The following is a 117640-nucleotide window of genomic DNA, read 5'->3' as shown; positions in this document are numbered from 1 at the left end:
GTTGAAGATTTGGTTATGGTTATTTTATTTGATGACACGGAAGCCAATGTTCATACAAGAATTGTTAGTACAACATTGATTGGAAGCTCCGGAAGAGCTAATCTATTATTATCTGGGAGATCAATTGGCTCTAGATAATGCATTATTTTGTAGTAAATCTCAACGAAACTTATTAAGTTTTAAAACTATTTACCAAAAAGATTATCAGATTGAGATTATAAATAATGGTAAAAGTGAGTATCTATACATTACTACAGAAGTGTTAGACATTTTCTCCCAATTTGTACTTTACGAATATCGCATGGTTGAAACACATGCTTGGGTAAATCAAATGAACATTGATTCCAATAATTTTATTATTTGGTATGACCGGTTGGACCATCTTGGATCAAGTATGATGCAAAAAAATTATTGAAAATTCAATTATCATCCATTGAAGAACCATAAGATTCTTTAATTAAATGAATTTTCTTGTATTGCTTGTTCTCAAGAGAAATTTATTATTGAATATTCACTATCTAAAGTTGAGATCGAACATTCTACGTCTTTGAAACGTATACAGGGTGAAATATATGGGCTCATTTACCCATCATGTGAACCATTCATATAATATATGATTTTAGTAGATGCATCTATAAAATGGTCACATGTATGTTCATTATGAACTCGCAATTTGGTGTTTGCGAAATTGTTTGCTCAAATAATGAGATTAAGAACATAATTTATGGATTATAAGATAAAGACAGTTTGTCCTGATAATGCTAGTAAATTTACATCTCAGCCTTTATAATTATTGTATAACAACTGAGATCACAGTTGAATAGTCTGTTGCTCATATTTATATCCAAAATGGTTTGATAAAATTATTTATTAAATGTCTTCAATTAATAATTAAACCATTGTTTATGAGAACAAAACATCATTTGTACGTATCAGGCCAAAAGGTTGTCATAAATTCTCCCTTTTACAATTGGCTTATGGTCAGAAGCCAAATATTTCTCATCTTGAAATTTTTGGATGTGCGGCTTATGTTCCAATTGCTCCACTACAGCACACAAAGATGAGTCCCAAAATAAAGTTAAGAATATATGTTGGATATAAATCTCCTTATATAATTCAATATATTGCCAATGATAGGAGATTTATTTAATGAATTAGTTTTTACAACATGAGGGGGAGAGAATAAACAGTTGGAAAAAGAGATTGATTGTATGCATTATCATTATTTCATTAGATCCTCGCACTGAGCACTGTGAACTTGAAGTTCAAAGGATAATGCAATAAATATTATGAACTAACTACCAGATTTGCTGACCTGCTAAGAGTTACTAAATCTCATATTCCAGCTATAAATGCTTCAATTAAAATTGATGTCCCAGTAGGACAATTTATCAGTGCAAATGAAATTAAACCACGGTTAAAACGTGGAAGATTAATTGGTTCCAAAGATAAAATCCTAGAAAATTAAAGGAGCAAATGATCAAGATGGACATAATATGGAGACAATTGATTATGAAGATCCTGAAGACATAACTTTCTTTAAAACCTCAAAAGAGGTTCAGGTACCTGAAAATAATGAAGAGATCTCGATTAGTTATGTCATTGCAGGAAAAAGATGGAACCGAAAAGATAAAGTTGTCGACAACATTTTTGCATATTATGTTATTGTTGAAATAATACAACAAGACGAGGATCTTGACATAAATTTGTTGATGAATATAAATCAAGAAATGATTGGCCAAAATGTAGAGACGCAATTCAAGCAGAATTGAATTCGCTTAAAAAATAAAGTTTTTGGACCTATAGTCCAACACCTGAAGGTATAAAGCCAGTGGAGTACAATTGAATTTTTTGCGAAAAATGAAATGAGAAAAAGAATGAAATCGTGATATATAAAGCATGAATTATGGCATAAGAATATTCGTAGATGCCTGGCATTGATTACATGGAAATATGTTCTCTTGTGGTGGATGCAATCACCTTCAGATATCTTATTAATCTGGCAATATATGAAAATTTTGACATGCGTCTAATGGATATTATTACAGCCTATTTATATGGCTCACTCGAGTGTGAAATATATATATATATATATATATATATATATATATATATATATATATATATATATTATATATATATATATATATATATATATATATATATATATATATATATATATATATATATGAAAATTCCTGAAGGATTTAAAATGCCTGAAGCACATAAAATTCCTAGGAAGTTTGTTCAATAAGGCTTCAGAGATGATTATGGCATATAACTTCTTTAGTGAATATTTTGAAAAAAATAAAAATGATCCAATTTATTACTGTGCATTTATTAAAGGATACGGATCTAATTTTAGTAAGTGTATATGATGATGATTTAAATATCACTGGAACTCCTGAAGAGCTTCCAAAAGCAATATACTATTTGAAGAAAGAATTTGAAATGAAAGATCTTGAAGAGACAAAGTATTGATCATTTGACGAATAGAATATTCGTTCATCAATTAACTTCTATAGAGAAGGTTTTGAAGCGATTTTTACATGGATAAAATATATCCATTGAGTACCCCAATGGTTGTAAAATCGTTTAACATAAATAAAAGATCCATTTCAATCCCATGAAAATATGAAGAACTTATTGGTCTTGAAGTACCATATCTAAGTGCAATTGGGGTGTTAATGTATCTTGCTAATAATACACAATCGGATTTAGCATTAGTGTATTAGCAAAATTTATCTTTTCTCCAATACGAAGACACTAAAATGTTATAAATCATATATTTCAATATATTCGAGAAATTATTGACATGATATTATTTTATGAATGTGGACATCAACTTACTTGTTATGCAGATGCAAAATTTTTATCTGATCTATATACAACTAGATCTCAAACAGGCTATTTATTCACAAGTGAATGTTAGCTATTTTATATTTGGTTTAGATCAATGATACAACACATTCAGGAAGCATGCAGTCTTCTACTAGAAGAAGGGGTTTGAACAATATTATATGAAGATTATGCTGCATGCATAGCTCAATTGAAGGGATGATACATCAAAGGAGATAGAACGATACATATTTCACTGAAATTCTTCTTCACTCGTGATCTTCAACAAAATGGTGAAATCGATGTTCATTGAATTCGTGCAATTGATAATTTGAAAGACTTATTTACTGAGGCATTGCTTACTTCAAAGTTTGAGAAGATGGTACATGATATTGGAATATGCGTATTCAAAGATACTCAATGATGTTATCATCAGGGGGAGTATAAACATACTGCACTCTTTTTCCCTTCACCAAGGTTTTGTCCCACTGGGTTTTCCTGGTAAGGTTTTTAATGAGGTAGCTATTAATACGTATTATTTAGATATGTATACTCTTTTTCCTTCACTAAAATTTTTTCCCATAGGGTTTTTTCTTAGTAAGGTTTTAACGAGGTACATTATCTATTGATGGACATCCAAGGGGGAGTGTTATAAATAATATTGATTGTGGATATCCATCACCCTCCAATAGACAATACTTCCAATTGAAGATCTCAACCACCTCAGCATACAATCTTGGTGATTCACATTCCCATCTTAATTGAAGATTACAGTGATCTCAACACGCAATGTTGGCAGTCAATATTTCCATTCTATGCACCTTCTATCTTGGGTGGCAATCTATCTTTCCATATCAAGAATATCTTATTGTGTGCAAGAGTCATATATTGTATTTCCATATCAGAGTAGATGTTCCTTCTACTATAAATATGTAATGCACTCAACTGAATGAATTACTTCTGATTGATCTTGTTCTAGTTTTATTCTTTGTCTCTGATATATTCTCTTTATTTTATAACAAAAATTTAAATTTACTGCTTTTTCATATCAATATAGTTAGACTTAAATGGGAGATATCTTCTTAAACCACCAGAAATTTAGTAGGTTGAGTCTGAATTCACAGGCCCAAACTGGGCAAGTATGTTATCTAGGGTATCAACACTGATTCTGGGACCATACTTGGTGATCATTAAAACTATTTACAACTTAATTAAGGTAAGGACAGTCGTTAACTCAAGTATGTTAATTATACCAACATGCTTACATTATGGGAACTTAATGGTTATGTTCATATGAGTATTCCTTTACTATACATGACTGTTATATGTTTTCTTATCAGTAATAGAATGTATATATCATTTAAAACATCATGTTAAATTTTACTTTACGATTTTGTATATGATCAATCATGTTATGATATGTATTGTTTATATGATGAATCATTGAATTAGTATGATATGATGAGATTGAGTTTGTGATTGACTACGTATGACATGGGATTGGGAAGTGTCCTTTCGACACTTCTGTCCTTGGACATCGGAGGGAGTAGTATGGGATATTCCCCGAAGGTGTCCATCGACGCTTTCCCGGGTTGTTGGATGACATGTATAGGATTATCTAGGTGTATGGTTAGGATATTTTTCTTGTCGTATTAGACCCGAATCGGAAGGGTATTGAGACCGAACGACCCGTGGTAGAGTATGGTTGAAGGGCGCTCAAGACCGGTATCCACTCCGTGAGAGGACTTGAACTATACTGTGGATACCTGAAAGGGGCCATTTGTTGTTAGGGTGCAAATGGATAGACCTGGGCTCCCAGGCGCTTATGACCGGTAACCAACCCATGAGAGGACGTGAGAGCTTCTCGTTTACCATTTTTGGATGACCAATAGGGTTGATGAGTCCGTAGTCCGAGTTGGTCGGTGCCATAGGATACGCTGACTCTAGTGTGAAGGATACGGAACCGAGTTGGTTGGTGCCATAGGGAAAGTACCCGGATCTGACATGATACGACTGAGTAGATGACTTGCATTGGGCTAGGCTTCGCCGCAACATGCGCCAATACTTATACCAATGGTGATGTGAGAGAGTGGTGACTAAATCCCCAACCATGGCTTGATGAGGACCTTACCCAATTACCACGGCAGACCCAAGATATCTTATGATTGAGGGGGAGTGACTGACGACCCAAAGAAGTATGGTGCTATGGCTTAAAGCATGTCTACCTTAGAGACTAGCATACTTAAGATTAGAATCATATTTCATCATTGTCTCATATCACATTGCATCATATTGTGACTTGTATCGAATGAACTGTGTATTATGAAACGACTTGCCTTGCTGAGTTCTTTTGAACTCATTCCTTTTGTGCAATTTGCTAGATTATACTGTAGGTACAGAAGACCTCGATGGCACGTCCTATGACCCGAGCTATGATCTCGCATACTACCCTTTGGGTGATGGCTACGCGGAGAGTCAGGATTGCTATACCGAGGAGGATTATAGTACGTACCAGGGTTAGCCCCACCTTAGTGAGGGAGCGGCCACGTTGGGTTTACTTCATCCACATTTTTTAAGAAGAAATCATTAGGATAGAAGAAACCTATGTGTAGGCCCCATTTCCTTGGATGACTGTAATCATTTGGATATCTTCACTCTAGTTCTTATGGATTTGTTCTTGACACAGATTGTAATTTAACTTAATTAACTACATTTCCGCTATTGCTGAAGGAGTGACTTCTGATCACTTCTTCCCTTTGAGATTACCTCTATGTGAAGTTGATACTTAATATTTCCGCACTCTGATTTACTATCTCTTCTTATTCAATTGATCTATTTATTGCTTGTTTTATACATTGATTATAGTGTTCATGATTATGTTATCGTGTATGTGGGAGGCATGGCCGCTCGATCTGGATCTTCGGGTTGTGGATCACATCCCGCATATGCCAGATAGGATACCGGCTGGGTGGATGTGACAATATGTCTCATATCACATTGCATTATGTTATGATTTGTATTTATGATTTTGGATTCTGGAATAACAGCCTTGCTGAGTTCTTTTGAACTAATTCCTTTTGTGCAATTGTTGTAGATTTTTCCGCAGGTATCGAAGACTCTGATGGCTCATTCTACAAGACAGAATTTGATTCCTCATACTACCCTCCGGGTGGTAGCTACAGTGAGGATCAAAGTTATGGTGCTGAAGAGGAATATTCTTCTTTCCAGGGTTAGCCCCACCTTGGTGAGGGAGCGGCCATGCTGGGCTTTCTTCGTCCACACCTATGAGGAGACGATCATTAGGATAGAAGAAACCCTTGTCTAGTGCCCCATTTCCCTGGTTTATTGTGGAACATTTGGATATGTAATTAACTTTCTTTGGATTACTCTTTAAAAATGGGATTGTAACTAACTTGATTTTTACTACTTTTCCGCTGCCTTGAGAGAGTAACTCTCACATACTCTCTCATCCCTATGATTACACTTATACATTTGGTATCATCTATTTCCGCACTCTGATTAGTTGATCTTATCTTATTCATGATATCTATTATTTGTTGTTTTTACCTTGATTATTATTGTTCATGATTGTGTTATCGCGTATGTGGGAGGCATGGTCCCTTGATGCTTGATCCTTGGACTGTGGATCACATTCCTGGGTATACCAGATAGGGTACTGGCTGGTTGGATGTGATACATGGTACCTTGACCCATGTATCACTCATCATGTTACATCCAATGTAACACACATGGATACCAATGCCTTACCATGGTATTGATCAACTTCGCATTGGTAATGACACAAGTTTGTATGTAAAAAATATTGGATGTGCTTCTCTATCAACCCCTTCAAAAATTATTATTTTATCTAAAATGCCACATGTTCCTTCTATTACTAAAAATTTGCTCTTTGTGAGCAAATTTATATGTGATAATGAAGTTTATATGGAAATTCATCCAACTTCTTGCTTCGTGAAGGATCTCAAAATGGGAATTGTTCTACTTCAAGGATCAACTAAAGCTAGCCTCTATCGCTTCCATCCACCATCTACATCTCCCTCTATTCATCTCACCAAATGTGTCTCAAGAAGTCTAGCATGACCGAATAGGGCATCCGTCAAATAGAACTCTGGACTCTCTCTTTCGCTGTTTTGGTTTGCACCAACTTTCAACCACTACACAAGTTTTTGTGTGTCCCATGCCAAAAGGGAAAATCATATTATTTACCTTTCAAGTTGAATAAATCAAAGGTCGTATCTCCATTCTAGTTACTGCTCTCTGATATTTGGGCCCCTCCCTGTCACCATCTACACAAGGTTATATTTATTAAATTTCTTTCTTTGAATGATTAAGCAGGTTTACCTACCTTTTTCCACTTGTACGTTGCTCTAATGCAATTTATGTGTCCAAGCAATTCTATTCGTATGTGGCCAATGTCTTTAATTCCAAGATTCAAGTTTTATCTTATGGTGCCGAGGAATATAAATATTTTGATAATTTTTTCAAAGAGAGTGGTATATCTTGCCAGTACTCATGCCTACACACTTCTAAACAGAATGGGGGAGCAGAACAAAAGCATAGATATATAGTATAAACATGCCTCACCCTTATGGCTGGTGCTTAAGTCCCGCTTATTTTATAAGCAGCTGTTTTGAAATGGTTGTTTTCTTAATCAATAGAATGCCCACACTGATACTTGGGAATAAATCTCATTTTCAAGTGTTACAGAGATCCAGATATTTTATTTCTCAAAATCTTTGGATGTGCATGTTTTCCTTGGTTACGATCTTATAACAAGCTTCAATATCACCCATGCATTGTATTTTCTTGGATACAACAACTCACACAAGGGGTACATATGTTATGATCCAACTCCAACTCTTAGCTAATCCTACATCTCTAGACATGTAATTTCGATGAAACCAAGTTTCCCTTTGCAAGTCATGCAACCTCCCAACCACCCTCCCCCCTCTTACTTCAGTCCCACCATAGTTACAGCAAATAATCTCATTTCAAATTCAAAGTCAAATTTTGAAATCTCCCATCCCACTTGAATTCCAATCCAAATTCAAAATTTATAATTTCCCAACCCACTTGAAATTCAAATTTTGGACTCTTCTATCCCACCCGAAATTCAAATTCAAATTCAAAATTTGAAATTTGCATAACTCTATCTCAAGCTCCCACCCCACCCGAAACCCTGGCCCATAACCCACCTCTACCATCCCAACCAACTCAACTCAAACCCCACCATGTGCAAACTTGATCCAAAAGGGGTCATCTTAAACCCTCATCTCTAAATTGAACCTCCTAGCCACCTCTCCTGAAGCCAATTCTGAGACTGAACCCCCTTCATATACTACTGCTAGTAAAGACCCCAAATGGAGGCTTGCTATGAGTGAAGAATTTGTTGCTTTGTTATGTAATGGTACTTAGAGTCAAGTTCCTCATCAGTCCCACATGAATTTGGTTGGAAATAAATGGGTTTACATAATCAAATGAAACAATAATGGTTTTGTTTCACGTTATAAGGCTCATTTGGTCGCCAAGGGATTCCATCAGCACAAAGGAATTGATTATTTTGATACCTAGTGCCATTGTCAAACCTACTATCATCCACTTGATTCTATCTCTATTAGTTGCCCAAAGATGGACTCTTTGCCAATTGGATGTTCAAAATGCATTCTATAAATGGTGAATTATCTGAAGAGGTTTACATGGTTCAACCGCAGGGTTTCATCAATCTAGAGAGACCTACTCTTGTAAGTCACCTTCAGAAAGCTTTATGTGGTTTAAAATAGGCCCCTAGGGTGTGGTCTCATTAGCTTTGGGTTATTTACTCACATTGGGATTCTCACAATCCTCATCTGACATGGCACTATATTTTAGTACTTCAACAAATCAAACACTCTATCTTCTTGTATATGTGGACAACATTGTCCTCACTAGATCTAGTTCTTTCGAGGTTAATTCTATCATTAAAGCCATTGGCAAGGAATTCACCATCAACTAGGTGACTTTGACTACTTTTTGGTGGTGGAAGTCAGTAACTCACCTCAAGGTTTACATCTCTACTAGTCAAAATATTCTTAGATCTTCTCCAAAGGACCAATATGCATGAAGCCAAATCAGTAGCAACCGCATCCTCCATCACCAAAGCATCCTCTGAGGAAGCTCCCCTCTATGATGATCTGCCACAATATAGAAGTATAGTGGGTGCCTTTCAGCATTTGACTCTCACACACCCTGATATGGCATTTGCTGTCAATAAGATTTGTTCATATATGCATCGACCTACAATTGATGATTGGGCAATAGTTAAACAAATTATTCATTATTTAAAAGAGACCAAATCCCAGAGGATTCTATTTCATCCCACAATTAATCTCTCTCTCACTACTTTTAGTGACGCAAACGGGGCCTGCTTAACTGTTGATCGATGATCTAAAAGTGGCTACTGTGTTTACTTGGGTCCTAACTTGATCTCTTGGAGTTCCAAGAAACAACCCATTTTGGCCCGCTCATCTATAGTGTCCGAATACAAAGGGGTTGCTAATGCTACTGCTGAGTTGATATGATTATGCCAACAACTGCATGAACTTGGGGTTGCCACTTTTGCACCAACTCTATACTGCAATAATGTTGGAGCCACTTACCTTACTACTAATCTGGTCTTCTATGCACGAACCAAGCACATTGAAATTGACTATCATTTTGTTCGCAAACAAGTTGCCACCAAAAGTCCGTCAATCCGATTCATTCCCATAGAAGACCAAGTCATAGACATCCTCACTAAAGGCTTATCCAATCCGAGATTCAAAATTTTAAAATGCAAGCTCAATGTTTGTCCCTAACCAATGAGCTTGTGAGGGAGTGTAAAGGATAAGCCTCTGAATTCAAACACATTCAAATCCACTGTAATGAATTCTATCCTCAACGGATCTATCTCCAGCCAATCAAGAAGGGTTCAAGTTATGGTTAAAGTGTCAACAAGTAGTAGAATTATGATAGTTGTAATTCAAATTCAAATATATTAATATACATCTCCCACTCACGAATTTGAGTGTGGAAGAATTCTCTCTCAATTGAGTTCTCACTCAAAGGAAATTCTAACTCCCCCACAGCCAAAGCTTCATGTAATGTCTTCCACAAGAAGTGTTTGATTTTCGGAAGCATTTGGATGCCCTAGATTTGTTTCCAACAAATTGCTAGGGTCGAAGAGGAGGCTATATTGCCTTGTAAATTAGCTATTGTTAAACAAAGGTGGTATATAGGCTGACTTAACTAAGAATTTACCATGGAGGGACTTACTCCAAATTCAAGTGTCCCTAGCCTATGGGGAGAGGATTGGAAGAGCAAAGATTGTTTCCACCTTTTGACATGAAAATAAAGGTTGAAGCAAGGGCAAGTTCCACTACAATGATTGCCGTGAAATAAGTTCACTTACTAAAGAAGGCCTTGAGGGGAAGGCAGGAAGCCATGGGTCATTGTAAATGAATACCTCTTGTCCATTACCCATCTGTCTAACTAGCCTTGGGAGGAGATGTCTCTACTTGCAAGAACATAGCCAACCTCAAGAGCAGTTTTGAGGTACCCTAGCCTCTAAAATAGAGCTATGCCTTAGATATTTAGCACTCATCATTTGGGCCCATAAACAATTAGGATGATTGAGTAACCTCCATCTCTGCTTGCTAAGAGTGCCTTGTTAAAGTAGTGGCTATCCCTAAAGCCAAGGCCCCCCACCTTTCTTCTGATAAAGTTTCCCATTTAACCCAGTGTATCCATCTTCCCTCTACCCTAGTCATTTTTTTACCAAAAGTCCCTAAGCAATTGTTCCATTTTATGACATAAATTCATAGGCAAAAGAAAACATGACATGACATAAATGGGTTATGCAATGGTAACAACTTCAATTGGAATTTCTTTACCAACTGGGCTTAGTAGCTTTGCCTTCCATCCTTGAAGTTTTGTATTCGGCCTATCAATTACAAAGAAGAAAGTTTCACTCTTCGACCTACCAATTGAAGATGGAAGCCCAAGGTAGATACCATGTGAGGGCACCTCTTTGATATCCAAGGTGGCTATGATGTCATTTCTAAGGCTTAGAAGGGTCATATACATAGGGTGAATTCACCTTATAACTAATTGAGATTTTTTTTTATTTTTTGGTAAAGAAGATTAGGGGTGTCAATTTGCAGCCTGAATCATTAAAACCGAACCACACCAACCCATTATAGCCCAAGCCGGCCCAAACCAAACCTTAATGGGTTGTGTTTGGGTTGAGGGTAGCAGAGCCCGCACCAAACCGCAACCCGTTATAAACCGTTTTACAACCCGTTTTATAGTTTTATATTAAATATTGTTTGAACTTTGAATCATCATATTACCACTAGGTAGTTGGTATAGACTATCAAAAATTTGAGCATGAATCCAAAGATCAAATAATCTTCTACTATTTGTAAAGGACAATTAAAGAGATTAAGCATGAATGCCCAATTGAATGTACCAAGTTTGTTTAAATTAAGTAAATATTTATCCAGTACAGAGGTATTTCTTTGCATATCAAGTTAAATACTAACCCAAAAAAGAGATGGATTTCATAGAAGGGGGAAAAAATCAACATTCTCACAAAACAAGAACCCAATTTCAAGACAATCAATCATAGCGCAAGTTGGAATTTAAAAGGGTTTTTAGTTTGAAGATTTGTTTCAGGATTATCCGGTGGAGCCTAAGGAATGAACTTGCAATTTCTATGTTACTATTTACCATCTGATAGGGGTGTAAATGGATAACCAAAATCCGCTTCCGAATTCGCATCCGCATCCGTTTAGAGGTATCTGAATCTGTCCGATTACTAATAGGATGCGGATATGGTATACCCCTTTCTTACCAATTATTATCCGTCCGATAAAATAATCCAATTAAGTTACTTATTTAGATTTATTTTTATAAATTTTTTGTCTGTGACATGTGACTATTTTTTTAGATTTTCTATTAAAATGGCTGCCAAAGTTGCTAAATTCTTAAATTTCAAACCTAACCCTCACAAATAAAATGGTAAAGATGTGAACAGGTAGTCAGAAACTTGTATTCAATGTTCATACTCATTTAGAAGAATCTTACTTAAGAAAATAAACATCCGATTATCATCCGAATCTAATTGAATCCGTTCGAAAACCAACAGGATATTATCCGAATCCATTCGAATATAATAGGATGCAGATATGGTATTACCACTATCTAATCCGAATCCGGTTCGTTTACAACCCCCCCCCCCCCTACTATTTGAGTTCTTGATTTCTATAAGGTGGGTGAAATTTCTATAATGTAGAATGACTTTTCATGTTTTAATGGGAATTGATCAATAGCAATTTTGTTTTCCATAGAATTTTGGCTCTTGTTGCAGGATGCTCAATTATTTCTTTTTGTTCTTTTTCTTGCATATCATAAATTGTTAGCCCAAACTGTTAGTCAACCCTGGTATAGACCGTTAGCCCAAACTGTTAGTTAGCTCAAACCCAAACCGTACCAAACCGAAACCGACCCGAAACTGTTATTTTGCTAACAGACCGTGTTTGGGCTGAGTGTTTTTGAGCCCAAAATCGCCCCAAACCACACCGTTGACATCCCAAAAGAAGATTAAGCAAAGCTACGGAAACAACATCCAACAGGCAAGGAGTAGAAATGGGCCATACAGTTGAGTGTTCAATCAACTGGGCCTTTTGGGCTAGGACGTGTGTAGCAGAGTTTGTTGTCCTAGGTACATGTTCAAATGAACAACCAACAAAATAAGGCCCAAGCTTTTTGATGTTAGCTAGTGGGGGAGACATAGATATGAAATCAATTACACTTTTACAATCAGATTCCAAAACCACTCTTCTGAGATCCACCACCAATGCATGTAACATTGTTGTCCGTATAACTAAGGCTTCCCCCATTTGAATTGAACTGAACTTGCTTTGGGTAGAAACTGCAAATAGAACATGACCTTGATCTTTCCTTGCCAAGAAACCTAGGACTACCTTGTTCCCTTCCTTGTGATATGCTACATCACAATTAAACTTAATTATTCATTGATTCAGAAGTGAATCTTCTCCGGAATGTGTGATGAAAGGAGGCATCAGTATAGCTATTCATGTCACATGCTCTATGAAATGCCTCCCTAATACTCATCTAGGGGTGTCAATGGTGTGGTTTGGGGCTGTTTCAGGTTGGGTTAACGGTTTTTAGATGAATAACAACCAGCCCAAACACGACCGCTTAGCAAAATAACAATTTTGGGCTGGTTTCGATTTGGTGCAGTTTGGGCTCTGGATGAAGGTTTAGAATCGCGTTTACTATTTGTATGGGATCATGGTTCTCCCAGTCACATGAACGAAACTTGATTGTGACATAGGAAAAAAAAACTTTCTTATCATCTCACGGGAGGTGGAGATTCTGATTCCATTATGCTTTCGTGTATGATACCATTGATCCCTTGTTGAACGAAGTATTTTGGTAGGCCTCACTCTTCTTGGTAAGGGAATGAAAATATGAAAGATTAATAAGATGCAAATGATCTTTCTTATTCGAGAAAGGGAGATCAGTTGACTAAAGAAAATATTAGAGTAACTGAACGAGGATGCAACCTGACATTCTAACAACTCTAAAGTACAATGGAATCACCACCTACAGATACATCATTTGAACCTCATCAAACATGCCTCTACCACAAAATCACATAAACCTTATTTAGCCACCAAGGGATTGCCAAAAAGGAAATTAGCTCAATTGTAGACCTCATACACATGCCACCAATTTTTTTCCAGTGTCATTTATCCTCTTCCATATTTCTACCATGATCATCTAGTATTCATGAGTGCAGAGAAAATATGTAGATTAACATGTATGGGATGAAAGAAGATGAGCAGTGCATAACAAGGATGTCAATACAAACTCATTAGTTTCTAGTAGCCATGTGCAATGTCTACTAGATGTGAACCATGAGGCCCCCACGGTTCCTTACTAGTTGCATCAAGTACCTGCAAAATAATAGGAAGTATGGTGTATAAGTTTTAAAGAACATAAACTAACATACAAAACCAATTGAGAGTAGTGAAACTAAGCATCATAAATCAATAATGTTGCCTTCCCAGATACAAGTGTTTGAGAGCTTGACTCACAGGGACCATGGATAGAAAATGAGTGTAGATAATATCATTAGAGAAGAAATCTCTAGCTTCTCTTGGGGATCTTAGAATTTCTAATTCTCTTCGATTTGAGTCCTTAACTTTAGAAATGAATCGTTGATCATTATTGGTTGATATAGCAGGCATTCCTATGTCCCATGGAGATTCTCATACAATTTGAAAGGGTTCCATCCTTTTGCATCTGGATTTCTACTGGATGTTGTCAACTAATACGTAACAAGCAAAGGTGCATCCAGGGCCACTTTGTGTTTTAGAACTTTCATGCCTAAGGATCAACTTAAACCCCTAGTAAGTCCAGTTTCCATTGAAATATCTTTAAATGGTTTGATATTGTTGGAATTTATTAATATAATTAATAAATTAGTTGCCCAAGGGCAAATCTGGAAACTCACAATTAGGGCGGTTACAGAATATAGGTTATATATTTGTAACCACCGCATTAGTGAGTACGTGTGTGATTTCATTCGTACGAGATTTTTTCCAGAAACGGCGTCTCCCATCTCTCTCTCCCTTTCTCCAAGAAACGCAGGAAGGAGAAACCCTTTGGAGGTTTACTTCCTTTGCTTTAGATCACTATCCCATCCTTTCCACACGGCATTTGGGTTGTGGAAATACTTCATTTTCCTTGTGATTGTGGAATCATCCCGGTAGAGATTTGGTGGTGGAACGAGAACGTGGATCCAGATTTACTTCCGCTGCGAATACTTCATAAAAGGGAAAGCAAATTCAGGTAAGGAATCTTTTCCCCTTCAATTAAACAATATTGAGATATGGAGTATTACCGACATTGGTATCAAAGCCATTGGTTCCCACGGTTTTTTGTTCCTCCCCATTGTTTAATTTTATTGTATGGATCCAATGGGAGGATCAAGGGTTTACGGAGAATCTAGGGTTTAATACGAAACCCATGGGGAATTGATAGGGTTTTTGGAAACCCTTATGTTTTGGGTTCGGATCCGAATGGGAGGATCCTTGTGAATTTCCCTAATGAAGATTTGCATGAATTGATAATCCATGATGATAATTTTTTGTTTAAAATTTATCGTTGGATTTTTTTCATGTGTTTTTGGATGATTTTTTTTAGTGAAAAAACGTGTTTTACCGTTTTTTGGAAAAATTTCGTTCATGAAAAAATCAGAAAAAAAACGCCGTTTTCTGGTCCTAGTCACTGTGGACCAAACGGTCGTCCGTCTAGTGTCAGACAGATCACAGTGACCCAGACGGTCGTCCGCCTGGTCACAGAATGCCAGACGGAATTTCCGTCTGGGCAGACGGTCATCCGTCTGGGCATAAAAGGCAGACGGAATTCCCGTGCGGGTAGACGGCAGTCCGTCTGGGAGATGGATTTTTTTTGGATATTGGTATGTCCAGTTCAGAATGTGTTTCTAACTTACTGGACACCAATGGCCCGACAATCTGTGTGATGTTTGGGCATTAAGGGCCTAATGGGGACTAGTGGGAGCTAATGAGGTAGAAGTGTTCTGTGTGAACCACCTCATAGCTTTAACATGATTGCATGTTTTATTTTAATAAAACTATTTTTTATTTATGGGTCTAGCAATCATGTTTCATGCACAAAATGAAACTAGTGTATAAGTCTATGTGGATTTGCATGAGAATTTGATTGAATGTTTTTTAAGCATCTCTTTTGGTTTAAGTGCTTATCCCATAGGTTGACTATGCTAGTATGATTTGCTGTTGCATGAGTTGTGTTTTATGCTAGATTAGTTGAACTCATCCTAGTATATAATGTCTCTAGAATAAATGGCTGCTACCAAGAGCATTGTTGCTAACTTCGCGAAAGGAGATAAACTAAATGCAGAGGTATTATGACCTTTGGCACCGAAAGGTGCGGTATCTCCTAGAAGAATAGAACATGCTGGAAATCGTAAACTAGACCATGTCCCCACCTGAGGAAGGTACCACTGCATAGTATAGCAAGAACCTTGAGCTTTACAATGCCTAGAAGAGGAAAGACTGGGTAGCTAGGATTAGTATTCTAAGCTCCATGAGGGATGACCTGATGCTTCGATTTGAGAAGCATAGGACTGCAAAGTCTTTGTGGGAGGCTGTGAAGTTCCAGTATGGTGGGACTTCCACCACAAGAGGCCGCCAGCTCATGACTCACCTTTGATGGTTATAAGATGCGCCAGGGTCACACCATGAGGCAGCATATAACCATCATGTCCAACATGATTAGTGAGTTGAGCGAATGTGGGCGCCTAAAGACTGATGAGGAGCAAGTCTCTGCAGTCATTAGTTCATTGCCTAAGTCTTGGGAGCATATGAAGATCTTTTTGACTCATGTTGATGAGATCAAGACATTTGATCAAGCTGCCAAGCACCTTGAGCTAGAGGAGGATCGGATGTTGGCCGATGTCCCTCACACTGAAGTAGTTGCTACTGAAGCAAGCACTAGTAAGGGTGCAGGCTTCAAGCACAAGAAGGAGAGAGCTCAACCTCAGTGGTCTAGGCAAAGTAATAGAGGCGGGAACATAAACAAGAGTGGTTTATGAGACATGGTTTTAGAGTTGTATTTGAAAACAATTATTTGGTTTTGTATCTAGGTGATACAGTTTATGGTTATGGTTTTCTTAATAATGGTTTTATTGTATTGGATACAATTGATAATTTATCTAATCCTAGTAATGCTTTTGTTTGCCGAAATACTGTGTGTATTGATTCGAATTTGTGGCATGCTAGACTAGGACATATTGTCTTAGATAGGATGAACATGTTGGCAAGAGAAGGTCTCTTAGGCCAAGGTTCACTATCTGATTTGCCAACCTGTGAGTCATGTCTAGCAGGAAAAGCAACTAGAAAACCATTTAAAAAGGCTTTGAGAGCCTCTCTTCCTTTAGAACTTATCCATTCAAATGTGTGTGGACCCATGAATGTGCATACTAGAAAAGGACAGTCTTATTTCATCACATTCATAGATGACTATACAAGGTATGGTCACATTTATCTAATTTCTCATAAGTCAGAAGCTCTGGAATGTTTTAAGAAATTCATGAGCTTAGTTGAGAATCAGTTAGATAAAAGGATTAAAACTCTTAGAACGGATAGAGGTAGAGAGTATCTCTCCGATATGTTCAAAGGGTTATGTGATGAAAAGGGGATATCTAGACAACTTACTATTCCAGGGACTCCACAACAAAATGGGGTTGCTGAGAGGAGGAATAGAACCTTGCTAGACATGGTGAGATCCATGATGGCGCAGGCAAATCTACCCATCTCTTATTGGGGAGATGCTTTGCTGACTGCGGCCTATATCCTCAACAGAGTTCCAACCAAATTGGTTCCTTCCACACCATATGAGTTGTGGACCGGAAGGAAGCCAGATTTGAGTTACTTGCGCGCATGGGGATGTGCATCATATGTTCATTCTAATTCTCACCAATATGGAAAGCTTGGACCCAGAGGAAGAAAGTGTATCTTTGTGAGATATTTTGAACCCTCAAAGGGCCATGTCTTCATTGGACTAGATGAGAGTGAGAGGAGAACGGAACTTGAGTCTAGGGATGCAACATTCTTGGAGAATGATTTTCCATCTCTTTCAGGAGTTAACAAAGAATCATCGAAATTCTTTGAGATACAAGATAGTGGTCTTGTCACTCCAGGGATTCAGATTCTGGATAATAAACCTGGGGTTCATCCATAAGATCCTAGTGGGAGTGGGAGTGCAGATGTGATAGCTACCTTAGACGGTGAGCAATCTGACATGCACTTGCGCCGTAGTGGGCGCGGGCTAGTTCCTCGTCGACTTTTCGACATAGAGGATGAAGCCTACATGGTAACTCCTGAAGAGATCGACTGTGAGAGGACTTCAGTTGATGAGCATGAACCAAAGAGCATGCAGGAAGCTCTTGTGGGGTCAAGCTCAAAGGAATGGTTGAAAGCAATAAAGGAAGAGTTGGAGTCGATGAAAGTTAATCATGTCTGGGACTTGGTTGACTTTCCGCCAGGCCGAAAGGCAATTGGGAACAAGTGGGTTCTCAAGATCAAAAGAAAGGCGGATGGATCTATTGAGAGATTCAAGGCTTGTTTAGTGGCTAAGGGCTACACCCAACGAGAGGGCGTTGATTATGAGGAAACTTTTTCCCCTGTGGTTAGGTTTGCCTCAATTCGCTTCATACTAGCTATTGTTGCTCAGTTGGACTTGGAGCTTTATCAGATGGATGTAAAAATTGCTTTTCTCAATGGAGAACTTGAGGAAGAGATCTATATGGATCAACCTCAAGGCTTTGAAGCAAATGGACTTGAGCGCAAAGTGTGCAAGCTTAAGAAGTCCATATATGGCTTAAAGCAAGCATCTAGACAGTGGAATGTGCGCTTCCACCAAGCTATGATGGAAAATGGTTTTTCCATGCTTGAGGAACACCACTGTGTTTACACCATGAGATCTGATAATAATTATGTCATTCTGACACTGTACGTAGATGACATACTTATGGCTAGCAATAGCAAGGAGCTATTGGAAACCATTAAGAAATGGTTGTCCTTCGTATTTGATATGAAGGACATGGGTGAAGCAAGCTATGTGCTTGGTGTCAAGATTGTCAGAAATAGGCAAAAGAGATTGCTGGGTTTATCTCAGGAGACCTATATTGACAATGTCTTGATGAAATACCAGATGCACAACTGCAAACCAATTGATATTCCAGTGGAGAAGGGTTTGCATTTGAGCCTTGATATGGGTCCTAAGACTCTAGAGGAGAAAACCAAGATGGAAAGAGTTCCATATCCAGTGCAGTAGGTAGCCTTATGTACGCTATGATGTGTACTAGGCCGGATATTTGTTATGCAGTGGGTTTGGTTAGTCGGTAGCAATCAAACCCAGGCATAGAGCACTGGAAAGCAGTCAAGAGGATATTGAGATATCTCAGAGGAACGAGTAACTACATGTTGAGTTATCAAGGATTGGATTTGCGCTTAGTTGGTTATAGTGATGCCGACTGGGCTGGAGACATTGATGAGCGCAAATCAACCTCTGGATATGCTTTCTTGCTGAATGGCGGGGCCATTTCGTGGTGTAGCAAGAAGCAAACTTGTATATCCCTCTCGACCATGGAAGCAGAGTATGTGGCATGCTCAGCTGTGGTTCAAGAGGCTGTTTTGTTGAGGAGATTCCTTCGACATACTGGGATTGTGATGACATCCAAAGAGGTTGCCCTTGTCTACTGTGATAGTATGGCAGCTCTTAGCTATGTTAAGTACCCCAAGTATCATGGGAAGACCAAACATATACAATTGAGATATCACTTTGTTAGAGACATTACATCAAGGAAGAAAGTTGTACTTAAGCACATATCTACTAGTCAGATGGTAGCTGACCCTCTTACCAAACCTATAGCCAAGGATGTTTTTATTTTTCATGTAAAATCCTTGGGCTTGCGTAGATTGTGACTTATTTTTGTACTGAGACTTTCTTATTATTGAGTAATATGAGTTCATTCCAACATTTATTTTTATTCACTTTCTGTGTGATTGTGTTTCTTCTAGCATAAAACAAGATATGTCAATAGGCAAAAGAATGGCTCACTCACACGAGCATTCGCCTCTGGCGCCTTAGAGGCGAGCAAAGATGAGACGGATTGTGAATGACTTTGTGTAGGTCAATTTGTAATCATGATGTCACCTTGATTTGGAATCAAGATGAGTTTCTCTATTGTGAAGAGAATCAACATGAATGTTCCCACTATTCATATTGCCTATAGGAGCCAATGCGAGTACTTTATGTGGCGCTAGGGTGGCGACAATAAAGAAACTCGGGTTAGGCGCAAGGGGTTGCGACTGGACTAAGACCTGTATGGTGTTGAGATGGACATACGTTCTATTGTATATAGAATGCTCCACCATAGCACGTATATCATACTATGTGTGCTTAGCGATCATTAGAAATAAGAGGATGGATCCCTGCTCCTCTCATTGTGTGAGTCCTGGACCTTATGGTCCATTAGTGTTCTTAGTGACTTTCGACGACATCATGAAATGAAGGGTTGATGTGGCTACTTTGGGGTGTTACCTATGGTCATGATTGATTCGACCTAAAGGGGCACTACCGGGAAAGGAGTCAATCCTAAGTGTAGTGATGGTCTGGGGCAAAAGGAAATGTTTGATTCAACTGCACCCTAAAAAGTGTTTGCTGGCGCCAACTGTATGTGTTACAGTAGTGAACATTTTAAGGACAAGAAGGTGATCTCTCAGAGGGATCGAGATACCTTTAGTCTGGTGAGTTTGAATAAACCTAGGATATTGTGTTATACTAATGCTTATTTGATTTGTTTTTTTGAGTGATGTGTCATTCTGACCTTCTGGGAAGGTTTCTAGTTTGGGGCTCACGCGTGCAGGTATATCACCGGTTACACAACCCATTTTGTCAGTATGACTTGTGGATATTAGTGTCTGGGACATAGGTGGTCTATGTATCTGGGATACATAGTGAAGAGATCAATATATATGTATATATGGGACACAAGAGGTCTATGTATCTTGGATACATAGCGGAGAGATTGAATATGTATATCTGGGACACAAGAGGTCTATGTATCTGGGATACATAGCAGAGAGATTGAATGTGTTGTGTCTGGGACACATTGAAAGATTAACACGTGCCCTTGTGCAAGTGGGAGCTGTTGGAATTTATTAATATAATTAATAAATTAGTTGCCCAAGGGCAAATTTGGAAACTCACAATTAGGGCGGTTATAGAATATAGGTTATATATTTGTAACCACCGCATTAGTGAGTACGTGTGTGATTTCATTCGTACGAGATTTTTTCCAGAAACGACGTCTCCCATCTCTCTCTCCCTTTCTCCAAGAAACGCAGGAAGGAGAAACCCTTTGGAGGTTTACTTCCTTTGCTTTAGATCACTATCCCATCCTTTCCACACGGCATTTGGGTTGTGGAAATACTTCCCTTTCCTTGTGATTGTGGAATAATCCCGGTAGAGATTTGGTGGTGGAACGAGAACGTGGATCCAGATTTACTTCCACTGCGAATACTTCATAAAAGGGAAAGCGAATCCAGGTAAGGAATCTTTCCCCTTCAATTAAAATGTAATATCCAGCCCTATTCTAACCTTGACCCGAACCCGGATCCACTGTTGTATTTAGGTCCGAAGACCCGAAGCGGTGGTAGAAGAGACCTATGGACCATTCTGATTAATGATCATGATTTGGAGACTGAGCCTATGGACATTGATGATGATACCCCTTGCTTAAATGCATTATCAGTGTTTAAGGAAAGTCTGCGCATCGGAGAAGATTAATCTCGTTGATGTACCTAATGACCTCCTGTGCACAATCCGAAGGTATCCCCCGAAACTAGACTTCTTGATTGAATTGTGGAAGAAAACCTCACTCAAATTGACCTTGTATAGCCTTTCAAATCCCTACTTGAAGTTGCTGAACTAAACCTGTTTTTCTGCTGAGAAACATTTTGGTAGATCCTTTTGGTCGATACCATCGACCAAAACCATCGACCAAAGTTTCCCAGTCTGCCAAGTTAAAGATTCCATGGAATACTCCTATTCTATTTATTATGACCTCGAGCCTTGAGCCTTGTGCAATCATTTTCTCACCTGAAATCGTGGGGAGAGCTTCCCAAGGCACCTCCTTGGCTAATGTGAAGGGCACCTCATCAAAAACTCATTGTTTACTATTGATTCTTGTCTACTTCTTCCACACTAAGGTATGAATCACCATTCCACTCTCTACCCTACCATTTTCTACTCTTTTCTTTTCCTTTCTTGCTGGTGAGACATTGGAAATGGTGCTGCAACCTTGCAACCACCACTCCAAGTGTCTACACATAATTAACCTATGAGTTTCTTAGCCATCCATTGATGCTATGCCTCCACCTCATGCCTAGCTTATGTATTCCTCTATTCTTCTATTAACATCATGTCACTTTGTACCAAACTGAGTTGTAGGGCATGCTATGTTCATGTTTATCACTTCTATATGATTCCAATTGAATTTCTATCAGTTCCTCTAACTATTACATGCCATTCCTCATCAATGCAATAAATTCCAACTCATGCCATGATGTTTATCACTTGAACTTGTTAGCTCAAATTGGGGCTTTTTGTTTGGACCATTAGATTGGGTAATTTTCTTGACTTATAGTGTCCTACTACTGTTGTTACGTGTTCCTCCAAGTTTCAGATTTATCCGAACACCGAAAAACCAAATTAGGATGAAAACACCCAAAATCCATCATTCTGTCCCGAAGGAAATTTTGGTCGATCCTTTTGGTCGATAGCATCGACCAAAGTTGTTGCTGACAGCAACCTTGGTCAGTTTTGATACAATTGATATCCAATCTTCTTAATTTCTTCTCTAACTTATTATTGATGTTTGTTTAGGGCCTTAACAATTATTTTGGACTATTTCTTGGTACTCTCAATTCATCATCAATTCAACCCAAAGTAAGGATGGTTATCTCCATAAACATATAGATCACCAACTTATGATTTATGTTCTTGTTTATGAATGGAACCTTTTGGATTACTTTTAAATCTTTATAAGACTGTTATATATGTGTTAGAACAGTAGTATTGACATCTTTATACTCTTGTCATGTTACATTACTATTCTTGTTTGCTTATGTCTATGATGATTCATTTCAATATCATGTTTTAACTTTTATGATAAGATGTATTGGATGCATGAAAGATGATGAACTTGAATATGTGATTGCTTACGTACTAACTTGGGAGTGGGGAGTGTTCTATTGACACTTCTGTCCTTAGGCATCGGAGGGAATAGTATGGGATGGGATGTTCTCCGATGGTGCCTATCGACACTCTCCCGGGTTATTGGATGACATATATAGGACTGTCTAGTTGGTTGGCTAGGTTTATCTTATCGTGTCAAACTCGAATCGGAAGGGCATTGAGACCGAACAACCCGTGGTAGTGTATGGTTGGATGGGCACTTTAGGCTGGTAACCAATCCGGTAGGGGACATAAACCATGCTACGGATACCTGAAAGGGGCCATTTATTGGTAGAGTTGCATATAGATAGACTTGGGCTCACGGGCGCTCAAGACCGGTAACCAATTCGTGAGAGGACATGAGAGCTTCCCGTTTACTATATGTGGATGACCAATAGGGTTGATGAGTCCGAAATCCGGGATTTCGCTGACTCTAGTGTGAAGGATACCGGAAAGGATCGCCGGGGGCGAGGAATGGACGTATCTGAATCTGAATTGACCGACTGAGTAGATGACTTGCATTGGGCTAGGCTTTACTGTGACATGCACCAGTACTTGACCAAATGGTGATGTGAGAGAGCGGTGATTGATCCCCTTACCACGGTTTTTTTGATGACTTTACCGATCTTCCCCAGGCATTCCCAAGATATGGAAATGGGAGAGTGACTGACGACCCAAAGAAGTACGGTGCTATGACTTAAAGCATGTCTACCCTAGAGACTAGCATTCATAGAGTTAGACTCATATTTGCATCATATGTTCCATATTGCATTGCATTATACTATGTTCTGAATGTGTATGATTTCTAATTATGGAATAACTGCCTTGCTGAGTTCTTCGAACTCATTCATTTTTGTGCAAATGTTTTAGATTATATTCCAGGTACCGAGGACTACGATGGCACCTCCTTAGAGGCGGACTATGATTCCACACACTACCCTCCGGGTAGTGGCGTCGGTGAGGATCCGTATATTGGAGCCGAGGAGGATTACTATCCGCACCAGGGTTAGCCCCACTGTTGTGCGGGAGCGGCAGCATTGGGTTTACTTCATCCGTACTGTTGAGGAGACTACTATTAGTATAGAAGAAACCCTAGCTTAGTGCCCCATTCCCCTGGTGTATTTTTGGAGTACTTGGACCTGTAATTAATTAACTTTTCGGAATTATCTTTAATACTTGGACATGTACTTAATTACTTTTACTTTCCGCTGCTTTGAGAGAGTGGCTACCACACTTTCTCTCCCTGATATGATTTTGACCACAATCTGATATTATCTATCTTCCGCACTCTGATATATATTTAATCCTATCTTATACATATTGTTTAGTATTAATTGTTTTTACCATTGATTATTACTGTTCATGATTATGTTACCGTGTATGTGGGAGGCATGGACCTCAGATCATTGATCCTTGGACTGTGGATCACATCCCGGGTATTCCAAATGGGGTACCGGCTGGGTGGATGTGACATAAACAATATTGATATATGGAGTATTACCGACTGATATCAAAATTAGACTGTAGCATTTTGAGAGATTACTCACTCACCTTTTAACCAAAGCCAGAATGAAAACTATACCTAACTGGAGCAGGAATAATAGAATAAATTACTCGCTCACCTTCTAACCGAAGCTAGAATGAGAGATTACTATACACTACCAGGACGCTAAGGAATAACAGAATAAATTACTCGCTCACCTTCTAACCGAAGCTAGAATGAGAGATTACTATACACTACCGGGACGCTAATCTCAATGTCTTTGAGTCGCTTGCTCGAACTCTATGCAAGAAAGCTTAAAAAAAAAATTACAAATTTAAAGATGCATGTGACTATAATTGGTTTATGAAATATTCAAACTAAAAATGGAGGAGTAACAGTTCAAAATCAATTAATAGATAGAAAAGTTAAGAAGATTAGAAAGCAAAAGCAAAAGAACCACTCAAAAAATCTCAATCAAAACATACAAAAGAGAATGGAAGCCCACTGAGAAGCATTTGGTCCTTTTGGGTTTATAAAAGCTTTGCCTTTCTATTCCAAAGCAAATCCATTTTTCAATCTAAGAAGTAAGAAAGTAGATCCTATAAATACATTGGAAATGATCAATTATTGATGTTGGTTTCGCATTTCCTTGATGAAGCATATCTAGAGGAAATAAAATATAAAGAAATGAGAATTGAACTGAGAAAATGAAGAGCTGTCGAAGCGATTGCCGCCGCTTGCTTGTTGGAGTCACCAAGAAGATGAAGAGTAGAGATGCCAGCGAAATGTAACCCTAGTTTCATGAAGGTGAAATAGAGAATGAGAAAGTGGGAGAGAAATTGAGAAACCTAAAAGAGAGAAACTATAAGTAAGGTAAGGCGTAGAATTAGGTTTCATTTCACATTTTAATTAGTTAATTTATAATAAATTTAACATACTAGTTAGATTTTGGGCCCATCGGTTTGGGCTAGCGGGCCGCACATGGGTTGGCCCAAACTAGTCAAAATAGGTCAGTCCAAACACAAGATTAAGGTTCAATTCAGACTTATTTAGGCTATAATAGGTCGATTCGATCTGTTCCAATTTTAACAGTTGGGGATTGTAAATTGACATCTTAGTCATTTGAGCCGGAGCAAGTGGTTGAGGATGAGCCAAATCTAACCAATTTTTCTTTTTTCGTTAAAAAATCTAATCAATTTGGGCTGCGGGGCCGACACCATCATTGACCTCATCATTGAGTCAGTGACAATGACGACTGAGTTGATGAAAATGAATAAATAATTTAACGACAACTCAAGGGATTGGCTGGGCCCCCAATTCCCCCCACCTGAGTTTCGGAAACTGCTGGACGAGTCTCTGTCTCTGTAAATCCCCGATTCCTCCTCACCCCGGGGTCTTTGGACGACGAATCAACACCGAAGTACAGAACAAGGTGACATTTGATTCGCCACCTGGGTTTTTGGGGTTTTTAATCCCAAATTCTTACCGCCAACTCTCTCGTTCTCGTTCAACTGTGAACAATTCGAATCTTCGAGAGGTAGATGAAACAAGGAGAAGAGATTTGCGGAAGACTTGAAATGAAGGAACGATAAATTATGCGATCGTTGCTCTGGTGGTGGTGGAGAGTCTGCGATGTTGCATCAGAAGCAGCTCGTTAATGGCCTTGCAAATGACTTGGCAATCAAATCCCCATCACAGGCGAAAGAACAGTCTTCCACTAGGGTTAAAGAATCTCGGGAATACTTGCTACCTCAATAGCGTCCTTCAGTGCTTGACCTACACCCCTCCCCTCGCCAATTTCTGTCTCAAGAATCAACACTCCTCTCTGTGTACATCTCTTTCCCTTCGTTTCTTGTTTTTTTCTCTGTTTTACAGTCGAATTGATTTGGGTATTAATGAATCTACAGGTGATTCGAACTTGGAGGTAGACCAGAAGCGAGTTTGTCCCTTTTGTATATTAGAGAAGAGGATAGTAAGGTCACTAAGCATTGATGGGTCGCTTGATGCTCCTAAACAGATTCAGAGTTGTCTCACCATTTTTGCCGAGCACTTCCGGTTGGGTAGACAAGAGGACGCGCATGAGTTCCTTCGCTATGTCATTGATGCTTGCCACAACACCTGCCTTCGTCTTAAGAAGCTTCAACAGCAACGATGTCGAAGGGATAACGGCTCTTACAACGGTACCACTAATGGTGGTGGCATCGGCTATGGTGGTGACACCATTGTCAAGGAGATCTTTGGTGGTGCTTTGCAGAGTCAGGTAAAGTGTCTTTCATGTGGTGCGGAGTCTAATAAGACCGATGAGATCATGGATATCAGTCTGGATCTGTTTCAAAGTAATTCACTCAAGGATGCTATGCAACGGTTCTTCCAGCCAGAAGTCTTGGATGGTAGCAATAAATATAAATGTGATAAGTAAGTAATGTAGGTTTCTATGTAATTTGTTATTTGACTTGCTTGTTAAATCTCATCTCAAGTTCATGACAACTCATGTACTGATAGGTGCAAAAAGTTGGTGACAGCCAGGAAGCAGATGTCTATTCTCAAAGCTCCTAATGTCCTTGTGATCCAACTCAAGGTGTTGGCACTTTTCCCTGTTATTATTATTCCCACTGGTTATGCCCTGCTGCTCTTGTTGTTGGTGTTGATTGACATTGTGTATTTTGATTGTTCAGAGATTTGAGGGTTTAGGAAAGATTGATCGTTCCATTTCCTTTGAAGAAATTTTGATGCTATCAAGCTACATGCGGGAAGAAAGTCAGGTATTATTAATTAGACAGTGGGTTTTCTAATTCATTTGTTAGTTATTTTGGATTCATCATTATAGTGTATTTCTCATGTGTTGATTTTGTGATTGGAAATTTCTATGGCACGGAGTGGCTTTGATGCATTTTTATCTTAGGTTTCAATAACTTAAACTTAAAATAGTTTTAACACAAAAGAAGAATTTTTAGTACTCTTGCAGTTGTGTGGGTAGCTCAACTTTATCTTATAATATATGTTTTTGTCTCATTATTTTTCAATAGCGGGGAATGGAATGAGTATTTGAACCTGAAGAGGAAAGGTTGGCCTAAGTAACTTAGTTAACCTTCAACGTCCCCTGTAGGAGGAACAATGAAGCCAACAAAAAATGATGCTTGAGTACCCTTCGAATTACAGTGTATCAGATCCATGGAACTGGATAGATTTGGTTCTTTTTCAATTACTGTGGAATTTTTATGTTGTGGTCACATAATAGTTTAATTATCCAGATCTAGGTGTATTTAGCCAAAATGATAATGGCACTTGTGGTATCAGAAATTCAAGTATGAAGAATTATTCCAAAACTGGTGAGTATTATACTCTTTATTTGAGCTCTGAAGCCTGCTTTTGAGCATCTGCCTACTTCTCTGCCATTTTATTTTCTGCCTCTGTTTGAAATCTGTTAGGAACCTGCATCTCGAATACAGAAATTAACAAGATTTGAAATAACAAAGAACAAACACAGATAATGATAACACTGGTTTTGATGGTGCCAGTCACCCCCTACAGCATACAATGCTACCCCAGCCAAAGGCTGCCCAAACTTCACTTAGAATAATCGATACCTCTTCTCACATATTTTCCCCCTTATGTAATCCCGCAACCATCAGTTGGTAGTGAAATCCAATTCTCTCTCCTCCACATGGCATTCTCCTGGGGTCCTAACAGTGCAAGTCACCTCATACAGCATACACAATGCTGCCCTCAGCCAAAGGCTTCCCATACTTCACATAGAATGACCAATATCTCTTCTCACATATTTTCCCCCTTATATAATCCCCCAACCAGCAGTTGGTAGTGACAATCCCATTCTCTTTCCTCCACATGGCATTTTCCCAAGGTCCTAACAAAATCCATTTTAGTTTTGGATGGTAAAAGAATGAGAAGCTATTGATAAGAAAAGGAGTTCTCTGTATCATGGACATTCTGCTTCATAATGTAGAAGTGTTTTAGAAAGTAGCTTTTTGGCTTTTAGTGGCATCACTGAATTGAGCAGTATATGAGTATTCCATGGAATAAGAACCTGCTTTAGAGGAATAAGGATATTACATAGGAGCACAAGAAACTGCTTGATTTGTCTTTACCACCTTTCCCTTATTAGCTAATAATTGGTATAAATAATTCAAAATACTGGAGGAACCTCTTTGAAAACCTATACATAAATGACTCCTTTAATTACTCAGATACTCTTGATATAACCTCAATTGCATTAATAGAACTAAAAGGGGCGCAAGCTGATGTAGCCTCAGTTGGGACCACAATGTGAAATTTTGGTGAAGTTTCGCCATCTTGGGAAGTACTGAAACAAGATGGCCTGCGAAATGAAAAAAAAAAAAACACAATATCTTGGCAAAATCTTGCTGAAACTTTGGAAATTTAGCTAAAATCTGAAAATTTTTTGTGGAGCTTTGAAAATTCTAAGGGGTTGTACCATACGGGGCTTACTGCTATGGATATGGAATTGGAAGCATATGGTTCGTCTGCTGATTCCAGTAACATGTTTGCATATGGGTATGGAAATGGATTAGGTGCATCATTTATGAACTCCATCTTTGGATATCCATTAGGACCAATATGGCTAGTTATGCAAGTTTTGCGACTGGGTTAAAGTCCATGACCATATAACACATTCCCTAAGGTAGGATGTCTACTTAATTTTTATGGTGCTACCTATATAAAGGCAGTGACAAACTATATGGATAACTTTATCTGTACTATGTCATGGTTTGCTTGTGGGAGTACTCTATAACCTAAGGGATGGATCAAGTCCGACACATACTTGTATATTGAGCTCTGCTTGTTGTATTTGTTGTTACGTTTTAATGAAAATCTTAGTGTTGTCTTGTATAGTATCCATATTTACATTTGTGAAAATGCATGTTCTAAACTTTGAGTTTTGCTGGCATACAGTTGGGCATGTGCCAGTACAAACACCACTTTAAGTTAGGTTTTATGCAAGATTAATATTTTCATTGTGTTTATTGGCTTCAAATTAGGCTAAACACAAAAAACAACACATAATAACACAAAACGCACCAAAACACTGAGTCGAAATAAAAAAAAATTCCAAAATTTGAACTTGGACAGGACTCAGAAAACCAATTAGTATGACTTTAAACAGTATCAGCTCAAATTGGGCTCGTAAAGGGGTTTAGGTTACAACACCGCTAGTGTTTGTTGCTAGTCCCAAGCTTGGGTAATTGGAAAAATCTAGCCAGACCCTTTTCATGGATTTAACCTTATACGATAAACACTATGCTCGGGTGCCCCCTGACAAAAGAAGCGATGCACTACACTATGGCCCGGGTGTAGTGATAAGTGGGCAAGGGTTAGTTAGGGCATCTCCTGTAAGTGAAGTGTTGTATCGGCGCTCGGATGCGGTGATAAATAGGCAAGGGTTTCAACGTTGTGGACGAGTGCGGGTAAAGAAGCTAATCTAGACACGTAGGATTAGATGGGCATCTTGGAACATAGGATCTTTAACAGGTAAAAGCTTATAATTGATAGATGGTATAAGAAAAAAAAGGATTAATATAACTTGCATTCAAAAGACTAGATGGAAGGGTAAAAAAAGTTAAAGAGTTGGATGACTTCAAACTTTGGTATGATAAAACTAATAAAAATTGAGTAGGCATAATAGTGGATAAAGATTTTAAGAATGGTGTGGTGGATGTTAAACTATTAGGTGATAGGGTTATTGCTATCAAGCTTGCAATGGAGAAAGGGATTGTAAATACAATTTGTGCATATGCACCTCAAGTAGGATTGGATGAAAGTCTGAAGTTAGAATTTTGGAAAAATATGGATGGATTAATGTAAGGAATTCGTCAAGGAGAAAGATTATCATGGGGGTGATCTAAATGGACATATTGGAAAAGATCAGAGAGGCTATGAGAGTGTGCATGGAGGTTATGGTTTTGGAAAGAGGAATGAGGAAGTGATCTCAATTTTAGATTTTACTGTTGCTTTTGATCTATCTAGTGTAAATACTTAAAAAAGAGAGATGAACATTTAATTACCTTCAAAAGTAGACATCATAGAAGCCAAATATATTTCTTCCTAACTATAAGGATTGATAGATTGTTAGGCAATGGTTGCAAGGTGATACCAGGGAAATGCTTAGCTGCACAACATAGACTTGTGGTCTGGATATGTGCCTAACCTCACAAACTCATAAAAGGTGCAAGGTTAACTATCCTAGGATAAGATGGTGGAACTTTAAAGGAGAGTACTTGAAATCCTTCACTAAGGAAATAGTCAAACAAGGAGAGTGAGATTTTGAGGGTGACACTAATGCAACGTAGAATGAGATGGCTACATGTATAAAAAGGTGGCTAAAAATGTCACAGTTGAATAAATAGAAAAGCTCCATTCTTATAGAGAGACCTGGTGGTGGGATACTGAGGTTCAAACTGCTATTAGCATAGTTGTCACGGAGACGAGGCGATGCGAGGCGGTTTTAGCTAGTTGAGTCGATGAGTCGACGAGGCGCCCTTCGAGGTGCTTTGAGGCGGTCGAGGCGTTTTAAGTGAAATTTTACTTTTTATTGTACATCTCATACACTAATTCATTATAAACCTATCTTATATATAATAAAAAAAAAAAACTAATATTAGCCATTTAGTTAACTTATAGATAAGGAAGAGGCAAAAATAATCAAAAACCTCTCAAGTTTAACTAAAACCCTAGTCTCATGATAAATCACACCCAGTGTGAATAAGACAAGCATCCATACATGTTTTGTGGTGTACAAATACAGTAATTCACATGAAAAGATACATAAGGCTGCTTAAATTATTATTCCAAAAGCAAATTAGTCGTATTCCCAACAAGTCATCTCTTTTATTGCCATCTAAGCCATATTAAGGCAACTTTGAAAGTTCTAAAATTGCAATTTCAGACTAGATATTGCCAAAACAAAAAGGATTCCTAATGAAAGCATCGATAGATCATAGAAGTGCAAGCACATAAATCAAATGCAAGGGATAAATAAATAAAAGCAGATAATATCAAAAGAATTGCAGTTCAAAGGAATCTCATGTACACAGTGCATACACCAAGCAGTATATCTCAAGAATGCAAACGAAACCAGAAAAAAAAAAAAAAAAAAAAAAAAGAAAAAAGAAAAAAAGAAAAAAAAAGCAACTTATAACATTGTTACAACGCAGAAAAAAAAATAAATTCCTGCGACATACCGTCGCCTGAGATGGTGACCGAAGCCGTTGCAACTACGGTGGCTTTCGTATGAGTCTATGAGGGAAAAAAAGATAAAGAAGAAGAAGCAGAAGGCAGAAGTAAGAGAGTAGTAGCAAAACTGCAGAAGTCGATCAATTTTGGACCTTCCAAACTGAAAAAGAGAGTACAGTGGTGTCGCTGGTGATGTTTTGGGCTGTTGCCGGCGTCGCTGGCTGTCGCCATGATGTCTCTGATTGTTGCTGGTGTCACTGGTGGTGTCGTCGATGGTCTGAAACTAGAGTAGCAGAGGGAGAGGAGTAGTAGAGGAAAAGGAGTAGCAGAGAGGAAGAAGACTCAAGAGCCAGAACCATATTAGGGATTTCGTTGCCGGTGTCACTAGTGGCGTCGTCGATGGTCAGGGAGAGGAGTAGCAGAGAGGAAGAAGACTCGAGAGAGAATGAGAGATTAGGGATTTTGTCTCGATTTTCCTTTTTCTTTTCTTTTTAAATATTTTTTTTTGTTGAATTAATGTTACAAATCTTCCCATGTTTCTCAAGTACCATTTATGTAACCATTTAGCCATTCGATGATTCCCAATTGGAATCTAGTTTCTAATTCAATTTTGGCCTTTGATTTGGAATAAAAAAATGGTGATTTTTTAAAAACCACAAAGGCGATCGCTTAGTGGTGTAATGCGTCCAATGCGTCGCCTTGGACGCTACGGAGTTGCCTCAGATACCGAGGCAACCGCCTTATGTGTTTCCCCTGAGGCGCTCCTCGACTCACCCTCTTTATTACTACCAGGACGCCAAAGCGTCGCCTAGGCGACCCCTTGACAACTATGGCTATTAGGAATAAGAAAGCTAGTTTTATGACTTAGAAAATGACTAAAGATGTTGCGGATCTTCAAAGGTATAGCTTGGCTAGAAATGAAGCTAAGAAAATTGCGGAAAAGCTAGAGAGAAGAAGTATGAAAAGTTACATAATAAGTTGGGCACTAAAGAAGGGGAAAATTTTATTTATAAGATAGCTAAAATAAGATATATAGAAAGAGTAGAGATTTGGACCAGGAGATGGTAACTAGTTTGTGATGAGGACATTAATAAGAGATGGGAAATCTATTTCTTTAGTCTAATAAGCGAGTACACTGCAAGTATTTATGAGTCGGAGGATTATAACATCCACCAAGGCAGCAATTTCCGAACATATGTATGGAAAATTTTGATGTTCGAAGCAAAAGAAGTACTAAGGAGGATGAAATTAGGCAAGACACAAGGCCTTGATGAAATCCTAATAGAAATATAGAAGAGCTTAGGAACCCACGGGCTACCTTGGTTAACTAAGTTATTGAATAAGATTATGAACATAGGGAAAATGCAAGATGAATGGAGAAGTGTCCTAGTTCCAATTTACAAAAACAAAGGAGATATTTAAAGCTGTAACAACTATAGAGGCATTAAATTGATGAGTCATACTATAAAATTATGGGAAAGAGTAGTTGAAGCCCGTTTGAGACACCTAACCTCAATTGCGGAGAACCAATTTAGGTTTATAGACAGGAAGATCTACAACAAATGCTATTTACCTAATTAGGAGAATTATGGAAAGGTATAGAGAGTGTAAGAAAGACCTTCATATGGGATTTATTGATCTAGAAAAAGGTTATTATAAAGTTCCTAAAGTGTTAATTTGGTAAGTACTAGGGAAAAGATGGGTCACAAGTAAATATGTGGACATAGTTAAGAATATGTATGATGGTTCAGTGACAAGTGTAAAAGTAGTGGAGGGACAAAATAATGAATTCCCAGTTACAGTTGGGTTACATCAAAGATCAACTTTAAGCCCATATCTATTTGCACTTATAATGGATAAATTATTTGCATCCGCTTTATTTGCATCTGCTTTTTTTAATGTGCATTGGCTGCTTCATAACATATGTGCTACCACTTTGTCGCCTTGTGTGCCATATGGCAGTCTAGGCATTAAAGCGGTCAATTTTTTGACATTTTGTACATAAATTGTTTTTTGTTTTTTGTGTTTTTTTTGAATTATTTTTTAAGCATCAAATTTTATTCTACAAAGCCATATATGAATTTAATAGTTATATATAATCATTAAATGGAGAGTGCAATAACAAGAAGGATTGAGAAGAAGAAAAAAAGAAGAAGAGAAGAGAAGAAGAAAGAAGAAGAATTGATAGGAATCACATAAGCTTAGGATTCTAGCTTAGCACCCTTAGATACGTAGCCTCTTATTTATAAATATCAATAGTCTAGATTACAACTTGAAAAGCAAGCCTTCTTGCCCTCTAAAAAAGGAAATGAAGAGTACAACTTATGGACAAAATTTTCTAGTCTTCTAACTCCTAAAATCTGTTCAAAATAGAAAGTACTGAAAAGGGAAGTTCCGAAATTAGTAACTAATAGAAAAGAAACTATGCTTTTTAGAAACTCCCAAAACTTGTGTAGCAATATTCTTACATTAGAAATAGAAAGTAGAGTAGCATCACTGGCATAGTACTGTTCATGTTACTGTTCACATGAACAAAAACACAGCCCAAAACTTGTGTATACTTCAGCAATTTGGAAATCGGAAAATGTGATCTATTAATTTATTATGTTCGGTCAAAAAAGTGGTTAAAATGGACATATCAAATTTTGATTCATAGTCATGTTATGATGCTTGATGAGATGAATTTATGTTTGTGTGTTTTTTTGGATGATCTTTCATATTTATGATTCTTAAATGTTTCTTTAGCTTATGACAAAAACTTATCAATTTAAATGTACTTATTTTGAAAAAAATTTCCCCAATCACTTTGGTAGCCATATTGCTGCCTAGGCATCACTTTATTGCCTAGTTGCCTTGACAACCATGGGATTTGAATGAAGGACAGCTTAATCCAATACAGCAGCAACTTCAAAACATGCTTGAATAAGAGAAGAACAAAAAAAGGGATAAGGTGTTTCAGCTCTTTCAAGTCTCAACTAGGTTCTTCAACCCTACGTATCTCACCAGAAAGGTCCTCTCCCTTATCACTTAAGGAAGAGGCAAGAAAATAACACAAAGCAAAATTTCATTAATCAATTTCATAAATCTGTCGCCTGAGAATAGCCTTTACATATTTGCTAATACTTGCTCTCCAAGTTATGTAGAATATAGAAACCACTAGATTTTGCTGAGCTAACTAATATTCTCAGCAATAACGAAAACATATACTTACTAAAATAAATAAATTTAGTATCTAAGAAATTGAAACTAGAACTTAGGAAACAAATATAATCTAACAAGTCTTCAGTCTTCAATTCTCATTAAAGATCTTCATATGACTTATTATTGGGCTCCACAAAATCTTTAAATAATATTCCTTCAAGGCCAAAAAAAGAAGAAGCTGACACTGTTCATGTTACTGAACAGTGTTTTGGCCTCTTTTTGGTCCTTATAGAAGACCAGTTGGGCTGATTTGACTTGCGGAGCTGTCCTGATGGAAACTGGTTGGATTCAGCCCAGGTTCTACATCACATGCTTCCTGGATTAAGCTGAGACAGGCTTTGCCAATAACTGTTGCTGCTTTATTTGAGAAGCTATTCTGATTTACGTCTTTCTTTCATTTGCTTCTGACATGTATGACTTGTGTCACTCATGCTGATTGTTTTTGCAACGCAGGATCCTTGTCCAGAGTACAACCTTTTTGGAACCATTGTGCATTCAGGCTACTCACCGGAGTCTGGTCACTACTATGCGTACATAAAGGTTTTTGCATTGCTCCTTCAGTTAGTTTTACCCCTTTTCTGTTAGGTTTACTTAACTTCTCAATTTGACTGCTAAAGGTAGCCACTTCATTGTCATCCTTTGAAATGTAACTTCTTGTGTGTAGGATGCAATTGGCAGGTGGTATTGCTGCAATGATGCTCGTGTTTCACTATCAACTCTGCAGGAGGTTTTGTCAGAGAAAGTTTATATTCTTTTCTTCTCACGTACTAACCAAAGACCCAAGGCAACCAAATCTGCTTTTGTTATCAATGGAATGAAATCTCTTGGATGCAACAGCAATGGTACAACTGGAAGCCCAAAGGATGTGAAGACACTGCCCCCAAAACCCAAAACCACAAATTCCCCGGATGCCAATATCTCAACCTCTAAGATTGATAAAGTGCCTTCAGGCCCACAGATTAAGTTTGGTACCTTCAGAAATCCTGATATGAAAAGAGTTGATGCAAATGGTGGACCTGTAGAAAAGCATTTGGAAACAAAAGAATCTTTAGTTGTGGTTTCAAGTGAGAATGAGGTACCATCAACTATTGACAGGTATGACACTGATGAGAACGGACGTCCTGATAGTGAAGGGAAAGATGTTTTATGTTTACCTCATCAAAATGGTGAAATTCATGGTAATGGTGGTTCAGTGAAAATGGCTGTATGCAAGAATAATGACACAGGGAACTTAGGAACATTGGGAGTTGTTCCTCATTTGGATCGTGCAGCTTGCAATGGCAAGAACCATTTCCTCCCTCGGCTCTCAGGCTTCAGGAGAAAAGTGACTGAGGATACCTGCAATTTGCTTGCACGAGATGCTTCTTCTCAGGCAAAGTTGGAGAAACTCAAAGAATTGTTAGTCCTTTTTCTTCTCCCCCCTTATTTTTGGGCTAACATATAACATCCCTGATTTGCATGGTTGAAAGTGAGTTTTCTTTTGTCTTAGTGCTGAAGTTGTAAAGGCATTTAGCAGGCACACTATAATATATACTTTGATTTTCTGTTATAACTAATTTGGTCCTGTGTCAGTTGATTGTATGAGAAGACTCTTCACTTATAGGGTAAGGTCTGGTGACTTTTATTTAACCTAATAGATTGTATACTTGTTATGGGCTAGTGGACCATGCTTCAAGTACTATATCAAGCATCAACAAGGTTTTTCTGCTCGTAAGATGACTCTAGTAATAGGGTTCCTGACTAGATTCTCAGATTATCTTACTTCTCACTTCTGAAGCAGGTGATAAGCTGTTGCTCTTCCTTCATATCATAAATAACTGAACTACAAGTGTACTAGGATTGTACAATTACTGTTAAGGATTTGGCTGTGGCCAATCAAATCTTGGCCTGTCAGTTAATGTTTGACTGACAATGCACTTGCGGTCTTGTATCTGTCCAGTGTCGAATATCACTTTTTGTTGCTTGAGATTTGAAGCTGTATTCACAGAAGATGGCTTTTGGTTTTCCTTCTGGTTTTATACCAGTTATCTTCTCTCTCTCTCTTTTTTTTTTTCTTTTTCTTTTCTCCTTTGTTTATTATATAGGTCAAAGTTCTGCCGTTAAATATATTATTGTCCTCTCCAAGTTTGATATCTTTTGAATGTTTTACTGGTTATCTCAGGCTTACTAAGGACACTACTTCAAGTTTGCGTTCATGTGGTTGGCATGATATGGTTTACCATTTTATGGTAAAGAGAAAGAGATTGTCTGTGCAAGAAGCAGACAAACCTACCTGTAACACTGAGATAAAGTAAGTATTCTTTAACTTGGTCTAAATTACTTATTTTGGGACATTCAAAATTTGAGGAGAAGAGACCATTATCCCTGTACTGAAAACCTGTCACTTCGTTGCTTTGAATTCTGTTGCTTGTGCTTTGATATCTGCAGTTAAAGACTTAATAATGTTGGCTTTTACGCAACACGTACTTCACTAATGTATTGCTGCTTTTTTCATTATAGGATTTGTGCATGTCATCTTTCAGAAAGAACAGACAAATTAACTTACATTAGTTTGTGTTGTTCCTTATTGAGAAGTTTTGGTTATTGTTGAATTAATATTGGGGTGGAGGACCAGTGATGTAACCCCAAGTCAGGGGCTGGTCTTTGGGATCCTCTTTTAGAGAATCAGCAGTGACTTGGGTTTCTACCTTGCTGTTTTAGGTCTGATCTCAGTCGAATTTTAATGGGCAGCAAATGAGTACACTCCAATATACCGTGCGGCTAAGGGTTCTTGGCTGAATTAGGGTTCAAAAATTCTGTACTTAAGTTTCTGATGTGGACAGCAGCAGTACTTGACCAAGTATGACCTGCGGTTGAGCTTATTTGACTTCCAAACTTTGGAGATGTGAATAGGGAAGTGTAGGGTTAAGTGAGGAAGGTTTTAGGGTTTGGCCAAGCTAGGATTAGGTCTGAAAATTGAAGAAACAATTCTGTTTTAACAGAATTCTCAATTGCAGAATTGTTCCTCAATGTTAGGGTTCCGAAAATTAGGTGTTTGCAATTTCTAGGGGTTCCTAAAATTAGGGGTTTGCAATTTCTAGGGTTTTGGGGATAGGGTTAGCATTAAGGCTAGGTCAAGTGTAGAGTAGGGAGTAGGGGTGTGGAGTCCAAAAAAGAATTGGATTCAGGTGAAGGGTTGAAGAGATGTGGATGTCTGAATGTTTTGAGTTGGGGTTTGGATGTGGGAAATTAGCGTAGTGAAGGAACTAGGGTTTAGACTAGGGTTTGGGTGGTCTGATTGAGCTGGAAGGGAAGGCCACTAGGGTTAGGGATGAGGTCCCTGAAGTTGGGGACAGATGTGACAGTTATATTGCCGTAGATTTGACCTTGAATTTTGGGTCTTAGAAAAGGTCCAAAAATTCAAGAAAGATTCCGAAAAATTAAAAAAACGATAGTGGGAAGGATTGGGAGTACTCTACGTTTTGGGGGAGGAGAAGGGGGTATATCTATTTGAAGTGGATTCATTACATAGGTGGAGAGCTATATCTATAGCCTTTTACATTGAAGTTAACTAGGGCTCAACAAATAAGAAACTACTTGGACTTAACAAGGGAATTCTATTTGAAGTGAACTTCCTTGTCACACTAAGACTCTACTCACACAACTAAAAGAGGAATTCTAAATAGAACTCTTAACTAGAGAGACTTGCAAGCTTTAACTTCCTACTTTATGAAGGAATTCAAGTTGAGAATTGGAATCCAACTAGGACTTCTAATAGGAAAAGGATTCTGTCTTAACTTGCTAACCAAGGACTCAAACTCAAAACAAAATGTGATTTAGACTCCTTGTAGAAGGTGGAGTGCAACTAAGGAGATCCGTCTTTAACTGGGACTCCTAATTAGACTCGGAATCTTCAATAACTTGACCAAAACAAAACCAAACTCAAAAGTAAAAGTAGATGTGGACTCTTAACAGTATTATGCATCTAACTAGCTCCATTGGGGCTCCAAAAGAGGGATAAAACGACCTAAATACCCCTGTTCAGATCCGGCCTTCCTATAGGGCCATGGAGAAAAATGGCAAGGTCCTCCCTAGTTATATCAGCTCTACCCTTCAAAAAATTTGACCTCGAATTTTGAGTGTTCTGGAGGAATCAACATGTGGACAACAACTTGTACCATTCCTAGGCAAAGTTCTGACAAGATAGGAACTGTGGAGTGAAATCTTGAAGTCCGGGGGCCTTCTTTTCAAAGAACCAGTGGGGCATGATAGCTCGTAGGGGAGTGCTCTCAATTTCTTTCTGACCTTCACTAAATCAACCTTGATTGCTTTGGACTCTTCCTCTTCAAGAATTTCCTCTACTTGTATAGCCTCCATTGTTGTAGTTTCATATGTTACCTCTTCTTTGGATAGAATAGGATTAGGGGCTAGGTTAAAGGCATGATGAACTTATGATAGAGAAAGTACTTTTTGAGGCACATCACTAGTTGGTGGCATTGTTTCAGTCTCGTCCCTATAATCTTTTGTTACACCTTCTTCAGCAGTTATGACCCTGTCATCAAGGACTTGAGTCAACCATTGGTCTTCCTTCATTGTTTTATCCCTGTGGTCCTCATTGGTCTCTTTTGGCACTAACTGTGCAAGGAGCTTGTGGATTGGTGGAGAGGGCTCACCCTCCTTGTGGAGCTTTCGCTGCTTTTTTGAATGGGTACTTCAGATTCCTTTGGTGGAGGAAGAGGAACTATAAGCTGTTCCTTGGTGCTTGAGTTCCCCTGATTTGTCTTTACTCTTGAGAGCTTGTCTTTTTTTGTGATCTCTACTGCTAGGTTTAGGGGGGAAGGAGCACAATCTTTTGACCCTTATGGAAAAACTTACAGGTATTTCCTACCCATGATGGCAACATCATTATCATACAACCATGGTCTTCCTAGTATAATGTCGAACAACCTCATGGGGACTACATCACACCAGACCTCCTCAGATTAAGAATGGAGCTGATGGATACTAGACACCTCTAGGTAATTTCTAATCTATTTAGAAGGAGACTTCTATAGGGTTGGGGATGCCTCTTTGTTTTACAAATCCCTCAAACGCCACATTAGAACTACTACCACTCATAGAACTATATTTCGGCGAATTCGCCTGTTTCGCCCCCTGGCGAAACGAAACCAGGGTGCGAAACGAATTTTGCACAATATCGCCGATATCTCGGCTATTTCTGGCGATATATCGCGATATATCGGAATTTTATATATATATATATATATATATTTTTTTATGTTATTTCTTGCACTTTTTAGGCGATTTTTCTTGCGATTCTATCACAATCTTACCAAATTTATCCCAATGATTCAAGACTCAAAAGTTAATGTGCTAAATGTAATTTGGAGGAGAATCTACATAGAATAATTTATAAATAGGAAACATTTTATAGCAAAATCTTCAAGATTAGTAAGCAATCTTACCAACTATATTCTAGTGATCTAATCCTCAAAAGTCAATATGCCAAATGTGGTTAGGGAAGAGTATATACATGAAATAATTTATGGAAACAAGTTAAATTATGAAGGGATTTTGTAATAGAATCGTTGGTTAATCATTCCAACTATGTTCGAATGATTTAGGCCTTAGAAGGTAACACGTTAAATGTGGCTAGGCAGGAGATTTAAATGGAAATATTTATAGGAAATAATTTAAATTTACCACATATTTGCATAAAATTAGGATAGGCATCAAATATGGGCTCAAAATGACAAAAATACCCCCGAAACTGGTGGGCGGAAATTACAGAAAGTCAATATGCCAAATGTGATTAGGGAAGAGTGTGTACACGAAATAAGTTATGGAAACAATTTAAATTATTAATGAATCTTGTAATAGAATCTTCAAAGTGATTGGATAATCATTCCAATTATGTCCTAATGATGTACGCAGCCTCAGAAGGTAACATATTAAATGTGGCTAGGTAGGAGAATTTAAATGGAATAATTTTAGGAAATAATTCAAATTTACCACATATTTGCATCAGATTAGGATAGGCATCAAATTTACCAAAATTATTGAGTAAAAATACCAAAACAATTGGGCGAAATTTTATATATGGGGGGGCGAAATATCGCCGAAATCTCGGCGATATTTCGCCATTTCGATTTCGGCGATATTTCGCCATTTCGCCCGGTTCGCCGGGTAGCGAACGCGGCGAAACTTCGTTCCTTGCTACCACTATCAACAATTAATAAAGCTCTATGTTCACCTGATTTGAGCCTGGTGTAGAGGATGCAGCTTCTGCTCCAGTCTGCTTTGTCTGCTTCGGTCACAAGGATTTTTTTCATGACATTCAAGGTAGGGTTGTTGTCAAGGTATTCTTCATCATTAGGGCCTTCTAGTTTTGATCCTTCTCTGCGTGGGTGCCCTAGCTGAGGCCCACTAGTGTGAGGTTTTGTAATTGTACTGGAATGTCAGGTGTTTCATCTGTGGCTTTGGCTACTGCTGATTCATGGTAGCTCTGAAGCCAATTGATGTAACCCTAGGTGAGGGGCTAGTCTTTTGGATCCTCTTTTAGAGAACCAATGGTGACTAGGGTTTAAGCCTTGCTGTTTTAGATCTGGTCTCAGTCGAATTTTAATGGGCAGCTGATGTAGCCCACGGTCTGAGCTGGTCCTCAGGATCCTCTCAAATAGAACCAACAGTACAATTAGTGTTAAATCTCACTGTTTAGGGTCTGATCTTAGTCAATTCTCAATGGACAGCAGCTGTACTTGACCATACATGACCTGTGGATGAGCTTGTTTGAGGAAAATAATTCTGTTTTATCAAATTTAGTTTGCGGAACTATTCTTCAAGCTATTCTTAAAACTAGGTTTCCTACTTGGCTTAGGACTTAGGGTTAGGGTTTGGAGGGCAGGTAGCAAAGGTGATGTATCCAGCCCCCAGGCAGCCCCAAAAAAGCCTAGAAGGGGCCCAAGCCCATCTGAAATAGGGCCCAAACAAAGGGGGTCGAAACTGACCAAGGGGAAAAATGGTAGAAAGCTTATCTTCTATAATTTGATAATTCTCTTTGCCTTCTTCATTAACCCAGCAGTGTACCAGCATCAACAAAGCCTACAGTCGGTCAAGCATTCGATTTCAAAGCACTTAAGTAAGTTGCAGCCATTCCCCACCCCGAACCCTAAGCCCTAGAAGCCATCTCCCATCCTCTTCTTCTTCCGCATGTTTACAGTTCTAACCCTAATAGGAAAACCATATTCCCATCCCCAATTGAACCATTTCCCTTCCTTTTTGGTCACCTTGAAGCCTAGAACAGTCCTAATGTTATTACCCCCAATTTAGCCTTATTTCTGAAGTTTAAACAAAAACCTGCAATTCATCTTCTTCCTTGGATCTGCAGAATTTCCAGAAATTCAGAATCTGAAATTTCTTAAGTCCTAATCATCAGGTCTGGTTCTGGTTGAAGAACACCTATAGACAAATTTTTGAATATTAAAACCAGCAACCCTATCCCTTCCCCCCCCCCCCAGCCGAAACCCATTCCGAAAACGCTAACCCTGATTGAGCCCTAGTTGCCCAAGGACTGGAATTTCCAAATCTATGTTGAAGTTCTACTAAATTTCAGACCTGAAATCACAATCCCAGCAGCCTTATAACCCCTAAAACCCTTTGCCAAAGCCTCCAGAAACCCTAGTGAGTGCTGGTTCCATTCTAGAAGATTAACCCTAAACCTGGGTTTACATTGAAAGGTGTAGGGGAAGGTAACCCTAAAAGAGTTCAGGGTTTGGTTGAGGGGTTTGGGAGTTATGAGAGTTTATTGGAATTAGGATTAGGGTTAGATTACGGTTTGGTTACTCCGATTGGGCTGAAATTGGGAGGGAAGGTCACTAGAGTTAGGGGAATGATGTTCCTAAAGTTTGGGACATATCTAATGGCTAGATTGCTGTAGATGTGACTTTGATTTTTTGTCTAAGAAAATATCCGAAAATTGCAGAAAAATTCCAGGAGAATAAAAGAAGGGTGATAGGAGCATTAGAGTTATGGTTTTAGGGCTTGAGAGGGTGGCTAAGAGTAATTTGGTAGGGGTTGGGGAATGTCTGTACTTATTTGTAGAGGGTGTTCCTTGAACAAGTTGCAGAAATTCAGAAGCTTCAATGACTACTGCAGATTTCATGGTTGTCATAGTGTCTGCCTAGGCATTGCCTAAATGGCCTCCTAGGCACCTAGGCCCATTTTTGGGTCAAGGTGACCTGGTTTTGTTGCCCTTCATCACCAGGCCTTGCCTTGTCACCTTGACAACTGTGGCAAACCTGGAGAAGAAGAAACACAATTGCAAAAAATGAGAGAACTCTCAAACCCAGGTCGTGGGACCCTATCCCACAACTCCAAGCTTTCGTTCGATGTTGGTTTTTTAGTCATTCATATCTGATTCTTACATTGAGGGGGTGGCTCTCGTTATAGCCTAACATTGAAGAATAATTAAACTAGGACTCTGAAAAAGAAAACCAACTTGAATTCAACTTTGGGAATCCAATTTGGATTGGGATTCCCTTTACAACTCAATAACTTAAAACAGCTAGACTCTAATCAAAAGAAGCTTTGCAAAAATGAGTGACCAACTTCTCGAAGAAATCCTACATGAAAATGGGATGCCAAGTTTCCAACAAGGGACTTTTATTTAGATATTGACTCTCACTTCTGCAAGGTCCCCATCATAACTCATCATGGAATGATCCCAAATTATAAAATAGAAGTAGATTTGGAATCCTTGAAAGGGGTGGATTCTAGTTAAGGGAATCCCTCTCTAATTGGGACTAGTACCTAGACTGGAACTTCAATAATATGACCAAAACAAAGCGAAAAAACAGAAGTAAATATGGACTCTTGGCAGTAGTTTGCATCCGACCAGCCCTTTTAGGGCTCCAAAAGAGGTGGTAAAATGACCAAAATACCCCTGGACAGAACTTGGCAGCCCCTTGGTCTGGTTTGTGGTCCAAATCTCTATGGTTTTTCATGTGGTTGGGTGATGTGAACATGGTTGAGCCCCCTATAATTGAGCCCAAAACCAAGACCCAATCCAAAGCTGGCTGAATGCCCCAACAGTATTTTGGTAATTTTTGCAGCCCGTTTGGGGCTCAAGATGGTTCTGGTTTGAAACCTCTCTAAGGGTCATAGGTCTATCTCCAGTTTCTTATTTGGGTTTAGTATTTTGCAAGATACTTGAGGGCCCTGCTGTAGGTGCGATTCTCAGTTATGTTGGAATCCTGCAACTTGAGTCCACTTTGACACCTAGTTGTTAGGACTCCATATCTACTCTCAGAATTTGTATTGGAGTCCTCTAGGGCTAATACTTGGACAAATTGGAGACTCCTAATTGGAATCTATTTTAAATTAAGATTCCTTTTGGATAATTAAGTGTTATTTTCCAGGATGGTTTCTTGAATTTTTTGTTGAGATTATTTGTAAGGGAATCCTAATCTATAAAAGAAACCCAATTAGGTTGGAGTCTTTTAGTAGGCTATAACTAAGCCTACTCTTTCTTTGTAGTTTCTTAAGTTTAGATTAATAAATTTGTTCAAGAATTGCAGCCCAAGAAAGGTGCAGCAGGGTCCTATTTAGATTTCTGAAATCTCTCTCTTCTTCCTTTGATCCATCTTGCCTTCATCAAGAAAATTCTGCAAACTAGTGAGTAGTCCCCTTCCTCACTGCCAGCCCCATTTCTTCTTCTTCCCTTCTTCCCCTACGCTGTGCAACCCTACATTTTCCCCTCCCCTTTCTGCCGCACCACTGACAGCACCTCCCCAGGCACCTGCGACTCCCTAAACCTCTTACCCTACCTCCTACGATACTACCCTCCCCCTCCTCCACCTCTCCCCTATCCTACGACTTCCCCTCCCCTTTTCTAACCCTTCGGCCCCCTCTCTCCCCCACTGACTTGGGGCAAAAAAAAAGAAAGAAAAGAAAACAGAAAAAAGAGAGAAGAAAAAGAAAAGAAAAGGAAGAAAGAAAAAGAAAAGAAAACAAGTGTTTGCAGAATAAATATAACCACAAGCGCATGATATTGTATAGCTAACGAGTCAATCTCAAGGAGATGTGCCACTTAGAATTTAACCTCTTAATGGTAATGCGAGAGTGCAATGATTCAAATTTGTTAATTACTTAGTTAAATTAACAAACGGTCCTAATCCATACATCTAATGCGATTGGATTGAAACTAAAGATAACACAAATATAACCAATGCATAAATAAAAGGCAGGAAAAAAATGCAGAAAGGAAATAATCAAAGCAATAAAATGAAAAGGGAAACCTTAACCAAAGAGAGGCACGACTATAAGCATCTCTGATCAAGGACCCAGGGGGAAGGGATAACAATAAATAAATGCTGAAAGTAAATTGCAGAAAGTAAATTACAAAGCAATAAAAGGAAAATGAAAACCTTAACCAAAGAGAGGCACGACTATAGGCATCTTTGATCAAGGACCTAGGGGGAAGGGAGAACAATAAATTACTGCTGAAAGTAAATTGCAGAAAGTAAATAACAAAGCAATAAAAGAAAAATAGAAACCTTAACCAAAGAGAGGCATGACTGTAGGCATCTTTTATCAAGGACCCAGGGGGAAGGGAGAACAATAAATTAATGCTGAAAGTAAATCCTAAATTAAGAATATGGAGGGATAGATAGAAGCAAGAATGGAGGGAGGAGAGGAGATTATTGAAGAAGGTTACTTACTTGCATCTTTGAACTTCAAATAATAATAAAAAAAAAGAATTGAACAAACAATTCGAATCTTAACCAATCCTAACGACCAGATCTAGATTTAGATCTGCAATTGCTAGACCTAGAGAAAAATGAATCCTCAAACTTGAAACTTGAACTTGAAATTGCATTACATAGAAAAATTAAACCTAAACATTCAACCTAAAAATTAGAATCTCATAAAAGCAATCAAAGAAAACTAGAGAAAGGCTAAATAAACTAAAGAGAAAAGAAAGACTGTTTCCCTAAGCTCTAAAACACGTTTTCCTTTGATGGAGTATGCTCTCCTTTTATAGAGTTTACATGGGATATGAATCTTGACAGAGTTTGAATCAAACTCAGAGTTCTTATCTGACTCATCCAATTAGGGTTTTGGTGTACTATTCGGGCTGGCTTAGAGAGATCAAATGCACAATTCCACCGTTGGATTTGAGAATCAAGAAGCCGTGAAGCTCTCCTCCAAAAATCAGCTCGATCAGACACCAGATGATCGCTTGATGAAGGGCTTGATCGAAATTGGACAGAGACATTCAAAAATGGGATTTTCCCTCTTCCTTCTCTGAATATAATTCTTTTTCCTCTTTTTCTTTCTTTGATCAAATTCCAAATAGGAAATAAGATATTGAGGTATGCAAGGACTCTTTTCTCCATTAGGACTCTCTCAATAATATCTCTGTAGATTTGATTGATAATTTATAATCTCAGCCGTAGATCAAAATTTGCTTCTTTATCTCTAAAATATTTTGGAGTTGGCCCATAATCACATCTCTAGCCCATCATGCTCCATATCAGGCCCATTTTCACACTTGAGAATTTGAACAGACCTCTTGACGTTTAAATTGCATATTTCATACCCAAAACTCCAAATATTTGCTTGAATTTTGAAAAGTCCTAAAATTTGCAAAAACAACATAAATCCCAAGGTAGCTCCACTCTAAGTGTATAAAATGCATGCTTTATGCCCTAAGATTTCACACATTAATGTTTTGTCTTGTGGCTGTTTGCAGTGAATATACATCCAAAATTCCACTTCAGCTCAAAATAAAACATTGCAAATTCCAACTCTAACAATTAGTAAGTACTTATACAGGATCAATAGCTATGACAATTCTTCTCACCATTGATTTAAGATCCCCCACACTTGAATTGTATTACCCCATATTGATTATTTAGACTAAGCATATACCTCACTCAAAGATTCACCTTATATCTTTCAAGTACACCTCTCCTTTAAGCAAAACCACTTATTGAGTAAGGGGACCAAAGATTAGGTTTTGAAGTATTTTTTATCAAACATTTCCACTAAGGCATTAATGACACTTGTATTTATCTCTCTCTTTTCTTTTGAGTAGTGAACTCTACTTTACTCCACTACGGTTGGCTTGAATGACATGGTGGAGCAAACACTAGCAATCCAAGTTACTTTGTGGCTTTGCTTTGCATATGCCTACATAGACAGTGATGTGAGAGTTCTTTTCAATAATCTCATTCCTAAGAGTTTCGATCAAGTCACCTCGATTCCTGAGTCAGATTGCCTTGTCAAGTTCCAAAGAATTCAACTTTTACTTTCTACTCTTTTTTTTTTTGAAATTTTTGTCATGCCATACAAAAATTGATCTCAACTCCTAGCCAAAGAAACAAGGACCCACAAAACTCATAGATGGTCCAACGCCTTAAGTTAAGCACCTTTATTTTTCTAAGTAAAGTCTCATCTCAACATACATACAAGTTACCTTCCTCTCAACAAGTTTTTTATGTGTTCACCATGGGTACCAAAATCACTCTCATTTTACACATCATTAAAATTGAAATAGTATGTATACTAACCAAAAGTCAAAATTAAAATCTGCAAAGAAGCTGTTCCCCCCACACTTAAGTAATGCAATGTCCTCAATGCATGCATGAAAAGATAAATAAGGAAGACAAATGAGGGGTATACCTTTCAGTCAAGATGTGTTTATCATGCAAAGCTTTAGTCTTATTTTCAACATCAATGTATGATGGGGAATACACTCTAAATAAGAAAAACCATGAATGGAAAAATCATCCCTAAATACTTCAAGAAAAACCTTAACCATGTAAGAGAAAATTCTCATCATACGTTGAGGTTCTCTAGAAGGTTTAACATCCTTCATTAGATGAATATGATGTTGTTCAATGGAAGAGCTTATACCTTTGATATGAGTGATAGACCAACCCAATGCTTCTCTATTATCATTTGATAGTGAGATCAAGTCTTCTGGCTTTGTCGAAGTTAAATTAGAGAGAACAATGACGGGAAGAGAATTATCTTGTCCCAAGAAAGCATAATTCAAATAAGAAGGCAACCCTTTCAATTCTAGTATGGGGGGGGGGTTCAATTATTGAGGGCTTGGGAATGGAGATAGAGAGGGATAAGGGTTTAATAGGCTCCAAAGGTGTGTGAAAATTTAAGACTTTAGAAAAGAAGGTTTCACTATCATCATTCAACATATCCATACATTCTTGAAATTCAGAATCAAAATTAATCTCAAAGTTGGTAATCACATCATTAGGAAAATCCAAAGATTCCTCAAGCATATTGATCTCTTCTTCTATTTGTGGTTGTTTCCCTATCCTGAACATATTAAACTCCACAGTTCGATTTCCGAAAGACAGTCGTAAGAGGCCATTTTGACAATTGATTAATGCATTCCTAGTAGCCAAAAATGGTCTTCTTAGAATTATTGGGATCTCATCCTTGATTGAAAGAGGTTTAGTATCAAGCACAATGAAATCAACTGGAAAAATAAATTCTCCCACTTTTAGTAAAACATCTTCAACCATCCCTTTGGGAATCTTAATTGACTTATCTGCCAACTGAAGAGTAGTTCTAGTTGCTTTCAATTCTCCCAGTCCTAATTCGTTATAAACATGGTAAGGCAAAAGATTCACACTTGCAACAAGATCAAGTAAAGCATGTTTAATGTTGGGTTTGGCTAGCAATTTTGCCTTTTTAATTGACTTATTTGCCAACTTAGGTTGGCTAGGAATTTTGCCTTTTTCTTGCTTAGACAAAACAATTTACATTTGCAAGAGTGGAAATTGTTTTTCCATATTATGCATAGAAGTCATGAAGGTGCTGGAAAGCACTTTCATATTTTTCTTTAAGGAAGAGAGACGAGAAAACTCTGATTGTTACCTCTATTGAAACCAGGTGATGATTGATTTTGTACGATGAGAGGCATAGAGAAAGAACCTCGTTGTAAACTTCATTAATCCTTATCCAGAACTGAAGAAGAACAAGCTACTAGTTGCTGAATGTAATTCAAGGATAATAGTAATAGTACGATTAACTAGAACAACCAAGAAACAGTAGTTGCATTCATTTAGTAATATCTGAATTGACAATACTAAGAACACAAGTTGATTCTACTCTCTACTATCTAATCTGATAAAAACAGCAAGGTAAAAGAACTCTTCAGATAACCAGTATAGCTCCCGCACAACAGAGCCCCTCCGAGAGGTCTTCCCTCTCCGACAAGCCTCGCTTGTTCCTTCTCTTTTCCTCCTCCCCTCTTCTGTCCTCTCCTCCTCCTTACATACCCTAATCGTTCTAACAAACTATTACATGCCTTCCCACTCATCCCCTGCCACGTGGCATGTCTCTTCTGCAGCACTGCTTGGAGCAGAGTAATGATTGTTATCCAATAGAATGTTGCCAGCTGTCCCTCCTTTGCTTTTGTTCTCTTCAGCCACCGGAAGTGATATTGTTCTCTTCTCTTTATTTTTACGCTTGTACACCTTAGTTATGAGAGGTCTATCAACACTCCCTCCCTTCAGTTTCACCTTGTCCTCAAGGTGAACATCAGGAAATTGGTTATGCACTTCAAAGAAATCCTCCCAAGTATTCTCACAGCTGGGTAGTTGTTTCCATTGAATCAGCACTTCAAGTGTTCCTCGGGTTGAATAGCGGATGTCCAATAATTCCTCTGGGATGATTTGAAGTTCCCCATCGTCCGCTAAGCATGATGGCAGCGGCTAAGTAGTAATGTTACTGCCCACCACTTTCTTGAGCTGAGATACATGAAAAACTGGATGTACTTTGGAATCTGGTGGAAGAATGAGTTTGTAAGCCACGGGACTGATTTGAGCTGCAATCGAATATGGACCATAATAACGATGGTTGAGCTTCTCATTGGGGCGTTTGGCTAACTTCTTGAATCGGTACGGCTGAAGTTGAGAAAGACTTCCTCCCCTACTTGAAAGGTGACAGTCCTTCGGTGTTGATTTGCATGATAACGCATACGTTCTTTGAGCCACAAACAAATTCTTCTTAGACCCGAGAAGGACCGCCGAAGAGCAACCCCACCGGGGAGGCCCCCAAGCAAAGGGGGGGCCGGCCAACACAAGAAAGGGCACAGAGCGAATGGAAGGGAGACCAAACAGCCACCCGGCCCCCGGGGCCAGCACGAAAACGGAGAAAACCAACCCGGACAACGGCCCACGGAGGGGAGACCGCGAACGAGGGGGCCCGCAACGAAGAGCCCCAAAGAGGCCAGAAAACCCCACCGAACAAGAGGAAACCCGGAGCCGACAGCGAAAAACGCACCGGCGGGGGGGGGGCAGAAGCCAACCAGAGCGCACACCACAGAGGACCCCGGGGGGCAACCCGCAAGACCCGCGGGGGGAGGGGGCAGCGCGGCGGGAGAGACAACAGACGCAGAAACACCGCCAACCAAAGCGAGCAAGGGCGGAAAACCGGAAGACCCCAAAGGGGGAAGGAAGCAAGAAGAGCGGAAGCACAGAACCGCAAACCGAAGGGCAAAGCCGCTGAAAAGGCGTGATAAAAGAAAATATTAAAACAAAAAGAAAAGTGGGTTTTTCTTTGGGTGAAAAAAAGTGGGGTACCGAAGAATTGCATACCGTTGTTCTTGGAAAAACCGCTTAAAAGCGTTCTTTAGAACACTTTTCTCGATCGGTTCGTTCTTAAAGAACAGAAGAACGAACCGTTTTATCAAACGCCTCTAACCAGTTCTTCCGTTCCCAAAGATCAGAAGAACGCCAAAAACGTTTTTTAAGAATGTTATCAAACGCGCCCTTAGGAATCAATCTAGAATTTTCAGGAATTACCAATCGCCCTTTATAAAAAAGTGTACCATTCTGCAGTCTATAACCAGAAAATTCAGGGGAGCCATTGAGGAGTGATTGTATCACTTTGCGATAGCGCTCTGATTGCTGGATTTCACTGTCTAAGCCTTCGTCCTCTTCCCACAGTGCTGTTGACAAGCTGGAGAGACGATTGTGCCTTCCATCTGTCTTGATAATGCATCTTCCGCTTTGTTTTCACACCCGGGCCTATAAAGGACCTCGAAATCAAACCCCAAAAGCTTCATAATCCACCTTTGCTAGTCTTCAGTTATCAACTTCTGGTCCATTAAATATTTTAGGCTCCTTTGGTCCGTGCGGACTTTGAAATGCCTCCCCATTAAGTAATGGCGCTACTTTTGAATAGCTAGGACCATAGCCATTAGCTCCTTCTCATAGACCGGTTTGGCACGGGCTCGTTGGGATAGTGCCTTACTCCAAAAAGCTATGAAATGCCCTTCTTGCATAAGTACAGCTCCTAGTCCAACTCCCGAAGCATCAGTCTCCACTACAAATTCCTTTGTAAAATCAGGCATAGCAAGTACAGGTATAGTGGTCATTGCTGCCTTCTAAGCTTCAAATGCTTGTGTGGCTGAATCATCCCATTGGAAAGCCTCTTTCTTTAGTAAATTGGTGAGAGGTGTTGCAATTTTCCCATAATCCCGAACAAAACGTCGGTAATATCTGGTGAGGCCAAGGAACCCTCTAAGAGCTCGGATATTCTTTGGTATTGGCCACTCCATCATGCAAAGTATCTTCTGTGGATTTGCCTCTACCCCTTCAGATGATATGATGTGCCCCAAGTAGTCTAATTTGGTAACCACATATGAGCACTTCTTTTTGTTTACCACCAAGCAATGCTGTGTTAGGAGATCTAAGACAACTCGTAAGTGACTCAAATGGTCTCCCAAAGTCCTGCTATACCCAATATATCATCAAAAAACACTAACACAAATTTCCTCAAATATTCTCGAAATACCTCATTCATGAGAGTTTGAAAAGTGGCTGGGGCATTTGATAACCCAAAGGGCATCACGAGGAATTCGTAATGTCCGTTATGTGTTCGAAATGCTGTCTTCTCTTCGTCTCCCTCGGCAATCCTGATTTGATGGTACCCCGACTGAAGGTCGAGCTTACTAAACACTTTGGCGCCACCTAGCTCATCCAACAACTCATCTATTGCTGGTATGGGGAATTCATCGGGTACTGTTAGCTTGTTGAGTGCTCGGTAGTCCACACAAAATCTCCAATCGCCATCTTTCTTTTGCACTAACAACAGTGGACTCGAATACGGACTAACACTTGTTCGTATTAACCCGACAACTAACATTTCCTTGACTAACCTCTCAACGTCATCCTTCTGTGAATGAGGGTACCTGTATGGCCTGAGATTTGTGGGTTGCTGTCGTTGGACATACGTATTGAGTGGTCATATGGTCGGCGTGGTGGCAGCCCTCTTGGTTCTGCAAACAGTGGCTGGAAGTCCTCCAACATCTCTTGTATCTGCTCACTGACATTCGCAATATTCTGGTTATCTGCGGGACATTGGTTTTAACCAAAAGCCATCGCCCTCCTCCTGAACTGTCTTCTATAGTTGTTGCAGAGTTGTTTCCAGTCTAAGTAATGCAGGGTCCCCTTTCAATTGTATTGGTTTATTTTCCCACATGAACTTCATGGTTTAGAGCTTCCAATTACTATGTACATCACCCAATGCCGATAGCCATTCCACTCCCAATATCAGATCAACACCACCCAATTTGAATGGTAATAACTCCTGTACAAACGTTACTCCATTGATGACAATAGGCACGTCGTGACTGATTCCTTGCCCTCGAACATTATTGCCGTCGCCTAGTGTCACATGAAATTGCTTCTCACCCTCAATCTTCAAGCCTATTTTCTCTGCCATGGTATGTGATATGAAGTTATGGGTTGCTCCACAGTCGACAAGCAACACCACCGATGCATCGTTTATGTGCCCATGGAGTTTCATAGTGTGAGGTGAGTCAAAACCAGCCAACGAACTGTGCGAGAGTTCAACTTCAATCATTGGGTCACTATGAGTGTCGTCACTTGCGTCAATGGCTACTGCGACCTCTTCCGTTTTGCTCCTTGCCTCGCCCTCGTGGAATAACATCACTCGCAGCTGCTTCAACGGACATTGGTGGCCTCTAGAGTATGGACCGTCGCATCTAAAGCAAAGCCCTTTGTCCATTTTAGCTTTCATTTCCTCTGGAGTTAACCACTTGGGTTTGCTACTGCCGCCAGATGCAGAAGTTGCAGAAACACTCATTGAAGACGATGGGTTCGAGTTTGGTTGCCCTACGGTTGGTCGAGTAGTTGTGTTTGAACCATAGCCTATTTGGTTTGTTGAACCCAATGGAATGGATCGTGCATTTGGTTGGTTTGATCGATTTATTCCAATGGCTCGCTAGGCCGCAGGTTGTATCAAGTTATTAATGGGCTGTATCAAACTAGCAATGGGATGGGCCACCGATAACCCTTTAGGCCCACAAATGGCTTGGTTTTTGGTTTCAATTGACTGGGCCAAGTCCATAATTTGTGCCAGCCCATTAGGTTGGAATAACCTTAGCTCAGCCCTAATCTCCTCCTTTAATCCCGATAGAAAAGCTCCCTAAAGCCATTCATCTTCCCTCGCGCCGGCAGCGGTGACAAGAGCTTCGAACTGGCCACGATATTCGACGATGGTGCGATCCTGCCGGAGCTCCATAATCGCCTCTAGTGGTGTCTTAGCTTGAGTTGATCCGAATTGCTTCCTTAGCTCTTGCTTCAGCTCTGCCCATGAGTGAAGTGAATTCTGAAGTTCGCGAAACTGTACCTAGCCTAATGCCGATCCCTCAAAACAAATCAAGGCGGCCTGCAATTTCTCTGCTTTCATCAATCCTTGTAGCATAAAATACCTCTCTGCTCTAGCTGTCCACCCATGTGGGTCATCGCATTGAAGATGGGAAGTTCTAGATATCTGGGAAAAAAATCGCGTCGTCCAACGGAGGTCGGAATTCATCGCTCGTGCAACAGGGTACTCTGCACATCATCCCCCCTGTTTATGGTGACTTCAGGCGATGTTTCTTCGACTTCCAACGATTTTCCTTTTGACAAGTATGCTCTTATCTCACTCATAAATGCTGTATTGCTTTGTTCGACCCTGTCTAATTTTGAATCAATCATTACGAGCTGGTTCTGCAAGTCCTTCACACTCGCCTCCACAATCTCAACTTTGGACTCCATTCGACTCTTTACCATTCCCTAGGATTAACACGCTTTGATACCACGATGAAAGAACCTCGGTATAAACTTCATTAATCCTTATCCAGAACTGAAGAAGAACAAGTTACTAGTTGCTGAATGTAATTCAAGGATAATAGTAACAGTACGATTAACTAGAACAACCAAGAAACAGTAGCTGCATTCATTTAGTAATATCTGAATTGACAATACTAAGAACACAAGTTGATTCTACTCTCTACTGTCTAATCTGATAAAAACAGCAAGGTAAAAGAACTCTTCAGATAACCAGAATAGCTCCCACACAACAGAGCCCCTCAGAGAGGTCTTCCCTCTCCCACAAGCCTCGCTTGTTCCTTCTCTTTTCCTCCTCCCCTCTTCTGTCCTCTCCTCCTCCTTACATACCCTAATCGTTCTAACAAACTATTACATGCCTTCCCACTCATCCCCTGCCACGTGGCCTGTCTCTTCTGCAGCACTGTTGGGAGCAGAGTAATGATTGTTATCCAATAGAATGTTGCCAGCTGTCCCTCCTTTGCTTTTGTCCTGTTCAGCCACCAGGAGTGATATTGTTCTCTTCTCATTATTTTTACGCTTGTACACCTTAGTTATGAGAGGTCTATCAGGCATAGGTGGATTGACTGACCTAGCTAAATTGGCATTCTGAAAATTAGGGGCTTGAGGGAACTGAACATTTTGATTATAAGAAAATTGTGCACTTTGTTGTTGAGGGGCACCAAATTGATTTTGTGTGGAATAATTGCGTAATCCATTTTGGTTTTGCCCTTGAGACCATGAAAAATTAGGATGATTTTTCCACCTAGAATTGTACGTGTTACTGTACTGGTTTGGAAACATCGCATTGACATTTTCATGTTGGACTCTAGATTAGCTAGGGCATTCCATATCGCTTATACAGACCTTGACTGCCGCAAATCCAGTCTTATACGCCCTATAGATATAGTTGAGTAAAAGGGAGCACCCCAAACGTCACTTACAGAGTGGATTGTTGAAAGAGTGGAAAGAAGGCAAGGAGCTCAAGGTCGTCCCCTATCACAGATGAAGTCAGACGTACAAGATGCATTTAAAAGGCCTGCCGTAGGTCATAGCCGGAGCCGATCTTTACCTTTGAAGTGGCGAGGAGCCGGAACGGATTGACTTTTCATTAGATCTCCCGATCAATCAGATATGCGATGGCCTGAAAAAGGCATTATTGAATCGAGCCTTAAGCGCAACACCTCCTTTTCTTGTACTTGTAGCTCTTTTTCCTGATTGAGATGATAGAGCGGATCTAGAATAAGAAGTATCCTCAATTACATGTGTAGGAGACTGACACCATGCACACATAGCAATAGATTTGTCAATAAAATGTGCTTGACTTGGTGGTGGTGGTGCGGCTTTTACTACCTAAGCCTCTAATTTTTTCAAAAGATTATCTATTTGTGCTTCATTATGAACTTGGCTATCAACAAAATATCCCCTACTGGTCCTTTTAGATTCTTGGGTTGACTCCCATTCTCTAGTTCTATCAGTTAGGTCTAAAAGAAATTGCCAAGCTTCAGAATCATCAGTGAACGATGTAAATCCTGTGGGGCACATAGATTCCAAGTTGCTTTGTTTGATAATCGATACCCTCATAAATTATTTGGCATAAATGCCATAATTCTATACCGTGGTGAGGGCATTCTTGGAGAAGGCTTTGGAACCTCTCCATTACCTTAGCAAATGATTCATTGGGTTTTTGACAAAATTGAAGAATGTCATTTCTTATTTTATTTGTCTTGGAAAAAGGAAAGAATTTCTTCAAGAATAGAACATTGAATTGTTCCCATATGGTAATGCTATCTCGAGGTAAGTTATAAAGCCACTTTTTTGTCTTGGTCCTTTAATGCAAATGTAACAAACTGTAGTCTTATGGCATCATTAGTGAGTAGTTGCACTTTCATAAGGACATAAACCTCCTCAAACTCCCTAAGGAACAAATATGCATCTTGACCAGGTAACCCATGAAATTGGGGTAACATAGATAGATAATGAGACTTAAGTTCAAAATTATTACCCCTCACTTCAGGTAAACGTATTCAAGAAGGTTGTGCAGATCGGGTTGGATAAAATCTATCTCTAAGACTTTTAGGTGGAGGTAGGTCTTCTATGGTTAAGGTAAACACTCGGACAATTCGATTTGTGGAATCACGAGTCCAGACACGCATGCACCAGACACGCATGCACTAACCACCTAATGCAATTAAAGGTTCTTATGAAAGAATTGAGTTTTTTATTTTTATTAAATAAAGTAACTAAAGAAGAAAAGAAAAGAGCAAATTGCACCGACACCCCAAAATGAAGGCTTTAAAACACTGACACCCCACTTTATGTTTTAAAAACACAGACACCCCATTCATTAAACACACTAGTCCATTATGTTAGTAAAACCATTAACCCACTGTTCATTTTTCTTTAATTCCAAAAATGCCCTTACCCTATCTATTCGCTCTCCTCACTTGGATCTCCTCTGCTTTACCCTGTCCACCTTCACCTCCAGTAGCACCAGCAACGCCGCCAAAAAAGAAAGATCAACAGCAGAGGAGAGGCCAAAGATCAGCTGTGCTCTATTTCTCACTAACAAGGTAACTACAGAAGCCATGGTTACTGCCATGAGAGCTCTGTTTCTTCTCCCTTAGTCTTCTCTCACACTCAAACTTCCGACCACCGCTTCCTCCCTCACTTCCCATTCTCGATGTTTAGTCTTGAGCTTCACATCTTTTGCTGTGAAACCACTCTATCCTCTGACAAGACAGAGAAACGATTTCAGTGTTAGGGTTGATGAAGGCGACGGCGACTACGACCCTGATGAAGAAGAAGTAGAAGAAGTTGACAACAAGGACTATGACGTCGAGTACGACCGCCTCTTCGGCGGCGCTGCCGCTGTCTCCACTACTGAGGGTGATGATGATATAGAAATGGTGCAGAGTAAGAGCTTTGTTTCAATTCAGGGTTGGGACTCGGATATGGTGGTGGATTACAGGATTAATGAGGACGAATTCCATAAGATTAGCTTGTTTGATTGTGATTTCTTTATCAGGAAACCACCTGATCCTGATAACGATGTCTATGATTTTAGAGAGGTTATTTTACTTGATTTTTAGTATTTTCTAAATGGAAATAGGTCTTGCATTTCATGAGCTGATTTTTAAAACGGGAAAACTTGCCTCCGCCGCAATGAACAAGAATTCATTATCAGGAAACTCAGTCGCAGTAAAATATATATTTATTTATTGCAGATCTCAGAGCCTTCTCTTCTCCAACCAACCACCATTAACTGTAGCTGCATCATCATCTTCATCACCATCATAAATAAAAGAGAAAGAAAGACGGGCAGCTTATTCTTCTTTCTTCTTCATATTATATCTCGTTTTTCTATTAGTCGTCTTGACTTCTTCTGGTTGCTGGTTGTTTAGGTTTAGGGTTTCTTTCTAGGTTTCAACGAGAGATATGAGGGGAAGCCAAGATGAGGAATCACGGGTTTTCTACGAGCTCTACTCTCTTATATTCAGCTTCCTTTGTTCTCCGCCTCTCTCGATTCCCCAATCGACCCCTTCTTCGGCCCCTCCGTTAAGGCGAGAGTCAATTTCGCGGGTGTCCCCATCTGCGTTCGCTTCACTTCTTAGGATTTCGCTCTCCTTGATGCTTTGTGGTTCTGTTACCTTTGTGATTGGATTTTTTTTAATGCCTCTCCTCTGCTGCTGATCTTTCTTTCTTGGCGGCGTTGCTGGTGCTACAAGAGGTGAAGGTGGACAGGGTGAAGCAGAGGAGATCCGAGTGAGGAGAGAGAATAGATAAAGTAAGGGCATTTTTGGAATTAAAGAAAAATGAACAGTGGGTTAATGGTTTTACTAACAGAATGGACTAGTGTGTTTTATGAATGGGGTGTCTGTGTTTTTAAGACATAAAGTGGGGTGTCAATGTTTTAAAGCCTTCATTTTGGGGTGTCAGTGCAATTTGCTCAAAAGAAAATAATAAAAAAAAAAGGGAAAGTAGTGAATTTTCTACCACAAAGATTGAAACAATGATTCCAAAGCCGTAAGGTTGCCGTATAACTAAGCGTTGTATAGGTTTGACAGCAAGGGAATCCGTATAGTCTTCGGAGCCACCTACAATCGAATCCTAGGGATTCTGCAGTAGACTGGGGACTACCATACGTTTTTGTTTCTACTCTAGTTAAGGATTAAGAATATGGAGGGGTAGATAGAAACGGAAATGGAGAGAGGAGAGAAAATTATTGAGGAAGGTTACTTACTTGCATCTTTGAACTTCAAATAAAATAAAAAAAAGAATTGAACAAACGATTCGAATCTCAACCAACTCTAACAACTAGATCTAGATCTAGAATTATCTAGATCTACAATTGATAAACCCAGAGAAAATGATTCCTCAAACTTGAAACTTGAAATTTGAACTTGAAATTGAACTTGAAATTGCATTACATAGAAAAATTTAACCTAAACATTCAATCTAAAAATTAGAATCTCACAAAAGCAATCAAAGAAAACTAGAGATAGCCTAAATAAACTAAAGAGAAAAGAAAGAGTGCTTCCCTAAGCTCTAAAGCACGTTTTCCCTTGATGGAGTATGCTCTCCTTTTGTAGAGTTTACATGGGATATGAATCTTGACAGAGTTTGAATCAAACTCAGAGTTCCTATCCGACTCAACCAATTAAGGTTTTGGCGTACTAATCGGACTGGCTTAGAGAGATCAAATGCACAATTCCACCGTTGGATTTAAGAATCAAGAAGTCGTGAAGCTCTCCTACAAAAATCAGCTCGATCGGACACCAGATGACTGTTCGATTAAGGGCTTGATCGAAATTGGACAGATACATTCAAAAACGGGATTTTTCCCTCTTCCTTCTCTGAATATAATTATTTTTCCTCTTTTTCTTTCTTTGATCAAATCCCAAATAGGAAATAAGATATTAAAGTATGCAAGGACTCTTTTCTCCATTAGGACTCTCTCAATAATATCTCTGTAGATTTGATTGATAATTTATAATCTCAGCCGTAGATCAAAATTTGCTTCTTTATCTCTAAAATATTTTGGAGTTGGGCCATAATCACATCTCTAGCCCATCATGCTCCAGATTAGGCCCATTTTCACACTTGAGATTTTGAACGGACCTCTTGACGTTTAAATTGCATATTTCATACCCAAAACTCCAAATATTTGCTTAAATCTTGAAAAGTCTTAAAATCTGCAAAAACAACATAAAACCCTAGGTAGCTCCACTCTAAGTGTGTCAAATGCATGCTTTATGCCCTAAGATTTCCCACATAAATGTGCTCATCAACAAGCAAGAAAGATTGCCCAAGATCTTCATCCCATCCCACAAGTTGTATTGTTTTCCCTCCAAAGTTTCCCTCCCTAGATTTTCCTAGACCATCCTTTCACTTTCTGTTACCCAACTCACACAACCCAAATCATCTCAAGATCATCCCTAAAACCTCCCCACATGATTTGTAGGAAGTTTTGATACACCCCATATCTCTTTGTTACATCCTACGACACCTATTATCAAGTAAACCATCCCATCTTAGATTTTGTTAAAACTCTAACCTTTCCCATTTTTCTATGTTAACCAAATTCTTCAACCGATTTAGGTTTGTTAACCTCTACCTTTACTCCTCCCATATTAATTTTAGAAACATCCTTGGTGCCTTAGATTATCCCATTGACCTTTGGAGATTAGTTGTGGGAAGATTTTGGGCAAATCCTAAATTTTAGGGAATTTATCTAAGAAATCCTAACCCTAAAATTGGGTTCACGTCACTCCACCTGGTTACATCAGCAGCAACTAAGTATACTCCAATATACCTTGCGGCTAAGTGTTCTTGGCTGAATTAGGGTTTGAGAATTCTGTATTAAAGTTTCTGAGGTGGACAGCATCTGTACTTGACCAAGTATGAGTTGCGGTTGAGCCTTATTTGACTTCCAAACCTTGAAGATGTGAATATGGAAGTCTAGGGTTAAGTGGGGAAGGTATTATGGTTCAGCCAAGCTAGGATTAGGTCTGAAAATTGAAGAAACAATTCTGTTTTAACTGAACTCTTAATTGCAGAATTGTTCTTCAATGTTAGGGTTACTAAAATTAGGGTTTTGCAATTTCTAGGGTTTTGGGGATAGGTTTAGGGTTATGCTTGAGTGTAGAGTAAAGGTGATATAAACTGTTTTCAGAGGCAGCATAGGGCCTCAGGTTCCTTTGGTTACTTTCCCCAAACCCTACAACCCCCAGTCATACTGAGGTATTTTGGTCATTTTGACAATTTTTGTGGAGTCCAAGGTTAGGTATGATCGGGTTAGGTATGATTGGGTCCACCATTTTATTAGGACCTTAGATCTACTTCCTCCTTTCTTTTTTTTTTTTAAATTATCCTTGAGTTTAAGTCTGTTTCTTGGTAGGATTCCATATCTACTCTTGGAATCGAAATTTGACATTTATAGAGTGAGAGATGATAGAATCTTTGTTTGAGTTGGAGTTTTGTGTCAAGGTGCAGTTTAAATTTGATTTAAATTACGAGTGAGAGTCCTAGTATGGTTTCTTTTAGGAAGTTGTGTCCTTTTATGTTTTCCCTCATGTAGGCTATAAGTAAGCCACAATGGAATGTAACAAGCAGACATGATTATTTGAATAAGATTTGAGATTGAAGGAAAGAGTGGAGTTGTGGGGAACCATGGCTGAGTGTGAAAGTTTTCTGCAGTTTCTTCATTAAATTCCTCCCTCCTTCAAGCTTGTGGCCGCACCAAACTTAAGTAATCCATCAGCATCAAGTCCCCTCTCAAGTAAGTTAACCCCAGCCCCTACCTCTTAAGCCCATGCAACCCTCCCTATACCGAACAGCATCAGCTTCACCGTGTGCCTCTTTACTCCCTCATCCCCAGCCCTTTCCAACACCTCCCCCCCCCCCCCCAAAAAAAAAAAAAAAAAAAAAAAAGGGGGGGGTTTAGGATTGCACCAAACCCCTTACCGCATCCCTACTCTTATTTTCAGTTTAAAGACCTAAAACCTTATACTTCTAAATTTCCTGCACTTCATTTTCTTCATTAAAAATCTGCAATTCATCTTCATCCTCAAGACCTAAACCTAGTTCAACCTAAACCCTTACCCACACTCCAAAACCACTTAATAATTCTAACCCTATTTGACTTCCTCAAGAGACCCACTCTTAGTAGAGAACCTATTTTGAACCCTATACCTTTAGGAATAAATCTGAAATTATAATATAACCACAACAGCCTTACTCCTAACCTAGCTGAACCCTACTTACCTTACATTTAGTCCTAGATTCCTTTAAACTCTAACCGTAATTATAATTTCAGATCTGAAACCAAATTACAACAAGGTTTAAACCCTCAAACATAAAACCTTAAAGCCCCTCAGCCTGGCCGATTCTAATCTAGTGCTAACATAACCCTACCACCTATCACTTGTGGCAAAAGACCTATATTGAAGGCAGTTACAGTCCTAGAAGACTGCTGATTCTATTGAAAATTATCCTGGGGTAGGCCTAAATCCAGGGCATTACCTCAAACAATCAAACCCTATATCCTGGTTCACATCAAGGGGTAGGGGTGTGGAATCCAAAAGGGAATTGGATTCAGGTGAAGGTTTGAAGAGATGTGGATGTCTGAAGATTAAGTGTTAGGGTTTGGATATGGGAAATTACGGCAGTGAAGGAAGTAGGGTATAGACTTGGGTTTGGGTGGTCCGATTGGGCTGTATTTGGGAGGGAAGACCACTAGGGTTGGGGGGATGAGGTCCCTAAAGTTTGGTAACACATAGATTGCTGTAGGTCTGACCTTGAATTTTAGGTGAGAGAGGATGGAAGGGGAAATGAGGTTGGGAGATGGGTTGTGGATGAGCTTACTTGTAGGGAAAGGGGGGGGGGGTTGTTCAATTGCAGAAAATTGGACACTTCAATGGCTACCGCAGGCTTTGGGGAAGTAAATATAACCTGGAAATGGCTGGAAAAGTAGAACTCACAGCCATGGGAGCACCTCCTTGGAACCCCACAACTTCATCTCTTCCTTCAAAGCAAGCTTTATTGGATAATTCATAAATTGATTTGTTACATAGGTGCAGGGCTTATTTATAGCCTTTTACAATGAAGGAAATCAACTAGGGCTCAGAAAATAAGAGACTACTTGGACTTAACAAGGGAATTCTATTTGAAGTAGAATTTCTTGTCACACTAAGACTGTACTCACACAACCAAAAGAGGAAGTCTAATTACAACACCAAACTAAAGAGGCTTGCAATCTTAAGCTTCCTACTTTAAGAAGGAACCCTAGTTGAGGATTGGAATCCAACTAGGATTCCTAATGGGACAAGGATTATGTCATAACTTGCTAACCAAGGACTCAAAACTCCAAAGAAGTAGATCCAGACTCCTTATAGAAAGTGAAGTGCAACTAAGGAGATCTGTCTCCGTTGAGACTCCTAAATCCTAATTGGACTGGGACTCTTCAATAACTTGACCAAAACAATACCAAACTTAAAAGTAGAAGTAGTTGTAGACTCCTAACAGCATTCTGCATCTAACTAGCCCTACTGGGGCTCCACAAGGGGGGGGGGTAAATCACCAAAATACCCCTGGTCAGATTCGGCCTTCCTATAGGGCTACAGAGAAACTGGCAAGGTCTTCCCTGGTTGCATCAACCAGTAGTAGAGACATGGTACTAAATTTCAGTCTTCTGACCCTGCCGACAAGTAACCTGGTCCGAAACAAAATTAAATCAGTTGACTGAATTCCAACAAAATTACTGTATTTCAGTCGGTGAAATTTTTGGAATTTCAAGGGGCTGTAATTGTAATTTTTTATTTGTAAATTGTAATTGAGATTTGACTACTTCTCAACATAGTTGTCAAGCGACACTTAAGCGTCAAAGTGGTATAAAAAAGTTTAAGCGACGGTTGCTTTATTTGAAATTAAAAAATAAAAAGAAGCGCTCGCTTTGTCTATCAAGGTGTCGTCTAGGTGTTCAAGCGGGCTCTTTGGACGCCTTGGTCGCCAAGCGATCACTTTTTTGGTTTCTTTTCTTTTAAACCTTTTTGTTTTATTAAAGATACCAAATCAATGGCTAGTTGATTCCAATCAAAGGATTTTATTGGGTTACCTATACTAACTATGATACATGGAATCAAACTAAAAAAGAGAAAAATAATAAAAACGAAACAAAAAGATGTAAGAAACCTAGAATCCTATCGTAAAGGATGGTCTCCTCTCTCACTCTCAAACCCTCTCTGCTCCTCCTTTATAGTTTTTTCAGGTTTCATATTATAGTATTGTCATTCAATTTTGCGTTCAATACGAGGTACACTGCTGTGTGGTTCATGCCCTTTCTCCTTTTGGGTGTGTTATCGATTTTTATTCTGAATCAGGAGGCACTTGTTCCTGTTGGCTTGAGCGGGAAAGATGCAGTGCAGATTTGAAGTTTGATTTGTGATTTTGATGTTGTTATGTTTGAAGTTAATGACTATGTTCATTTTCCAATCTTATATACTGATTTTATGAATGAACTTTTCATTAACTTGGCAAAATGTTTCATACTTAAATGCTAGAACTTTTATGAAATATTTGATATTTGGATCAAATAAAAAAAAATTAACACTAGAACGCTTTGACCGTTTAGTCGTCGCTTCATTGGTGCTTTGTCGCTTTAGTTCCTTGGAAGCCCCCCCATCGCCTTGGTCGCTTTGTCGCTTTGACAACCTTGCTTCTCAATATCTGCTCTTGCATTTTAATGAAAGTTTCAATGTTCTCATGTATATCCATGTTGAGATTTTTGAAAATACATGATCTAGTTTTGTTTGCGTACAACCAGGCATGAAACAGCAAAACCAGTTTATGTTGGGTTTTAGTAAAAATGACAATCCCATTGTCTTTATTGGCCCCAAATTGAGTGGAGAGATGAAGAAGATGAGGTGAGAAGAATGGAAAACAAGAAAGAGAGAAGAGCTAGATGATGAAGAGAATACTCTGTTGTCACTAGCAATTTTATTTTTACTATTTATCTGTTGATTTTATACTTTATTATCCAAGAATTTGTGAATGTATCAGCAACATCACAACAGTAATATCTGGAAATCAAAAAAAGGGTTCAAGTTTCTCTTTCCTGTACTTCCTACATGGTTAGAGGCTCCACTCTACATGTATAGTTCACTTTGTTTCTTATGCATTTGTCTCATCTGTTGATTTCAGGGAGTCTGAAAGCAAGTGTCCTCCCCAACCCATCCACCACAGGGGAAAAAAATAAAAATAATAAAATAAAATGAAGGAGGAGTAGCTCCAATGGAGAAAAATGGGATTAATTTTAATGGAATGCTTTGCTGGTTCAGCTCCAAGGGTCCAGTTTCTCAGTTAGTTACTGTTGCAAATAAGATGACCTGATCATCTTGAGCGCTTGGTCAAAGTCTTGCCTTGGGTGGCCTTGGAGTGTTGTTCTGGTCTGATCCTTCTAAAGCTTTGGCTAAAACAAATGCATTCCAGAGCATATCACCAAGAACAACAACAACAACAACAATAAGCCTTGTCCCAACTAAATGGGGTCGGCTACATTGATTCTTACCCTCCAATCAGTTCTCTTCGAGGCCATGCTAGATACAAGGCCTAAGCTATACATATCCTTTCTCACCACTTCTCCTAAGGTTATCTTAGGTCTACCCCAAGCTCTTCTAGTTCCTTCAATATGGATTATATCACTTCTCCGTACAGGAGCATTTATAGGTCTCCGTTAAACGTGGCCGTGCCACCTCAAACGACTTTCTCTAAGCTTATCACTTATGGGAGCAACTCCCAGACCAACTCTAATATGATCGTTTCTTATCTTATCCATCCTAGTTTTGCCACTCATCCATCTTAGCATCCTCATTTCTACTACACTGAGTTTATCTATATGATTCTTTTTAACAGCCCAACACTCTGCACCGTACATCATAGCTGGTCGAACAACGGTCCTATAAAATTCTCCTTTAAGCTTTAATGGAATACGCCGATCACATAAGACCCCGGACGCACCTCTCCACTTCATCCACCCTATTTTAATTCTTTGGGAAACCTCATCTTCTAAATCACCTCTTTTACTTATGATTGAACCTAGGTACCTAAAACAATCACTCTGAGGAATCTCTTTATCGTCAAGTATCACCACCTCATCATCTGCCCGATCATGACTAAAGTTACAAACTAAATATTCTGTCTTCGATCTACTAAGTTTAAAGACTTTTGATTCCAAAGCTAATCTCCATGATTCTAATTTGGTATTAACCCCACTTGGGTCTCATCAATCAACACAATATCATCCGCAAAAAGCATACACCAGGGGACCTCATTTTGAATGTCTTTGGTTAATTAATCCATTACCAATGCAAATAGATATGGGCTTAAAGTTGACCCTTGATGTAGCCCAACTGTTATCGGGAATTCACTACTTTGTCCCCCCACTGTTCTAACACTAGTCACCGAACCATCATACATATCCTTAACTATATCTATATATTTACTTGCAACGCTTCTTTTCTCTAGTACTTGCCAAATTAATGCTCTAGGGACTCTATCATAAGCTTTTTCTAGGTCAATAAATACCATATGAAGATCTTTTCTACATTCTCTATACCTTTCCATAAGTCTCCTAATTAAGTAAATAGCCTCCGTTGTAGATTTTCTCGACATAAACCCAAATTGGTTCTTCGTAACTGTAGTTAAGTGTCTCAAACGGGTTTCAATTATTCTCTCCCATAATTTCATCATATGGCTCATCAATTTAATGCCCCTATAGTTATTACAACTTTGAATATCTCCTTTATTTTTGTAAATTGGAACCACAACACTTCTCCTCCAATCATCTGGCATTTTCCCTGTGCTCATAATCTTATTAAACAACTTAGTCAACCAAACTAGTCCATGGGTTCCGAAGCTCTTCCATACTTCAATTGGGATTTCATCAGGACCCTGTGTCTTACCGAGTTTCATCCTCCTTAAAGCTTCTTTTACTTCGGACATCGAAATTCTACGTATATAAGTTCGGACATTGGTGCCTTGGTGAAAAGTGTAATCGTCCAAAACATAAGTGCTTGAAGAATGTTCATTTAGTAAACTAGAGAAATAGGTTTCCCATCTTTTCTTAATATCCTCCTCACAAACTAATACTTTACCATCTCCATTTTTAATACATCTCACATGATCAAGATCTCTACTCTTCCTATCCCTCATCTTAGCTATCTTATAAATAGATTTTTCCCCTTCTTTTGTGCCCAACTTATTGTATAACTCTTCATACTTCATTTCCCTTGCTTTTCCCGCAATTTTCTTAGCTTTATTTCTATCCAACCTATACCTTTGAAGATCCTCAACATCCTTAGTTCTTTGCCATGTCTTAAAACTAGCTTTTTTATTCCTAATGGCAGCTTGAACCTCACTATCCCACCACCACGTCTCTCTATAAGAATGGATCTTTCCTTTTGATTCACCTAGAACATCTTTAGCCACCTTCTTAATACACAGCCATCTCATTCCACATTGCATTGGTATCCCCTTTAAAATCCCATTTTCCTTGTTTGACTACTTCATTAACGAAGGATTTAGATTACTCTCCTTTCAAATTCCACCATTTTATTATGGGATAGTTTACCTTGGACCTTTTATGTGTTCTTGGGACTAAGCACATATCCAAGACCACAAATCTATGTTGTGCAGTTAAGCTTTCCCCCGGTATCACCTTGCAATCCTTGCACAACAATTTATCAGTCCTTCTAGTTAGGAAGAAATCTATTTGGCTTCTATGCTGTCCACTTTTGAAAGTAATTAAATGTTCATCTCTCTTTTTGAAGTAAGTATTTATAATAGATAGATCAAAAGTAGTAGCAAAATCCAAAATTGAAATCCCCTCCTCATTCCTTTCTCCAAAACCATATCCTCCATGAACACTCTCATATCCTCTTTGATCTTTTCCAATATGTCCATTTAAATCACCTCCTATGATAATCTTTTCTCCTTGACGAATTCCTTGCATTAATCCATCCATATTTTCCCAAAATTCTAGCTTTAGACTTTCATCTAATCCTACTTGAGGTGCATATACACAAATTATATTTATGAACTCTTTCTCCATTACAAGCTTGATAGCAATAATCCTATAACCCACTCTTTTAACATCCACCACATCATTTTTTAAATCTTTATCCACTATTATACCCACTCCATTTTTATTTGTTTTATCCCCAGTATACCAGAGTTTAAAGTCATCCAACTCTTTGGCTTTTTTACCCCTCCATCTAGTCTCTTGGATGCAAGCTACATTAATCCTTCTTCTCCTCATAACATCTATCAATTCTAAGCTCTTACCAGTTAATGATCCTATGTTCCAAGATGCCAATCTAATCCTATGCTTATGGACTAGCTTTTTTACCTGCACTCGTCCACGGCGCGGGAACCCTTGCCTACTTATCACCGCATTCGGGCGCCGATGCGACGCGTCGCTTACAGGGGACGCCCTAGCTAACCCTTGCCCACTTATCACTACACCCGGGCCATAGTGTAGCATGTCGCTTCTTTTGTCGGGGAACGCCCTAGCATAGTTTTTATCATATAAGGTCGAATCCATGAAAATAGGTTTGGCTAGATTTTTTCCGGTACTGGCTGTCGACCTGATGCACCAACCCTCCTCCTTTACCCGGGCTTGGGACCGGCAGCAAAACACTGGCGGAGTTAGCATATCACCAAGAAGAACTAGTAAAATATAGAAATGAATTACCAGAACTTGGGAGATTTATAACACTGAGGATCCAATCAGCTTAGAGGCTCATCTAAGGATCCACTTGGGTTGTCTTCTAATGGCCCAAAAGGGGGAGTGATCTGCTGGTCAGATCCTCCTCAAGTGGGTCTCAGTTCTGGCAGAAAAGATGCTGTAAGAATTCAATAAGAACCACCCTACAGTAGGATAGATGATAGGTTGCAGTAGAACACCAAACACAGGAATTGATTGGATGGTAAAAAAGAAGGTAGATGAAGAGGATATGAGGATGGGGGTAGTCTATCTCAGCCTTGGATCTATCACTCACTGGTGTAGCCAGAAGGCCCACCCTGTAAAGCCCCACTAGCTAAAACAGGGACCAGGGATGCTGGCTAGAGCCCTACGGCCCAAGGAGGAAGTTATACTCTTGTTTTGTAATTTGAATCATCCTAGGATCAGATATGTGAGAGTCCTTGGTAGAGTGGGAATGGGGTAGGGGAGAGTTTCTAGGGTTTGCTCAAGAGTGGAAAGGGGAGGGGGAGTGTTTTGATGGCCTAGGGAAGAAGGGGAAGCAGGCTGGGGGTGAGTACTTGGAGAAGGTGCTGGTGGTGAAGATGGCTGCTGGTTAGTTAAAGAAAGCTTGCTGCAGTTGATTCGAGTAGCTGAAAATCTGCCGTGGCCCTCCTAAAGTGAACCACGACCTATTTCACCCCAACAATGTTCAATCTTTATTCAATGCAGATTAAAGTTTACAACCATGGACTGGCTTAATTATAGCCTTACATCAAAAGAAAGTACTTAACATAAACTGGGAGACTCTATCTGGACTCAACTAAAACTTAGAAACCAACCTAACTAGGGTCCTGTTTACAACTAAATAATAGCCACACAAACTAAAGGAACTTTTCTTGAAATAAAATACTAACTTATCTATTAGAGTCCTACTTTAAAGAAAGACTTGTAAGGACTTAAGAACTCAACTCACAAATCAAACCAAGACTTCTAAACAAAACAAGCCTCTGAAAATTAAGTATAAAACTCTGAAATTAAATTCCAGCAAATAATTAGGGCTGAAATTGACCAAATTACCCCTGTTTGAGGGTTTGGTCAGCCCTAGGTGTGCCATCTTGGAGTGGCCTTGCGACCCACGGCAGGGTTTTGGCCAGGGAGAGCGACCCTTCACATCAAGGTGCCATAATGGTTCTGAACCTCTGATGAAATACCAAAAACAAGTTGCTAGGCCTTGAAAATTGCATACCTTCATAAGTTTCTGTGGAGGTGGCCAATCAAATCTCTCTGGCATTTGCCATATAAAAGCAATAAAAATCACTCTGGGCAGCATGGAGCAATTCTTCAGGTTGATGTATAGTTCCTCCTTCCATGGTGTACTTGTATTACATGTTGCATATGACCAAGTGGTGGTCAGAGTTATCCTTGTTGTACATTAGGATATCATCTGAGTTGACCACAGGAAACTTGTTGATGAAGGGGTGTAGTATGTGACCGTCAACCTCATAAGGTCATGAGGTGTTGGTGAGTGTGAATGGCATAACCTTCCATTTAAATAGCCATCTTTATTTTGAATGTTGTCTTCTGTTCATAGCCATGACAGATGCAGATCTGGTGATATCGACCCCCTGGATTGATATTCGTGATGATCGTTGTCCCAGATAAAATGTTAAGCATATCATGTAGTCAAGGAATTGGAACCTATACTTATCTTTTTGTTGATGGTTTTACTATTGTTACACGTACCACAAACTGTCCTTTTTGAGGAGGGACGCATAGACGTGCATTCCTGTATGAAATTCTTTTTCAGCATCAACTTCTCATTACAATTTTGCATGATCTGTGGGATGGAGATGATGGGCAAATTTGGGAGGTTTGACCTTTGTACAGGACCAATTGCATTTTAAATATCTCACATTGGGGATAGATCACTGAGAAGCTCCTCAGGTACTATACTATAACAGGGTCTTGTAAAGGTTAGTTTAGGTGGAAAAGTAACTTCTTTCATTACCACGTACAATACAGGGCCAGTGTAATTGCTGGTTTATGATTACTCTACAACCTGGTTCTGCTAGATTTCCTTTTTCTAGGTTTCCTTCTTGCTTCTTTATAGGCTCAGTGTTATCTTTAGGATGATGCTTTTTCTTCTTTGCTGGATATTTACAAGGTTGGACAAAATGCATTTAACCTTTATATGCAGAATACACCGGAAGATGCAGGGTTGTCATCTCAATTCTAACATTGGTTTTGACCATATCTCAGTGCGAACTTGGGATATTCTCCAATCTAACTTGAACATTGGTTTCAGGGCTTAGAAGTTGTTTCTTGCCTTGATTCTGTATGTGCTGCTTATTTTCACATTTCCAACCCAGTTTGTGCATAAATTTCACATAGGGAAAGCTCAAAATAATACTGTGATTTTGACCAAAGTTTGATGCTATATATTGTTCTTGGACATGATGTTGAATAATGTTTGATCGGAATGCAACTCCTGTTAAATCATATTTGAGTGATCCTTTTACTGCACTTTTGGTTTACAACAATGTTACCTTGTTAAGATTTATGGACATGCAACATCTAAAAATTGAAAATTGCGCTTACTTTCAAAAATTCAGTTTTGTTCTTGAAGTGGGAGTTGTTAAATTTTTATTTTATTTTTGATTGTTGATGAATAGTATCTTAAGTCAGTAAATGATATTAGGCATAGAAAGTGTTTAGCCTGGTTTTTTTGGAAGAAAAGTGTCTTTCTAGATTTTGGGCTAGTCTCCATCAAATTTTGGTGCTGAAAATATGATTTGCTTCATCATGGGAACAGAGATCTCCTACAATGCATCAGCCAATAGGATTGAAAATAGGGGAAAATCCATCTTGGAGGACTATCGGATCTACCTTCTGTTCTAAATTTGGTTTCTAATCTTGTGTATGTTTAATTTCTGGATCTCATAAAACAAATCTTTACACAATTTAAATTATAACTTGTTTTTTATGCAATGCAGGAAGATGTTAATTGTAGATGCCAAGGCCAAGTTTCTCTCGCAAATTCCTGAGTCATTGAAGGAGCATCTAGTTGAACACCTTAGATCATTTAGCAAGGAAAAATAGTGTCTGGATTCTTAAATCCCTGAAACCGGTACTTTATCTAATGGTTTTGCATCATTTTCTCAAATTTTTTTAGTAGGATTTATAGATTCAGCTGCCTGCTCAGATATTGACTTCTTTATTTGTCTTGATGCAGTTTTGTGTTGTCTGTCACTATTGAGCCCTTGGTGTGTATATCCTGTATCGCTGATGCATGAAAATATCTCAATGATCGTGCTAACTAGTACGTAGAAATGTAAGTATCAAATAATGATACTTTCAATTGCACTGAACATCTGAGAGGGGTGGAAATGTTTATTTCATCATTCGATTGCATTCGTAATTTTAATACATTCTAGATGCATATGAGAAACTTGGGTCCCACTAGAGAAGCTAATATGGATCCTTAGCAAAGTTCTTCATTTTTGAGGCTATGCAGTTTTGTGGCAGAGAATGAGTGCAGAATTGTATTCATTTGTACATTATCCTTTTTGAAATTATTATTAACCCATCTTGTGAGATGATATAATTTTTCCATCAAATGATGATCGGATATGGCATCTTGATAATATATTCAGTTGTTGAGAGATCAGTTTTTCCTTTTTCTCGTATTTGGAATTTAATGGCATTCTTCATATTAGAAGTTGATATAACATGCTAACCATGATTGGATGCTGCTAATTCATCTTAGATGTTCTATTTTGTTTTCCAAAGCATGATTACGCTGTGGAACTTGAGAGTGAAGCAGCCTGTTAGAAGCTGTGTGCATACCAAGAAAGTGCATTATTTTCATCTAATTAAGGTTCCTAATGTGTTTTTGCAGTTGGGTGGAATTTGGCTTTGATTTCTTGCTCTTGGGTAGGGTCTAAATGGATCAGATATCGATATTATCATTTCTGCATCCTATTATATTCAAACAAATTCAAATAATACTCTGGGTTATTGGATAGATGTAGTCAGATTTGGATAATTATTTCTCTATAACATGATATTTTACCCCTTCCCGCTGTCTATGCATGTGAAAACCCGAACATACGTGATAGAAAAATTGAGTGGCAGGGAAGACCACAGAAAGAGGAGTTGAAACAAGGTTGAGAATGATACTTCTGGTAAAAGGAGGAGTTGAAATAAGGGTGAGAATGATGAGTTTGAGAATTTACATAATTTTAGAATAGGATAAACTAAAATCGGCATTTCAAATGTGTTCAAAGATTGGACACAGATGAATGGGGGGTTTTTTTCTTCTGCACCTATTTGGTTTACAATAATTTCTTGATAGAGAGGGAGAGGGGTTTTATGTTTGTGAACATTTCTTAGATTATGGAGGAGAATGTTATTATTCTGTTTTTCCTTTTTCTACATCTTATATTTATGTTATCTGAGATGATATCTTTTATTTTGTCTCACCCTATGGAAACGTCAACAGAAGATATTTTAAAGGAAAGTCTTTGAATTAAGTATTTTTCTCTCATGCTCTATACAACTTGTCTGACCTTCATGGCTTCAGCTATTGTTTTAGAGCAAAACCCAGCTCATGTTATCTAGATTATTTGTAATTATGTATTTTGGATTTAATTAGTAACAACAAACACTTCCTTCTATCAAACATCGGGTCTCTGTCACTTGGATATCTGTGGCAAGCTGAACAACTGGATCAACCGGGCTTACTTTTTTGGGTTTCTCCTTCATATGGTGGGTTCAGAGTAGCTTACAAATTCTCCGAAAATACCTTATGTGGTGATACTATGACCCTGGTGGAATCAGTAAGATCAGTGACGCAGGAGTTGAAATGTTGATATTGGTTTCTGGATTATTATATCTGAAGGGATATTATTTGCACTTGGGCTGTGTGCGTGCTGAGACAGTGAATTTTTTTTAATTGCTGAGACTTCAAGCTTTTTCCAGGTTTGTTCATTATTCATGAATCAACTTATTGAATCATTGTGACCGGTGCTTTGGATTTAGGGGTTGTATGGTAACCATTAGGTGCCAAAATTCTCACTTCAGCACAGAATCCATTCTGGTAACCATTGGTCTGAAGATGTGAGATCCATTTGCGTTCAAATTCAATTTGACTTGATTTTTCTTGCCAACAAGGCCATTTTCTTTTCATTGTCTGACGTTAGAAGCCAAACCTTTTAAGTCTCTGATAGCATCACTGTTCAATTACTAAGAGTTGAAGTCACAGTATTTGTAATGCTATGTTAAAGAAGCGCCACATGGTACGGAAAAACTCCAATAAATTGAAGAACCCACACAAGCATCAATAGGAACAAATTCCACCTATGGGAGGGAGGGGTCTATGATTGTCAGTTGTTATATTTGAGCACAGGATGACTGGACCATATTTCTTGCTTTACCAGAAAAAAATAAAAAACTAAAAAGACCATACGTATGGTTGTTTTGTATGGTATCAGTAAGGACTGGAATGCGTTATTTCATACTATTAATAGGTAGAATATCGAAGAGTACTATTATGTCTTACTATCAATATAACATGCTTACTCAGGGAAGGAAGAAAGAAAAAGAAAAAAAAGGCAATTTTGATATTCGGTACGGCATTAGGGCAGTATGGTTCATTTGTATCATTTTTCTGTACCATTATCACACCTGGCTAATTACATATCAAATCAAAACGATACATACCATATTAATTTGGTCCAATATAGTGTGATATAGCGACACTGTTGGTAAGTGGCACTCGATATGAATTAACATCCTTCATTATTATAATCCTCTATTCCCTTTTGTGAAAATTCGGATTGATCAAACTTTGCCATCTTCGACCTCTGATACTTTCTTAGTTGATACATCGATTGGAATCTAGACCAAAACTGGCCTATATAAATACAAGAAATTTTCTAGTTGGGCTGGGTATATGGTGTAATTTGGTATGTATTTCAATCTATTCTTTCTAAAACATGAATGTGAATAATTCTTTCTATGAAAAACTACTGTAAGTAATTATTATTATTATTTTGGGTAAATGGCATTTCATTCAACGGCACAAGCACAAAAACGGGCAGGATTTAGATCCATGAGGTGGGTAACGGCCGAAAGATCCTCCATGAGATTGGACTGTGCCTCCTGGGCTAGAGAGCATCAGCTACGTGGCTCCCATCTCTATAACATAAAAGAAAATAGAAAAGAAAAGAAAAGAAAAGAAAAGAAAAGAAAACTTACAGGAATTATTACTACAGAGGCTTGGAAAGAGATGGGGATCCATCAAAAGGCCCAAGCAGTCCGTGAAGAATTCCATCTTTTTGAAGCCGCTGATCAAAAGCCCCAGTTAGCAGCCTCTAGCATCCCACTCCAAAACCGATGAAGATCTCTCCACCTTCAAATCAAACATGGCGAATCCCAAACCAGCCCAGCCCAGCCCATTACCTTAGCACCTCCTCTATTCTTCCTTCACCTTAAGCAGCCTCTTACATAAGAAGTTTTCTGCAAGGACTTTTATATAGAAAATTCTTTTATTTTAGGAGAACTGTTAAGAGTGCCAAATTTTCTTTCAATCCTTATCTTCTATATGGAAAGGGCTATTAGATGTGTCATGCTCAAGTCTCTCTGATTAAGCATGAAAGTGTAGGCAGATTTCGTAGAAAAAGAAAAAAAAACTGTTCTTGGAAGCCCCTAAGTGAGAGAATCTTCTCTTTTGCAGAAGAATTGAGAGGTTTAAATTCAAAAATGAGCTAACATGCAAGGAACGTTTATTCGGCGAAATATCGCCGAAATTCGCTGGTTTCGCCAGAGGGCGAAATAAAAAGGACGCCGAAACCAATATTACAATATTTCGCCGGAAAATCGACGATTTTCCGGTGAACTTCAAAACTTTTTTTTCTTCTACTGCTCTGAGTCTGAGATGGGTAGCAGGCTAACAGCCACTGCTATTTCGGCTGGAGAAGAAGAAGAAGAAGAAAGAGAGAGAGAGAGAAAGAGACATCTGCTCCTTGAGTCTGAGGTGGGTAGCAGCAGTTTTTGCCGGAGAAGAAGAAGAAGAAAAAGAGAAAGGAAAAGAAAGAGCTGTAGAGGCTAATACCGTTCAGTTCGTTGCCGCCGAGATCTCGCCGAAATCTCGGCGATTATTCGCCATTTCGCTCGGTTCGCCGGGCGGCAAACCGAGCGAAACAATCAAAGATTCGTTCCCTGCTAATATGACATGTTATTTCACATTCAAAAGACATCCTCAATATAGATTTACATGATGTCAAATCACACATGGCAATAAAACCCACTTGTCTAATTGGATTGAAAATCAATCAGCTGTCTAGTACACACGGAAGAAGACCATGCATTAGAAAAAAGAGAGAGAGAGTGAAATTGACAAGAAAATTATATGGAAAGATATGTGAAAAATTCTTGCTCTCTTTGATGGCCTTATGGCATGATTGTTTTACTGTTAAGTCTAAAATTTAAATTAAAAATAAGAGTAAATCCAATTTAGATATGCAAATCATGTAAACTTCAACAAAAATGAAATGGGATTTGTTTTCCCTACAAAAACTTAAATACATGTCTCTTTCTTTTATATATATATATAGCTTTTTCTAGCATGTGCATGTCCAGATTTAGTTTGTTGGGCAGCATTGAGCTTTTTTTTTTTTTTTTTTTGTCAAGAAACTTAAGATTCACGCTTCACAAAGAATCTTCAATCCATTTGTATGAGTTGTCACTACAAGAAAATAAGGGCTTTTGCCACGGAAAATTACCGTGGCAAAAGCCCTGCAACCGTAGCAAAAGAATTTACCCGACGGTAAGTTTCCGTCGGTTAGAGAGCCGTCCTAAACTTTTACGACGGAAATTGGGTGACGTCGGTTCTACTATCTTTTGCTACGGTAATTTGTTACCGTAGCAAATACTTTGGTAATTGCTACGGTATCTACCGTGACAAATAATTAGTTATATGCTACGGTAAGCACCGTAACAAATACTTCATCATATGCTACGGTCCCTGATTTCCGTAGCAAATAGTTTGCTCTGCCACACTTTTGTTTTTTGCTATGGAAATTTCCTACCGTCACAAATAAGTTTTTTTTTTTTTTTAATTTTTTTTAATTTTTATTTTAGTACAGCACTATAGCAGTACATGTACATAAATACCATTGCTTAGCCATATGTGTAAAACTAATCGATGTATTTAAAATGGTAACTCTTTCCATCAATAATCAATTAGACCCAAACACTTTATATGTTTTGAGATCAGTAAGAACTCCTGCAACAGAACCACAAGCAGCAACTACAGTGATTGAGAGACAAGAAACATTGAGTAGCTGGAGTCCAAGCCATCTACTTGTCCATCTTCCTATCTCCTGCACTCGAAGATGGAGCAGAGAACTCACTGTCACTCATGTTTGGCAACAACCTGCATGAAGTAGCAGAGTTTGAATCAACCAAATGAAAGAAAACTATTATGATGAAACAATTCAATCTAATACAAGGTTAATCAACATGAAAATCAAATAAACATATACAGCCATCGAGATACTTAATGGTTTCTTTTAATGATTTTTGTTGGGTTTCTAATGAGTAGCAGAGAAGCTGCTGTGGACTTTGTTTCTTTCCAGTTCACTAAAATTGCAAAATTTGGGGAAAGCACATACCACTATCATTTTCATATATTCTGGTTTATTGTATTTAGTTTTCTAACATAAGATTAGAATATCAAAGCCACAAATACCACTTCAGTTCATCCATACTCGTTTACATGCACATGAACTAGAATTTGGGAGAACAAATCCTAATTAATGTTAAATGGATTCCATAATAATTCTTAAAGAAGTACTGCACAGTGTTCTCTGAGTCTCAATCTACCAAGGACAGATGGGCCTTCAATAATATCCCCTTTTTACTGCTAGGACATGAATCTCACACTCTGGTGAAAGCCTTCTTCACCCCACCAGAGGATCCAGCAGGAATAACCTTCAATACATTGAACCTCACCGTCTTTGATAATGGTCTAAATAGAAAACCTAAGACATTGTTTTATCAGATAAACAAGGTGGATTCAAGGCAAACATGCATACAAGTTGTAAATGTCAAGTGATTCAATTAGCTGCCACTAACCTGCACTGGCCAATGATCCCATGGTCCAAATCAGAAGGCAGGCCAGTGAAATTCAGAGGGAAAATAAGCATAACCAATGCACTTCCAACATAATTGATTCATGCCAATTGCGAGAAAGAAGTGAAATAACAACTAAACGAGCAGAGAAAAATTAAACAAGCAAAGCTGCATTTCCTAAAGCAGAACTTTATTTTTCAGTTAAATCTTAAAGCAGAACTAACAAATAAACATAAACTCCAAAAACGCATTGACATGCTGACAGAGAATTTGTCCATAGGCAAGATAATTTTAGGTTGTGTTATACATGCCCAAAAGAAGTAGATAAAAGCTAATCTATAAGAAAATTAGCCAATCTAGAAGATACTTTCAAGAGTTGTATCACATTAAAGTTATCATGGCAAAAGAATAGATCAAGCAATGCCAAAAACAACCACTAGATCATTGTAGAAGTGACAAAAGCACTCATACCATATACAATAGGTCAGCAATCACCAACCAACCAAAATTTAAAGGCACTAAACACTTTGAGAGTCCATCAGGCAACCAATAATCAAGAGGCCTCTCTTGAGCAAACATTTAAAGCCAGATTTGGTTGCCACCACCTCTAACTCCAGTGGTCATTGAAGAAGTTTAAGATTGATGAACTACTAGAGAAGAGACATCCAATCAATGAAATAGAAGAAGCAATTGAGCACAATTTTCACATCAACTCATACAACTGATCAGCTTATATTACTCTGTTTCCCAGAAGGAAACAAAAAATAAAGAATGATTAATGACTACCTTAGTCTTTATGCTAGTGAAGGTCACCAATCAATCTTATTGTTTGAAATAGAAGTATGAAATACCTGATTGAGCAACCACAAAACCAATGACCTCACACTCACACAAACACTTCAACAGAGGAACACACATAAACACAACTACGGTCATATTAGGAAAAAAAAAATAAAATACAATATAAAACCAAGAATAGAGTGGGCAAACAATTATCATAATCTAATTAAACCAATCTTCTAATCCAAATAGAAATAGTCGTTCAATATGGAAGAAAGACAAATCAGGGAAAAATGAAGTATCAGTCTACCTTATGAGTCCGCACTTTGCAGCAGCAACAGCAGCCTCGAACAGATATAAACCGTGAGAAGAGTGAGATCTGAAACAAAGAAATGAAATTAAGAATGAACTATTGAGACTACTAGTTTCAGCTCCAAAACAAAAACGGAGGAGATCATAGGAATGGTCGATCAGTAAGGAAGAAAGACTAATCAGGAAAAATGAAATATCTCCGTCTACCTTCTGAGTTTGCACTTTGCAGCACCAACAGAAGCTGAATCACATTCACAAAGCCAGGCAGTTCGCCGCCTCCAGATTTAAAAGACTCCTCAGTCACTTTCCAGTTAATGTCTTTGACCCTTCAAACCAAATCCGCTCGATGGCTGATTTTGCTGCTTCCCAATTCAAGCAAATTCAAATTCAGAGGGACGACACTGTAAGTGTTATAGCATCTCTTTCCTTGTTTTACCACATTTTCGCGTCAATCAAGCTTCGCGCGCTACTTCTCCGCTGGAACCACTAAAACCCTAGAACCACTCTCTTTTAGCTTCTCCTTTCTAATGTGATCTGTAATGCCTGGTTTGTGAACTCCAGAAGCAATTCCTTCTCCACTGAACCACTCTCTTTTAGCTCAATTACAGGACAAATTGTTTAACTGATCCACCGAGAAGGTAGTTAGCTCAAGAATCAGATGAGGGAAGACAAACTCCACTGCTGAGTTGATTCTCAGAGAAGTAGGAAGTAGGGTTTTATCAGTTTCGCGCCAGAATAAATTGAGACTAAGTAGAAGGCGCGTAAAATAGACATTGCCTAGCAAAAGATTTGGGGTTTTATCGGAGAATTAAAAAAATGCTTATAATACGATAATATATTACCGTAGTATATATTTTCCTTTTTGCCACGGTACCTACCGTAGCGTATGGAGTTGGATTATCATATAAAACTAAGTGCTCAAATATACATGATTCAAACTATTGCTACGGTAAGTATCTACCGTGGCTTATATTAATCTAAATGGTAAATATGTAGTATTGTAAGTATTCAATTGAAACTGACTATTTGCCACGGCAATAAAATACCGTGGCACATAATATAAGTGCATTTAGTGAAATTTAATCTATTTTGCGAAATGGTCTATATTGATTTTATTGGCCACGGTAATAAATTACCGTGGCAAATGGTCTATATTCTGAACCAATCTAATTGCCACGGAAATTTATTACCGTGGCAAATGGTCTGCGTATTCATGTTTAATAAATGCCGATTTACTGAAACTAGTTGCCACGGTATTTTACTGCCGTGGCAAATGGTTTAAGTACAATTTAACACGGGATTTAGTTAATTTATTGGCCACAGTAATTTCCTACCGTGGGAAATGGTTTAATCAGTTTGAAATCTAAATACTACGGTATATATTAAGTTTTTTGCCACGGTAATTAATTACCATGGCAAATAGTGTAATTGTTATACACATTTATCACGGGGATTACAACCGTGTTATATACTGAGTTGTTGCCAATGAATTTTATTTCCGTGGCATACAATGCCTTAAATATTACGGTAATTTTGGGTGGGTGGTAATTTAGATGTCCTTTTGCCACGGTAATTGTTTTCCGTGGCAAAAGGTCCGTGGCAATTCCCACTTTTTCTTGTAGTGTGTTATGGTTTTACAAGCATTTTCCGGCCCCATTCCATCGATATTGTTGTAAGTCAACTAATTGTTGTGAAAAATAACATCGCAAGTGTATGCTGACGAAACAAGTTATATAATAATAAAAGAATTGTTCCCTCGAGGACTATTGAATAAATACCAAATTAATATTTATACTAATTTTATTTGAACGAATAATAAAAAAAGAGAATTATTATATTGGATTGAAATCTCTTAATAGCTAAAACTTAGTGGTCAAATTTCACCATAATTAATCCTTTCCACCCTTTGATTCATCTTTATAATCTGAAATATTTTTTCCTGATTGATAGTCGAAATTCCCTTCCTTATCTATTAGTCTCTCTCTCGAGTACTAATAGAAATTTGTTCAATTATTAACCAACTATATTTATATGTGAATAAAAACAACTAAAAGATCATTAAATTCTATGGATTTCCATGTAACAACTACATAAACTATGTGAATATATATTTCTATCCTACATGTAATTCAAGGCATTTACTCTAACGAGCTAAACAAATGAATCTTCTATCAGTTCATTATGATTAATGGATTAGTTGATTAGTGGTCAATTAATCAAAAGCATTAAGAACAGAAGTAAATACTCAATCAATGAAAAGAATATTTATAATTATATTAATGAATTGAAGAGTGAAAATTCAAAGTTAGGCTAAGCTACATTTGATCCCTAGAAAAATTAAATTAATTCATTTTATCAATTAAAAACATCACAGAAGAGTTTGAAAATATTGAAAAAAAAGATGAAGAAAAACTTATTCCCATGCTCTAAGTCTTCTTCTTCAAGTCTCCAAAGCCAACCAACATCTCCCAAATTCGTCCTCTACACTTCTCCAAACGTCCTCAAGCTAGTGTTGTTGTTCTTTTATTTCCTTGACTCAATTTGGTACAATTCTAATTTTCCTAATCTGACTCAACCAAACAAAGATTTGGCTTACAATTCGATATCTTAACTGCACAATCCCACCATTGGATTTGAGGAATAAGAAGTTATGAAGCTCTTGTCCAAAAATCAGCTTGATCGGATTGGATGACCATTCAATGAAGAACTTGATCAAAACTGGACAGAGACACTCAAAAATGAGATTTTTCCCTTTTTCCTTCTTTCATCTAGTCCCAAATAGGAAATAAAACCTTGGAGCATGCAAAGAATCATTCTCTCCACATTTTTGACTAGAGGAAGCCTCTAGAGTCTACTCTAACTTGATAAAAAAGATTTTCCTTTTTGAGTGGAATGAAATCTAGCCTAGTTCTTTAAGATTCTTTTAGCAAAATTTTCCAATAATAACCCTGCAGATTTGGTTGATTTCCTGCAAACACAAATAATAAATCTTAATTAGAATTTGTTGAGAAATATATAAAATCATGAAATTTATAGAAATAAAACCAATTAATTAGTAGATATAAAATCTTCTCATCACTAACCAAAAGAAGAAAATGCCTTTTCCCCAATTGACTGTATCTTGATCATAAATTGACTCAAAACCTCTTGCATCTAATAACAAACAAAAGAATAAGTAGTTTGGATGCATTTGTTATTGTTTTGAAACATCACCAAAGGTACAATTGATATTTCAAAACTAATAAATATTCCATAAATGCATGATATTTTTCGGGAGGTATGTGTAGATTCCCCCTTTTTTTTATAATTTATTTTTATTATTAGTTGTAATATATAAAAACTTTAAACATTCAAAAATAAATTAAAAAATGAAGAAGAATCAAACATTTAACTTGCAATTGCTTGTGAGAGGATAGTTCATCATAGCAAAATTTCTCCAACAAATAAATCACCATACCTAAAAATAAAAAGAGGGAAAATATATGTTTAGAAAGATATTATGTTCATTACTAGCTTAAAGAAAATGAAACAATTTGCATTTCTTCTAATAGTTGAATAGTAAAAGAACTTGGTCCATGTGGATACAAAGAGTTGTGATTCATGAAATATTTGTTCTAATAGTTGAATAACGAAAGAAGTGTGAATATAACAAATATGATTCATGAAACTAATACCCTTTCACTCCTTACAAATTAAGATGTACAATATATACTAGAAATGTCAATATGTTTGAAGATTTGTTGGGTTTTACGATATCTTGTTCACTCCATTTTGATGGGGCTAAATGATATATTCACTACAAATCAAAGCAATAGAAACATCAATGGATCAAATACTTATCAATCAAACCACAATTAGACATACACAAAATTTAAACGTGGAAAACCCTACAAAGAGAGAGAGAGAGATAAAAATAAAAAAATAAAAATAAAAAAGGGGATGTTATGGGAGTCCACCAAAACGTCCACTATACCAAACAAATATAAAAGGTACACAATATAATCTCTTCTCTAGATAAAATTAAAAGAACACAAACACATAATCAAAAATAGAAATTAAGGAAAATCATGGAGAAAAATCACCTGAAAAGGCTTCCAAAAAATTATGATAAAAAAAAATTATGATTGTTGAATATGAAGAACCAAATGTCACGACCACTTCCTTAAATTTCAGCTCATTCTGACAAAATTTTATCTTTGGATTTTCCGGAGAAGACCGAAACCCCTTCTTTTTCTTTCCTTCTCGTTTTTGCTCTCTTTCGTTTCTGCGTATTCCTTGTGGCACTCTCACTTTTCAAAACTGAAAACTGAAAACCCCATTTCTTTTTAGTTACTCTGTGTCCCACATCGCTTATGGGCCTTGAACCCAACAAATCTTCTACAATTTGACTCCTTATTTGGAATCCATGTGTGCAAGCTCCTTGAACACCTCAAAATTTCTTGAGTAACAATCTTTGTTAACATATTGGATACATTTTTATCCATGTGAATTCCACAATCACAACTCACCTTCCACTAGATCACGTAGCCAAACATATATTACATCAGTGTGCTTTGTGCGATAGTGATATGTAGAGTTCTTGCTTAAGTCTATAGCAGTTTAACTGTTATAGTAGACTACATATTTGTCTTGACTCAAACCCAATATTTGGAGAATTTTTTCCAACCACAGTAGCAGCGATGTATTTAGCCTCAATTGTAGATAAAGAAACAGATTTTTGTAGTTTGGATTGCCAAGAGACAGCCCGCCTTGCAAAAATAAACAAGTATCCTAAAGTTGACTTTCTATAATCAAGGTCATCTGCCATATTAGGATTAGTAAACCCTTCCCAAACTGGACTTGAACCTCCAAAACATCAAACATTTGAAAATCCACATTACTGCTTCCCAATGATCTCTGCTAGACTATCAATAAATCTGCTCACAACATAATTGTCTATGCAATATTTAGTCGAGTGCAAACCATGACATACATAAGACTATCAACTGTAGATGAATAAGGATATCTGATATTGCTTATCTTTCTTAACTGGTAGATGACAACAATTGCTTACTCAATTTAAAGTGGTTGGCGAGAGGCATGTTTACAGACTTGGCACCCCATGTTGAACCTTTCAAGCACTAGTTCATGATACTTTTCTTGTGATAACGATAACTTCATAGCCTTCCTCTCATGACTAATTTGCATGCCCAATATTTTCTTAGCTAGCCATAAGTCCTTCATATCAAAGGACTTACAACTTATTTTTCAACTTCCTACCATATTTTCATTTTGGTTAGTAATCAACATAAAGCAAAAGAACAATGAACTTACCATCAAGAAATTTCCTCAAGAATACACAAGGGTTTCCTTGAGTTCTCTTATACCAAATGTCCACCATAAGTGAGTCAAACTTCTTGTATCACTACCTTGGTGCATGGTTTAGTTCATAAAGACTCTTCTTTAACTTGTATATCATGTGTGCATTCCCTTTGACTTCAAACCTTTCTAGTTGCATCATATAAATTTCTTCATTTAAGTCCGCAGTTTTCAAATCTAAGTTTTCGAGCTCAAGATCCATGTTAGAAACTAAATCCAAAACTACTCGAATGGATGTCAATTTTACAACTGGAGAGAAAATCACATCAAAGTCAATTCCCTTCTTTTGTTTGACTATGAAACTAGCCTTATGTTTCACTACATTCCTAGTTGCATCTCTCTTTATCTTGGATACTCATTTGTTCTTTAATGATTTTTTACTTATAGGAAGTTTTACAAATTCATAAATATGATTCTTATGCAAGGAATTAATTTTATCTTGCATACCTTCATCGAACTACTTTTATCATTGTAGATCACTACTTTCTGAAAGCTTTCGGGCTCCCTCATCAGTAAGAAGAATATATTAAGAACTAGGATATCTTTGTATTGTTCTATGCTCTCTTGTGGACCACTTCACTTGAGGTTCTGCAACCTCTACTTGTGTGGACTACTTCCCTTGCTTGGTATCCTCATGCTCTATAGAATCATCTATGACTATCTTTGAAACATCATGATCAACATATTCTTCATGAATGAGTTCTTCTCAACATTCTCAACATGAGTAGGCTTCATAGACTTCTCAAAGTGTGTAATATTTTTAGCTTCATGAAATATTACATCTCTACTTCTAAACATCTTCATCATTTTTGGATCCCATAATTTGAAACCAAATTCTTCATTTCCACATCCCAAGAATATGCATGGAACCGCCTTATCATCAAGCTTCGATCTTTAACTCCTTTGGTACGCATGCAAATGTCTAGCAACCAAACACCTTCAAATGAGAATAGGAGGCATCCTTCCCTCTCCACATCCTTTTTTGGAATACTAGACCTTAAGGGAGTTGATGGAATCTTGTTCATCAAACAAGAAGCGGTGTTAGCTGCTTCTCCTCAAAAGAATTTAGGCAACTAGACAACTTCAACTTACATCTCACTTTCTCCACAATGGTCCAATTGTACCTCTTTGCTACCCTTATTGTGTCGAGGGGTTCCAAGAACTGTTTTCTCATATTTAATGCCACATCGCGAACAATAGCTTTTTAAACTCTTTTAAAGTATATTATCCTTCATTATCAGAGCAGAGACAATTCAAAAGTTTCTCTACTTCTCTTTCAACCATGACATGGAATTGGTGAAAATAGTGGAATGTTTGGTCTTTGGATTTTAACAAACATAACCACATGTTTCGTGAATCATCACCAATGAAAGTAATAGAATAACTATTACCTCCTAATAATGGAACCTCAATTGGACGACTAGTACTAGAATGTACCAATTCTAATAGATTTTATTTTCCATCATGATGCTTTTGAAATGACACTTTATGTTTCTTGCCAAATGAACAATAATCACAAGGATTCAAAGTCATACCTTTGGCAACATGAATCAATGATTTCTTTGTCAGAACTTGCAACCCCTTGTCACTCATGTGACCCAATCTCCTATGCCATAAATTAGGTAAGGAATCATCCTCTGTCGTGTCAAATCCACCTTCACACATATCTTCACTCTGCTCTTATACAAAGAGCAACAAACATCTTGTCTAGCAATCACCTTTGACCCTTGGTGAACTTCCATCTTTCATTGTTGAAGGTACTCTCAAACCCTTTTCTATCCAAGGCAATTCCCGAAGTCAAATTGAGAAATGGATTAGGAACATGTCGTACATTTTCCAAAGTCAGTGTATAACTCATGTTTGTACACTGTACAAACATCACCATACCCACAATATTTTAGATACTAGTGTTCTCCATCTTCATAGTTTCAAAGTCTTCTACCTTGTATCTAGTGAAGGGCTCCCTAGTAGAAGTAGCATGATAAGAAGCTCCTATGTTAATAACCACTCAACCTGATGATCTGACACATGCAAACATTGACTCTCACCAAAAGGGATGAAGAAGAACTAAAGCCTCACTAGATGCTACGGAGGCAATGTTATCATCGTCATCTTTCTTCTAATTGTTGCCTTCATTTTGTTCTCTTTTTCAAATTCAACAATTTCTTTTCATATGCCCCTCCTTGTCACCATGGTAGCACTTGAACTTTTCTTATAATTTGATCTGTCTTTTGATTTACCACAACTCTTGGCTTTGTCAATTGTCACAACCTTTATTAAACTTGTTTTTGCTCCTCCCCTTGTTCTTTGTGACAAGTTCTTGTGCATTGTTTGAACCTATGGACGTCTTTCTAGTCTCTTTATTCAATAATGCATTGATAACCATTCTCATTGATAATTTACCCTCTAGGGCTGAATTGCTAACTGACACAACCAAGATATCCCAAGAATTTGGGAAGGAACATCTTAACAAGAAAGGTTGCAGCTCATTTTCAATCGTTAATATCATTGTACTCAACTAATTCACTATGCTTTAATGATCATTTAAGTGCCAAGTAATTAGGAGTGTCAACGGGCTAGGTTGGGTCAGGCCAGGTTGAACCCTAACTGTCACATCCACCCAACCGATATCCAATTACCTGAATACCCAGGGTGTGATCCACAACTCCATAGATCATGTCTCAGACAATCACCAACAATCCACACAATAATCCAATCATGAGCAAGAGTAAAGCATTGTATTAATATTAATAAATAAATATGTCAAGTAATAAGGATCTCAAAAGGATGTTAACATTTACTCAAAGTGCGGAATTGATGACAAAACTAAAGCAAACAACTGGAAAAGAATAAACTAAAGTCAAAATCTCCTAAGTGTTAAATTAGGTATATGTCCTTAAGTAAAATATAGTTTCGAAACTCAAAATTTTATGTATCACGAACGGTTTAGATCAGCTCATGATTCGAACTAATTCTGGTATGCGTAATCGAGACTCAAACATTCTTTATTATGAACGTTATAGTCCCCAAAATCTTGTACACCGTACAGATCAGTCATCGGTGTCTTGTATTCTTGAATTTTTGTGACATTTGGATCTGCAACAAATTCTAAGAAGGATGAGCTCAAAAGAGCTCAGTGAGTTGTTCACAAACAAATAACCTGTGAAACCCCATAATTCTAAACCGGGATCCATATTTCAGGTCCGATAACCCGAATGTCCAACTGAAATAAGTTGTGGAATATCTGGATTGAAGTCCATGATCCATATCCTAAATCCATGTATCTAGATTCTGTTGATGAAGAACTTGCCTTACTGGGAAAGTGGATCACCAGTCGGAGTCAAGGTGTGTTTGAAGATGTCTGAAATCAAGGTAAGATTACCCCCTCATGTTGTATAGGGTTAGGTTTGAGTTGGGGATTAACCCCTTGAGCATAGCACCCAAGTTCTGAAAAGTACAAGGGGGCGGTTGCTTAAGCCAAGCGATTGCTAGGTCTCCTTGTGGGGTTTTAACCCTAATTTGCCCCCAATCCCATATATATAGCAAACCCAACCTTTTTACTCATTATTCTATTTGGGATTGCTGTTGTGGACGTTTAGGAGGCAAAGAACACGTGCTAGAAGGTGAGAGAAGGGTGGTTTGCAAAGAAGATCCAATCCTTCGTCCGTTTTGTGAATCAAGTGGAGGTAAGTGATCCCACACTCTAAGGAAAGGCTTCAGTTACGCTCGACTAAGACCTTCTAACACTTAGAAAAATTTTCAGAAATTTTCTTAGGAAAAGCTCCGGTTACGCCCGACTAAGACCTTCTAGCACTTAGAAAAGTTTTCAGAAATTTTTTAAGGAAAGGCTGTGGTTATGCCCGACTAATACCTTCTAACACTTATAAAAATTTTCAGAATTATTCTAAGTAAAGGTTTACTGTGAACCTAATTAAGAGTCCAACTACGTTGGCTAAATATTGAAGACAAAGGCTTGGATTAGGTTTAGATAAGTTAATTCATAGAGTATCAAAGTACAAAGGCAAGCATATATTTCAGTCAAACGGCCAATGGGGGCCAACCCTTACAAAAAATAAAGAAAAGAAGAGAAGTACAAGAAAATAGTGAAAGGTACCGAATGCAGATGGTAAAAGTTTCCCCCCCCCCCAAAAAAAAAAAAAAAGATGGGAAAAGAAGCTTATGTTTTGGGAGTTTGATTTTCTTGATTGGCTGTGTTGGGGGCTTGTTCTTGATTTGGAGGACCTTGAGCTTGAAGTTCGGGGTTGTCATTTTCTTGCACCACCTCTGGCTTGGGAGAAAGTGGAGGAGAGTCACTAAGGTAGCCTTTGATGTTCAGGTCCAAAGCTGGATGGTCGATCTTGTGAAGAGTCCATTCGGGCACAGCCAAATGTAAGTCTTCAAAGACCTCAGAATGGCACACTTCTTGATGAGGCTTATTGTTGAAAGAAGGGTCTTGCCTCAAGATCGACTTCCATACCTTGTTTTTGTCACACCCCACCCACTGGTCTCGATTATCAGCCCGACAACCCGTGGGTGCGATTCGTCACAGGATCCATAGTCTTACCCATCAATAATAATAAATGCAAGAAATAGATAATCAAAAGCAAGTTCAAATAATTAATTAAAAGAATTACAGGAGTCCAAATACTCCAAAGAATGAATCAAAGGAAAGAATCAATGAAAGTAATCAAGTTCAAAAGAATATCGAGTTCAATGGAAGCAATAAAATAAACTAAATTATTTTCTTTCTAGTGTCTTTCTCTAAAACTAAAATCTTCTCTTATAAAACAACCAAAAAGATAACCTTGGACAACCAAAAGTCACATTTGCTGAATTTGGCATACAACTTTTTCTCTCTCAATCGCTGCAAGGCAAAACTCAAATGCTCAACATGCTCTTTCTCGCTCTTCAAATATATCAGAATGTCATTGATGAATACTATAACAAATTTGTCCAGGACATCCTAAAATACTCGATTCATTAGATCCATGAATGTTGCCAGTGCATTAGTAATACCAAATGGCATGACTCTAAATTCATAATGCCCATATCTGGTCCTACATGCAATCCTGCAGACATCACTAGGTTTTACTCTCAACTAATGATATCCAGATCTCAGATCGATCTTCGAGAAAACAGTGGCACCTTTTGTGAAATCCAACCCTAACCTTAACCCAGAAACCCTGTTGTTTGTAGGTTCGAAGACTCGAAGTGAAGGTAGAAGGCAATTATGGGCCATCTTAATGGAAGACATGGTGTTTGACCTAGAACCCATGGAAATTGATGATGGAGTTCCATACTTGGAAAACTTGTTAGAGTTGGAGAAGAAATTGCACCTTGATAAAGAAGAGCTTGGTTGATGGACTTAAAGCCTATTTGGACATGGTGTGAAGGCTTCCCTCCATGCTAGGTAAGTTGTTTGATGAGTTGAGAGAAGCCCATTGAAAAATATTGAGGTTTGGACTTTGAATTCCTTGACTTGGGCTTATTGTTAGCTTGGGTCGACTGGCCAATCGACCCACTGTTGACAGGATCTATGTAAGATCTGCTGATTAGGGTTTTGATGCTCTATTTAATAGGACTTCATGGTTCTTAGCCTCTTTTGTTTCTAAAACCTCTAGAGAATGTGGGAAGCCTCTCTCAAAGCCGCTCTTGGTGTTGTGGAAGATCTACTTGCAAATTCTCAAGTTCTTCATCCTTTGTTCCTCATTCAGGTATTGTAATCTCTCATTTTACTCTTTGATCTACTATTCATTGATTGTTCTTCATCTTTGTGATTATGAAGATGGTGTTGCATCCTTGCAAACACAATCTTTGTAGTTGTAAGAGAATCCCCATTCACTCCAACACTTCTATGATCTACATAGTTGATTCTAAGAAGAGATCATATGATATCTTCATGAATGTATGATCAATCTTATTGTTTTTATTTCTCTAGCATGTTAGATGTAAAACCCAGCCCTAACCTTGACCCGGAAACCTTGTTATTTGTAGGTCCAGTGACCCGAAGTAAAGTAAGAAGTCAGCTTTGGGCCATCCCAGTGGAGGACTTGGTGTCTGGCTTTGAATCCATGAGAGTTGATGATGAGGTTCTATTTATGGAAACTGAATCTTGATGAAGATCGGATTAGTTGATGGACTTGGAGTGCTCTCTATCATGGTTTGAAGGCATTTCTACCTATTAGGTAAGTCACTTGATATGTGTGCAAAACCCCTTTAGGATTGGATTTGATCTGGGTCTTCAATTCCCTGTTTAGGAGTTCTTTGAACCGATTGGTCGATCGATTGGTCGACTGGACCAGTCGACCAATCCACTCGACCACTGGGTGCTATCTTTGGCAATTAGGTCTTGCTTGCTCTATTTAAGTCCAATCTCGAGTCTACTTCGTATTTTCTGCCTCCAAACTCTTTGGAACGAACCAAAGACCTCTGCAAGTCATCTCCCTTGCATCCTTGGTGTTTTTCTTGACGGATCTTCGTCAAAACTCTTCCTTTTGCATCAAAGGTATGTCTACACTCTCTTCTTCTTCTCCATCTCTGTTTTTCTTTCCTTTTTGAGTTAAGACAGTAGAGGAGATGCTGCATTCTCTGTTGCAAACATCTCTGGACTTGTCTCTCATGATCTTCCTAAGGATTAATGGCTAATGCAATGATCTTAACCATGATCATTGCAAGCTTTTGAAGGAATCATGATCAAACCATGATCTAGTCTTTGTTTATCTTTTGATTTGAATTCTGATCTCCTTAGATCTACTATATTGATCATGTTAGTAGTCAATTGTTGTGTTTTCTTTTCATGATCCATGATCTATCAATCTCTAGTTGTTTCTCTTCTACCATACCATGTTTTCTTCATGAATCATGATAGTTACATATATGGTAGGTTTTGTTTCCTTATTTAGATTTATGCTCTTAGGTCTATTTTCTTGAAGATCTAAGTATGCTTTTCATGATACCTTTACTTGAATCAATGATTCATTCTCCTATTGTTCTTGTCTTTGATTTCTATCTTGAATTCTTCAAGAACCATGATTGATCTAATTATGGTAACTTTATGTTTCCTAATTTGTATCTTGATGACTTGATTTGATTAGTGTTTTGAGATCTCCTATATGTTAGGATACTACTAATGTAGTTTACCCCTTGATTAGTACCCTTTTGAACCACCAAATTCGGATTTTATATCCTAAAACTCTGATTTTATAGGCTATCGTGCATTGCATTGGTCGACTGATTGGTCGATGAGGCGATAGACCAATCCAATCGACCAATGAGTACAAAGCAACTCCGAATTGGTCTGTTTTGGATGTTTTGGTATCTTTTCTGTTAGGGATCTTTCCTAATATGTTGTATACACTTGTTTAGGACCTTCTTCTCAAGTTTGTCAAGATCTTACTTGATTTCTTAGGATTCCTTTGCAAGTTATAAAAGGTAAGGATGGTTACTTCTTTAACAACATAAATTGCATATCTTAGTTTCTATATTTGAATCTTGTTAAGTTATTTCTTTAATTAGATTCTTATAATGTTATACTACTGTGGTACTGTCTTGATATCAGTAGCATTACTTATTTATATTGAATTGACTCATGTATGATTTACTTACCAGTTATATACAAATTGATTGTAATTATTGATTTCTTTCCATATGTGAAGTTATCATATATGTGATGTTATGAATTGATGCTTATGTATGCTTAAGTATGGTTTGGAAAGGAGAGGTGTCCTTTTGACACTTCTGTCCTTGGACTACTACGGGAATATTATGGGATGTTTCCGGAGATGCCCTCTGGACACCTTCCTAAACTGTTGGATGACATATTTAGGACTGTCTAGTAGTGTTTGGTTAGGATGTCCCGTTATGTCAGACCCTAATCGGAGGGGTATTGAGACCGAACGACCCGTGGTAGCAATGGGGATTCATGGGCGCTCAAGACCGGTAACCAACCCGTGAGAGGACAGGAATCACATTGTGGGGGCCATTTATTGGTAGGGTTGCATATGGTTAGACTTGGGCTCACGGGCGCTCAAGACCGGTAACCAACCCGTGAGGGGACGTGAGAGCTTCCCGTTTACCATATGTGGATAACCAGTAGGGTTGATGAGTCCGTAGTCGGGGACTATGAGGACTCTAGTGTGAAGGATACCGGAAAGGATCGTCGGGGACGAGGAATGGACGTATCTGGATCTCGACTTGATGTAACTAAGTAGAAGACTTGCATTTGGCTAGGTTTTACCCTGACATGCACCGGTACTTAGACCAATGGTGATGTGAGAGAGTGGTGACCTATACCCCCAGCCATGGAATGTCCCGAGCGATGCCGGACCCATTACCAACTGATGATGAGTGATTGAGACCTTCCTAAAGAAGTACGGTGCTATGACTTAAAGCATGTCCGCCAATAGAGACCAGCATATGTAGAGTTAGATTCATACATTCATTGTTTATTTCATACCATATTGCATTTATGTTTGTTACGAAATCCTGCCATTTATGTTATTATGGATTTAATCGCTTTACCGAGTTTCTTTGAAACTCATTCCTTTATTGTACAATGTTTGTTAGACTATTCTACAGGTTCTGAATATCATGACGGCCCGTATGAAGAAGCGCAAGGAGAAGAGGCATATCTCCAGGAAGGTGATTGCGGTTACAACAATTACACTGAAGATCCCGCGAGTGGTTATGCTCCGTACGATGCTTAGTCCGACCATAGAGTGGAAGCGCCCTTGTGCCGTTTATGAGATTTATACTTATAGGGATGTTGTCTATAAGATTGAGAACAATTTAGTTACCTATTGTACCTGCTATTGGGATTAGATTCTATCTTGCTTATTCTCTTTTAGAACTACTTTTCCGCTGGTTGTAGAGTGGGATTTCGCCTCACTTTACTTATCTGATTTAGACACTCTGATTATATCTAGTACTCTGAGTTATATATGATTCATCCTTTTCTTATTTGGATCTATGGTTTATCTTCCGCACTTTTATTATTTATTGTTCATGATTATGTTATTGTTTATGTGGGAGGTTGATTACTCGATACCTGATCTTCGGGCTGTGGATCACACTCTCGGGTATGCCAGATAGGGTACCGGCTGGGAGGATGTGACATTAGATCCATTCTCATGTTAGTTCTTATCTCTAATCTACTGTTGATATTCATCTAGAGTGAATCCTCATTCTCTCTAGCCTCTCCGTTGAATCCACAAATTGTTTTATATGAAAACCCTATTTTTGATTGATTTAAAAAGTCATGTTTATGATCATTGTTAGTGTCTAATCTATGCTAGTTAGTCTTAGATTACTGTTCCTAATATTCCTTTGAATTTTTGGAGTGTTTTGAATCCCAGAAGGTGAGTTTCGGATCAAAATTCGGATTTCTGCTACGTATTGTTCATTGGGTCGACTGAGACAACCGACCCAGAAGGCTGCCCAAGCTGACAGTAGTGGTTTTTGCTGTCCGTCTTGATCTGTTTGACCTCTATTCTTGTAGGGCTTAGTCCTAATGACTGAATTATGCTTGTTTAGGGTTTGTTTGCTAACCTTTGACCTAATATCTTGTTCCTCTGGAATATTCTTCGAAGCTATTTAAGGTAAGGACGGTTGTTTCCATAATAACCTAGATTGCATGATCTTAGTTTCTAATTTGGGAATTTGCATGAGATTACTGTTGTTCTTACATTTTCTTATTATGATATTACTGCTGTAAGTACTTTAAGTACAGTAGATCTTGCTCATGTATTTCTCTTATTTAGTTGACCATGTATATATGATATTCTTCTATATATTGGAATATCAGTTGTGTATGTTGTGACTGAATTGGGAATGTGATTGCTTAGGTATGATTTGGGAGTGGGGAATGTCCTTTTGACATTTCTATCCTTGGACATCAGTGGAAGTGGTATGGGACATTTCCTATGGTGCCCTTTGACTCTTTCCCGGATTATTGGTTGTTATACCTAGGGCTTGTCTAGCAGTGTTTGGCTAGGATGTCCCTGTTATATCAGACCCGATTCGGAAGGGTTTTGAGATCGAGTAACCCATGGCAGCAATGTGGGTTTGTGGGCGCTCAAGATCAGACCAACCTGTGAGAGGACATGGATCATATTGTGAGGGGCATTCATTGGTAGGGTTGCAGTAGTAGACTTGGGCTCATGGGCGCTCAAGACCGGTATCCAACCCGTGAGAGGACATGAGAGCTTCCCGTTTACTATTTGTGGATGACCAATAGGGTTGATGAGTCTGTAGTCCGAGTTTGTTGTAGCCATAGGATACAATACAATATGCTGACTTTACTGAGAAAGATATCGAAAAGGATTGCGAGAGGCGAGGAATGGAAGTATCTGACTTTGACTTGATATAACTAAGTAGAAGACTTGCATGTGGGCTAGGTTTAACCTTGACATGCACCAATACTCAGACCAATGGTGATGTGAGAGAGCAGTGACCCCAACCATGGAATGTCCAAGAGGGATGCAGGACCCAATTACCACCAGAGAACCCAAGATACCGAGATGGTTGAGGGAGAGTGATTTAAGACCTACCTAGAGGAGTATGGTGCTATGACTTAAAGTATGTCTGCCAATAGAGACCAGCATACATAGAGTTAGAATTATACATGCATTGCATGTTTCATATCATCTTGCATCTGATATGTTCTACTATCATGCTTTATTATGTTGTTGTGGAATAAACTGCCTTGCTGAGTTCTTTTGAACTCACTCCTTTTTGCAAACATCTTTGTTAGACTATCCTGCAAGTACTGATGAACATGAAAGCCAGTACTATAAAGCACAATAAGATGACGCATACTACACCCAAGGTATGGGCTACGGTGATTACGACGGTGAGGAGTATCATATCAATATTAGTCGTACCCATGTGCTAGTTACGCACGTTATCTAGATTTTGAGACTTATACTTTTAGAAGTGTTCTCTATAGGCTTTAAGAGACACTAGTTTATTTTTTTATTATTTCTTTTCTACTTCTATTATTTTGGGAATCGATTGTAATCTTTCTTTTTACTTTCGATATACTTTTCCGCTGCGATTGTGGAGTGATTTTTCCGCCTCACTCTACATTTGATTTATTATATTGGTATCATTTTCTGCACTCTGATTATATTGTTATTCTTTTGAATATTGTCTTGATCTCTTGGTTAATATAGATAACATTGACTTAGTCTTGTTCTTGATTATATTATTGTAAATGTGGGTGGTTGCTTTCCTCGATACTGATCTTCAGGGCTCTAAATCACACACTCAGGTATGCAAGATAGGGTACCGGCTGGGTGGATGTGACACCTATCAATTGATCAAACAAGTCATCGATCCTAGGAAGAGGATACTTATTCTTTATTGTCAACTTGTTCAATTCTCGATAATCCATGCATATCCACATACTACTGTCCTTCTTCTTCACGAACAATACCTGGGCTCCCAAAGGTGAAACAGTAGGTTGAATAAACCCTTTGTCTAACAATTCTTTCAACTGGGTTTGAAGTTCTTTCAACTCAATTGGAGCCATTCGATACGGAGCTTTCGAAACTAGGGCTACTCCTAAAATTAGATCATAGAAAACTCTAATTCCCTCTCTAGAAGCAAACTAGACAAATCATCAGGGAAAACATCAAGGAAATCCCTGATGTCACATCCTCCCAGCCGGTACCCTATCTGGCATACCCGAGAGTGTGATCCACAGCCCGAAGATCAGGTATCGAGTAATCAACCTCCCACATAAACAATAACATAATCATGAACAATCATAATAAAAGTGCGGAAGATAAACCATAGATCCAATAAGGAAAGAATGAATCATAAATAAATCAGAATACTAGATATAATCAGAGTGTCAAAACAGATAAGTAAAGTGAGGCAAAATCCCACTCTACAACCAGCGGAAAAGTAGCTCCAAAAGAGAATAAACTAGACAAAATCTAATCCCAGTAGCAAGTACAATGGGTAACTAAATTGTTCTCCACTTTATAGACAACATCCTTATAAGTATAAATCTCATAAATGGCATAAGGACGCTTCCACTCAATGGTCGGACTAAGCATCGTACGGAGCATAACCACTCGCGGGATCTTCAGTGTAATTGTGGTAACCGCAATCACCTTCCTGGAGATATGCCTCTTCGCCTTGCGCTTCTTCATAGGGACCGTCATAATATTCAAGCACTGCAGAATAGTCTAACAAACATTGTACAATAAAGGAATGAGTTTCAAAGAAACTCAAGAAGGCGATTAAATCCATAATAACATAAATGGCAGGAGTTCAGAACAAACATAAATGCAATATGATATGAGACAAGCAATGAATGAAGGAATCTAACTCTATGTATGCTGGTCTCTATTGGCAGACATGCTTTAAGTCATATCACCGTACTTCTTTAGGAAGGTCTCAATCACTCATCATCAGTTGGTAATGGGTCCGGCATCCCTCGGGACATTCCATGGCTGGGGGTTAAGTCACCACTCTCTCACATCACCATTGGTCTAAGTACCGGTGCATGTCAGGGTAAAACCTAGCCAAATGCAAGTCTTCTACTTAGTTACATCAAGTCAGATCCAGATACGTCCATTCCTCGTCCCTGACGATCCTTTCCGGTATCATTCACACTAGAGTCCTCATAGTCCCTGATCATCCACATATGGTAAACGGGAAGCTCTCACGTCCTCTCACGGGTTGGTTACCGGTCTTAAGCGCCCGTGAGCCCAAGTCTAACCATATGCAATCCTACCAATAAATGGCCCCCACAATGCGATTCCTGTCCTCTCACGGGTTGGTTACCGGTCTTGAGCGCCCATGAATCCCCATTGCTACCACGGGTCGTTCGGTCTCAATACCCCTCCGATTAGGGTCTGACATAACAGGACATCCTAGCCAAACACTACTAGACAATCCTAGATATGTCATCCAACAGTTTAGGAAGGTGTCCATAGGGCATCTCCGGAAACATCCCATAATATTCCCGTAGTAGTCCAAGGACAGAAGTGTCAAAAGGACACCTCTCCTTTCCAAACCATACTTAAGCATACACATGCATCAATTCAGATCATCACATATATGGTAACTTCATATATGGAAAGAAATCAATAATTACAATCACTTTGTATATAATTGGTAAGTAAATCATACATGAATCAATTTAAGCAATGCTACTGTAATCAAGGTTATGCAACAGTAGTATATCGTTGTAAGAACATAATTAAGGAAAACATATCAATGATATTCAAATATAGAAACTAGATTCATGCTATCTATGTAATAAAGGAAATAACCATCCTTACCTTTTATAACTCGCAAAGGAATCCTAAGAAATCAAGTAAGATCTTGGCAAACTTGAGAAGAAGGTCCTAAACAAGTGTATACAACATATTAGGAAAGATCCCTAACAGAAAAGATACCAAAACATCCAACACGGACCAATTCTCGGAGTTGCTGTACTCATTGGTCGAGTGGATTGGTCGATCTGGTCCAGTCGACCAATCAGTCGACCAATGCAGACAGTAGCCCTAAAAAAAACAGAGTTTTAAGATATGAAATCCGAATTTGGTGGTTCAAAAGGGTACTAATCAAGGGGTAAACTACATCAGTAGTATTCTAACATATAGGGGACCTCAAAACACTAATCAAATCAAGCCATCAAGATCCAAATTAGGAAACAAAAAGTTACCATATTTAGATCAACCATGGATCTTGAAGATTCAAGGTAGAAATCAAAGACAAGAACAATAGGAGAATGGATCATTGCTTCAGGTAAAGATATCATGAAAAGCATACTTAGATCTTCAAGGAAATAGGCTTAAAAGCATAAATCTAAATAAGGAAACAAAACCTACCATATATGTAACTATCATGATTCATGAAGAACACATAGTATGGTAGAAGAGAACAACTAGAGATTGATAGATCATGGATCATGAAAAGAAAACACAACAATTAACTACTAACATGATCAATATAGAAGATCCAAGGAGATCAGAATTCAAATCAGAAGTTAAACAAAGATTAGATCATGGTTTGATCATGATTCCTTCAAAAGCTTGCAATGATCATGGTTAAGATCATTGTTCTAGCCTTTAATCCTTAGGATGATCATGAGAGACAAGTCCAGAGATGTTTGCAACAGAGAATGCAGCATCTCCTCTACTGTCTCAACTCAAAAAGGAAAGAAAATCAGAGATAGAGGAGAAGAAGAGAGTGTAGACATACCTTTTGATGCAAAAGGAAGAGTTTCGACGAAGATCCGTCAAGAAAATCACCAAGGATGCAAGGGAGATGACTTGCAGAGGTCTTTGGTTGTTCCAAAGAGTTTGGAGGCAGAAAATACGAAGTAGACTCGAGATTGGACTTAAATAGAGCAAGAAAAACCTAATTGCCAAAGACAGCACTCATTGGTCGAGTGGATTGGTCGACTGGTCCAGTCGACCAATCAGTCGACCAATGCTGACAGCAATTCCAAAACAGGGAATTGAAGACCCAGATCAAATCCAATCCTAAAGGGGTTTTGCACACATGTCAAGTGACTTACCTAATAGGTAGAAATGCCTTCAAACCAAGATAGAGAGCACTCCAAGTCCATCAACTAATCCGATCTTCATCAAGATTCAGTTTCCATAAATAGAACTTCATCATCAACTTTCATAGATTCAAAGCCAGACACCAAGTCCTCCACTGGGATGGCCCAAAGCTGACTTCTTACTTTACTTCGGGTCATCGGACCTACAAATAACAAGGTTTCCGGGTCAAGGTTAGGGCTGGGTTTTACACCTGACTACTCCAATATTAGACAACTGCTTCGCACCTTCTGAAACATCTACAGAAGAGGAGAGTTGTAACAACCCCTGTAATTCTAACCAAGAATCCGTATTGCAGGTCTAGCCCGGTTAAGTTGTGGAGTATCTAGATTGAAGTCCATGATCCATATCCAGAACCCATGGATCTACATTCTTCTTGATGAAGAACTTGCCTTACTGGGAAGTTGGATTTCTGGTGGAAGGCAAGTGGTGTTTGGAGATGTCCAGAATGAAGGTAAGACCTCCCCCATGTGTTGATTAGGGTTAGGTTGAGGTTGGGTATCAACCCCTTGAGCAAAACACCCAAGTACAACAATGTACTAGGGGGCGGTTGCTTAAGGCAGTTGATTGAACCAATCGACTGCCCCAAGAGACCTTCAGGTCCTGATTGCAGGGTTTTGCCCCAATTTTTCCCTTGATCTCTATAAATAGCAACCCTCGCCCTATTAACGTATTTTTATACTCGGGATTGCTTAGGTGGCAGTGGAGACGTGCAGGAAGGTGAACGAAGTGCATATTTAGATCTTGAATCTTCCCCCTTTATTTCTTGTTGTTCTGGTTGAGGTAAGTGAATTCTCATTCACCTTTTCTCTTACTTCAACTCTTGAATAGTGTAGATCTATCCCCATTGTGTTTGTGGTTACCCACCTTGTTGTTGTATCCCCTTTTTAATGTTCTTTAAAGGATCCTATCCGAAAACGAATCCCTGCATTCGTACAAAGGGTGGATCTATTCAAGGGAAGGAAATTGGGTTACAATTCTTTGATAATTTAGGATTTCTGATTTACCCCTTGGTTATAGACATGTTAGGTTCGAAATTTGGATTGAAATCATCCCAAATTAGATTAAAAATAGATGATTAAAAGCCTGAGTTTCGGATTGGAAACATTTTGTTTTTGGGGAGGTTGCTCAAGGCATAGTCGGCGAGCGGGCAACCCCGGGGCCGTCGCTTGGCACACGCGGGACCAGCACAAGGAGGTCATGATAGGTATGTAGCTTTTGGCTTTTAGTTCGTTTTGACTCATTTTCCGTATATAATCTTGTAACCCTGTTTATAGGTGTTCCCTGTTTCTACTGAAAGTCTTATAATTGTTATTGGATTGCATTCTAAAGAACTTCTACTTAATTACGGGTAAGAACTTACATTCTTCTCTTTATGCAATGACTTGAACATGCTAGGCCAATTACTCTCTTTACTATTCTTTAATCATAGACATTGTTGTAACTGTATTAAGCATGATGACATTACTGTATAATTGCTGTTCATGATGTTCTTTTATGTACTTTATCAATTATGATATTGAACAACTGGTTGTGGTATGATGGTGATTGGTGTATTGTAGTTGTGATGGAAAGGGTATTCCATTGGGATATCTTGGCTTGAGATATCAGAGGGCTATGGTATGGGTACATGCTCACTGATGCCTCTAGCACTATCTTGCCTAGGAAGTATAGTATTGCATGGCTAGGTACCCCACATATGACTACCCTTTCTACAGGGGAATTGAAGCCAAATGACCCGTGACGATGGTGACATGACTCTGTTTCATCCTACAATGGTAACCAATCTGTGCGAAGACTCAGTGATCTACTATTGTTTATATAATGATAGGGTTGCATATGTTAGGGTTGGGCTCATGGACTTCCAAGGAGCGGACCGGGTGTCATGAGGAGTCATGAGAGCATTCCACCCCAACAATATGTAGATGACCATAGGGTTAGGGAGTGGACTCCAATAGTGGTAGCCAGTCCATGAGGAGTCTCATTCCTAGGTTATGAAGGATACGGAACCGAGTTGGTTGGTGCCATAAGGGAAGTATCTGGACTTCATGTAGTGTGTTACCAGTATGACTTGCATTGGATTAGAAACCCCGACATGCGCCAGTACTCATTGCCAATGGTCGTGGTAAGAGAGTGTTGACTTAATCCCCAACCATGGATTGCCTTGTGTGGACTTTACCCCTTTACTTAGGATCCCAACAGAGGTAACTAGTCCGTGAGGGATCAGAGTGACTAGACCTACCCAGAGGAGGGCTGGTGTCATATCTTAAGGCAATTCATCTATCTAGAGACTTGCATAGTTAGATCTTAGCAGCATTCATACTATTGCATATCATTCATTTCATATATGCATTGCTGATTCTGTTGACATATGGATGAGAAATGTGTTATCCTTACTGAGTTCATCATAACTCATTCCTTTTCCTTGTATGTATTATATAAATTGTATAGATGGTTGCACAACGATAGAAGTTGGAGTGGATCCATATGAAAGACCCCTCTCGTATGAAGAAGATGTGGCACCGTCAGTGGGAGATGGAGATAGCTTGTACGGGAGCTCCCTGGGATGCATGGAGTGTTCTTATAACACCCATTGATGGACGGAGGAGACAGATTTCTCGTCATTTTGCTGATCGTATAGAGAAGAACTGGAGAACCCCCTTCCTTGCATGAATTGCAGTTTTTAGCTTTAGAGCAAGAAACTGGAAAGAAGATAATTTAGTTTATTTTTTATTGCTTCCGCTGAACTCATTATTCTTTTTTATCATTGATTCTTTCCTTTATCATTTTATTAGGGTATTTGGACTCCTATAATCTTTTTATTAATTATTGAACTTGCTCTTGCTCTTGATTTGTCTATACTTGCATTTATTATTATAGAAGGGTAAGACCATGGATCATGGATCCTGTGACGGATCGCACCTACGGGTTGTCAGGCGGGTAACCAAGACCAGCGGGTGGGGTGTGACAAGAGTAGTCCAACATCTTTAGTCCATTCTCTGACTTTCACAGATGCAGCCACAATCTTCTTACTCAACTTCCCTTGATTGCCTTGATATTCGAACGAACAAGCATCTTTAGGATGAAACAATACTTTCCTTTCAAAACAAAGGATGACTACTCCATAATTTGTCAACCAATCCATTCCGAGTATCACATCAAAGTCTTTCATATCCAGTTTCACTAGCTGAGCTTCCAAAATTCTACCGGTTATAGATATTCGACAAGACTCAACCACTTCATATAATCTTACAATAGATCTGGTAGGAGTACTAATAACAAGTCCTCTTTCTAGCTTCACAAGTGTGACAGGGGTATGACTCACAAATGAAGATTCAATGCATGAATGAGATGTGCTAGTATCAAATAATACAAAGCAAAAGAGTTTGAATAATACCATCACCACATCTGTCGTTAGTTTGGACCAGCAAGCCCGGAGGGCATGAGAGTGCTAGGCTTTATCATAGCTAACATCTGAGGATTAGGCTTCTGAGTGCAATCATGAGAATAATGACCCGCCTTTCCACAGTTAAAGCAAGTCACATCCCTAATACCAACAGGATCTGCTGAGGTAGGCACTGCAGGTCTTTGATTACAACCACTGGATGAGGATTAGCATACACAAGTCCAGTACCTTGACTTCCCATCACAAAACGTATCAGTCCACTGCTAGATCCATAGCTCTAGCCAGAACTAAAACTAGAACTAGCACCTCTAGGCTGAAAAGTAGATGCACGATATGGAGTAGGCCTAGAGAATATTCGGTTATGGTCCACCAGATTGTTTCGGTTCGCTACAGATCTCTGGAGCTGATAATGTTCTCTCTCATTATTCTCCACTTTTTTAGCATTCTAAACCATCTGAGCATATCCATCAACCTGCTGAATAGCAAGATAAGTCTTAAGCGACGGTCTCAAAGCCTTGATGAATTTCTTTGCCTTCTCACGATCACCTCTTGATGCTTCAGGGGCAAAGAAGAACAACTCTTCAAATTTCTCCTGGTACTCAAGGACTATACTAGATCCCTAAATGAGAGCCATGAATTCAGACTCCTTAGTATCTCTCACAGACTCAGGAAAATATTTATTGTAGAAGGCTTCTTTGAAGATATCCCAGGTAAGATTCGGGTGCGAGGCTTCCAAAAGAGGCCGAGTAGCATTCCACCAAGCATCAGCCTCATGCTGCAGTCTCTGCTCAGCACACAAGATCTTTTAAGCTTCATTACAACGAAGGATGCGAAAAGCTTTCTCCATCTCTCTAATCCACTTGTTCGAAACAAGACATCCTTGGTGATTTCAGTGAAAGCAAGGACTTGAAGCTTCATGAAATGTTCCATTAGCTTCGAATGAGGCCCTAGGGCAAAACTGTCAACATTGGCACCAGCCGTAGTAGTACTAGCTCCAAGAGGATTACAAGCTGCTTGTGCATTCTGTTGTGTAGTCGTGAAACCTTGCATCATAGTATTAAATTGGTTCTATTGTTGATGCATCATATTTTCCAAAATGTTCATCACATCCTGAATGGAGACTACAATAGGCGAGTCTGGAGGAATACGGTTTCCACCAGTAGGAGGTACTTCAGTTCTTGGAGTTTCAGTACTCACATTTCCAGTAGGGGTCTCAACATTCACTTGAACACTACCACCACTAATCTCACCATCCTGACCATTCACTATAGTGCGATTCCTTAACTGAACCATTCTACGAAAGAAAATTCAAAAATTAACAACACTGTCATGTTAAGTCCGGAAAAGATTCTTCATGCCAAACATACTTCAATTCATTGCAATATTAGTATACAGAAGTAGTATTTAGCACAAAAATAAAAAATCACCGAAATAGGGCCAAAAACCACCAAAACAGGGCAACAACAATAGGGCCGGTCACTTGAGTCAATAGACTGCCATAGGCGACCGCCTCCTATGCCATGACGAAAAACATCTTTTTATACGGTTTTAGGGTCCCATTTTACTTTTCACTTCACAAAACGCCCAGAGAGCTCTAGGGATTTCGTTCTTAGCTCAAGGAAAAATTTTTGGGGACTCCGTTGACTTCAAAACTACTACCCACACCTTCCATTCATGCTACAAGTAATCAAAACCCTCTCTTCTATGGTTTGGATGAGAGTTTTACCAATGTACAACTTTTTCTAGGTTTTCTTTGATGTAAAACACTTCTTTTATTTTACAGAACATGTCTAGGCATAGATCTACTATTCACTATGCATTTTTACACTCATGGGTAACTCACAGACATACTCTAACTCTCTTTTTCTCTCTTTTTCACCCAAAAATAAGATTTTCATTTTAGATGACTGCTCGCGGAGATAGGAGAGTTCCTATTTGCGGCCGACATGGTCAAGCTGAGGCCCATGATCCAGTGCATCCAGAATACTTTAGATCACCAGAGGCTCAGGAGCTCTATTTTGGTCACTTCAGTCACCGTTGGGTTGGGTTGGGTCGACCTGTTGTGACTTCTGAGCTTGAGCAGTTCCAGATTGTAGAGAGATTTGCAGCAGTAGGTTGGGATAGTATGCTGTCATTGAATGATCCCGCTAACCCAAAGCTTGTATGATTGTTCTACAGTAATCTGACCTTTCATGAGGAGCCAGTGGGGGAGAATGATACCATGCTCATCATCGAGAGTATGGTGAAGACCACTACACTTCCTTACTCGGTATCTCGCTCACATTCTTGACGTTCCCTACATTCACAGCGATCAGAAATGGTTCGAGCCAGGGGCAGAGTCTGATGATGTCATCCATTGGGATGAGAGAGCTTTCATCTATTTTTCCATATGCTACCAGGAGTGCAGCGGGGTGGAGTCAGTGACTGAGCTATTTCCATCTTGCCGGATCATCTATAGGATTATTGCCAGGAACCTACCGCTTAAGGCAGGACATCAAAGTGAGATATCTCTTATGCAGACTTTGATGACTTATTTTTTGTATTCGCGCTATCAGATAGACTTGGCATATATCATCCAGAATGCCTTGATCTACAGAGTGACACATCCGGGGGGGGGGGTGCAAACCTTGAATATGGGAGACTTCTGACTCGGATCTTCCAACACTTCGGAGTTGACATCGAGGGCAAGGAGGCCTTACCAGTTGGCTTCGGTGGCTCTATAGGGTCCATCCAGGGCTTAGGATACATCAGAGGGGCCACAAACTTCCACACCTACCTGGGCTAGAGATTAGATCACTCGAGTGGATCACTTAGAGCAGCATCAGGCAGTGATGAGGGACCAGTTGACAGAGTGCTTAGACATTCTTCACCAGCTAAGGCCAACAACACCACCACCACCAAAGGAGTAGTTCAGACTTAGATTTTCTTCTTTTTTTTTGACACAGCACATACTGACTTTAGGATTTAGATATAGTTATTGTCATTTTTATTTCACACATGTTCATTCCCTATATATTTTGACTTGTAAAGCATGAGTCACGCCTCAGATTATGTAAGGCTTTTCTTATTAATGAAATATAGTTATGCTTGTTGCATTTTCAATTATTGTCTTTATGCACTTTTTGATAATCATAATGTGAGAATATGTTTCACTTTATTTATAGTAAGTTATGCAAAAACAAAAATTCATTACTTTATTGTTTCACTTTCTAGCGAGAAATTTCAACTATTATTCACTTCTAATATTTTGAGTCACTTCTGAATCTATGACTCAGATTGCTCATCTAGTACTTGTATTAACTATTACTGACTTTGTAAAACTAGGGCTTTGATACCACCTCTGTCACACCCCACTCGCCAGTCTCGGTTACTCGCCTGACAACCCGTGGGTGCGATCCGTCACAGGATCCACGGTTTTACCCATCAATAATAATAAATGCAAGAAATAGATAATCAAGAGCAAGAACAAGTTCAAATAATTAATCAAAAGAATTACATGAGTCCAAATACTCCAAAGAATGAATCAAAGGAAAGAATCAAATGAAAGTAATAAAGTTCAAAAGAATATCGAGTTCAACGGAAGCAATAAAATAAACTAAATTATTTTCTTTCCAGATTCTTTCTCTAAAACTAAAGTCTTCTTTTCTAAAATAACAAGATAGGGAGTCCTCCAGTTCTTCTCTAGGGACGTCTCAAAATGTTTGACAATTTGCCTTCATCTACCATCAATGGGTGCTATAAGCGCACTCCAAGCATCCGCAAGAGGCTTTGTGGACCACATCTCCATCTCCCACTGAAGGTGCCACATCCTCTTCAAATATAAAGTTGGAGCCATGTGGAACTTCTTTGATTTCTGATGACGTACTACCAACTATACAATTTAATATAACATACAAAGAAAGGAATGAATTCTAACGAACTCAGTAAGGATAACACATTTCTCATACATATGACAACATATCCAGATAGACATATATGAAATGAATGATATGCAAGAATATGAATGTTGCTAAGATCTAACTATGCAAGTGTCTAGACAGTTGATATGCTTTAAGATATAACACCAACCCTCCTCTGGGTAGGTCTAGAAACTTTGATCCCTCATGGACTGGTTACCTCTGTTGGGATCCTAGGTAATGGGGTTTAGTCCTCATCAGTCAACCATAGCTGGGGTTTAAGTCAACACTCTCTTACCACAACCATTGGCATGAGTATTGGCGCATGTCAGGGTTTCTAATCCAATGCAAGGCCATACAGTAACATACTACATGAAGTCCAGATACTTCCCCTATGGCACCAACCAACTCGGTTCCGTATCCTTCTTTACCTAGGAATGAGAACCCTCACGAACTAGCTACCACTGTTGGACTCTATCCCCTAACCCTATGGTCAGGTCATCCATATATTGTTGGGGCGGATGCTCTCTTTACACCTCACGACTTCTTGGCTGCTCCTTGGATGTCATGAGCCCAAACCCTAACATATGCAACCCTACCATTGTATGATTCAACAGTGGACCACTGAGTCTCCGCACGGACTGGTTACCGCTATAGGATGAAACATAGTCACGTCACTATTATCACGGGTCATTTGGCTTCAATTCCCCTACCGAAAAGGTAGTAGCATGTAAGGTACCTAGCCATGCACTCTAGACTCCCTAGGTATGTCATCCAGCAGTCATAATAGTGCTGGGGGCATCAATGAGCATGTATCCCATACCACAACCCTCTGATATCCCAAGCAATGGATACCCAATTGGATACCCTTCCATCACAACTACATCACATCATTCACCATCATAACATAATCATTTGTTCAATATCATAAAGTGATAAAGTATATTGAAACAACACATACAGCAGGTATTCAACAGTATAACAATGACTTATACAACTACAGCAAGTTACATGATTAATGAACAATGTAAGAAACAACTGATTCATCATATAGCATGTCATTGCATATAAACAAGAAAGTGTGTCCTTACCTATAAATATGTAAAAGCTTACTAGAATACAATCAAACCACAATTACAAGACTTCCATCAAACTTAGAGAACACACACCTAAACATAGGGTTACAAGAATATATTAAGGACATAAGTCAAATCAAAGCAAAAACAAAACTCACATAGCCACTATGGCCCAGCCGATCTCTTGGGCCAGTCGGTTGGGTCAAGCGACCGACCTTGTTACAAACAGTTCGTAAGATCCAAAAATCTAACTTTTGATCATCCAATTTCAATCCGATTTCGGGATGATTTTAATCTAAATTTCAATCTTAATAAGTCTATAACAAAGGTGCAAATCAGTAACCTAAAACTAATACAGATCCATAACTCAATTCATCTCCCTTGATTAGATCCATCCTTTATTCGAATGCAAGGATACGTTTTCGGACAAGATCTCCTCAAGATTATAGATAGAGAATAGAACCAATCATAATTAGGTCACCACCAACATAAAGGAGATGGATCTAGTCCATTCCAAAAGTTGAGGGAAGAGAATAGACTGAAAGGAGATTCATTTACCTCTACCAGATTCGCAAAATAGACGGGGGAATGGATCCAAGTCGCAATCCATGCTTCTCTCACCTTCTAGCACGTGTCTTCTACCTCCTAACCATCCACAGTAGAAATCTCGAATATAATAATGAGTTAAAAGGATGGGGTTTGTTATTTATAGAGAACATAGGGCAAATTAGGGCAAAATCCCGCAAGCAGACCATGGCGGTTGCTTGGGGTGGTTGATTGGCCCAATCAACCGCTTTAAGCAATCGTCCCTAGTACTTTTCAGTAATTGGGTGCTTTGCTCAAGGGGTTGATCCCCAACTCAAACCTAACGCTAAACAACACATGAGGGAGATCTTACCTTCATTCCAGACATCTTCAAACACCTCTTGACTTCTACAAGGGATCCACTTTCTCAGCACAGCAGGTTCTTCATCAAGAGAATCCAGATCCATGGATTCAGGGTATGAATCATGGACTTCAATCCGGATACTCCACAACTTATTCCAGCTTGACCTTCGGGTTGTCGGACCCTGCAATCAGATTCAGTGTTAGAACTACGGGGGTTGTTACAGTTTTGGCCGTCACAAATGTCATAGCATTGTAATTGATCATTAGACTACTGAAAGGCTTGCTATTCAGGTATTTTTGAACCCAAGCCTTCCTGGCCTCCACAGAGATATGCTCAGGCTCCGACGGATCTACCCAATCTTGAAGCTCCTCCTCCTCTCTAACCAAGCTCTCAATTTTAGCCTCAGACTCCTTCAAAACCTTCTAGAGCCTCTTCACTTCCCAATCCAGTTCATCGATCTTCCCAGTAGCCACCCCCAGCTCTTCAGTGACTCTCCCCAATTTAGAGCTTTCTTCCTTGAGCCTAGAAATCTCATCTCCTTTAGCCTTTGCCACTTCCTCCTGTCACTTCGTTCAGATGCTGAGACGATTGATCACAGGTACAGTTTCCATTTGCCTATGGAAACTGTCTGCAATCACCTTGTAAAGAAAAAGGATAAGTAATCAAGATGAAGGAGTTGTGAACAGTTAGGAAAATAACGGAGGATAAGTAAAAGACTTACTTGATCGAGGAGTTGACAAACTCCACATCAGAGGCATAATCGAGGATCTTGCTCTCGGCAGGCATCTGGGCGAAGGTCCCCCACTCCAATGCCTCAGACTTTACGGTGACATGATCACCTTTTGTGATTTTCCACTGAGGAATGTACACACTCCCCTTCCCAATTTTGGCTTCTTGGAGGTTGCGTCTTCGAGAAGATCGTGCCTCCTCTTTGTTAGAAACATGTCATCATGGGTTGACTCCACAACATCATCGGAGCCTTCCCTCGTTCGGCAACACCCCAAACAAACTTTTAGTACCCCTTTTAAAGCTTGGCTGTAGGATTTCAGGGGTGGAGGAGCAGCTTGAGATTCTTTCCTTTTGGTCCTCACTACTTTGTCTTCAGTGGCTTCCAACCTCTAGGAAGCCAAAGCCTTCACTGCCTTCAAGTTATATCGCAGAGGCATTGCAAGAAGAAAAAAATAGAGATAGTGAAGGATACAATAAAAATAACACTAAAGCAGAAAACTATAAAGGGGTCGAGAGTTCACCAGGGACTAAACCCCACATTTGAAGGACAACTTCATGCTCCATGGCCAAACCATGGATCTCCTGATGTGCCCAAATAGATTTTATCTTCTTGACGACACTTTCTTCGTCAGGAGGCAATGGTAGAGCACGATTCGCCTGGGTGTAGGAATCAAGCCAATTCTAGGCGATCGGGAAGCTAAGTTTTGAAGGAGGTGCTTGGAAAAAAGGATACCGATGGCACCATCCCTTGTGATTAGAAGGACAGGTACCCTTAGTGAGGATATTGCCCTACCACCCCAACTCTGTTTTGGGGTGCTTGGAGAAGAAAACCCAACCAGGAGAGTTGGATTTGCTAAGTTAAATGAAATGTGATAAAAGAGGGAGTAATTTCCAATTCGAAGTAGAGGCCAAGAAAGTCGACGATGTGACTCAAGCGATTCCGGAGGAGCATTCTTGGGCAAATTTTCCATTGATTGAGAATCTCCAAAAACATAGGAGAATGAAAAGGGAGTCGAACACCTCTTTTCAAGGTGTCGATGTAAAGAGAGAACTCCTCAAGAGGGTTGGAATTAACCTTCTCATTCGGATTGAGTACTCGGAAGATAAGAAAAAGGAATGGAGAAGAAGTCAAAAGCAGAATCTATCTCATCATTCTGAAGGTGAGAGACAAAGAAGCTGGGACCCCGGGAAGGCCTTTTTGACAGTTGGGAACTTCTAGCAACAATCTTTTAGAGGCTTTTTGCTTTCGGGAAGTTGGAGGAGAAGCAATCCTTCTGCTCTCCATTTCATTCCTTGGTTGTTCCCTAGGGGCTGAGCGGATGGAGGACAACCAATGATGGTCAATAATCCTCTCTCTCTTATCACCCACCAACTCAATTGAAGCTGAGAAGCTGGGTTTATTGGCAAAGTCATCCCCATTGATCATACAATTGATGGAGTTATCATTGGACATCTTGCCACTACCCATTTAAGAAGAAAAGGTGATCTCTAAGGATTTTTTTTGAAGAAAATGTAAGGCTATGAATCCTAAAAAAGCTATTGCAGAAGTAACGAATCCCAAATAGAAAACAAATGGAGGAATGGAAGAAGAAACATAGCTAGAGATTAGGGGACTTACTTGTCTGATCTTAGATGAGTGGCAAATGAAGGCTGAAAGACTTCAAATTTCGAAGACTTGATGAAGATTTCAAAGTGAGAGGAACTCGTGAAATGGCAAAGTAAAGTTGGAACTAAAAAATGAAGGGGTTTAAATAGATTTAGAAGAATGGGTTGTACAAACGAGATGCATGCAGATCAACGATTGAGTATGAACGATGGTTTGAGACATGATCCAACAAATAAGATTAAACTATGATCAATGGTGGGATGAAGAAAATGGTGCGAGCGTGAGGCCATCATGATGGCGCCTATTCCCTAGGGCCACATGGTGTAAGAAGCGCGGATATGAAAAGTGAGTATGGCTCGATGAAACGTACCGTTGCATAGGCAAGAGCAATAAATATGACATTTGGAGAACGAGAGGACGTTTGGACTTCAACCTACCGTTTTAGGGTTTCGTGATCAAGAAAAGTTAAACCAAGCAATTGGTCATGTCATCCCGATCACTTGGCTTAGGGAGCTCATGATAAGGATAAAATAACAATGAACTGGGTTTAACCATTGTGTGACCAATACGGCCGATCAGTACTGGTTCAAGAGCAAAACCAAGGAGTAACTTAGGTGTGAAGGAACCTTATGGTTATGGGAAGAGACATGCTCTTGTTAAATTCGGGATAAGCAATCATGCCATACATGGAAACTACAACCAACTCAAATAGAAGGAGGAAAAACCCTATGATCGGACAGCTATGAGAAAGAACATGAATGAATCCAACAATCGAGAATAAGAGGTGAATCCTATATATACTAGTGTATCACACAAATTAGAGGTATCTGAATTGTTTCCCTCCATTATCATTATTCAATTAAGCTCTACAATTAGCTAGATCTCTGTGCTAATCCATTACTAATTTGACCTTCGGAGGTGGCATCCCGATCACTGAGTCGGCCCACATCTAACCTTTTTTTGCAGGCACGCACTAAGGAGTGATCAATTTTTGGACACATCAAGCCGAGGTACCGTGACACCAAGATCTTTGAGCAATGTAATTAGCCACATTAATTCACAAGTGGTGATGGCCATAACACAATACTCAACCTCAACAAATGAGCGAGACACAATGGTAGATTGTTGAGTCATAGGGCAACTTGTCGAATCTGAGTCACAATAAGCACAAAGAGATAACTCACTATCAGTAGATAGAAGAATCCCTTGTCCTGGAGAGCCATTTTGAAATCCCTTGGATTTCTACCCCTTTAACCCATGATTTCAAAACCGTGAACCCGAGCCTCAAGTTGGTGACAACTGTGATCCATTCAAGTCGAGCCCGAAGGTTCGGAAATGAACCTAATGTTGGTGGATTGACCTTGTGATGACTCGAAAACTCTCCTAGAGTTTAAGAGAAGAGAGAAGATCAATCACGATAGTGTAGAAAGGGTGATTTTGAAATGTCCGTAGACTGGCGATGGAGAGTCTGATTTATGAGATTAAGGTATCCAAACGAAGATTGTCGAAATACCTTTCCATCAAACGGAAAATCACAGAAATCAGAGTTCAGATGGGTGTCCAACCATGGACCAGTCAGTTGGGCCGGTTGGGTGACCCAACCCCCCACCCCTTTTTCAATTACGGGACAGAATCAGGATTTCAGGTTATTAAACCCTATTTTAGGTTGTAACTCACCTCTAAACACATTTTTTAATGCAAGAAGGAGGCTAAGGCCTGGGGAAGAGGAGAAACCAAGGAAAAGAGTAGATCCCATCAAATCGAAGGTGCTCTGCGACTCGGGTCTTTGCGAGAACGTTAAGAAATGTTAGAATTTTTAAACCCTCCTCTTTAAACACAGTTTTGTAAGATTTTCTCTTCTCTCTAATTGTTAGATCTTGAAAAGGAAGAGTGTTAGGTATCTTGAATGCTCTTCAATTCTTGTTTTATTATTCCTTTCTAGTATAAGAGATAATGCTGCGAGTCCTTGCGAAAGATTTCGCTTTTTGACTCTCCAAGTCACCCGCAAGCAATTTAGGAGAGCCAATTTGGGGCTTTTTGATCTAGATCGAATTGGATCAAATTGAAGGTACCCTTAGGATTATTTTACTGCCAATTAGACTTTCTCAAAGTTTTGTTTCGATTCAACTTCGAATTGGTGACGAAATAGAGACCATTCACTAGTAAGGTTGAGAACTACCATTTTTAACCTAGTGGTCAGAATTATGTTTTCATGGGAAGATTTTGAGATATATTTTGAAACACAAATTGGCTCAAATTTATGATTATTAATCCTCTTGCATGAATAGGTTTATTTATCTTATAGTCACCAACTTGTGGGAGTGAATTTTGGGACTGTGGAGAAAGAATCAAAGTAAAAGGTGAGGAATGACTAACCATGTTATACATAATTAATTGTTGCTATTTTAATTTCTATTGTTGATATAAATTGCTATAAATCTCTATCTACCATGATATGCTTGCGTGTCGCTTTGAAAGAATGGAAGGTAATATTTATTGTTTGAATATTTCTCTTTGTTGTTGAATCCTACATCATTGATATGAATATAGTATGCCAATGTATGAGATGAAAGAGGATGAATGATATTATTCTCCTTACCTTGTATTATAAACTAGGGTTGTGGGTTCGCCCATTACCCTAGTAAGTTTATATGAGTATGCATCTAGACCTAAGTACATGAATGGTAGGTGTCTAGAAATGTTTGGCTAGATAATCTCATGAGTATTACTACCCTTCCGGTAGGGGTATCAAACCGGTTAAGCCGTGATGTCAGTGGCTGGGTCTTGTGAGCATCAAGCAGGCCCACTGCCATCATAAGATGGTAGGGTTGCATTTAATAAATAAGGGCTCATGGGCGCTCAAGATCGGTAATCAACCCATGAGAGGACATGGAGAGCATCATGTCCATCATGTGGATGACCATAGGGTTAAGGGTCAACGTAGTCCGAGTTGGTTGGTGCCATAGGATACAATGACTCTAGGTGGGAAAAGATACCGAACGAGTTGGTTAGTGCCATAGGGAAGTATTGGACCATATTATTGTGCATTGGTCTTAGAGTAATCCTTGACACGCGCCAGTTCTTATGCCAAATGGTGATGTGAGAAAGTGGTGACTTATACCCCAGCTACGGATTGATGTGACTTAACCCAACAACTGTGGAACACCCAATAGACGTCTCTTGTTGAGGGAGAGTGAATGAGACTGCCCAAAGGAGACTGGTGTATGACTTAATGTGTGTCTACCATGATAGAGTTAGGAACATCATATCATCATCATGCATCTATTTATTTATATTATAAATTACATGGTTATCTTATGAATCATGATGTGGAAATTGGATGAATGTATGACATGGATGTTAGTTACCCTCATATCATCATCATTCCATTATTTTGTTTATTGTTTAGAGTCTTTAGACTTCTCTACAGTTTATGAGGACCCCAGTTTTGTTGAGGATCCTTTATCAGGTGGTTACCAGGAGGGCATAATCAAAGAGGACGTGGATGCACATGATGCTTCGTGTTCGTGTCAAGATTGCTCTTATGGAGTTGCCTTCCATTAGATCTTTCCTTAGAATATTTCTTTTGCTGCAAACTTTCTTTCTTTCTTAGAACTTTGATGTTTAGCTTTTGACTTGAAGTTTTGGACAACTGTAACTCTTTTATTCCAGATTTGATAATTATTAACTTGATCTTGATTTATTCTTGTCCATTTAATTATGTTATATCATGTGTTGTATGGATTTGTCACTGAACCTAGGTCTTGCGGTGTCCCCATGGGTATTCGGGTATGACTGGATCTGGTTGGGTGGGGTGTGACAGCCATAGAGATAATGTTGTAAACAATTAGCAACATCCATATGAGGTTTACGAGGCTCATTCATGAATTGACTAATAATATTCATAGTGTGAATAATATTTGGGCGAGTAATGGTGAGACAAATAAGCCAGCCCAATAATTGACAGTATGGTATTGGATCAAACAATGGCTTACCATCAGAAGTAGTCAACTTAAGGTGTTGTTCCATTGGAAATTGAGTCAGATTAGTACCTACAAAACCAACATCAGTTAAGATGTCCAATGTGTATTTTTTTTATTGATAAAAATACATTTCTTGGAACATGTCAACTCAAGGCCAAGGAAATATTTAAGTGAACCAAGATCTTTGTCCTAAAATGTTGTTGAAGAAGTGATTTCAAGTTGGAAATCAAAGTTGTGTTAGACCCAACAATTAAAATGTCATCAACATATACAAGCACAAAAATAGATGAAGACTTTGTAAGTAGGGAAAATAAAGAGTAATCTACCTTATATTGTGTCTACCCAAGATCAATAAGGGCACCGAAAAGTTTGGAAAACTAATTACATGATGTTTGCTTAAGCCCATGTAATGATTTATGCAAGCAGCAAACCAATATCTCCCCCTGTTGGAAAAACTCCATATATATCAATATTGTTTAATTGACGGGGGAAAGATTCCTTACCTGGATTCGCTTTCCCTTTGATGAAGTATTCGCAGCGGAAGTCTAGATCCACGTTCTCGTTCCACCACCAAAGCTTTACCGGGGCGATTCCACAATCACTAGGAAAGGGAATGATATCCACAACCCAAATGCCGTGGATTAACGGAATGAAGATCAAAAGCGAGGAAAGGAAAAAAATTTCCAAGCCTGCGATTCTAAGAGAGAGGGAGAGAGAGATATGGAGCCGCTGTTTCTCAGAGATAAATCTTGTGCGAATGAATCACACACTTACTCACTAATGCGGTGGTTACCAAAATATATAACCCTATTTTGTAACCGCCCTAATAGTGAGTTTCCAATATTGCCCTTGGGCATTTTATTTATTAATCATATTAATAAATTCCAACAGCTCCCACTTGCACAAGGGCAAGTGTTAATCTTTCAATATGTCCTAGACACACATGTATATCCCAGATATACACATTCAATCTCTCTGCTCTGTATCCCAAATACATAGACCTCTTGTGTCCCAGACACACATGTATATCCCAGTTATACATTTATATTTATCTCTTTGCTATGAATCCCAGATACATAGACCATCTGTGTCCCAGACACTAACATCCACAAGTCATACTGGCAAAATGGGTTGTGCGACCGGTGATATACCTGCACGCGTGAGCCCCAAACTAGAAACCTTCCCAGAAGGCCAGAATGGCACATCACTCAAAGAAACAAATCAAATAAGTATTAGTATAACACAGTGTCCTAGGTTTATTCAAACTCACCAGACTAAAGGTATCTCGATCCCTCTGAGAGATCACCTTCTTGTCCTTAAAATGTTCACTACTGTAACACATACAGTTGGCGCCAGCAAACACTTTTAGGGTGCAGTTGAATCAAACCTTTCCTTTCGCCCCAGACCATCACTACACTTAGGATTGACTCCTTTCCCGGTAGTGCCCCTTTAGGTCGAATCAATCATGACCATAGGTAACACCCCAAAGTAGCCACATCAACCCTTCGTTTCATGATGTCGTCGAAAGTCACTAAGAACACTAATGGACCATAAGGTCCAGGACTCACACAATGAGAGGAGCAGGGATCCATCCTCTCATTTCCAATGATCGCTAAGCACACATAGTATGATATACGTGCTATGGTGGAGCATTCTATATACAATAGAACGTATGTCCATCTCAACACCATACATGTCACACCCCACCCGTTGGTCTCGGTTACCCGCCCGACAACCCGTGGGTGCGATCCGTCACAAGATCCAAGGTTTTAGTCTATCAACAATATTTAAGACAAATACAGATAATCATGAGCAAAGAATATTCAATAATTGAATTAAATGAATTACAGAAGCCCAAAATGCTCCAATATCAAAGTAAAGAAAATAAAGAATAAAGAATAAAACAAAAATGAGGGCAGCGGAATAAAAGTATTTATATCAGTTTCTTTCCAGTTTGTTTCTCTAAGTCAATGAACTTAGCTTCCAGTTTAATGAGGTGAGGGGTTCTCCAATTCTTCTCCAGTCTCAGTGCGTACTGCCTGACCACCTTTCGCCTCTGACCATCAACCGGTGCGATAAGCGCACTCCATGCACCTGCAGGAACTCCTGCACATGCTATTTCCATCTCCCACTGGCGGTGCCACATTTTCTTCAAACGGGATGGTTCCTTCATAGGGAACCAGCCCATCTTCAGATACAAATCCTTCTTCTGTATAGGCTAAAAACATACAAAGAATAAAGGAAAGAGTTCTAAAGAACTCAGTAAGAAACAATCATATGTCTCATCCATCATCCAAAAATGCCATGATACAACAGTAATATGAATGAATGCAAAACATGAATGATGCTATGATTTCTAACTATGCAAGTCTCTAACAGCTGACATGCTTTAAGATATACACCAGCCCTCCTCTGGGTAAGTCTCATCACTCTGATCCGGCAAGGACTGGTTACCTCTGTAGGGATCCGGGGAAAAAGGGAAAGTCCACACGGCTCACAAACCATGGTTAGGGGGTTAAGTCCACACTCTCTCACCACGACCATTGGTAATGAGTCTTGGCGCATGTCCGGGTTTCTAATCCAATGCAAGGTCATAATGGTTACATGTCTACATGAAGTCCAGATACATCCCCTATGGCACCAACCAACTCGGTTCAGTATCCTTCGCAACCTAGGAGTAAGAATCCTCACGGACTGGCTACCTCTGTTGGACTCTACTCCTTAACCCTATGGTCATCCACATATCATTGGGGCGGATGCTCTCATGATTCCTCCCGACACCCGGTCCGATCCTTGGACATCCATGAGCCCAACCCTAACATATGCAACCATACCATTTCATGACCAATAGTGGACCACCAAGTCACATCACTGTCATCACGGGTCACTCGGTTTCAATCCCCCTACCGAAAGGGTAGTAGCATGTGGGGTACCTAGCCATGCAATCTAGACTCATCCTAACAATGTCATCAATTAATCATGATAGTGCTGAAGGTATCAGCAGGCATGTGTCCCATTCCACAGCCTCCTGATAACATCAGCCAAGATATCCCAAAAGGAACACCTCAACTATCATAATCATAAACCAATTACCATAATCATATAACATTCACAATTCATCATGTAATTATGAAATCAAAGCAAACAGTAGTAGTATATTAGAAATAAATACAACTACAGCAGCATATAACAATATAAATCAAGACTAACAATTATCAGATTAACATGTTCAAGTATATGTAGATAGATAAGATAGATTGTCCTTACTTGCATATAACTGAAACGTCCGTAAAATGGAATCTAGTAACTATTAGTAGACTTTTCTTTTAAATAGTAATCACCTAAACACAGGGTTATTAGAATATATAAGTCACATAAATCAATTTGAATCAGAACCGAAATCCAATTGGTCACTGTTTACCAGCCGGTCGCTTGTGCCGGTCGCTTAGGTTAAGCGACCGCCACTAGTGACCGCCCCAAAAACAGTGAGTTTCAATCCGAAACTCAGGCTTCTGATTACTCGATTTCAATCCTGTTTTCGAGTAATCTCATCCTAAGTCTCGAATTAAACACTCCCTAAGCCAAAAGGGTAAGAGAAAACAATCCACTAACATCAATAGATTACCCCTAACCCTCTCCTTGATTGGATTTACCATCTCACGGAAGTAGGGTTCCGTTTACGGTTATTCCATCTCAAGTAGATTAATAAAGAGGTAAAGAATATCCAAGGGGTAATCACAGAGACGAGGGAAAAAGGGAAAACCAATCTAACGGAGAAAAGAGAGTAGAGAACGAAGGGTTAGTTCAATACCTCGCACCAGAAAGCCAGAGAAGAAGAGAACTGATCTTCCAAGCCACTGTCAGTACTTCAGAGACTCTTTCGGATCTTCCCCGCAGCCGTCTAAACTCCCAAATAAGCAACCACGAATAAAGTAATCGTTAATGAGACGAAGGTTGCCTTTTATAGAAGTCTGGGGGCAAAATAGGGCAAAATCTCCGAAAACAGACCGGGCGGTCGCTTGGGCCGGTCGCTTGGGTTAAGCGACCGCCACTAGTAATCGCCCCCATGTAATTTTCCATACAAGGGTGCTTTTACTAGGGGCTGATACCCAAGGCCAACCTAGCCCTAAATAGGAGATGGGGGAGATCTTACCTTCATTCCGGACATCTTTGAACAACATCTGACTTCCGGAAATCCCCGCTCCAGCCAAGACAGACTCTTCAGAAAAAGGATCCAGATCCATGGGTCCTGGGTATGGATCATGGGCTTCAATCCGGATACTCCACAAGTTCACCCGACTAGACCTCCGGGTTCTCGGACCTGGAATACGGATCTCGGGTTAGAAATACGGCGGGTATTACAATACAG

The 117640-nt window shown here is 38.8% G+C and overlaps 1 protein-coding gene, 1 long non-coding RNA gene and 1 other non-coding gene across 4 annotated transcripts; 2 read left to right on the top strand and 1 right to left on the bottom strand.

The window, feature by feature from the left end:
* The first annotated feature begins 25553 nt into the window (after positions 1-25553).
* LOC149005301 (ubiquitin carboxyl-terminal hydrolase 25-like) lies at positions 25554-72893 on the top strand. 2 transcript variants are annotated; one of them, XR_016175513.1, is made up of 10 exons: positions 25554-26064; positions 26143-26650; positions 26738-26813; positions 26911-26997; positions 35099-35185; positions 35310-36043; positions 36807-36935; positions 70510-70643; positions 70749-70847; positions 71415-72893. XR_016175513.1 is itself a non-coding variant. In XM_089168006.1 (9 exons), exons 1-8 carry the CDS (start codon positions 25893-25895, stop codon positions 70613-70615), a joined length of 1899 nt encoding a protein of 632 aa, XP_089024132.1. In that variant the 5' UTR covers positions 25554-25892; the 3' UTR covers positions 70616-70643; positions 70749-71385. The 2 variants fall into 2 exon arrangements, 1 of the variants encoding a protein (XP_089024132.1); XM_089168006.1 differs by lacking the exon at positions 71415-72893 and having other exon boundaries at positions 70749-71385.
* On the top strand, positions 55389-55495 carry LOC149005302 (small nucleolar RNA R71). Its single transcript, XR_016170011.1, has one exon. It is a non-coding gene; the product is annotated as a small nucleolar RNA R71 (small nucleolar RNA).
* Positions 72894-75853: 2960 nt separating the features above from the next.
* LOC149005300 (uncharacterized) lies at positions 75854-78472 on the bottom strand. The gene is made up of 3 exons (XR_016169974.1): positions 77951-78472; positions 77742-77810; positions 75854-75953 (listed from the first exon to the last, which is right to left on the bottom strand). It is a non-coding gene; the product is annotated as an uncharacterized LOC149005300 (long non-coding RNA).
* Between the last annotated feature and the right edge of the window lie 39168 nt (positions 78473-117640).

Source organism: Hakea prostrata, chromosome 9 (assembly GCF_041222555.1).
Source record: "Hakea prostrata isolate BN-2017 chromosome 9, UWA_Hpros_2, whole genome shotgun sequence".
NCBI lineage: Eukaryota > Viridiplantae > Streptophyta > Magnoliopsida > Proteales > Proteaceae > Hakea > Hakea prostrata.
This window is presented reverse-complemented; position numbering and strand designations above follow the sequence as displayed.

What these genes read in the sequence shown, in the direction of transcription:
- LOC149005301 (XM_089168006.1), top strand. Translation starts at nt 25,893, where the DNA reads ATGGCCTTGCAAATGACTTGGCAATCAAATCCCCATCACAGGCGAAAG. An exon ending in ACTACTATGCGTACATAAAG is followed by an intron (nt 35,186 to 35,309) that starts GTTTTTGCATTG and finishes TCTTGTGTGTAG; the next exon opens with GATGCAATTGGCAGGTGGTA. An exon ending in TTGGAGAAACTCAAAGAATT is followed by an intron (nt 36,044 to 36,806) that starts GTTAGTCCTTTT and finishes TGGTTATCTCAG; the next exon opens with GCTTACTAAGGACACTACTT.